Below are 109,914 nucleotides of genomic sequence, written 5' to 3' on the forward strand. Positions count from 1 at the left end.
CTGTCTGTGTAGCTCCATTCCAAGCGCCATCCGATTGCACAGAGGAAGTGTCCGCTGTTATGGTCAACAGGGGGGAGAGGGAGGCTCGTGATGATTGAGATGCCTTGCTCTGTGCATTGGTCCATTCCTTTGCAGTTGTTATCGCTTTAGTTAATGTTTCTTCTGGGGTGCTCTGTTTTTTGTTAAAAATCAGTGTGTTCCTCGCGTTCCAAAGAGTCCATAAGATCCAGGGGGCCAAACGGCCGAGGACTAGTCCCGTGGGGGGGGGAGAGTATCCAGCGTGCATAGCAGCGGCCAGCCATTTGCTAAATCTATTAATCCACTCGAATCAAAGCTGTGTTTGAAAGGGGCTAGTTCCCATGCCTTTTTAGCGAAGGTGCAGTGGAGTAGGAAATGATTGATAGATTCAGTCTTTCCGCATCTAATACACTTGGGGTCAACATCAATGTTGCGGTGGAGAAGTTGTTCTCCAACTGGTATAGCTCGGTTCATCACTTTCCAAAGGAAAAGTTTGACTTTCGGAGCTGTATGTAGGTTCCAAACCCCTCTTTGCCAATCAAAATCAGCAGGCAGCGCAGGGGGTGCCGGTATTATATGATTGTCTTCGAGTCCCGTTTGGTATCCTGATTTTGTAGTATACTCCCCAGTGAGAGTACGAAGCCATATAAGTTTATCCGGAGCCCCAGACTTGCTTGGTTTGATGAGGAGTATCTTCTCTTCCACGAAGGGAGCTATCAGTTGGATCTTTTCTCTATCCCATTCTCCTGTGTTGTGGTCAATGAGCTCTGCAACTTTGGTATCTTGGAGCGCTTCAGCCACAGGTCCTATCGGTCTCTCTTGAGAGGTTAAGCTCAGCCATGGGTCGCTCCATACCTTTACTGACTCTCCGTTTCCAATGGCCCATCCAGCATTCCTTACGATTAAATCTCTGCCTATCAACACACTTCTCCATCCATGCGATGCGGTAGCCCGACATGTGACAGTGAGAAAGCCCTCATCGCAGCAAGACTTGCCTTTCAGCACTCTGCTCATGAGTCCCTCGGGCTGATTTAAAATTCTCCATCCTAGTTTTGCCAAAAACGCATCATTAAAACATTCAAAATCTCGGAATCCAAATCCTCCTTTTCCTTTTGGTTTCACCATGGAATCCCATGAGACCCAAGCGATTTTACGAACTCCGTCACTACTGTCCCTCCAGAATCTTGTCAATGCCGACTGGATTTTCTTCGTCAGGGATTTGGGCAGCTTGAAACAAGTCATCGCGTGAGAGGGAATGGGCGTTAGGGCGCTTTGTAACATAGTCATCTTCCCAGCTGTTAATATATACAGTATATGTAGTTATTATGTATTAACAACAAACAAGATGTAATACTCAGCCATAACATGAGTTGTTTGAAACTTTTATACACCAAAATGTAATAATACACAATCATAACAATGAGTTGATTGATTTTTTTATTTTGTTTTTACACTTGTTTTGAACTCTGGAATCCAACCAAACCGGAAAAGTAACTTGTAACAAAAGCATCCACACCAGCGACAAACATACAACAACAACATAAGAAGATGTGAAAATGTGTAAAGGGGTTCATCCGTTATGCGATGAGGAAGGGGAGGACAGTGAGCATGAAGGATTCGTAAGTGAAAGTAGCAGAGCCTGAGTATCCTGTGTCCTTCTCCTTGAACTTCTCTGTTAATCCCTGCAAATTTTCATCATCAAAATAAATCAAAACAAGTCATAAAGAATCTGCAGTTGATGATCAGGAAGACAAATCAAAGAACAACTAATCTATGAGGAACAAAGTAAATGATAGGTATACCTTAACAGTGAGACAGCACCTGCATCATAAACACAAAGCAGAATGAATAGCTAGCAACAAATCAAATCAATCAAGGCTAAAAGAAGAGAGGGTATGCAACGAAGAACGTACTCAATGAAATTGTCATATTCAATGGCCCTGTTCTTGCCACCGCTTTTGTCGAATTTGGAAACAAGAAGATCCAAAATAACAGGAGAAACTGAAAACCCGAGGCTCAAAAGCGCATCTCTCAGCTCACTCACATCTATTCTCCCGCTCCTGTCCTTATCAGACCTCTCAAAGATGGACTGAACCAAATCACATGTGTGTCAACTTCACAAACCAATCTTCCTATCCTACTAAATCATAATAAAACGATAAAAAAAAAACTCAAAACTTACCCTCCAGTTCTGAAGACTGTAGAAAAGTGCAGTAAACTCCTTAGGTCCTATAACACACAGAGATTGCCATACGTCATTACAGAACACCAATTCAAAACCAGCCTAGCAAGAATGCAACTTGATTGATTATTTATATGATCTCAACTAGAACTATAATAATGAAAAACCAAAAAAAAACTCTCTTGCACGTAGTTTAACGAAATCATCCAATTAGTAAGAATAGAAATTCGATTATTGCCGAACCTAAAACACATAAGATGAATTATTTCAAAAAAAAAACACACACACACATAAGATGAAATGAACAGAACACTGAATAATAACATATCATAGAGATGGATAATTAGAGAAACGTTACCTATCTTCATGGCGTTGGTGTTGGTGAACAGATACATAAGAAGATGAACAGTTCTCATGCTGAACCTCTGCTGGTAAGACGATAAAGCCCCTTGAAGCTCCTTGTCATCGATGAACCCACTTCCGTCCTGATCCGCAGCCTGGAAGCAAGCCACTATGTTCGGATCCGTCCCCGGAGCAAAACCCGACGGAACCAGAGAAGCGAAGGGGCTTCCGTAAGAAGACCCCTGAGGAGAAGGATAGCCTCCGTATCCTCCTGGACGAGGCGGAGCACCACCGTAACCGCCGTATTCAGGAACCCCCGACGGCGGAGCAGCAGCTCCGTATCCGCCGTAAGGACGCGGCGCAGCGCCGTAACCGCCGTATTCGGAATGCGGCGGAGCAGCTCCGTATCCTCCCGGACGGGGAGGAGCAGCACCGTAAGGTCCAGACGGCGGCGAAGCTCCGTAGCCGCCGCCGAAAGGCTTCTCATTCGGCGGGTTGAAGTCCCCTGGAGGAGGAGGAGAAGGAGCGTACGGTGGAGCAGAAGGAGCAGACGAGGATTGGGGCTTCGACGCGCCGTAGGGGACAGCGTAAGGAGATGATGATCCGTACGGAGGATTGTTTCCGCCGCCGTAGCTGTAACCGTGACCTTGGCTCGTCGGAGGATTGTTTCCGGTGGAGGAGTAAGGTGGCTGAGGAGGGGGAGGTTGATTCCCACCGCCGTAGCCGTAACCGTAGCCTTGGCTCGTCGGAGGGTAACCTGACATCGCTGGAAAGGGTTTGAGAAAGAAACCGAACTTTTTTTTTTGATTGATTAAAAGAGATCGAAGAAGAAGAGGTTTGACCTTCTTTAGCTTTGTCAAACAGATGAGGACAACTCTTGTCATTTCGTCTCTTGTTCCCAAGTATTTACAAGTTATGCCATTGGGATCGGATCTGACCGACAATCAGATTAGAGGTTTATTAAAGAGTTCGGTTTAGAAACTAGAATCAATCTAATTTGGTAATGATATTACAAGTTCGTTTGTTTTTCTGTTAATCTATTTCGAATTATTTTTAGATAAACTGATTTGATCTTCTTCGACAAATCATACATTGAACTAAGATCTTAAGTACTACTATATGTCTATAGCCATCAATTTAAATTGATATAAAATCACCAAATCAAAATCAATTCGAGCAAAAAATTGTCTAACCAATTCAATCTAAACTAAACCAAAACTAAAATTTGTCTGGTCGATTTTTGACTTGGAATAGATAAATATTAATATTTCGTCGTTCAAAAAAATAAAATAAAATAAATATTAATATTTTAAAAATTAATTTTTGAAGTAAAAATGCATAGGCGGCAAATCCATTATAGTCTAAATACAATTTAATACAAATTAAATAATAATATTAATACAAATCTAGAAATTATATATTTTAATTATTTTTTATAAATAATTTATATAATTCATCAATATAATTTTATGATTAAATCAAAATTATAATATCTAATAGAAATATAAAATATTTATAAATAAGTTAATAATTTGTTAATTTCTAGACTTCGCTTAGATCCTAAATAATCTGTATAATATTTAGTTTTCTACGAAGAAGCATGTGATTACCGTCATTTTTTGAACATTGATAAATATTATTCTGTGCAGTATACGCAAGTCTAATAATATTAAAACGAAAAATATACAATATGATTGATTACTACGTTACATAAATGAAAAAAGCAATTTACATATTCAGCAGAAATAATTTAAAGTTGCGACAAAAAGATAAAAGAAAGACAAAAACTAAAGGCTTTTGTCCTTGCCGTTCCATGCTCCAAGTGAGGACCTGATTTATCTTGTTTCTCTCTCTCTCTCTCTTTCTTTCTCTCAACGGATCTCGATCTCGCCGAGGAAGAAGAAGAAGAAGAAGAAGAAGAACACAACATTAACAATGTCGTCTTCCTCCTCATCAAAGAAGCAGACCCTCTTCATATCGACCCTCATCATCTCATGGTACTCCTCCAACATCGGCGTCCTCCTCCTCAACAAGTTCCTCCTCTCCAACTACGGATTCAAGTTCCCCATCTTCCTCACGATGTGCCACATGTCCGCTTGCGCCATCCTCAGCTACATCTCCATCGTCTTCCTCAAGCTCGTCCCTCTCCAGCACCTCAAATCTCGCTCCCAGTTCCTCAAGGTCGCCACTCTCAGCGTCGTCTTCTGCGCCTCCGTCGTCGGCGGCAACATCTCGCTCCGTTACCTCCCTGTTTCTTTCAATCAAGCCGTCGGTGCTACGACGCCGTTTTTCACCGCGCTCTTCGCGTATCTCATGACCCTTAAGAGGGAGGCTTGGGTTACCTATGGTGCTCTTGTCCCTGTCGTTGCTGGCGTTGTCATTGCTAGTGGGGTAAAGCTTTTATCTTTCTTTTATTTTTCCTCTGTTTTCGATTCTGTTAATAATAGTAATAATGCCATTGTTTAGGATTTACAGTTCTGGATCCGTAGAAAGATGATAGCTTTAAAGAGATTGTATATGTTCTGTGAAAGGCTAAAACATTGAAATGGGATCTTGAAAAGCTGAGTCTTGTGTTATCTATAAAGCTTCAGCCTTTTATGGTTTAATCAGGTCTAGATTTTGGGATCTCCTTCTTTCACCTGCAAGGTGATATCTTTTTCTACTGTCTGTCATTTTAGTTTCTAGGAGCTTATCAAGTGGTTATATTATATCCTTGTTTTGTTTTTAGTTGTCTGATCTTTGATCTCGGTTCTTAGTGTTTTTATTGTTGTTGTCTGATCATTGATCTAATCAGCGTTTTTCTATTTGCAGGGTGAACCAGGGTTTCACTGGTTTGGTTTCATAATGTGCATTAGTGCTACTGCAGCAAGAGCCTTTAAATCTGTTCTTCAAGGCATCTTACTTTCTTCAGAAGGGTAAATCATTATCCTGTTGAGTTTTTACATTCGGCAAGTAGTTAAATGATCTAATCAGGAAACTTTTCTTACCTAAAACAAGAGATGTAATGATTAGTTAGGTAGGATGTTGTATATCAGGTTTTAAGATCTTTAATTTAAATCTGTTATCAACAATTGATAGCGCATTTATTTATAATTATCTCTGCTTTTTCTTTTTTCACACGCAGGGAAAAATTGAACTCGATGAATTTGATGCTGTACATGTCACCTATAGCTGTCGTTGCTCTTCTTCCAGTGACGCTAGTTATGGAACCAGACGTGATCAGCCTGACCTTGACCCTTGCAAAGCAGCATCAGTACATGTGGATACTTCTCCTGGTTAACTCCGTAATGGCTTATTCAGCCAATCTGTTGAATTTTCTAGTTACAAAACACACAAGCGCCCTCACTCTCCAGGTACCTTATCGCATCTTATCATCTTGTTCTCACCCGAGAGATATTAATGTTGATTTGTGTTTTCACAACTAATGCAGGTTCTTGGAAATGCTAAAGGAGCAGTTGCAGTGGTGATATCGATCTTGATCTTTCAAAACCCGGTTACTGTTATGGGAATTGGCGGGTACTCTATAACGGTTCTTGGGGTGGTTGCTTACGGAGAGACAAAACGCAGATTCAGATGAACTATTCAGTTCCAGCAACATAGCGCTTCACACTCCCTATGTTTGGTTCTTCATCTGTTTTTTTTTTTTTATCAAGACTCATTAATTAGTGATTTTTTTTTGTAACTATTCTTATTAATATACGCGCTATATAGAATTATATGTATCAGACTATGTTAGATTCTATGATTGGAAGCCATTGTTGTTCATCTCAACACAACCCCCCTCTGTCTATGATGGGCTGCCATATTCGCTGTTTAATCTATTAGCTCACCGTACATTATTTTGCAAAAGAACTCAAGTTACCCCCCCCCCTTAACCAATGGTCACCTTCTAGAAAAGATCAAACAATACTCAATACTTATATGTTGTGAATGGCAACAAAAGTCGTACTGGAATGAAAGCTAAGGAAACAGAGACACTGGTGAAGAAGTCAAGTTCTAGTTCACCTCTAGTTGAAGACACATGTCTTCCATGATATACCAGCTCTGTTTTTTTATTTTTTTTGGGGCTTTATGTATTTGCTCAGGTCCTATACTTCCTCGGTTCCTCTGTTACACTTTTGTAGTCGTTGGAGAGTAAAATTTTGGTTTTAAAATAAGTGTTGTTTAATAATTTCAATGCAAAATTTATTGATTTCATATTTCATTCTATATTTCTATTAGTTGAAATGTGGTTAAGTGTATTGGTAATGATGTTTTTGTTTAATAAATATACAAAATTAAATATTTTCTTAATTATTTGTGTCCAAGTCAAAAACGATAATTAAAATGAAACAAAAAGAGTATAGTTCTGTCTGAAACTCGATCCAGTGGTTGTTCTTTTAATGATACAAACCAGCTTTAAGAAGGAAAAAAACACCAATTAAAGCCAATATAACTGAGTTCAATAAGAGACCAACGATAATGAAAACAACTGATTCATTTAGGAGAAACAAGAACAGAAGCAGAGTATAAGACTTTAAAACCAGATGAGAGAATATCATCAAGTTTGAAGACAGTATCGGACCATTCGACCTTACCCCAAATCTCGCCTCCTTTCCTCCTTAAGGAAATCTCGGCAGAACAAAGCCAAGTCTGACGAACAAGAGAGCTGATCCAGAAGATGACAATGTTACCAGCAGAGTTGGTGCAGAGTCTGCATATATCAATATTATCACAATGCTCTTCCAAACCCTTGACTTGCTTCCAACGCAACTCATCAGGATCACACCACAGTATCGTCTCGAAAGGAGCACGACAGAATAAAAGCTTCCCTATAGCACAACAATCGTCCTTGTTTCGTGAAAAAAAGTCTCTTCTTAGGTCTGGTCTCCAAAAAAACATACGCTTACTTGGCAACAAGTGGAAGCTATCACCCTCCACGTCAACCCCGTAAACCTTCTTCTCCTCCTCGATCACCACACTATGCCAGATCCTGCTTTTTATCTTGGGGAGAAACCAGGTACCCCAAGTTTGAGTCTGTAGATCGAAAACCTCTGCCCAGTTTGTGGAATCAGCTTCCTCTCTACACCCACCACAAACGTATATCTTCCCGTCGACGAGGTTCGCGGATGCATAAACACGAGGCCTCTTCATCGACGGGACACGGTTCCACGTGTGATAGAAACAGTCGAGGAACCAGACATCACTAGTGAGACGGCAGTTTATGAGTCCGCCCAAGACATAGATGCCTCCGTCCACCGCCACGAAAGAGGATGACTCCGGAGCCTGGTTAGGGTTCAGGCGGCGATGGTGAGGGTTGAGGACGAACCAACGTGGGTTACCACCAGAGATGCGCATGCATACGTAGAGACACGTCTCGGTGCAACCCATCCGCCGTCTCAGTTCCGAGAGCTCAGGGGAAGATACGAGAGCGCGGTGGCTCTTTGAGGCGGTAGCTAAGGCCGCTAGGTCAAATCCCGAGATCTGAGCCAGGCAAGTAACTGCCACGTCATCTGGCAGCGAGCATAACCCAGACGACGGAGACACTTTCATCTTCTTGACAGGTGGTGGCTACAGGGCCTGCTCAACACTCATAGGGACCTTGGACAAAAACAAAATTTATACTCTCTAAAATTTATATGCAGAGTTTAAAATATTTTTAAGATTTAGTCAATAATATTTTGTATATTTTATAATGAAAATAAAACTATATACATATCAAATAATTTGAGGTCCTTTTCAATTTTATTTATTATAGGGAACACATGTTTGGGTACGGGACGGTCGCACCGCTTGTCCCTCCTAATAAACCGGCCCTAGGTCATAATAATTTTATAAATATATACATTATCAATTTAAATACCATTAAAATAAATTATTTTCCATACATTAAAAATATTTAGCAATAAAATTAAGTTATAAACGCTTTTACATACAAATTTTTTCTTCATAATATAAATATTAAAAAGAATACATAAATTATATATAATATATATAAGGAATGCGGAAAATCATTTCGGAAATGATAGTATATATTTATTTTTCCAATATTAATTAGGATCTTAATGTCCTTTCTTTTTGTTTTGTCAGTTTATATTGTGTAAAAAATCACAATCTCTATATTATTTCCTTTAATCCGTTTACTCTAATTTCTGAAATTTCTCAATTCATACATTTGGGAATGCTAAAGAACCAGTTGCAGTGGTGATTGTCTCGATCTTGATTTTTAAAATCCGGTCATGGGAATTGGCGGGTACTCTATAACCGTTCCTGGAGAAGGGGGGTTGGTTGCTTATGTTTGGTTCTTCATCAAGACTCATTAGTTATTGACTTTCTGAAACTATTCTTATTAATATACGCACTATATAGAATTATATTACATATGTAATATGTACCAGACTATGTTAGATTCTATGGTGAGATACATCAATGATATATTTTCCTCCAGAAACGCCCTCTCTGTGTCTATGGATGGTCTGAGCTGCCAGTTTGGTTGTGAATTAAAATACTACAAACTTTTATTTAATGAAGATAATATAATATGCAAATTTATGGAATTTTTCATGGCAGTTGAATTCATTTATTTAACTGAATAAACTGTACATCTATAGCAATCATGATGGTACTGTTAAAGATCACAGGACAATTAAGAATATTGTCTCCACACATTGATGATCTATGAATGACACCATTGATGTATCAATCCTTCTGTTTCCAACTGCAACATGTTTGAATGGTGTTTGATGATGACCTCTCCTCTATGCCGATTGGAATGTGACTTCACCGGTGGCTGTTCTTACATAAGCAGCAGAAGCTTCAGGAGTGTCTTCCTCGCTCGGTGGAACCAGCTGCCAGAAGAGAGGTAGATACTTTTCCCATTCCTTCAGGATCGTCTCTCCTTTGCTGCTTCCAGTTTTTTCCTTTTTTACCAAAAAAAAAAAAACAAAAGAGTGAGGTTTATTTATATATGAATGAAGCCATCAAAGACGAAGTCACTCTTCTTGAAGCTGGTCTAAGGACTTACCACATGGGCTTCGATTAAGCTCTTCAGCTGCAACTCCCCTGCAGGTGCAGTTACTCTCTGGATCTTCACTATCTCTCGGTTAATCTGTAACATTAGTTTGTTCAGACAAAATGTCCAAAGAAAGAATGTAAACAAGAAATGGATACAAAGAAAGAAACCTTTGGAAGAAGAGTGTCGTCTTCATCAAGAAGGTAAGCTAACCCTCCTGTCATACCTGCAGCTACATTTCTTCCCACCCTGTTTCAATGTGAAAACAATGTCAGTTTACAAAGTTTATCTGCAAACTCATCGACCAGTTTTGAGTTATTTACTCACTTTCCAAGCACGACGACACAGCCACCAGTCATGTACTCACAGCAATGGTCCCCAGTGCCTTCAACCACTGCCTCAGCGAGTGAGTTTCTAACCGCAAACCTCTCCCCAGCTTTGCCTCTAGCGAATATCTGACCCCCCGTTGCACCGTACAAGCAAGTGTTCCCAACTATGGTTGCTTCCTCAGGCACAAACCCAATTTTATCCACAGGAGTTACTACTATCTCCCCACCAGCCATTCCCTTCAAAAAAAAAAAGAACCAAACACTTAGCTGATTTGCTAACTTGTGATGCAAGAAACTGATGTTTTCGATCGATAGAATGATAGTTTTACCTTTCCTACGTAGTCATTGGCCTCTCCTACGAGTCTGATGTTCATACCGGGAATCAAGAAGCATCCAAAGGACTGTCCCGCACTCCCAAGGAAGCTGCAGACAAGACAAGAGTTTAGACATGTAGGGTTTATACAGAAAGTTTTAGTTATCTTGTTTCTCACGTTAGGTTCACTTGTCCAGCAAAACCAGTGTCTCCATATTTCTTTGCGATGACACCAGCAACGCGACCACAAGCAGCACGGTCTATGTTGCATATCTTTACGGTTTTATCAACCACTTTTTCGTTCTCTATAGCATCTTTCACCTGGAGAGAGATTAAAAAAACTGTTAGCAACTAGAACATAGTGATAAATTGAAAGAGTCCTATTACCAATGGATCGTCAAGAATATCATCATCGAGAACAGGTCCGTTTGTGTGAACCTCCTGCTTTCTGATCTCAGTACTGCTCATTGAAGGTACTCCAACAGACTGAAAAGAGTGAAGAAAATTAGAAAAGTTATAGCAAGCTTGTTGAGTTTCGCTAGAGGTAGAGTCTAGTTGATACCGAGAGAAGGTAGCTCAGGTCGAGATGCTGAGTTTTCACTAGCGAAATGTCTCGTGGTTTCAGTAACTCGGTTCGTCCAATGATGTCATCTAACTTGCTGTATCCTAACTGAGCCAAGATGCCTCTCACCTGCCGAGAAGAGATTCTCCTTTTAGATGAGATTAGTGACGGGAGAAGTTTTAGTGATTGAGATGACTAACCTCTTCTGCTACGTATAAGAAGTAGTTGACTAGATCACCAGGCACACCGGGGAATCTTGCACGCAGTTCTTCTCTCTGTGACCATTCAGAAAGCGTCAGTGAAACTCATGAGAAGATGAATAAGAAGCCAAGGAAAGTTTTAGGCGATCTTTACCTGACTTGCAACACCTACTGGGCAGTTGTTAGTGTGGCAAATACGAGCCATGACACAGCCAGTAGCAATCATTGCCAAAGAACCAAATCCGTATTCATCAGCACCCATTGCTGCAGCCATTAGTACATCAACACCACTCTTTAAGCCTCCATCTACTCTTAAAATGACTCTCTCCCTAAGCCCATTCTCAATAAGAGTCTGCAAAAGAGAAGTAGAAGAAATGAGTTTTTATCTAAGCCTCCAAAAGGAATTGGTGTGTATTCACATGGTCAACAAAAGGTTTACTTGGTTAGTTTCAGTTAGTCCAAGCTCCCATGGACCACCAGCGTGTTTAATGGAGCTTATTGGACTAGCACCAGTTCCACCATCATGCCCTGATATCTGAGGATCATATCAAAAGGAACAATGAAACTTCTTTGCAACATGAGATCAAGAAGAGGCAGTTCTACTTGATATTCAAGTTGATACCTGGATAATATCAGCGTTACCCTTTGCAACACCAGAAGCAACTGTTCCAATTCCAGCTTCTGCTACCAGCTTGACTGATACTTTTGCATTTGGATTGATCTGTTTGTTCAGGTGGAAATTACATTATATGGATTGTTTGTCTCAACTGTTTATTAAATTCTTTAAAAAAATATTGATCACCTGATGCAGATCAAAGATCAGCTGAGCGAGATCCTCTATGGAGTAAATGTCATGGTGAGGAGGTGGAGATATAAGAGGAACACCAGGCTTAGAGCTTCTTAGCCTTGCTATATAAGCACTGACTTTCTTTCCAGGAAGCTGACCACCTTCCCCAGGCTTAGCACCTTGTGCAACTTTGATCTCCAGCTGATCTGCATTCACCAAGAACGTTGGTGTGACTCCAAAACGCCCTGAAGCAACCTGAGACAATACAAAATGCATTAGATGAAGGTTTTATAAGTAGTTCTTTGAAGTAGAAGATGAGAATATGACCTGCTTGATAGCACTTGTTGCAATGTCCCCATTTTGAAGACCTTTGAGATGTGGTAGTGTTGGTGAGTATCCATCAACCACATCCGTAAGCGGCTTCCAACGGATAGGATCCTACAAAGAGATACAAATTAGATTTTGATTTTTTTTACTAGAAAAGATGTGCCATTTGAATATATACTTACCTCTCCACCTTCTCCAGAGTTTGATTTGCCACCAATCCTATTCATGGCAATAGCAATAGCTTCATGAGTTTCTCTTGAGATAGCACCAAGTGACATTCCACCAGTACAGAATCTCTGAACTATAGAGACAGCAGGCTCTACTTTCCCCACTGGGATGGGTGCACGGTCACTCTTGAACTCAAGTAGATCACGTAGGACCTATAGGAGAAAGTAAGGTAAGTGAACTTCATCAAGCTTTATAAAGACTTAACTATATAGTACTCACATTAACAGGTCGGTTAGCGAGATGCTGTTGATAGACAGCATATGCAGTTTCACTCTTTTCACGGACGGCCTTGTGGAGCAACTTTGACATCTCCGGGTTGTTTGAATGATACTCACCTAAAAAGAACAACAAGAGTTGTGCAAATGAAAATGCATAGAACATACTACAAGTTGTATCCATACAGCATATTACCTCCAGGTCTAAATTGAATGAACCCGAAGTTTTCTAGTCTCTTAGTTGTATCCTCAGAAAAGGCCTTCACCCAGAAAGACAGTGTCTCCCTTGCCAACTGCAAGCAGATTAGCATTTTCTTTGAAGCAATGTTGATTTGATCAGTAAAGTAATTAAAAAAGTCACTGTGATGTATTCCTCACCTCATCAAAGGTGAGTCCACTGATTTTAGACACACTACCAGTGAATGCAAGATCAACAACATCCTGCCCCAAACCATATATCTCAAAAATCTGAGCACCACAATAACTGTAAAAGAAAAATGTTTAGTCAGAAGTTGTAGAAAATGAACATAACATAAGTCACAGGTAATAAAATATTAAATGGAACCTTGAAAGCAATGAGATGCCCATCTTGGACAAGATTTTAAGAAGCCCTGCATTAACCGCCTGCAAATTAAACCATTGTGAAAAAATCAGAATCCATTATATAACGTTAAAACAACTACAAGATGTGTACTGAAATACTCACCTTGGTATAATTCTTCTGAGCTTGTTCAATGGTTACAGTGGGAATTTTACCGTTACGCATTAAGGCCACAGTTTTGTTACTTAAACGCCATTGTCTACATGTCTCCAGTGCCAAGTATGGGCATACAGCACTGTGGGAAAAATTTCACAAAGCATAGTCTTAGGCAAAGAAACAAAGACATATTTAGAAATATTCAGAATAAGACCAAAGAGACTAACCTTGCACCATATCCAATCAAACAAGCAAACTGATGTGTGCTGAAGCACTGAGCCGTATCAGCAACAATGGAAGCTGACATCCTCAAGCCATTCTGAATAAGATGTTGATGAACAGCTCCAACGGCTAACATTATAGGAATTGCAGGCCGGGTCGGTTCCTGAAAGAGCCAAGATTGATTATTAGCAGAAAGTGTAACATCATAAGTGAAGAAAGTGTATTACAATTTACCAGGCTATCGGTTCGGTCTGAAAGTATAAGCAGCTGAGAGCCACTCCGGACAGCATCATCAGCTGCTTCACAAAGATAATAAAGAGCCTTTTGCAAGGAGCCTTCAACACCTTTTCTTATATCGAAAAACGTGGACAGAACCTTGGGTTTCAAGTATGTATCCTTCATCAACTCTTCAATCCCTCCTTCGTTCAACACAGGGTTTGAAAGAATGACCTGGGAGGCGTTCTCAGGCCCAAGCTCCAGTATGTTCCCACGTTTGCCGATGTTTACTTCAAGAGACATAACCAAGCCTTCCCTAAGGGGATCAATGGCAGGGTTTGTAACCTGAGCAAATCTTTGCTTGAAGTAATCGTAAAGCATGTGTGGCCTTTGAGACAGTCCTGCCAGTGGAATATCATCACCCATGCAGAAGGTTGGTTCCTTTCCTTGGGAGGCCATAGACTCAATGACCATTTGCACATCCTCACTTGAGTAACCAAATGCCCTGGTAAGATGTGATTTGTATAAGGACTAGCTTCTGAATGGTAAAAGAAACAAAAAGATGAAAGTTTCATGAGTTTTTTCTTACTGTTGGGTTCTTAAGATTTCTTCATTTTCCATGACAGTTGAGGATTTGAAATTGACAGGCTTCAAGAACCGGAGGTTTTCTTTGATCCACTTTCCGTATGGATTCAGTGAAGATACTCGCTTCTTGACCTCTGTGTTCTCATATACCTGTAATTTGGTGGGGTTTATGTCAGCTAAAGAAACTGTAAGAATATGTTCAAAAAGAGTAAGGAGGATTTGTATTGGCCATGTACCAACCTGGCCATTCACTAGGTCAGCAGCAATCATCATTCCAGGTCCTAGACGCCCTTTCATGGTGACTTTCGCCTCATCAACTGGTACTACTCCGACCTAAACATGAGCGTCATAAGATAAGTTTCTCAGTAAGTAAATAAGTCAATAACTTAGGAAAAAACAAGGTTGTAGTCACCATAAAGTGCATTTTTACTTGTATAGGTTAATGGACATATGAAATACCTCAGATGCAACATAGACGAAATTGTCACTAGTCCTCCAATAACGAGCAGGACGAAGGCCATTGCGGTCAAGACAAGCCCCAACTGTTTTTCCATCACTAAGTGACGAGTTCAAGTAACAAGTGTCAGATAAACCTGAGGAGAAGCCGAAAATAATAATGGAGAAACTCCAAGGAGTAGAAGCCTGAGCTCTTACCCAACAGGCAAACAACAACAATGCAGTGACTCGACCCAAAGGTGATAAGAAGGTTAAGTATGGCCAGTCCTGAAATGATTTACCTGAACAATAGTAATGCAGGACCATCCCAAGCCTCCATTTGTCCTTTGTAGTAGTCATAAAAGTCTAGAACCTGCAGTGCCAAAAAAAAAAACTTCAATCTCATGAAGAGATAATAAAACAGCTTGCCATGCAGGGATGTTAAACCAAATGTGCTACTAACAAAACAACAGAGATATTATTACAGGATGCAAGCAAAGGAGACAAAGGTGTTGCATATATAATAAGTGTGCAAGATCAAGATATTTGATAAGTAGAAGAAAAAATAAGTAGAAGATGAACGTTACCTCAGGATATTTGATAGATAAAGTTGGATGGTTTTTGTATGCCTCAGGGACAAGAATCATTAGAGCCTCCTCTGGTGTTCTGCCACTTCTTATTAATATCTGCCAGATATTATTCAAATAAGTGGCGAGTTAATATACTACCTAATACATGATTCTCATAGCAATTTTAGAGGATTTTTAACATTGAAAAATACACTATACACAAGAAGACAACACCACTTACTTCCGCAGCACTATCAAGGTTGGCAGAGTCTGAACCTCTGGGATTACCAAATGGACGAATCTCATTTTCACGGCCATTCCAAACAGAAGACTTCAAAGAAGCTTCTCTAGACTGCATCCAGTTTAAGTTCCCCTGCAAAATTCAAACAAAGAATTTCCTTCAACTAAGACACTTCGTTGCAAAGTTAAAAAATGTCTAGAAGCTAGTCGAACCTGTATGGTGTTGATCTCCCCGTTATGTCCAAGAAACCTCATAGGCTGAGCAAGAGGCCACCTGGGACTAGTGTTTGTGCTGTACCTTCTATGATAAATAGCAAAGGGAGACGTGTACAACTCATTCTGAAGGTCTAGATAAAACAGTCCAAGAGCTTCAGATCTAAGCATGCCCTTGTACACTATAGTTTGATTGGACAGTGAACAAAAATAGAGTTCAGTTCCCCAAGTCTCAGCAGCCACTGCTCTTTCAATCAACTTCCGACAGATGTAAAGCTCCCTTTCAATGTCATCAGTACTATCATCCTTTGCTATCTTCACAAACACTTGCTGTATGTTAGGCATTGTCTCTCTAGCGTTCTTACCAACTATGGGAGCATTCACAGGAACATCTCTCCACCCAAGAACCTCTAAGCCTTCTTTCTCAAATATATTTTCAATAACTACAAAAAAATAAAATACTTCAGTAACATATTGTCTCCATCTACTATAAAATAATAATGTTATAAAAATCGTTAAATTGTGGTCTGAACAAAATGATTTTTTTAATCTCGTTCAAAAGATTGGTGTAGCATCCACCTAAACAATAATCTTCTATAAGGCAACTACCCACCGCCTAGCGATTTCTTGAAAATTGATTAGAGGTATAGGATTCACCTTGTTTGGCTTCTTGCATGAAGGTATCTTCTTGTGGAAGAAAGATCATTCCAACACCAGTATGCAACTTATCAAAGGGAGCAAGGCCCTGTTCCTTGGCCCACACGTTAAAGAAGTCCCAAGGGATGGAAGACATAAGACCAGAGCCATCACCAGAATCATTGTCAGCTCCACACCCTCCACGATGTTCCATACACCCGAGAGCAATAAGAGCATCCTTGACGACTCCATGTGAAGGAATGTTATCTAAGTTTGCTATAAACCCGACACCACAAGCTCCTCTCTCGGACAATATATCTTCCAAGTTAGCAACCTAAAACATAACAACAAGAAACTTAGATTCTCAAAGAAACGTATCATCATCATCTAGATCTCAGTGAAGGAACGTACCTGAGGTTTTAAGTAGGAAGGAGAAGCGAGATCTTTGTCATGGACGCGTTCTAAGTCGATGACGGCACGAACAGAGGAGAGACGAGAGAGAGGAGAGGCGCGTGAGGTAGAGGAGGAAGAGTCTCCACGAAGTCTGCGTCTGGTTCTCTTGGACTTGCAGTAAAGTCCGACGAAGTCGACGAAGAAGAAGTTCTTGTCGGAAGAGAGAACAGAGCTTGGTGTTGTGGAGAGAAGAAGCTTAGGGACAGGGGAAAGAGATTTCATCGCCATTGTAAGGAGGAATGAGAGGCGTGTGTGTGGAAAATAAGATAAATGGGTTTAAACATTAAAACCAATATAATAAATAAGATAAATGGAGGAAAAAAATAAAAGGATGAAGTAAGAGGAAGAGGAAGATAACAGATGAGTGATGAGAGCTTACTGGAGCCTCTTCTTTCTTTCTTTCATTTTCTCTCTGTTTTCGTATTTATTCGTTTTCACAAGAATCACTAAGGGTATTTTGGGAATAATATATCAGTGATCGTAGTAAGTGCACAATATCGAATTTTCTTTCCGAGGAAAAATACAAGTGTTTTTGAGTGGTAACGGTCGGGAATCTGGGACCGCCATTTTCTAGTGCTTTAACCGGTTTGATACGGCAAATTTGGTCGTTAAACCGGATTGTGAGACATGAACACGCGGGTAAAATAACTGTAATTTTTTTTGGTAGTTGAGAGATGGTGACAAAAAATAGGATTATATAATTCGTTGCCAAAAAAGGATTATATAATTCATTTATGTATGTTTTGAAATGTTGTTATTTATGGATAGAATAAAAAGAAATAACTTTGATATATACGTTTTTCAATGGATATTCGTGACGTTATAAACTAAAATGTACATATCGATATCATTTTGGAATAGATTCACACTGTTTATTTTTTTGGTCAACTTTGAGAGGTTTGGTGTTTGATACTAAATATATGTGAATTTACGAAAAGCCACGTAACAAGGTGTGGGTTGAGATGATGAGTGTGTGGCTGAAATGGACTTGAGCTCTTAAAGAAGCCTTTGGGATATGAAACGACCTTAAAGTTGTTCTAAAAGCCATCTTCTCTCTTATCTCTCTACTGTATCATTCCCGTTGTCTAGCTCTCTCCCTCTCTCGTTTTTGATAAGATAAGAGCAACAACTTATTGTCAGTTGGCAAAAATCACGAGACCAGCACCCAAAAAGGAGGGAACACAAGCACCAATCTGAACAGGTGTGAGACGACACTTGCCGGAAAGATCAAAGATCACAGGGAGTTTTGATTAAAAAAAATATATATATCTTCTTGTTTTTTTTTTTTTTTTTTTTTTTTTTTTGGAACATATATATCTTCTTGTTTAAATCTACCATTTTAAAGTACAAGTCATTAAATGTCATTTTTACAGATCGAGTTGTCGTTTTGCTTGTAAAAGAAGTCTATTATATAAAGTAGAGACATGGACAAGTGATAATAGTTAAAGTTAGTTTATGAAATAAGTAGAGTTCTCTACTATAGCAAAGTGTGTGTGTAATGACTATTTATCTAAAAGTTTGGGAATTTAAAGATCTTTATCAATCGATTATTGCAAATTACAAGAAGATATAAACTTGTAAACAGAAGGACATCGATCTCATAATCGGAAACACATCTTAGCAAAGGAAAAAAAAAAGACAATCAGAAAACATCAAAGAAGTACATTATAGAATGGATAGATGAAGACCATTCTCGATCGACAGAAACAATGGGGAAGATGATAGTTCTCTAGGGCTTGGAGTCTCCATCAAAACCACGTTGCAGAAATCCAACGGAGGAGAGATGCGAGACATCGCTCCAAGAATCAATGATCCATTTCTCCTCATGGAAGTGAACAACATTCACCGAAGCATTAAGTAGTTTTCCAGCTGATGAAGCTTTTGTGATCATCAAGTAAATTGCCCTTAACACTCCTCCATGAGTCACCACTATCACTCTCTCTCCTTTGTGCTTCTTGGCAATTTGCTCAAGAGCATTCATGGATCTCTCGCAAAGTTGGTCAAAGCTCTCTCCTCCTCCCTATTGATTTGTATGATAGACATGCGTTAGAAATAAGACCATGCATTTAATGTAAGATATAGTTAAGCAAATGAATATATATGAATATAAAAATGATGAGAGATCAAATATGAATTAGGCTTACAGGAATCTCGAGGTCATTTTGGGAAGAAAAGAAAGCAGAGTAAGCTTCAGGTTCTTTCTCTGCTCCTTCTTTCCAGTACAACCCTTGAAGACTACCCACATGCCTCTCCTTTAAGTCAGGTACTTCAGTCACCTGTATAAGCATATTTTAATTACACCATATAATCACAACTCCTAAAATTTTGGAATACTGAAAAATGTTTTTGGTGTTTTTAAAAACAAACATGTGAATACTATTGAATTTCTTTTAAAAAGGAATTTTCTAAATTTAAACTCATGTTATATGATTTTTCTTATATAGGATCGATAAAGATATTTTACAGACCTCGGGACAAAAACAAGCTTCTGCGATCATCAGAGCAGTGTCTTTGGCTCGCTTGAGGTCAGATGAATACACAGCTACGGGTCTCTCCTCTTTCCCCAATCTCTCAGCGATCTAATGATTATTTAAACAAAAGAGAATTGGTGTCAATAAAATATAATATAATATCGAAGGAGAAAGACGTGAAAGGAATTGATCTTAACTGCTACAGCCTGCTTTAGCCCAACTTCGTTAAGGTCTGACTCTATTTGTCCCTGGATTCTTCCAGCAGCATTCCAAGTGGTTTCTCCATGGCGAACAAGAACAATCTCAGTCACTCCACTTTTGACATCCTCACCAAATTTAAACTCCTTCGATGCATCGATACTACATATTTATAAATTCTCTATTAGCCACACATCAAAAATACAATGCGATATATTTTGCATGCATTCAAACTCTCACATCAATTAATCATGATCAGTGCGCTAAAAACATGCTGTGTAATTATGGACGTTTGCTCTTAATAATCGGAACACTGGAATAATACAACTAAACATTGTTTTCACAATAACGATATATTAACGCTGAAAATAGGTATAGTGGACTAACAAGCGAATCTGAATCAGCTATGTTTTTAAGACGTTCATGATATATACTGTATAATATAACAAAATAAAATGCACTAGCTATAAACGTTTTACTTAGTGTATGTACGAATAATAAGTGTTGAAACTATCCGAAATTAGAGAATGATAAACCCAGGGTTCTTATGATAGAGTTTTTTAGCGGAAGTTAAAAAACTGTTTCTTAACTTTTAACTAAAAAAGCTAAGAACCGGTTCTTAAATAAGTACTTTAAGAACCGGTTCTTAACTTTTTTAGTTAAAAGTTAAGAAACAGTTTGTTAATTTCCGCTAAGAATCCCACTCTAAAAACCTCTGGTTAATCATGGTTTTAACTAAGATAGAAAGTGTACCATTCATGACCCATGCTAGTGGTCTTTTGCCGGTCGAAAAGTGAAACAAAAAGTGAAAGTTCGAAGCCAAAGAAGAATATAGAAGAGAGAAAGATGTGTGTTTGTAGTTATGATAAGTCGATTTGGGCTCTGCTTTTATAACCTTTTTCCCCCTGAGGAAAGAAAAACAATTTTTTGGTTTGTCATTTTTTTATTATACTTAAAGGGATCAAAATAATGAAATAATTAAAATTCGGGCAGCTCATCGATTGATAATGCTGGTCATATTTGTTAATTACTAAAATACTTAATTATATGGATTTTTAGAGAAATCATTTGATCGATAGGTATTGTAACCACGTGTGATGTCGATATTTCAATGTTTTGTTCAGATCGGAATCTCTTACGAGATCAAGGGAAAATACTTGAGGGAATCTCCTAGAAGCTAGAATATGACTACTCCATGATTATAATTTATGTTAACGATTGTTTTTTATTAAGTTTGCAATTTGTTTGCCACCGGATGAGTAAACCATAAGCAGGTCTGACCATTAGGCAAGAGCAACACATTTTTTACTTGTGAAGTTATTTTGACAAATCGTTATATCAAAGCCTATTTAGATAAATATTATATCCAACATTTTTATATATCCAGCATTTAATATTGAGTAATTAAGATATATAGCTTTTAGTTTTGTAAATATTTACAAAATGTATTATGTTAAAAGATATCTTAAATCTTGGTAGGACTTAAGAAAATTATGAATGAAAGTGTGATGATAACAATAATATAAAGTGGGAAAACATTTTAAAAACCGATATGAAAATAGACGAATATGTGGAATCGTGATTTGATCACTTTCCTTAATTCAATAAATCGTCCGTAGGTGAGACGGTTTCTGTACGATTTTGAGTCCCAGGATAAAACCACGTGAGACTGTTTTGCTTCACTCAAAACAGAATCAACGAACTAATTACCACGCTATACTCTTGAGACTTACTTTGAAAGACTAGAAGTATTGCTGGAACTTTTGTATGTAGAAACTTATGTATGAATTTGTGAGTTCTCAAGTGTATGAGCGTGTGTGTCCTCAATAGAGAGGTAAGATATTTATTTATAGGATAGATTCACAAAACTTAGTCATAAAGCAACTTGACATGTGTTATTGAGTTTGTTTAAGCTTTTGACATTTGTCACTAAGTCATCAAGGTTAAACACCAAGTGAGTTTTAGCATTTGCCATTTGTCACTAAGTTGGATAGCTTAGTCATTAAGTTAGATTAGTTACCAACTTTATTTAGCTTAAGCCATTTGTCACCAAATAGACTTAGCTTAGTCATCAACTTAGTAAAAAGGCTTTTTCATCATTTTACTCAGCCCATGGACTTGCAAATGTGATGGGCTTTCTCCATATAAAGTACAACATTTACATCACATTAGGGGTCCGATTGGTAAAGTCTTTCGCTTTAGACTGTCGCTTTAGACCATTGACTTTAGAGATTTTGGTTGTTAAAGCGGTAAGTATTATTTTAAAAGATAAAAATAATAATAAAAGTTATAGAAATTGTTATTTTATTCTTAATATTCCATTACAAATATAAAATTATACAAATAATAAAGAAAAACCATATATGAAAAAAAAAGTAAATTAATATGGATCTCAAAATAACAAGAAAAACATAACAATAATTAATTTATCAAAATAGTTTTAAAATAAAATTAATATAACTTACATTAAGGTGTTTTAGTTATTATGGGGTAAAGAAAAAGTTATTTTTAGGTAAAAAAAGTTATTTTTATGATAAAAATGTTTTTTTCTATTCTCAAAGTCACGTAGAAGTGGCCGTAGAAAAACTAGTGTAAAGGAGAAGCAGGGCCGGCTCGAACCTTTTACGGACCCTGGGGCAAAAAAAAAAAAAAGACCCTTAACCAATGAAATTGAAATTTTGATATTGTAGCTACAAGGTAAAATAAAATCGTTTTCGTTTGAAAAGGTAAGCACAACCATAAAAATAAAACAGTCTTGCTTTTTTTATAGCTTTTTTTTTTGAGAATGAAATCATTTGCTTCTACAAAAACCTTCAAAATATAACATCTTTAGTCGGCTATACTTCAAAGTCAAGTTAATTTCTAAAAGTTAAGTAAAAAGAAAAGTACGTCTGGATTTAAGAATCATAAAAATGAATTGAAGAAGTTGAAAGTGAAATGGATACCTTAAACAAGAAAACAAAAAAAAAATCCTTAGACGTTTTAGAAACGAAAAAATATTTTACTCTACCAAAAAAATCAGTGATCTCTAAACAAAAAACAGGATAGTAAAAATATATTAAAGATCGCTTACATAAACTAATCAACAATGTAAGAATCCTCGAAGAATCAACGATTTTGAGATTTTTAAAATAGTATTGTCATTGAAAACGTCTTGATGAAATATACTCATGCCTAAAAAGCTCACATTAGGTAACTACTTTTAATGTTGATTATAATATTTTAATATTAATTATAATTTGGTAAAAAAATTTAAAAAATTAAAATAAATAAGATATTGTTTCCATAAAGTTATATTTATAATTTTTTTATTTATTAATTTTGTTTTTCAAAAAAAATATATGTATTGTTTACAAGAAATTAAATTGCACTACTACATAAAAAAAAAGAAAAAATTATGGGCCCCCTCCAACAATGGGCCCTGGGCGGATGCACTGCTGGCCCCTGGTCATCAGCCGGTCCTGAGGAGAAGAGCGAAATAAGAAAGGGTTTTGAAAACTTTAGAATGAATATTTTTCAAAAAAGCTTGATTGGTAAAAAATGGACTTTAGAAACTGTTTATTCCCACAAACTCTTGACAGCCACAACTCTAATCGGACCCTAGGTTAGTTTTTTTTACTCAGCTCAATAGGTTTGTAAAATTCTATTTACACATATTTAATTTTTACTCAGCCCTTAAGCTTGTAAAATAGTTTCAACAAATCTTAATATATAAAACCTTGGGATCGATCTCCCATCAACATGTAGTCTACTTGTGGAGATTCATTTATCTGATTTGCAGACGTCATATAAAAATGCACATGAAGAAATTAACATGTCTTTTATATATGCATGTGGCATGTGTGTAATCTACATTATAATATGGCAGTTGCATCACTCCTGATGCGACACGTCAGCAATATGTGGGTCCTATTTTTAAAAAGTGTGAAAAAATGTCAAATCTGTGACTCAAACCTGGGTTAATGAGATCTAAACACCAACTTTTATACCACTGAGCTAAATGATACTTTGTACATTGATGGCCGAAACTAATATATATTTATGAAGGTCGGTTTAATAATGTCCCATAAATAAATAAAATGATTTACAAATCACGTTCTCTATTATTTGCTGATTGATTTGTGAACTTATTTTTTAAACTCGCTAGCCCATCTATTACATCAGCTTATACATTTGATTAAAGCCTAAGCCTATCTTAATAAACCATAAAACTGGCCCTAAAAAACCTGCAAGTCGTTAGTTCTTCGTCTTCGACTGAGACCTATGGTTTTCCCAATCATGCGCCTCCGCTCCAATACACAGACGCTACTGTCTAAACTTCTCCAATCAAATCCATGGAACTCTTAGTCTCCCTCTATCTCTTCATCTCTCTCTCTTTACGCACACCATCAAAAACGCTAGCGTCTCATAACTGTTACGAACGGCTTCGATATATATAGGTCATGCTAGATCCAGGAGTCCAACTTCTCATATCTACGAGCACATTTTTTTCAATTGTTGAGCATGTCTGTCTCTGATGCTATTGTCGTCCTCCCCACCACCTTCAACGCTCTCCACCTTTGTCGGTTTTCTCAAGTTTGTTGTTGGCCGTCTCCTCAGCTACTGGGATCTTCGTAATAACTAAATAACGTGAAGCTTTGAAAGAAAAAAACTAATAACATAGGCACCTAGTTATAAGTCTATAACCAATAACGGTAGTTAAAAAACAGGTCATGCATGTGGAGTAGCGACACAGAAATAATGAGATTCAGTTCCTCACAATGAGGATCGGTGGTCCTATAGTATCTTGCCACATGGAGGAAATAATGAAGCTCGTTTTTGTTTTAAACCTATATCGCCATCTTTCTTTGTCGTATAATCTATGAACTGGCCATGTTTAATCGTTTGAGCTTTGAATCTGTGATCCTATATTGGATACTTTTGAACATCCCTTTAGTTCAGAACCGTTCAAAAATAAGTATTCACTTTCAATTGTAACCAATCTTTTGTTTTGTTAAAGTGAATTTAGATTAAACATTATGTTAATTGATTAAACATCTATTAGACTTATTTACCTTTTTCAATGATGATTTCATATTAGTCAAACTCTTCTAGCTTTTCAATAACGGCTCAGAAAACCATAAAAATGGACTAGAGAAACGGTTACTTACCAAACAACACATGTTGAAGTTTACCGACAAAAGAACGATCGATGCTATTAGATTACCGTGACCGGCGTTATAAAAGAAAAATTAATTTCCCGATCTAGCAACTATTGATTTGAGGTCAGGTGGGATCATAATAAAATAAATTCAAATTTCCCCAAAATGTGGCACTGTCTGTAACGAACCACGTGTGGAAAATGACAAATTGCCAGCGTTTGCGTATACTTGTTTGGTTCCAATCTTTAAGGATTCGTATCACTTTTCTCATTTTCTTTTCATATTTAATGTGTTAGTTTATCTTAATAATGTCTTGATTCCCTAATCAGCCACACACTTATAACAAGAAGACAGCATGATATATATAAACAATATGAAAAATTAGTTGAACTGTAACAGATCGCCATAATATTCAATTTGGAAATTAACCCATGTTTTTTAAACTTACAAACTTATTTTTTATACGAGGGTTGATTACAAATCAGGTTACTAATTCTGATGAATATTATTACCACCTAAAACAATGATTAGGAATTTCATTTTTGGCGACGGAAACCCGTTAACCAAAAATTAACGTGTGATCAATATTCAACTCCTTAATCACTAAATAACACATTTCTTATATTTTATTTAGCTCGTTGAAATGACAATTTTCTTTTAACACTAGTTTAAATTTATATTTTCTCAATCAATCATTGATTTGTTAAGCTTTTTAATTGAAACTAATCAATTATTGTATAAATTAATTTATATTTCTGTATATTATTTTGTACTAGCGTAAGATTTTAATGTTTTATCCTTTCAAAATTGCTTCAATCAAGAGCAGTGGTCTGCCTAGTTGACAATTATTTATAGACCAGAGCAAGCCCATACTTTTTTTAACACTTTATTTTATCAATATTGGTTCAAAACCATTACATCATAATAAAAAAAACTCCATATATGAAGTAAAAAGAGAAAGCTAATACCCACACTAGAAATACCAGAAATAATTTTTAATCACATTAACAATATGATGACGATCTTATAAGAGTCTAAGGCAAATAATTAGACGTTCTCATACCTACAATAGCAGGAGGACTTCTAATATCTTTAAGATGACATAACATTTCTTATGTTTTGAGAGATTTTCTTCTTCGATTGCTCTTGTTCATCATTAACTTTAGGAAGCCCTACAAACAAGTTGAAAGCAAAACACAAACCAGAACAACCTAAAACCCCAAACGGATTTTTAGAGATAGAAATTTAAACACCAAAAGAAAAACTTAGACTTAAAACATAAAAGATAACAATCCGATGATTAAAAGCGAAAATCTTATTCGGAAATCCGTTGTTCCAACACTACATCAGATCCACTGATACTACAAGATCAAGTTTTGACTCTTCACGTTTAAAACACCATGTCTTCCAATAAAAAAACCCATCGAACTATCATAGATGCAATCAGAAACCACCAATAAAATATCTTCACTTCCAGATTCTGCCAAAATCAGAGTCAAGTTTATAAAAAAAACTCTTTCATGACATACCATCTAATCTATTAAAAGGGAAGTACATTTTGTACTTAATTTTTAGTTTTGCTCAATAATTACTTTTCTATACCACTGATATTAAACACAGAATTTTGACTTTTAATTAAATACATGATTTGCCTTATTAATAAACTTGAAAACTACTAAACCAATTCACCTTCTGTTGCCCACATATAGTTCTATACAATTAATAAAACACAGTGTTTTGCCTTATTACTAAACCATACAATTAGAAACTGATACTAAACCAAACCATTAAAAATCATCAAATTAGATGAGTTGTTTCCTACATATGCTAAGAAAACCATTGATAAAAAATTGTATTAAATTATGATAGTACCTTCTTCCTGTATTACATCGCATCTTCATCTTAATAACACCACCTGTTTTCTCAGTCTCGAGAATCAAAACACTTATATTAGATAGAACAAATCCATGTAATTGATTAAGAAAGCTTGAAAATTGTATTCTTTCTATCATAATATATATCATGTTTTATACAAATTTAAAAAAATTCAACATCAAAACAATAAGATAATATCCGTAGAAATTATTTTGTTTTAAAATTAAAACTAATCATTTATTAATTTCCTAAAAGAATGACCTTCCTAAATCTATTCCTATATTTTAGCAAATCTTTGTAACAATCACGATACCAAATCATTCACATAACTAGCACAAGATTTTTTAGGTTTCTTATCTTGCAAATCACGTTTAAAATCATATCATTTAACCGGACTAACCTATTTAGTATTTTATGGGCTTGGTCCATTAAAATATAATTAAAGCTTAATCCACATATATTGTGATGAAAATAAAGTTTTAACATTGTAATTAAGTTTTGGTCCATTTTACCAAATTAATTACCAAATAGTTATTTTTTTATTTGTCATGGTGTTAATATAATACATATGGTTTATATATCAACCCATCTATTTATAATTTACATAAGATGTTTTATTTTGAAAATTTTGAATTATAAATTTATATAAATATATAATTACATTATAAATAGGATAATGTAGTTAAGTATTACTAATTGACAAACATCTTATATAATAAATTGTTTTGATTTGTCTAATATCCCATCACGATATAAACAATCAACAACAAATTTAGAAACAATTACTTTTTCATGTTGGGTTTAATCTTGGTAATAAAATGAACCGAGCTTTCTTTTGGGTTTACATCAATCAAAAAACTCAAAAAATATGAAACAGTAACATCAATGTTTAACATCTATTAAGTTTGAACATATATCCGCGCGGACGTGCGGGTTCAAAATCTAGTAGATTTTTAAGTTCTCATATAGATCAAATTCTCAAAAAGAAAAAAAAAATAAATAAAATAGGCACAATGCTGGATCCTAAAAGTGCTACCAGACGTTGACCTTTTTATGACTTTACGCTAAAAACACCGAACACTTAGTATTTTTGATTTAGAGTTTAAGATTTATTCAAGGGGTTAGGGTTTACCCAAAAGTTTAGGGTTTAGGATTTAGAGTTTAGGAATTATGAGTTAGGGTTTAGTGTTTTGCTGACGATGTTAAAAATATTTTTTTTTTGTAACTACTATTTAAAAAATAATAATTTTACCTTTTTATTTTAAAAACATAATATAACTTGATAATATTTTGTTTACTTTTCTAAAAGATATCGAATTTGAATAATGAAATCCTAGGGGTAAACCCATGAATGACTCAACTCTTTTTTTATAGATTGAATTTTCAAAAAACACAAACAAAGATTGGGCTGCCTAGTGTTTTATATCTGGGGAATTGAGTGAGATAACACCAAAAAAGCATAATTCACTATCTAACTAAAATCCAACCATCTCTCCTATTTTCTTTTTCTATCTCTCTCTACTTTTTCTCTACAAAACTAATTTCTCTTTTTTTCTTAGCTATTTCACAAATAAGCCCTTTATATCTTGAGTCATATACTAATAAAATTTTTTCTTAAGGAAACACGTGATGAGTTTTTACGAGTTTATTTTGTTTAAATTTATCGCCTCCTTATGTTACCCTTATAATTTACACTAGGTTAAGATCCGCGCCTTGCGCGAGATCAACATTATATATAAAAATTATTTTATGTATTAAATATTTTTACATATTATGAAATAATAAATATTTATTAAATAATTAAAAGTCAGTAACTATTAAATATATAATTAAATTGGTGCAAACATATAAATCAATTTTATTAATCCAAAAAATATTTTTTTTTATATTTGATAGGATATGTTATTAAATTTAAATGATACTAACATAGATAATATATTTTAGTATATTTTAAATATTAATGTCTATTAAATGATGATTTCTACTCATATAGTTTTTTCGATCATTTGTATCTTTTATAGAAAAAAATTTAAATTACGGATAACAAAATTTTCATTGTGGGATTAATAGTTTTAGTAATTTATAATTTAAAAAAAAAATAAGTTGTCAATGATCGTTCAAAACTTTTATCAAAACAATTGTTCAAAGTAAATTTTGAAACTAAAATATTGTATTTTACATGGTGTATAGTTTAGTTTAAAATGATATATATATTAATCTTAATAATTAATTAAATTAGACTTTTTACTTATATAATTTTGTAATCATTTGTATTTTGTCATAACAAAAATTTTAAACCATGAATCATAAAATTTGAATGTGAGACTTTTAACAGTTTTAGTAATTTATAGCCGTTTGTAAAAATTCAAAATATAAGATATACATAAAAATCTAAATTTTTATTATATGGTTATTGTGGTTGTTTAATTTATTTAATAGTTTAAAATTAAACAAATATGATAGAAGATACACTATTTTTTATCAAATCTTTATTATTTAAAATCATTAATTGCCTTATATACTTTAGCCACATTAGGCAATTCCGTAAATTTTATTTAAGAAAATAATAAAGTACTTTAATGATGAATTTATTGTTAGTTTAATAAAAAACTTATTATATAATTAGATGAACTAACATTAAGAATCATTTTAGTGATGATATGTGGCTTAAAAAAATGCTTCTCAAATAATATACAGGGGATTGGAGATGCCAAAGGCTCAGAGGAAATTTATCGCCTCCTTAGAGGATGTTGGGCCTATTACTTAGTTGGGTCGATCCATTACTGCTTCACCCTTCGTGTTTCCTGCTCAGTTTGGGTTGGATCTTCAACTTTTTGAATCCAAGATAGGCCTAACATGACAAGATGAATCACTTATAGGTTGGCACATTATGGAATATGTCTAATACTAATAATTTGTTCTTAAATCATGTATATCTCCTGGGCCTAATAATTAAGGTCCACTAACTTATGTAATTATTTTGAACTAGGGTTTCAGAATTTTGTACTATAAATATTAGACTTCATATGGATTGTTTACTAAGGAGACCATCACCACCTCCTCCCCTTCCTCTAAATTAGATCTTGCTGAGAAAAAAGATCACCCTAACTCCTTGAAAGAAGTTTATCTTCTAAGAACATAATTAGACTGTTCTCTCCAAATTCAAAAGGTATGTATATGTCTAAATTCTTTATTTCCTACAAGTATTCTAATACATATATGCAAAACTATTGTTTATGAATTTCTAACTTAAAACAAATCGATGATCGTATTAACACGTATATTTAATCATCTAAAAACTCAGATGAAATATTTGAATGATGAGTTATCTATATCTATCGAAACTGATTTATGATATATGATCATCTAAAATCTATGAGTGAGATTAAAGCGCTGAATAATATATGTGATGATGATTGTGAAGTCAATAAACATATATTTTGAGTTTCCTAGAAATTAACGCGCACCGGTTCCAAGTAGAGCGGTGGAACTTTTAAACCTAATAAATAATTAAAAATCAGAATGATAACATGACGAACAACTGTTAGTGAATGATTACACTGCGATATTAATAGTAACAAAAATAAACATATATATATATATATGTATATGTAGAGATTTTTGTTACTATTAATTATTTGGCCTTAATTGCCGTGCGCTGTTGTTATAAACAGCGTAACTCTAAATTTCTAGTTTTGATCTTTTGATATACTTAAAAAGTAAAAATATCATTATAATTGATGAAATTTAGAATGATTCGACTAAAATTAGATTGAATTTCCAAATTCCCCCAAAAATCAAAAGTTAAATCACTCATATTGAATTCACCTTTATAGTTTGAAGAAAAATAATAAGATATATTATAAAATATAAAATATTGTTAATAAAAGCACCTCCGATTGGGATTCTATCCATTGAAGTTCTAAAGATTCATACGTGTATATGTTGTATATGTATTGTAGTCTATTATTTTGTGGAAAATCTCATCGTCAAAGTAGAATCCCCCAGGGGAGGTGCTCCAGAGTTTTAACTTTTAACCATATCTAGCACTTAACGCTGCGTATAAAATTTACAAATATACAACTTTGACAATTTTATTTAGAAGAAACTCTTATTAATGTTTTGAATCTTTTTTTTTTGATCAAAATAATGTTTTGAATCTAATCGTTGAAAACAACGAGGCAAAAACGATGGGGGGTGGTTATGGATTTCATATCTGTCTCCGTATTTTCGATGTTTGTTTGTTGTCGTTATAAATAACTGACAGTTTTCTTTCATATTAATCTCCAACAGGCACATATCGCTGCGGATGATTCACAAAACTTAAGGTTGGTTTCCTCTCTCCCTCCCTATGATCTCTAGCGTATTCTTAGGATTCGATCCATTAGGATTGATGCAATTTCCCTTACTATCGAATATGTTATTCTGTTCGATTTGATCCGATTTGAATTGGCTCTTGTTTTGAGGAATACATGTTTGGTTGCTCTTTCAATATTAGTTTAGATTCTCTGCTGTTCTGTCTTTTTCTGTTGGTCTTGATTGATTATTTTTAGTTTTTTTTTTTTTTTTTTTTTTGTAATGGGGTATTGTTGTGGATGATTGAAACATTGATGCAATTTTCCAGAAAAAAATTGCGTATATAATCCGTGAAGTCAGTTGGTAATTTCAGTAATGTACGGTGGAAGAAGGGTATCACTGCATGAGATCAAAATGGTGAATTTTTCTGTTTACTTCAAATCTACTAAGGATTTATATATATATTGTTGCCGTAAGTGATTTATATATGTTAGTGTGTTTCTCAGGTTAAAGTGTCTATTGAAAGGGAGGATAACGACCTCAAAAACAACCATTATAAAGAATGTTATTATGCTGGAGGCTCAAGTGAATATATCAGTTGCCTCAATCCTGATAAGGTGAGAATTTTTGCATCCCTTGGTGGACGTTAATTTTGAAAAATTGATTCACTGGTTGCTTATTATTTTCAGAAACCACTTCATGATGTGATGGGTTTCAAAAGAGAGTTAAATGGTATCATCATGGACATTGCACTTCAATGGTATGTGTCCCCTTCCCCTCCTACTATTTTTATGGTACTCTTGAACAAGATCATCCTGTTTCAGGTACGTAGATGGATATTCAGACACAATGCTAGGATATGCTAATGGCATCCGCACCAACGATGGTGGAACGCATATAGACGGTGTGAAAGCTTCGATAACAAGAACTCTTAACAGCTTTGCGAAACAGTCCAAGGTTTTCAAGGTAATAACACCACTCACATCTACTAACCATTATTAGCTGATGTTAATATATTTTGCTGGCGATATCTTCAGGAAGAGGATGTTACTTTCAGTGGGGAGCATGTTAGGGAAGGACTGACCTGTGTTGTCTCAGTTATTGTTCCAAATCCCGAGTTTGAAGGTCGAACACAGGTACGTATGATCATAGTCCCCTTGTGATCTTCTTCTTTGGCAATGATGTTTTGTGGCTTTCTTCGTTTTTTTGGGCTAATGTTTATGTCTGTCTTACCATCTGGAAGACGAGATTAGGGAATCCATATATCAGAGAAATTGTTGATCAATCAGTCCAGATGTACTTAACGGAGTATTTTGAATTGCATCCAGATGTGCTTGAGAGCATTCTCTCCAAATCTTTTAACGCTTATAAGGTATGCCTATTGATACTAGTACTGTATCTTCATATGAAGACATCCACAGTTCTATATCATTATTGTTACTTTCTCTTTATAGACTGCATTGGCTCTCAAGAGGGTAAGAGAAGTGATTAGATCAAATAGTGTATCAACGCCATGCACCATTTCTGAGAAACTAACCAACTGCTCTTCTGAGAAACCTGGTATGTATTTGCCCTTCATGAGATTTTTTTTTATAGCAGCTCATAACATGAGCTCTGTTTGATGAACTTTGGTAAGTATAATATGATAAACTACCACATGGGTTGACCAAGTGGTAGGAGAAACCTGGGGCAAGGCCAGAAATGCGGATAGTCCGTTGTTATCCCCACGGTTGTAAACAACATTCACTTGTGGTGAGCTTGTAGGAAACCCCCTTGTTGGGATCCTACGCACCACCACAAGTATTGCTTTATAACAAACACAAACCAGACAGTCCCAATAAAAATTTCTGAGATAGAACTTTTATGTTCTTGAATATATATATAGTGGCTAGAGATTTAATCTCATAGATTCAGAGTGTGAGGTAGAATAAGGAAACAAGATAGTTTTAATTAAACTTTTTTTCCAATACCTCCAGAGATTTTAGTAGGCAGAGGAGTTATTTCTGGTGGCGCTGCAAAACATGGTTGTGACTCTCTTGATAAGCGTTTCCAAGTAAGACATTCTTTGATTATAGTTTTATATATGGGCAAAGTATGGCTTGAGAATAGCCATACTTGGGGAAAGATCTTTCCCCTTTTTTAAGTTTAGTCAGGACAGCTCGCGAGAGCTGTCAAGATAGACATATGGGAAAATGGGATGGAAACTAATCATTGGTAACTCCTTATGAGCATGCCAATGCCAAAGCTTCCTCTCTTCCACCAGCCAAAAAGGCATTTGTCTTGGTGGCTCTTACGGTTATCTCTATCTCTTGCCAGAGCAAAAGGATGCGTGAACAGCCTCGACGTAATAGTGCAGTCTCTACAGCTCATGGAAAGTCTTTAGAGAATACTAGTGATTCAAGCTCTGACAAGAAGCGCCAAAAAGTTAAATCTTGTGTTCCATCCTCACAAAAAACGGCCGCTGCTTCAAACCCACGAAACAGTAAAGATGTTAGCGTCAAGAGTGACAAAGGTGGATCCCCTGGTTCAGACAAAATCAAACATATCCCAGTAGGTCATGTTTTCCAGGCTGAGATACCAGTTTGGATTGCGCCAACCAAGAAGGGCAAATTCTACGGCAGCCCCGGAGATTCTGACACACTTAGGTGGCTAGGAACTGGTGTCTGGCCAACGTACAGCCTCAAGAAGAAAGCTCACTACAAAAAAGTCGGCGAAGGAAGAAAGGACACGTGTTCTTGCGCTTCTCCAGGATCAACCAGTTGCATAAAGCAACACATTAGAGAAGAAAGGGAGCTTCTAGAGAAAGATATAGGGCGTGCTTTCTATACTTGGGAGTTTGATGAAATGGGTGAAGAAGTGGGATCAAAAACATGGACGTCCAAAGAAGAGCAAAAGTTCAAATCTCTTGTGAAGAATAATCCTTTGTCAAGTTGTGATGGGTTTTGGAAGATTGCTTCCAAGTCTTTCCCAAGGAAAAGTGAGAAAGATCTCACTAGTTACTACTACAATGTTTTCCTCATCAGACGTATGAGATTGCTTGCTAAGTCTTCTTCTGCTGACCACATCGATAGTGATGATGACCAAAATGAGCACTTCTTAGGTGGATGAACATGTTCCTTTTCCTAGTAAGCTCTTTGGTCATAGGATCCTTATAGGGCAAAAGCACCAATCCAAATGTGTTTTCTTTTTCTTCTCAAAAACTATACATCTTTGTTTTCTTCTTCATGACCTTTGAGAGTTTGAAATATTTTAAATTTGGAATTTCTGAGTTAGGGCTTTAAAAGTCTAGGATTATCTTTTTAGTTCTTCTCCTTTCTAATTTGTATTACCTTTTTTCATTGCAAAAACTTAACATCCTTGTTGACCTACCTAGGCCCATGTTGCACTGAACGGATACGTGGACAGAAACGGATGAAAAACAAGAAAAACTAAAAATTTATAGATACAAATATAACACAAAATAGAAAAGATTGTTGTGAAAAATTGTACATAATTTACCAATCAAGCAATAATTATTAAGTGGAATCCCGTGTGAATCATCAAGGACCCGGAGCACAACTTACAACTTTCATTGTACTATGCTCTCCAAAGAGCAACTCTTCTCATTGGATAGATGTATGTTATACTTGAAAATGGCACATAGCTTTTCTGAGTATTTTAGGGCTTTAAAAGTCTAGGATTATCCTTTTAATTCTTCTCCTTTCTAATACGTATTACCTTTTTTCATTGCAAAAACTTGAGAATCCAGCCCAACATCCTTGTTGACCTACCTAGGCCCATGCTGCACTGAGACGGATACGGGGACAGACACGGATAAAAAGCTAAGAAAAACTAAAAATTTATAGATACGAATATAACACAAAATAGAAAATATTGTTGTGAAAATTTGTACATCATTTACCAATCAAGCAATAACTATTAAGTGGAATCTCGTGTGAATCAGCAAGGACCCGGAACACAACTTACAACTTTCATCGTACTATGCTCTCCAAAGAGCAACTATTCTCATTGGATAGATGTATGTTATACTTGAAAATGGCACCTAGCTTTTACCAAACTAAATTTATTTTGTCACCAACTCTTCTCATTGTATGTTCCCTAGACCACTATTTGCATTTTTTTTTTGGAACACAACATGTTTCATTTACATTCTTAATTGATTACAATGATAAGAGCAACTTTGTACATACAATATGCAGACCTAATTGGAAATTTCTAGAACAAAGCAATAGAACTATAGATATAAAAACTTAACCAAGTTTAATAAAGCGTTTGATTGGTTTTCAAAGATATCACACATGAGTACAATCATAAAGAAACTACACTGTTTACATGAAAATAGTCACTGTAAATTGTCACGTTGAAACCTTCAAAACCTCCATCCTCATCGAAATGTGTCTTGTTGTACCTTCCAGTCCTAAATGAACCATTACACAAAGTGACAAACAGTATGGAAAATCACAATGCTTTCCGGATTTGAAACTAAAAGAAGAGTACCTCTCATGAAGAGGGATTTTGATGGGGAGAATCTCTTGAGGGAGGTGGAAGAGACATACATCTCTAATTGCATACATCTTGAATCTATTGAACTTCCGGTGTAGGGGTAGGCGTCCGAATACATGTTTGGGTTTGAATTGGCTATTTTAGTATTTGGGTATAGAACATATTCGGATATTTTTATACTTCGGATTGGATTCATGTATTTGTACTTAAAAAAAACAATAAATCTGAATCAAATAATAATGTGTATGTTGTAAGGCAGAACAATATAGTATTAATCAAACAACAAGAAAATAGGTTGTTAACCAAAGAGCAGAGCATCAAGTACTCATATACTTCACAAAAGCAACCTTCGAAAAAGATTGTATCTTCCAATAGAATCGAAAGGTGTGGAGAAATTAAAGACGAAACAATTAAATCCACGGCAGAGGTGGGATTAGGTCTAGCGTGAACTATGAAAAATAAATGAATGAGTCTAAATTATTATGGATTTTCGATCGGGATCGAATATTCAATCTCCTCTAACTCAATATATGTTCAGATATTTTTATAGATCGAATAGGGTTTAAGTTCAGGTTTTTCTGATCGGGTTCGGTTCTAGGTATCAGATAAAATTCAGACATACACTATACTAAACAATCTATTTGATCTATAAAAATATCCGAACATGTATTGAGTTAGAAATGTATTGAGTTAGAAGAGATTGGATACCTAATTCCGATTAGTTAATACCCGAAATATCCGAACATGTATTAAGAAGCTAAGAGAAGATTATGGGGAGCTATGATAAATCAAAAAATCCTTTTGGCCGATGCTGACAATTTCCTGAACTCTAGGGAAAGGGTAGAACGTCAAGGTGAGCGCTCAAAGATTTGCTAATCGTTACAAATAAGAAGATTTATGTCGAACTTGTGGTCTCTCTTAATTGTTTTTCCTTATTTCAATATAATTTGTTTAGATTATTTGTGGCTTATCTCAGATATTATACGAAGAGCGGAAGTATTCTCATAAAATTTAAAGAATTAGAGACTACCAGAAAGCTTTGCAGGAAAAGAAAAGAGTGAATAGTAACAAAAGGTGATTTATTTCTGAAGATATTGGGGGCCATGTCTGAAGGCTCCAGTTACAAAACCTGGTCAAAGTACAGAGATAGCAGCTAATGTTTGAGTTTGGTGAATACTAACATTATTCATTATTTACTGTGGAGAATTTTGGTTTTAGTAGTAGTATTGTATAATTGATTTGCACTTATGTGGCCTAGTCTGTAAAGCTTGTATGATATTGAATTTCTTTGTATAGAGTAAGCATGAATCTAGTATCAATTCAGAATCCTATACTAAGTCAGAAATATATGATCATGACCTTTACATTATTAAGTATAATAATAATCTCTGTTTAATACATACAAACACCACACGGATAGTATAAGAAAGTTCAGATTGAGCTGCTATATTAAAAGCCACTAATAGTAATAGATAACATAAGGAAGCTTGACACACTGTATTCATCTTTTTTTGTCTTAGAAACACATCTCACAAATCCAGCAGCAGCATAGTGCAAAGAGACTGCATAGTAAGAAACAAACAAAGAAACACATACACAAGAGTTAGTCTTTAAAGAAAAAACAGAAACATAGTTATTGATCTGTTTAATGATTTTATTTGGTACGTATAGCTTTTACCATCCTTCAATGAAGCCTCTGTCTCCTTTCTGCTTTGTCTCGAAGGGCTTCTTTTTATTCTTGTCTTGTCCAGGTTGTTCAAAGACTTCTTCTGCAGCTGGATACCCTGTATATAGAGGTAAGTATTACAAATCTTCTACTTTGCTTCAGAAAAATGTTTTGATTGTTATGATCCCTATATGAACAATACTGACCTGGTGGAGGATGTTGATCTTCTGCGGTTCTCATGTCCTTCTGCATCTCTTCTTACCGAGGAAGCTCCACTCTTTTAGTTCGCTAAGTCTTTGATGGAGTGATTGGGGAAATATAATTCTTGGCTTGGTTATAATAAGATAAAACGTTATGTTGTGAGTATACTTCTCTTTATATAAGCTGTCATCTAATAAAGCTATTGTAGTGGCGGCAGGAGCAGGTGTAATATTCTTGTATTTTTTCAGACTTTCGGCTTATTCGTTTATTACCTCTATACCTTTCTTTCCTTCACACTTGTTTTTCTTGGCTTGCCCTTGTCACAGTCTCTTATTGGAGAGTAAAACAAGAAGAAGCACTTTTTCTAAGTTTGAAATGATTTTTGATTTTCTCAGTTTTAGAAAACTATAGAGTTACCCTTATGTTGTTTAAATTTTCTTTTACTTTGGAATCATAATTAACTTGTAGTCACCAAAATGGGATTCTAAGTTTGAAATGATTTTTGATTTTGTCAGTTTTGGGATTAAAAGTAGGTATTAGAAATATAGCTCCTGACGTTATCTTTGCTGGTAGGCCAACGTATAGGGCATCTTATAATCTTTTGATTTTCTTGCCCTGCCCTGCCCTGCCCTGCCCTGCCCTGCCCTTGTCCTTGTCTCCTGTCCCATCTTGTTGAATGTTAGGTCTAAATAATCATACTTTAATTTGGATGGCTCAAAAGTTGACAACTAATAAATCACCTCGCAAAAGTTTCTTAATAAGAAGAATCTACTTTTCACAGGAATATTTTAATGGAAGGAGTTAGCCCACCAGGAGGAGAAGGCCCAAAAAAGTCTGTAATAATCGAAAAGCCCGTCTAAGGCCCATGACAGGCTACCCTCCCAACGTTCATGGAGCAATGTAAAGATGATGTACTACCTATTAGAAGCAATCTTGTGATGATTCAGTCACTGAACTAAGAAACTTCAAAACTGACAACAAGTGGCAAGGCCACATTATATATTTCTAAAAGACTCTTGAACAAATCAGAAAGTTTCTATAGTTTGGACTCTATGACTATGTCATCTTTCAAGTGTGAGTTTGCTGCAGCTCATCAAATATGAGACATGAAGTGTCCCAGAGTTCCTTGGCAAGTTTTGGATCACGAGAAACCGCTGATGACTCGATGGTCCTCCCGTTTCCTCCAAAGAAATATTTGCCTGACACTTCCTGCACAATGTTCATCAACAGATCAAAAATAGAGCTCGTCATCAACCACATAAGAGTTGATGAAGAATTGCGAAACAGAATGTCATACAGGTGGGGCTAAAGCAGCGTCAATGACAGATTCAGCTGCTTCCTCTGAGGACTGCATGAGTCTAAAAACCTTGAGACTGCAAAACGCCAAGACTTGTATATATGAAGGAAGCTCATGCATTATGTTTGTTTTCACTGCTCCTGGATCTACCGCTCTGCAACAAAAGATAAATTAATCGAGGTTTGGGAAGAAGATTGTTCAGACAAAAGAAGAATGATAGAAGTGCGTACGCAACAGAGACGTGATGTGAATCATCTGTGAGGTGAAGCTGTCTATGAAGCTCGTATGAGAAGAGTAGAACGCATACTATTTCAACAAAAAGAAAGCAACACTAAATAAGCATCATCATCATCATGATCATCATGATACAAAGGAAAAAAAAGATTAGGCTTGGCTTTACATTTGGAATACTGATAGATACTAGCGCATGGATATTGCTTTGATTCCGAAGAGTACACTCCCGTAACAGAATCCTTGTCAAACCTCGCAGAAAAAACTACAGAACAAAGATATATACATCAGGTAAAAGACAGACATCAAGGTATCTCTTACTTACTCTCTCATAGTAGATGGAGAAGGTGATCACCAGAACGATGTGTGAAGGAAGTAACATTAACGACACGTGAAGGCACAGTGCTGTTTCTCAGAAGCGGTAAAAGAAGTTTCGTCAAGGAGAATGCACCGATGTAGTTTGTAGCCATCATCCTGAGAAATATAAAGAGTGTAAGTAAACCAATAGAGTTCAAAAAGGTTGTGAAAACAATAAAAGACAACAACCTTTACCTGTCAAAGCCTTCAACGGTTGGTCGGCTCGAAGTTGCTAGTATTCCAGCGTTGTTAACCAACAGTTGGATAGAGGAATGTAACTCTGACTCTGAAAGCCATTTCTCTAGAGAGTTTCTGAAGTTCGAAACTGATTGGAAAGAAGACAAGTCAGCTTCAAAAGCCTTGAGTTGAGCATCTTCGTTATGGTTCTTGATTTCAGCCAACGTCTGTCAACAGAAAGTGGTAACCACATCAAGGAAAATGCAAATGAGGAAGCTGGGAAATTAAAGGGATCATAGAAAACCTTTGATAGTAAGTGAGAGGACCGTCCAACTGCAATTAAGAAAAAAAAAATCAAGAAAGATTCAGCCAATGAAGAAGACATGTTCCAACAAGTTATCCTCTACTGATGCACTGACTGATATTAATAAATAATATTCCATAAGAGATGTATTGAACAATGCACTATGGATTAGATTCACAGAACAAAACAATCTTTGCTTCAAAGTGAAAGGAAGAGTTTTTTTTTTTTATTTACCAAGAACAACGTAGAAGCCTTTTCTTGAAAGAGCAAAAGCAGTTGCCTTTCCAAGACCCGAAGTAGCCTTGCAAATGAAGTAAGAATAATAAGTTTATTGTAGTCAATACATTACATCACACAGTATCAGTCAAAGCTACATAAGAGAAAAGAGAATGACTAACACCAGTGATAACACAGATAGGTCTGTGTGAAGAAGCATTTGATGAATGATTGGAGGAAGAAGAAGAAAAGGAAGTTGTTGATTTTGAGCCAAAGATCCTTCCTTTAAGCAATTGGAAGTAAGAATAAATGAGGGCAAAGTTCCAAAACAGAGCCATCCTCAAGAAATCAGAAGAGCATATAAAATGCAAAGCCTCCTTCAGCTTCTCCATTTCCATCCTGCGAACTCCAAGCTCAATCACGAACAGTTGAAAGCTTAGAGATGAAAAAACCCTGTTTCCTGATTCAAAGGTTCAGCCTTTAGGTGGAGAGAAGAGAGACGAAGAGGATCCGTGACTGAAGGATGAAGAGAGCAAATTCAGAAAACCACAGGGACTAATATAAAATATAGAAGCTTTGTAAAATTACATTACAAACCCTCAAACTTTTCTTTTTGTTCAAAATTCACCTAAAATTGGACTCTGGTTATCAATGTGGTAAAAGAAAACATGTGTGTACAGACTTGGTCAATGGATGAACATGTGTACAGACAGCATTAATGTGGTAATATTTAATTTCTGCTTCTCTTACAAACAAAAAAATAAAGAAGATTTTCTATGTTTTCTGCAAAAAACTCTGACAAGCTTTGTGTATCAATCAGACGATTGCCCAGAACTTCTTTCTGCAAAACAAAACAGTTTCTGCCTTCTTGTATTTGTCTTGAAGTTCACGTGTCTCAACTTCCCATAGGAACTTAGGAGCCAAGTCTTGGACTTTTGAGATGATCGATTCCTCGTCTCTAATAATGATGAATCCCTGCAAACACCAAAAAACAAGACATGGCTTATGTAACAGGATGAGATTTGGATTATGACACCAAGAAGACATGGCTTTATGTAAAATACCTGAGGGCGTATGATGCGGTCCATCTCAAGCATGATGTCCTCTAGTAAACAACCTTCACCGTGGTTCTGATAGTGAGACAAGAGTTTGTCCGCGTGTAGCAGATCGTACGTGCGTGGATACGTTGAGAACGGCTCACACCTAAACATCATACAAAAAATATTAACAACCGGTGCTAATGAAAAACGGTTTGATTATGAGAATGTGGATCATATTTACCAATCATGGTAAGCACCGGTTAAGCCCCTCTGGTAAATTCCTGATAAGGTATCGTTCAACGTAGCAGGCACAACGTTCATGACCCAAACGGGGTATGAGCTCATAGCAGCAGCAAATCCACCGACGAACGCGTTCGTGTCCATCACATTCCGCACTTCAGTTCTGTTAACTTTCATTAACTCCCAGTACCGGTTCACTTGCTCTCTCCAGAAGTTTGTGTCCAATGTAAACTCATCTTCGCTGATGCCTAGTGAAAAATCTTTCCAAATGAATCAGACAGAACATAATGTGTTTGAATAGAAGACAATGTACCTATTTTTCTTAGACTTGTTGGATATGAAGCTTTTGGTGTGTTCTCACTAATGTCTACACAGTCTCTAAGAGGAACTTTCCATGATGGTTTGGAAACATCTTTTGAATCACATATAGTTATAAGCTCAAGCTCTGCGTTCTTCATAAGGCAAGCCTGGTCGTCTTGTTTAACCCATATTGCAGTTTGTACCTTTCGGGAGATGAGCTTCCAGCACATTGCGGTAGTTAGGTTCACCAACTTATCCCAAATCAGAGGGAAGTCTTTATCCTTTCGGTAAGCAGGTGGTGCTGAGTAAACAAAGTATCCATTGGGTCGGAGAAGTCGATTAACCTCTTTAATCAAGACACCATCTGCAGAATCAAGCGCAAATCATGAATACAAAACCAAGCAAGGCATTGTCAAAAAAGGTAAACCCGTAGTTCGATTCCCTTTGGCCACCAGTGGATCCCACAGATTAGTCGGTTGACTTCAGTTGCCGGACAATGTGGTTAATTCAAAAAAAAAAAAAAAACAGAAAGAACATAACAAGAGACGTACCATTTTCATGCCAATCAACACGACATCTTGAGCAATGAACCATGTCAAAGGAGGATGAGGGATATGGCATTTGTTTGGTGGCAATGGCAGAGATCATTGCGCCTATTCCTCTCTCCAACGCAAACTGGATTTGGTTCTCATGCCCGTCTTTAGGGGCAAAGGACATCGTCTGTATACCCAAAGGAAGAAGGTAAGCTGCAAAGCTAGCAACTCCACATCCAACGTCAAGTACTTGCTCAACCCCAGCTGAACGCAGGTCACCTGTTTCGTTAGTCGTCATGTTTCCTAGCCTGAACTCACATACAAGCACATAGAGGAATGCATTAGATGTAATAGTTATTAAAGGCTTTAAAGTAATCAAGAAACTAAGTAAATGATAACTAAAGTAATCAAGAAACTAAGCAAATGATAATCATTACATTACCTCTGGATGTATTCAGGAGCTCCGTGTTTGAAATGAGTACCGCCACCAGGGAACCACCACAGCTCCCCTTGTTCATGCACCCAGTTTTGCCCGCCTTTAACCTCAGCAAGATGCGTATGATTCACATTGCTTCTCCACACATAGTCTCTGCTGGTGGGCCAGCGTATAGGTACCTTATAATCTTTAGGCGGAGGTACCAGGCAGAAGAGACGCTGCCCAAGTGGAGGGCAGTGTCTCTCGAGCTCTTCTCTTCTCGAAAGATTCAAGCTTGGGAGAAGCTGCTGCACGTAAGTGACGTTGTGACAAGGGATGTACTCGTTGAACTCCAACGGACAAACATTCACTCCTCTTTGTGGGATCACGAGAGGTGTTCTCCGGTAAGTTAGCTCTACTCTGTTGGCAAAATCTGATGGACCTGTAATAACAAAGCAATGAGTGTTATGTCTTAATTCTAAGTGTTCGATCTAAGAACAGAAACCATATGGGTTTGGATCTAACGAGATGCATAGAAAAGGAGAGACATTAACCAACCAGATGGCGATGGAGAAGATGAAGACGAAGAATTGGAAGAAGAAGCTTGGGGTATGTAAATAGGTGCGTTGTTTCCGAAGATGTAGCCGGCGAAGAATGATCCAACCACGAGGACGAGAGCCACCATTGCTGTCTGTCCCGATCTGGCCGAACCAAACACATAGCCACCTCCCATGGCTTCTTATTCTTGAGAAATCTCCCTCTTCGTCTTCGTCTTCTCCTACTCACGCTCGCTCTTCGATTACTACCTTTATACTTTGTTTACTGGAATCATGTGAATCTAATCAGTGACTGAAACCAAGCAAAGTTCTCAACTTTGAAGAAAAAAAAGACAGAGACAAGATTAAAATAAAAAAAATCTCATTTTTATTACCTCTTCATTTGCTTCCTGTCGGCAACCCATGTGACGGACACGTGAGAGATTGTAATACTTTGTCACTTCTCACAGATTGTCCCCAAAACTTCTATATTCACAGATTAACCCCGACGTTTTGATTATTGTTCTAGACGTCCACATGAGTTTCTTTACTCTTTAGCCATAATAGCATAGATAGTTTTACTAAGGGAAATTTAACGATAATATATACACAAATTTGTATATATATGGTGTTTTATCAATTGTTTCTATTTTTTATAATTTTTTTAATTCATAAAACTATCTATTTTATTAAGTTTTAGAAATGAAAAAGGTAAAAAGGACAAAAAAATAGACAAAAAAAAAAATTATACCAAAAGACGACCATACTATTTTTTTTTTCCTTTCGGCAAATTTCTCTAGTATTAACCTCTCACTTCTTACACGGTACAAATAACACCCTTCTCTTGTAAAACTAAAACCCAAATTGTCACCTGCCTTAGCTTCAAGGTATTTATAAACTATCTGTCTAACAACTACATTAACAAACATACTTAAATGTCAGATTGATACATTACATAACCGATAAACTCATATGTATCCAGTTCGACAAATGTTATTCATCTTCTCCCCACCACAAAACCTACACTGTTCAGCTTCTAGAAACAAGCAACTAAAACGTTTCTCACCCTAACCACCATTGCTGCGTAGTTAATGCCCAAACGCTTTTGACACATATGAAGCTTCCATTGCATTGCGCAGTCAAGCAGTAGTTTACGAAAGTATTCATCCATTTGCCATCAAAAAGTGTAAGCGTGTGTGTGTGTGTGTGTGTGATATCACTTGAGATCGATGAATGAGCTACCATCGACATCCTGTAGAGTCAATTTACCCAAGTATACATCACTGATGTGAGCAGAACACAAAGGCAGACATTTCCGATTCAAAGCTGAGTGGATTGTGCCCATGCCACGAACCCATTTCTCTTCGTCAAGTGGGTTGATTTGCAAACGGTTTTGCAGTAGATGTACGCGGTACATGGTTGTATCTGATCGTTCACAGAAACTAGCAGCACAAGAATGCAAGGGCTCATCAGATGCAAGCCTGATCAATAGCAAAGACAGTGTTCCATCCACAGGTCTCGGGTCTGAAAGGTTTTTATCTCCCATCATCTTAACCTCTCTTTCCAATGGAAAATGCATCTCTTCGTTCCCGTAAGGATCAGACACTTTGAGATCTTTCGTGTAGTGTCTAATAGCTTCACGTTTGGTGGATCTGTGCTTCTCCGCTAGTGTCAAAATACAGGAGAATCTCAGATGATAACTTACAATGATTTTCACCATCTTAAAGTTGTGGCAACAACAGAAGAAGTCAAGCCATGTACGCCCTACACCCGCATACCATTTGATGATATCAGAATCCTCAAGAGCCAGAAGGTGGCTGATAGGCCGTGGCCGACCCATGTTGTTTGTGAACCCAACTAATTTAACAGCCTTTCTGACAAGTTCTTCCGGAGCTGACACCTTCATGCATAACTTAGTCAAATCCTGAACCGTCCTTTCAGCATATCTCTGTTCCTCTTCTTCCTCTACTCTCCTCTCCTCATCTTCTAGCTCCTTTCTAGCTTGGGTCGGTGACAAGTGTTTGTCCACCTGCTCCTGAAATTCATCATAAGCATCGACAAGGTCTTGTGGTAACTTCTCTCGTATATGTCTCAAGGAGAGAAAATCTCCTCTAGTGAGCAGCCAATGCCATTTCCACCGCTCGTCAAGAGAACCCATAAACTCCTGCATTACTTCCTCTCCCCAACTCCGGAAAATATCTCTGACCTCATTCTCTATCTCATATTCACACTTGTAACCGTTGCTCTGCTTGAGCTTCTTCAAAACATGTCTAAATATTTTCAAACCCAGCGTCTTCCGATTCCTCTCCCTAGCGTTCCTAAGCTCCACTCTCCTAACTTCCTTCTGCCTCTCGTACTTCTTCATCGCTCTCACCGCCTTCTCAGAGATAGGCGGACGCAAAACCGAAGGTGGAACAGCTTGAAGATACATCCCTAAAAAGCTAATCTTCTCCGAAACCGCACTGTGAATCGATGTGTTCACTCTATCTACTCTCAGGTCTAGTCTCTCCTCCAAAACGTCTACAACCCTCTTCTTCAATTCCATAGTCAGCATCTTCGAGCCAGACGTTATCAGAAGTATCTCATCCAAGTACCTAACTGCATAAACATTCACTGGCTTATAGAAAACATTATCCTCCTCCTCCTCTGCACCAACACGAGGAGGATTCTTGAGCTTCATCTTCAACCTCAAATCTTGAATCTCCTTGTCAAGTCCATCAAAGTAAACATTAATCAAAATCGAATTCAATCCACACTCTTGAGGAAACCCTCTCCCTTTATCACATCCCCCAAGCTCGATCCTCAGAATCCCAAACTCAAAGAGCTTCTTGATCATCTCTACCAACAAACAATCGTTAATCTTCTCCTCAACAAACCTACAAAGCCTATCAACGTTCCGATCACCGAACACCTCTCTCGCAAACGAAACGCGAAACCACCACCGCGGATTCTCCACGGAGTTCTTCAAGTAACGAATCGCTGTATGCCTACCCATACCAACCCTCCCGCCGTAACTAAACGTCGCGAATCGATCGTCGTAGACGATCTCGAGAACCATCCTAACGGCTTCGATCAGCACTTTGAGCTTCAGATTAGGGAGAACGAGAGATTCGAATCCGACGCAGCAGGAGCGGATATCGAACCTTCCGTCGCGTATCTCGCGTCCCATTTCTTCGATCGAGAATCTCCTGGAGACGCGATCGGTTAGCTCGGTGGAGGAGGAGAGGTTCTGGCAGGCGGTTAGAAGGACGGAGGGTAAAGCGACCGCGTTTTGGATGAGATTGTAGAACTTCCCGTGGGAGTATTGTTTGAGAACTATGGATTCGAGCTCTGACTTCGCTAACGGCTCAGTAACGGTTTGGTTGGAGTTTAGCAGAAGCGACGCCGTACTGAGATTTCTCGAGGAAGGAGAGAAGAGGAAGGAGATTCGACGGTTGTAGAGAGAGGGATGAACTCTCAGATGAAGAACCATGGGAGTTTAGCAATGGAAACTGAGCTGAGAATTGTTTACCGGCGGGAACTGTGGAGCTGCGGAGGTGGAGGAGGAGAGAGGGAGAATGAGATTAATCTTTAGGCTTTGATGTCCGTTTTTAAATTTAATGGGCTGGTACCAACATTTGGGCTTTGATGTCTCTTTGGGCTATCTTTCCTTTTTTATCTATTTGAAAGTTTCTTACGTCAATGAATTTTTTTATTTTAACGACTAGACCTTGACTGAATATTAAATTAAATAAATTACTCTTTTTTTAATAAATTAAATTATAATTAAATTATAATATTTCGTTTTTTTAATTAAATTAAATTATAATATTCTTAATTTTTTTAATTAGTAACTAAATATTCTAATTAACCGACTGAACCAGAGAGAAAAGGAAAAACTATAGATCCTAATCATTTTGTTTTATTGCTTCCAGACATATAAACTTAGATATTACAAATTGTTATTAAAGGGGATAGAGTGAACACATCGACATATATACACTTTTAAAATATTAAAAGTGTTAAAATTAGTTTAAGTGTTAAATTTACAATACTAAAAATATATATTAGACATATATACACTTTTAACAAACCATACAAAATTCTATGGACATGATGCAAAAGTTTGGTTTATTTCAACATATTAAAATTTACTACCTACAAGTTTTTCTAAAATGAAAACTAGTGCAAAATTTTTAAATTTACAATACAAAAAAACATATTAAACATGTACACCTCTAACGGACCATAGAGGTTCTATAGACAGGATGCAATAGTTTGATTTGTTTTCAATGTATTGAAATTTATCACCTAAATTTTTTTTTTTTTTTGAATTATACAAAGGTATCATAGCTCTACAGAAGTGGTTCAGACTAGTCACATATTGCCACATGTCGGTCTCTTGTCCCTGGCGATGCTGAAATGTTAATTCTACGGTGGTCGGGACTCGAACCCTGGTGGATTCACCGTATTGAGCTTTTTGTCCTCAAATTAATCACCACCAGACCACAAGTCTTCGTTTACCAAGTTGAAGTGGTCCAGTGGTAACATAGCCACTTTTCTACCTATCCAATCCAGGTTTGAGTTGTGGTAAAGACACTTAAAAAAATTTAAAAATCCCACCTAGACTTTTCTCCAGTATTTTTTTTTTTGAAACTCATATTAATTAAAAGGGGAAAAGTTAGTTGAAAGCAATAAAAGCTTCATCAACCACCATATTGTCAGATACATTCAAAGTGAACTTTGCTAAACGATCAGCTTGGGTGTTTCTCTCCTGATAAATCCAAGAAAATACAACAGAATCGTAGACAGATGCAAAGGATAAGATATCTGCAGCCACTCCATAGAGCTCTGGTATGCAAGAGCCGGTCTTTAAGGACAAGATCAAATGGGCAGAGTCTGACTCAAACACCACCGTCTTCAGATGCTCACTTGTCCCTGATTTAACGGCCTCAAGTAGAGCTAAGCCCTCTGCCACGAGGGCCGAGTTCACCCCAGCCCCCCGTTTGTGGAAAGGCCGCTGAGAAGAGGGTGAGAGGAGCACCCATCCCAGCCCCGCCATCGTACCGCCATCGTACCAAGGGGGGACCAAGCTGCGTCTGATCTTACAATAGTCGCGTCCTGCGGATATTGGGGTGGGGACTGTGCTCTCGTCGCTTTATGAGAACCAGCCTGGGCCTGGTTTGAGTTCCATTCTCGGGCCAGAGTTATCGCCATAGATAAAGAGTCTTCGGGAGAACATAAGAATCCTTCAAATACAAATTTATTACGGGCCTTCCATATGCTCCGGAGGATCCAGAGAGCCAGGAATTTCGAAGTAATTCCAGCAGGAGGCAGACATTGTTTAGAGCAGAGCAATGGCCACAAGTCAACCAAATCTATCATTCCGCTAATTTCTAGTTAAGTAGTGAAAGGAGCGAGACGCCAAACCTTTCTAACATACTGACATTGGAAGAAAAGATGAATAATAGATTAAGATTCTCCACATCTTTTACATCTTGGATCGACTGGGACATGTCGGTCCAGAACAAAACCATTTCAACGTTGAGACCTCAGGTACCGGAACGGTGTGAAGCAGAGTGGAGAAAGTTGATGGAGAAATGCTGGTCGTTTTTTTCCTCTGGAGTAAAACCATTTTTTCAATGAAAGTAACAAAATATAAGATACTGGAACGTTCAATATCTATGTTTCCTTCTTATGTGAAGCATATATGCATGGCATTTTCTTTAGTTGTTTTGTTGTGTTGATCTGACTGTTTTGTTATATAAAATTTAACAAATTTCCCCAAAATGTGTTAGTATGACAAAAAAAAAGTCTAGTATTGTGGTTATATGATTTTTTTTAAAGTGGAAAAGATATATGATGAATTGTTTTTAGCATCTCCAGAGACTGGCAGAGCTTTTCAGCTTAGTGAACAGTCGAGATTCGCACAAAACACGGTAAATCTCACGACGTGTCTGAAAGAGATGCATGACTAGTACAAGAGCATGAGCAGCTCCAGCAATGATGAACAAACCGCCCAACTCACCAAATGTGAAGCGGTTAGATGCGTCGTTGTCGTCATCATTAATGTCGTTAGAATTTACATAGAATGAATCCATTTTTTGGAACCATCTTTTTTCCATGTCTTTCAACGTTCCCGATGTCCTTAGCTTCGCTATTTCTCGTGACACTTTAGGAGCCAACCCCGAACCTTTCTGGAACATCTACCAAAAAATTTAAACAATTAAGCATAGACATAAATAAGTAAAGAGATAATTAATATAAGAAAAGAAATGCACATACGAAGCCAAAGCCATTGGTAATAGCCTCTCTATCTGTCATGGCGAAAACGTCTGGATACTGTCCTAGAAGAATATTGAGATAGGGTATTTCACCGACCACATGAGTGAGAGTTCCATCTCTCAAAACCTTAGCGTATGCCTCAATCGCATTAATGGAGTTGCTAATCTTCATCAATATGGAAGGACCAAAACTCAGCTGGTTATCTAATTGTATGCGAGAAATGGTCTTGGTTGATGTCAAGTTTGCACTGTAACTTGCAGTCAATATCAACACAACAAACATCCAAACTATCACTAGGAATCTTGATGACATTTTTTGCAGCTTCTCTCCTATCAAGAATGTGAAGCCCGTTACAAAAGAAGAATTATACATACAGGATATGAAGGTTCATGCATCGGAAAACTAGTAATGAGTTTAACTCAAAAACTAGTTTAATAATAAAAGATTACCACATAAATATTACTAGTTACTCTCACTCACATTCAATTTAAGATGTGAAATATTTAACACGATTAGATAAGAGTCCAAAGAAAACATATACTTACTGTGAGCAAATACAATGGTAGAGAATCCAAACCATAGCACTGTACCAAGTTGTTGTTTCCAAGATCCCTGGAACTCCGGGTTAACGGACCGTTCAACCAACCAAACAACAACCCCAGTCAAGATGAAGAAAGCTCCACTTGCTAGCCACAAGGGTTTCTCAAAAGGGTCAAAGAACGTCCACATGCCATGTTTCTTCTTCTTCAATGTCAGGGCTCCTATACCAATGTCCGTGAAAGGCAATGTAAACTCAACATACAAAGATCTGTTGGAAGTGATGGTTAAATCACCAGCAGCTGCATCATATTTGTCTCTCTGTCAAACACAAACACAAACAAAAACACAAACACAAACACAAACACAAATTCATTACTTGAAACATACATTATATATATATATATATATACACTATGGTTTTGTATTGGTGTTTTTTTTTGCATTTTTTAACAAACCTGAGTAGAGAGTTGATAAGCAAGATGGTCATAGCTTCCATTATAAGGTATGAACTCCAGCTCGTACTTAAGAGGCTCCATGCAAGTCTTGAAAATCTCCATGCATAATCCAGTGACAGTAACAACACCAGTTTCAGGATCAGGACTCACCCTCACTAGATTTGGGACCGTGTTTCCTGAGGGAACTAACACCCTAAGCAACTTCTTCTTTTCACCATTCTCTGCCAAGAAACGGTGTCTTGGTGGCATTTTATTAGATCCACCAGGCCAAATGATGCGTCTTCTTTTACTGAAACTACCACTCCTCCACAATCCTAACCTTCTCTCTTTTCTCCCTACAATATTCACGGTTTCAAATGCCTCTTCATTGATTTGGATGTCACCATTGAATCTTCTACTATGTTTGATTAGCTTTACAAGATCTGACACATTCCAAGAGGCTTCAACAGCACTACTAGGTGTTGCTTTGGCTCTTAGACTTCTCTTCTCTAAAACATTTGCTAGAATGCAAGCGATATCGTGCACCAGACTCGCAATACCCTTTGCCTCTGATGCTGTATCATGCGTCCACTGGATCAAGCGACTGTACTTGTTCAAAGATAACGTATACGGCAAGAGAGGAGATATCACTACAAGTTTAGTTTTATCGCTAAGCGCTGCTAGAAGCTTTGCTTCTTGTAATGATTGTCCACCAACAATGACTTCCACTCTTGCTTTCTTGACAAGATTTCTAGCTGTTTCAGGGAATAAATAATGAATAAAATTGTAAACTAATGTCCAAATAATTTAACTACAGCAATAATCGTATAAGACCACATGGTCAGTTTTAGCTTTTGCATAACTATTTTTTTAACCAAAGTATTAAACAAACATTTTTAATTTCAAATTTTGACTGCTTCTGTTTTTTCTGTTTATAACAATTATATAACAAGTTACATTTTTCAACTTGGTTTACTTATTTCATCAGCTTTTTTTTGTCATAACTTATTTCATCAGTTAAATTTTCAGTACAAACTTATAAACTAAAGCATAACATATCAAAAAGCTTTACAAAAAACTAATAAAGAAAATGAAACACACCTGCAACAAGGGCAAGGAGAGGGTCCCCTCGGGAGTCTCTTACTAAAACAGAGACTCTGGTTCGATACTCAATGTTTATGCCATAGAAATCTGAGAGCGCTAAGGTAAATGAAGTCTTGAGAATCTTGCCTTCTACGGAACCCAAGTCAACCACCAAACCAACCTTAACCTCTTCAAAAACACCATCGTTTGAATCAGCTACTCTTGATTTAGTAGTCGAAAAGAGGAGAGTAAACATTAAAAGAGAAGTCAGAATCTTCATTTTGTTTTGTATAGCTGCAAAAACACCTTGGCCTTGATATTATAACAAGTGGTGTTTCTAGCTTATATCTTCATCTGTGCAATATGGGTCAATGGACTAATATATAGAGTGTATTGGAAAGAAATTTGAATGTGGTCGTAAACTCGTAATCATTTCACATCAGGATCACACGGTATCACCAAGTCAATTTGAAATTTGTCTCTCTGGTGATAAATAATATAGCTAAGTCGTTCATACTAAATATATAGCTAAGTCGTTTGAAGACTATAAAATTTGCAGAAAAAATGTTCGTGATGTTCCATAGAATAATTTTATTAATAAAGTATTCAAAGTTTCTTCTTCATATTCTACCAACATGTCAAAGTCAATGGCCGTTCTTCTAATTGTAAGGAGCAAAATTCTTACGAATTAAGAAACACGTCGTCAATGGTATTTTCTTTTGTTGTTTTGTTGTGTTGATCTGACTGTTTTATTATATAAAATTTAACAAATTTCCCAAAAATGTGTTAGTATGACAAAAATAATAATAATAGTCTAGTATAGTGGTTATATGATTTTTTAAAGTGGAAAAGATATATGATGAACTTTTTTAGCATCTCCAGAGACTGGCAGAGCTTTTCAGCTTAGTGAACAGTCGAGATTCGCACAAAACACGGTAAATCTCACGACGTGTCTGAAAGAGATGCATGATTAGCACAAGAGCATGAGCAGCTCCCGCAATGATGAACAAACCGCCCAACTCACCGAAGGTGAAGCGGTTAGATCCGTCGTCGTCATCATCATTGTCGTTGGAATTTACATAGAATGAATCCATTTTTTGGAACCATCTTTTCTCCATGTCTTTCAACGTTCCCGATGTCCTTAGCTTCGCTATTTCTCGTGACACTTTAGGAGCCAACCCCGAACCTTTTTGAAACATCTACCGAAAAAATATAAACAATTAAGCATAGACATAAATAAGTACAGAGATAACATATAATAAAAGTAATGCACATACGAAGCCAAAGCCATTGGTAATAGCCTCTCTATCTGTCATTGCGAAAACGTCTGGATACTGTCCTAGAAGAATATTGAGATACGGTATTTCATCGACTACATGACTGAGAGTTCCATCTCGCAAAACCTGAGCGTAGGCCTCAATCGCATTTACGGAGTTGCTAATCTTCATCATGGAAGGACCAAAACTCAGGGGATTATCTAATTGTATGCGAGAAATGGTCTTGGTTGATGTCAAGTTGGCGCTGTAACTTGCAGTTAATATCAACACAACAAACATCCAAACTATCACTAAGAATCTTGATGACATTTTTTGCAGCTTCTCTCCTATCAAGAATGCGAGGCCCGTTACAAAAGGAGAACCACTATATCAATGTTTAAAAAATTGATAGGCGGTAATTAAACACTTTATAGGAAATTAGTGATTAGATGGATGCCTAAACCGATTTTGTGAATGCCTAGACGAATTTTTAAAAATTCTTTAAATCATTAAAGAAAAATTGTTTTGTTTTGATGCATCTGCCTAGACATCGCCTATACCGATATTTAGAACACTGCATTCTATATATATGAGGCTAATGAAGTGTCTATAAGAAACATACTTACTGTGAGCAAATACAATGGTAGAGAATCCAAACCATAGCATTGTACCAAGTTGTTGTTTCCAAGATCCCTGGAACTCCGGGTTAACGGGCCGTTCAACCAACCAGACAACAATCCCAGTCAAGATGAAGAAAGCTCCACTTGCTAGCCACAAGGGTTTCTCAAAAGGGTCAAAGAAGGCCCATATGCCATGTTTCTTCTTCTTCAGTGTCAGGGCACCTATACCAATGTCTGTGAAAGGCAATGTAAATTCAACATATGAAGATCTGTTGGAAGTGATTGTTAAATCACCAGCAGCTGCATCATATTTGTCTCTCTGTCAAACACAAATTCATTACTTGAAACATACATTATATATATGTATACTATGGTTTTGTATTGGTGTTTTTTTGCATTTTTTTAACAAACCTGAGTATAGAGTTGATAAGCAAGATTGTCATAGCTTCCATTATAAGGTATGAACTCCAGCTCGTACTTAAGAGGATCCATGCAAGTCTTGAAAATCTCCATGCATAATCCAGTGACAGTAACAACATCAGTTTCAGGATCAGGACTCACCCTCACTAGATTTGGGACCCTATTTCCTGAGGGAACTAACACCCTGAGCAACTTCTTCTTTTCACCACTCTCTTCCAAGAAACGGTGGCTTGGTGGGACTTTGTTAGATCCACCAGGCCTCCATAATCCTATCCTTCTCTCTTTTCTCCCTACAATATTAGCGATTTCTAATGTCTCTTTGTTGATTTGGCTGTCACCATTGAATCTTCTACTATGTTTGATTAGCGTTACAAGATCTGACACATTCCAAGAGGCTTCATCAGCAGTACCACTACGTGTTGCTGTAGCTCTTAGACTTCTCTTCTCTACTACATTTGCTAGAATGCAAGCGATATCGTGCACGAGACTCGCAATTCCTTTTGCCTCTGATGCCGTATCATGCGTCCACTGGATCAAGTGACTGTACTTGTTCAAACATAACGTATACGGCAAGAAAGGAGATATCACGACAAGTTTAGTTTTATCGCTAAGCGCCGCTAAAAGCTTTGCTTCTTGTAATGATTTTCCACCAACAATGGCTTCCACTCTTGCTTTTTTGAGAAGCTTTCTAGCTGTTTCAGATAATAATTAACGAATAAAACTGTAAATTAAATTCCGAAAAATTTAATTACAGTAATAGTATAGTGCAAGACCACAATAACTTATTTAAATAGAATGCCATCTTTCAAAAAAGACCACAATAACTAGTCGACAACATGGTCAATTTTAGCTTTTGTATAACAAATTCTTTTAACCTAAGTATTAAACAAAAATTTTTGGTTTCAAATTTTGACTGCTTCTGTTTTTTTTTTTTCTGCTTATATCAGTCATACATTTTGATCAACCTGGTTTACTTACTTCATCAGCTAACTTTCAGTATAAATTTATAAACTAAGCATATAATTAACAGAACAAAAAGTTTTAACAGAAAAAAAAAAAGCAATAAAGAAAATGAAACTCACCCGCAACAAGGGCAAGGAGAGGGTCTCCTCGAGAGTCTCTTGCTAAAACAGAGACTCTTGTTCGATAGCCACTGTTTATGTGATAGAAATCTGAGAGCGCTAAGGTAAAATAAGTTTTGAGAATCTTGCCTTCTACGGAACCCAAGTCCACCACCAATCCAACCCTAACTTCTTCCAAAACGCCGTTGTTTGAATGAGTTACTCCTGATTTAGTCGTGGAAAAGAGGAGAGCAAACATGACAAGAGAAAACATAATCTCCATTTTATTTTGCAAACCCCTATGCGTTGATTTATAACAAATGGTGGTTCTAGCTTATATCTTCATTTGTGCCATATGGGTCAATGGACTTATAATACACATAACGTATTGGAAAAGAAAATTGAAAATGGTCGTAATCATTTCACATCAGTATTACACGGTATCACATAGTCAATTTCAAATTTGTCTCAAGTGATAAATAAATTAGCCAAGTCGTTTGAATTAAGACTTGTAAACCATAAAATTTGCAGAAAAAGTGTTCCATATAATGGAAGTGGTTCTATTGATAAAGTATTCAAACTTTCTTCCTATTCTACCAACATGTCAAAGTCAATATGTGCTGTTCTTCTAATTTTTAAGGAGCAAATTCTTACGAAGTAAGATACACGTTGTTAAATATACATTTACGTCCATTTCCTTCTCTCTATGTAAACTTCTTCAAGATAAACCTATGATTATATAGTTGCCTTGCCTATTTTTTTTTTTTTATCATTGAAATTTTATTATGTTACTTCTTCTTCAAAGCTAAAATATTTATTTTTCTTTTTTTAGAGGAATTTACATATTTCAATTCCACAAATGAATAAAAGTGAAATTTCAAACAATAATCATGCAAACATACACAACACAAACCATATGGCTTATACTATTTACAAAGCAGTAAAACACTTTGGAAACTCTCCAAGCTCTTTGAAGAACAAGAATCTCTTCACTCGGATCAAATCAGTCCTAAGCATCTATTACACTAGCAGACGTCGGTTCTTGTAAACCGGAATCGTTAACCGGAACCGAGCCCTTATGTTCTTCATCATCATTATCATCATCTTCATGTTCTGAGACAGAGCTATTATCCATCTCCCTCTCCGGTATATCTATCTGCACACTCTCCGGCATCTCAGCACTCTGGTTCCCCATAGCCATTCCCAAGTTCTCTCTTCTAACAACGTTCAACACGAAACCGTTACTCGTTCTCTCAGGCTGCAGAAGATCACCTTCACTAACTGTTATACTCGAACTACTGCTACTTTCCCTCTTGTCAGATTCGCTCTCGGATGGAGCCGCCATGGATCTCGATCTTGGACTAAAGCTCGGACTAACCGGACCAGGAACCGCCGGAGAGTTAGGGCTGCTAGTAAACCCTCTTGTCAACGCAATGTCCACGTCAAGACCATGGACAAAGTCAGTGAACCTATTAGCAGAAGCTGTTCTCATCAAAGGCCCACCAGTCCTCGTCCAAGAACTCATCTCCACGCTCTCAGTTTCGCTGTCGCTTAAGTTCCTCCCCGCGTGGAGATTGTTATTATTACTGTCAGCGACGAGGTCGTCCAGTGAGCCGGTTGAGTTCTCTCTAGCGATGACGTTCCAAGATGGGATTCTTCTAGAAGCATTGAATCTTGTCGTTGACGCTAATCCGTGATGAGACGAGGAAGCTGAGGAGGCTCTCTCGGCGCTTCTCTTGAGCCTCCGCATGTGGTTGAGGATGGCTACGCACTCGTCAAGCGCGAGTTCGATCCCGCAGTTTGCTTTGATGGCTGAGAGCTTCTCCCAAGTGCATCTCCTTCCTTGGTTAGCTGCTTTTTGTAGCTCTACATGAGTAGGGTTCTGTATGATCTTTGAGTACTGCACAAGACAGACAACGCAATAAGAATCTAGCAAGACTAAACTGAACATGTCAGAGGTTATGGATAAGAACCTGAGCAAGAGTAGCAGGCATCACAACTGTTACATCGCCTTCCCACTCCTGAGCAAACAGCTTTGCTAGTCCACCGAGTGGAAAGCCAAGCTCTAGTACCTGGTTGCATCTATGTTTCACCTCCATCTCCACTAGATGCGCTAGCTAAAAAGACAAGTAGAACCGTTATAACTAAAGCTTGGGCACATTTATTTGGAACACAGGAATCAAACTGTACCGAACCAAAATGACCAAAACCGAACTGAATTTCATATATAACCGAGTGGATCATATATCTCTAAAACCAAAGATCCAAAAAAAAAAAACGGAAATGAACTGAGAACCGAATAGATACCCAAAATTTTAAAATACAAATTATATACATAAAATTGTTAGTTATATTTAATTTCTAAATAACCAAGTATTAGGAACCGGTTAATATCCAAAAATGTCCTATCAGTTCCAGTTCGGTTCTGTTTTTTTTGGTACTGAATAACCGATTTGGACCCATATTTTTTTTGGGTAACTGGATAATATGGATAAACACCTCTGATAATTGAGATTTTTCAGGTTAAATATTAGGTTGTTTGGATTAAAAAAATGTTGGTATAATTCAGATAATTTAAAATATTTAGGGTAAAAGAATATTTGGATAGTTTTAAAAAGACTTGAGCTAACTATATACACATACCTTAGCTGCGAATCTACCACCATAAGCTCTAACTATATCCTTCAAACGCAGCAACGGAGCAATGTGAGGATTAGCCTGGCTCACAATAAAATGATTAACATTAAACAGCTCCTTAAGCTGCATCATCGGCAAATCAACCTCCAAACTCCCATCTCTCCACCTCCTCGTAGACGACTTATCACCACCTTCCTCCGGTTCCAAATTAAAAGGCGGATGATACGGCACTATCTCCCCACTCCTATCCTTAGCCATAAGCTCCTGAGCTTCGAACAAACCAGGGAATGCGCAAGAAGCAGTCACCGCGCTCCATATAACAACGTGAGGAGAAGTGAGATAGTTTAAACACCGAGGCGGCTCGTGCTTCCTCGGTGAGCAAACCGTTATCCCGAGTATCCTCCCCGTCAGATCATAAGCCTCTTGGAACGTGAGGTTGCACGTGAGGTTCCTGAGCATGCACTGAAGCTGTCTGATGTCGTGCAACGCTCCCTGCGTCATGACGCGTTTCACGATCGTGAAGACGCTTCCTAGCTGGTCAAAGAACTGGAGAGAATGTAACGAGTTCTCGAAGAAGCTCTGCAGCTCGGGCCAGGATCTTGACGCTACGACCGAGCAGATGATTGAGCCGACGCTAGAGCCGGCGATGATCCGAGGCAAAAGCTTATGCTCGACGAGAGTCCTGACAACGCCGACATGAAACGCGCCTAGAGAAGCCCCGCCGCTGAGTAGCAACGCCGTTCTACCAAAGGCGTGACGCGTCTCGTGCATAAAAGAAAGCTTCTCATCTAAAGAAAGGTCTTCTAACGAGTCAGAGTTGTTGCATACCATTCTCAGCTGAGTAGAGACTTCGTCTATATACTCTTTGATATGTCTCGGAACTTGGAGTCTACCTTTGTGTAGCTCAGAGTTACACATGTTCCCGAGGTTCCTTACCAGATCAGCTCTCATACAGAACATAATGTCTCTAAGGCTTCCTTCTTGGCGTCGATGACGAAGCTCCATTAGCTTGTTCTTAACCAACTCCTCGTCGTAAAGATCGGATTCGTTCATCTTCGGAGTCTCCTTGTCCAGCATCTTAGCGGCGTGAGCCCATTCCTCGTTTGTCAACGCCGCGCGCATCATGTTCCTCCAGAACTTCCTACGGTACGCCATCTCCGCCTTGGCCTTGACGTTCGTGTAGCGTTTTAGGACGAAGGCGATGATCGTGACGACGGCTAGGATCCCCTGGGGGTTCCGGGGGTGGAACCAGGAGACGAAGGGGGAGACGGCGAGCTTGAGTGTGAGGAACCAGTGGAGGAGGAAGCGGAAGAGGTCGCGGCGGAGCTGGAGCGTTGATTTGCAGAAGAGGACTCTGAAGGCGATGGTTCGGCCGAGGATGGAGGTTGGTCCGATTGAGAAGGGATCGACATTGGCTTCGTTGCTTATATCCATTGGAGATGATGTGTGTGTGTGTGTGTTTAACTGTAAAGACAATTAAAACAGAGACTTTGAGTATCAGAGAAACAGAGTTCTTAGAATCTGAAACCAAGTCAGCATTTTTTTTCTTTGTTTCCTCAAATTCAGAATCTATAAGGAGCTGCAATCAAGGAAAGGAAATTGATTTTATAACGAAAGTATGATCCTTTCTGCGTGTAGAACAGAGTATCAGCGAAACAGAGTTTGTGCAGAGAAACAGAGTTTGTGATCTATTCTTAGAATCTGAAACCAAGTCAGCATTTTTTTGTTGGTTTCCTCAAATTCACTATCACAGAAACTATGGAGAGCTTCCTAAGATTGAACAAGCAAAGGAAATTGATTTTTATAAGGAAAGTATGATCCTTTTTTGCAATTGGAACCTGAAACAAGAGGTTCAAATCGAGATTCCGAACGAGATCATGAGCTCGGGAGCGAATAATCAAAAGCCCAGGAATCAAAAGAGAAACTTGAATCGAGAAAACCCAGAAAGAATTAGGAAATTTACCTGAGCGAGGGACTTGGTTTAGGTCAGAGAACGAAACAGAGAAGCAAAGAAGAAACGTGAAGCAGAGAACTTTTTACTTGGGAGAGAGAGACGTGAATAAATCATAATAAATGGTGGAATTTTAAAATAATAAAAAGGGAAGAAGATTGCATTGGGAATCGCGACGAGATAAGAGAGGGCGATGATAATGGGTGACGCGGACGCTGGACTCGGCCGATCACGACGGCTTCTTTTTTTTTTCTTTCTTTTCTGCACTTTTTTGGATAAACGTGGGAGAAAGACAAACAAAAAAGTCGTTGGATAAGATTTTACGCAACTCGCCACGTGGTGTGTGAAACCTCAAGGCGTCTTCCAAACAACGTGTAGTTTCAAGGAAAATGACAGATTGTTTTCTCTGAACGCCGAGTACTTTTTTTCCCTCCTCCGTACGCTGCGTTTTAGACCAAAATATATTTTTTAAAATTACGATTTATATAATTAACCACGAAACGGAGATTACAAACTTGATTTAAACAAAATTATACAAATCGAACATTATGAAACTAGCTTTGTTCGTCCACCGTACCGACACGTTCCGCTAGAGCGCTTTGATATCATCAAACTATCATCAACTGTTTTCTGCCACCAATAATAACCACTAAAGGGTGAGGTTTACTTCGTTGCCTCGGATGCCGGTTCTTTTTTTGGTGTCATCGACGGAGTAGCTAGCCTCTGATGATCGCTTCAAGCTCGCTTTCTTCACTGACTTAAAGCGCTGAAATGAGAGAAGAAATAGCATACCTAAGGAGCCATTCAGCCTCGACATATATATGCATGGGGATGCCAAACGCTCAGCTTTACCATAACAATCTGCAAATTATTTTATCGGAATCGAATACTGTTCTCTCCGCGCAATCTCATAGTGTAAATCAATATGTAAACCTCTTTCCATATAGAGTGCTAGTTGTAGAACAAAGAGTAACAAAAAAAAAAGAATTAAGAAGAATATGCTTATGAAAAACTGTGCCGGAATTTTTACTTTTTCAAAACTTGGAAATATAAAATTTTGTAAATGTAAAAGCAGCGAGAAGTCATAAACCTGCATGCATCCAATCATATTCTCTTGTTTAAAACTTTTCTTCGAATTTTGTGTTACATTAGTATACAAGAAGAAAACTTTAAAACAAAAAAAAGAAGAAAAAAACTTATAAATACATTGTACAGAAGCTGGAGAGCCCTAGATATCTAGTTGAATCAAACACGAATCATGGCGCTTCGTATCAACAACGTGAGGTTCCTTCTTGTTGTTGCTACAATACTCGTGATTGTGATCGCTTCCGTAGCTGGAGAAGCTTTCCCGGATGATTCTCAGGTGAAGCAAGATTCAGCAAAAAGAGATATGAATTGGGAAGAAGTGTTTCACGCTGACTATGGTGTTTGGAGCCCGACTCCAATAGTTCGAAGAGGTAATCCAAAACCTATTCTTCGAGATATTACACGGCCACCACCTTAATCGATTGTCTAAGGGATAACCAACTTCGAGGTTATTGATTACTTTGTCAACGAGCAACTCTCTATTTTAGTTCGGAATAGTTAATAGGATTTCTTGATACGTTGTGGTGTTTTACGTTTTCATGTTGTCTTTCTAAGCATCTACATATGATAAACTATTTAAGAACTTCGATCTAACCAGATTGTCTGGGTGCATGCTTTCTTGTTTATCTGTTTGAAATGATGATTTTTTTTTTTTTTTGTCACTGAAAACTTCATTAATAATAATAGGTAGGGGATGGGCCAAATAAGGTCCAAGCCCAAGGGTTCAATACAGAAGATATGAAAAACGCAGAGATTCTTTTGCGAGATTATTCGCTTCCACATTCAGAGAACGAGAGATATGCGCAAAAGAGATTGATGCAAACTCAGTAGATATCGATCGGATGTCTTTCACAATACCGATGATTTCCTTAGTCTGAGTGATGCCGGAGATTGCTCGGATGAGCGTTAAGTTGTCGGAGAGCACCTCAAGAGAGCTGAACTCCAAATTGATCGCCATACACATAGCTGATCTGACTGCAGAAGCCTCTGCAACTAGAGGGGAGCCTATCGAAGCTTCACACATCGATCCTTTGATGGGAGATTCGAGTTTCGGACCCGAGAACACCCACCCTAGTCCTGCTACGAGCTTTTCCTTGTGCCACGCCGCGTCTGTTTGAAATGATGATAAAAGAAAATATTACTACATATCCAGCTTTAGCATTCATGCCTTTCTTAACTTAGTGTTCTTACTTTCAATTGGCTTATGGACTTGTATCAAGGAATAGAGACATAACTTTCGTATGTATTAATTATGAACATGTTATAATCTAAGGAACTGGAATATATAACAAGTAAAAACTAACTTGAAGAATATATGCTGATCTATTCTATATGTCTATGCAACATGCATGTTATTAATCCAAAAGTATTAGAGAATGTTAAATTATATTAAACCATGGAGGTTATTAAATCTATGAGATATTATGCTTTATTTAATAAACGTGATTATTAAACATCACTTGAATACTTGTAAGTAAAAAAAATGAGAATACTGATCTTCATCGGGGGATTCATTAACATGGCAAAATAATCCTGACTGTGCGGTTTATATATTACCAGTGTTTTTAAAACCGGACCGACCCGATGGTTGGACAGGGTTCGACTATGAACCGGTTATATAGCCGGATTGGTCTAGTTAGGGGTGTTCAATCCGGATATCGGTTCGGTTTCGGTTCGGTTTTTTTGGTTTTTTGGTGTTTCGGTTTATAAAAAATATCTACCATATTAAAACCATATTTAATATGGTTTGGTTCGGTTTATATACCGTCGGTTTTCGGTTTATTCGGTTTTATACCAAAAAACCGTAAATATATTTATCTTTTAAAATATTTTGTGAATTTTACTTTATAAGATTAGATATCGGCTTTAAATTTAATTATAACATGGCGATATTTTGGTTTTTAAATAATCTATTTTTTATTTTACTATTTAAATAATCAGTAAACATATTTATTTAATAACAATAATAGTTTTATGGAATAAAAGTAAGAAATATCAGTAATCCATAATACTATTAAACAAAAAAGTAAAAAATATGTTTTTTTTTAATTTGATAAAAAAAAATTTGAACTTAAAATAAAATACTAAATAACTAAAATAAACGTTTAAGTAGGAAGATCATACCAATAAAATAAATTAGGTATATATTATTAATTATATTATATAATTTACATATACTTATATTTTATATTTTAATTAATTGGTTTATTCGGTTTGATCGGTTTATATACCAAACCATATTGATATACCACAGTTTTTTAAAAATGACATCCATTCGGTATATTCGATACTACCAAATCCAAACCATTTTTTTCTATTTCGGTTCGGTTTTAATTGGTTCGGCTTTACCGGATTGAACACCCCTAGGTCTAGTAATTGGTTCAACCATGAACCGGCCACATAGCCGGATTATATTTCAAAGTTATTAAACCAATAAAAACCAATAAAACTATCAAAAATCTATAAACCATCTATACAAACAAGAAACTAATTTATATTTATAATATTTTATGTTCAGAATTGATTTATATTTTAACTTTGCATCATCTTTACTAATATTACTTTTATATTTACATACTAAAAAAAATATTAAACTATATTATTGAATCATGTTTGTTCCGGTCGAACCATATTGAACTGTGATCTAAAATATTTCCGGTTCAGGTTCCGGTCTGGTTTTAAAAACACTGTATATTACTAAAAGATTATCTTATTTTTTACTTATCCACCGTTGATAGTGACGTGATTTTACAACTGAAAGATAGAAACAATCGGCCGATCAAAGCGGTGATCTCGGCCGAGGGATTTTGAAGTCACATGGTATAGGTGTCATGAAACACATGTTTCAAAGGGTCCCACATTTACGCGTTCTTGTTTTATTTATTTGTATATTCGTTAGATCTCACTACCTTTCTGGACCTGGTTGGTAAACCATATAAAATGATGGCAAGTAAAAGGTTGATTTTACTTGGAATCTAGAGCATTTGAAACTTTAGAAGATTATTTTTAAAGTGAAACACGGCAGAGTAGAGTAGCATCACAGCACAACTCAGTGATTTACTATTTACAGTATCCTCTCAAGTCTCGATAACATATAAATTCCATGCTTTATTTTTAGTCAACTACGTGTGTCTCTGTCTCACACAATATCGCTTTAATTGAAATATATGAATAAATATGGAACTAACAACCACATTCATTGCCCAATTAATTCTCAACGTCAATTATTTTTGTCTATCAGCAACAAGTTAATGAAGACAGACAGATATTTTATGCATCGTGTTGTTTTTTTTTTCTCTATTTCATTCATGTTTTTTTTTTTCAGTTTATTAGTCAATGAACGCTCTTTCTTCTATGATTTATTATCAACAAAAAAAAACTGACGTGCAACCCCTTAATTAAGTCCCAGATGTTTAACTAAGTAATTGACAAATAAACTCTTAAAATGTTACGAAATAAATTTATTTCTATAATTAATAATTAATAAATTGTTTTATACTGAATAATTTATACGTTTTCATATAAACTAGTTATGCAATTTAGTAAAAATAATTTAAGTTTCAAAAAAGAAAAATAAACATTTTGTACTATAAAAGAGTTTGACTTCGTCGCTTACCGAAGAAGATGAAGACGGTGGAATAATAAAATTCACTCTCATCAATCATCTCCCAAGAGTGTTCAAACACGAATGAAACCAAATATTGTTTTTAAAAGAAAAGTTATGATCTTTGACGAACAGAGAGAATCATACCAATGTGAATTCTGATCATCATCTCTTTTTGACGACTCCACCCAAAAAAAAAAAAAAAAAAACAGAGAGATTTGCGCTGAAGAATCAATAAAGGTCGAGACTTTATACGACGACAAGAGAGAATGTCGAACCCGATGCTGTCGGAGAAATGGGAGAGCTCAAGTAAAACCACCAGAAGAGAGCTCAAAAGGAGAGAGAGGAAGACGTGGAAGAAACCCATCAGGATTTCTAAACTGCCCAGTTTCACATCCGATCAGATTCCGGTCATCTTCTCCGGCTACACCGCCGAGTCTGAAGACTCCTCTTCCTCCGACATGTCTGACGATTCCATCGCTTGCTCCACTAAATCATCTGAGGTTGACCAGGCAAGTTCTGTCTTAATCTCTGTTCTTGTCGGAATCAAAGATCTGTAAAGTTGAATACTTTTATTTATTTTAGGTTGAGGAAAGTTCAAAATCTGTGAGGAGGATGAAGAGTTTGAAGGTTCTTAGGAGACAGTCAACGAGGAAAGGAGGAGGACTGATGAAGATGAGATCTATGAAGCGTGTAACTTCACACACCCTGAGGAATAAGAACAAGAAGAATCTTGATTTGATTTCAAGGGAGGACTTGGGAGGGTTGCTAGAGCCTCATTACTTGAGACCAACGAGCTCTTCAGCTTCCAAGAACGTTCAGAAGAATCTCCAAGCGGCTAGGTTGAAGAGGATGACGAGTTTGAGATACAAAGGGCTGCTCAAGGCTACTTGCTCTTCAGCTATGAAAGGTTCTCCTTCTTCTAAGAAGAGTGATGATGTGTGCAACTATAGGTATTGTTCTCTCCACGGTCGGCCTCACAGCCACGCTGCGGATGATGAGAGCGGTGTTGTTCATGTTCCGTCTCTGAAGCGGTTTGTGTCGATGAGGAGGAAGTTTTTGAAGAGGCAGAAGAGTGTTAACCGGCGTTTGGTGCTGTTGAAGCGGAGTTTGAGTAGGAAGAGAGGGCCTGCTGATCAAGAATCAGAGCAGGTGGCTGATGCTGGTGGAGAAACCAATCAAGAGGTTGTTGAAGAAGAGGTTTCTAGCTGGGAGATCTGTGGAAGTGAATCAGAATCGAATGGAAGATCTAGTGAGACGGTGATGGTAGATGTTGATGATAATGTGGACACTGTTGCATCAGCTGGAAGAGAATGTGTTGTTCAGGAAACTAAACCGGAAGTAATGGATGATTCAGATGGCAGAATTGACAAAGATATGGAGGAAACTGTGACTGGTCTGGATCATGATGATGTGAAGGTGAAGAGTGAAGAAAATGTGGGAGATAATGAGGAAGTTTGCAGTGAACTGCGAGAAGAGGATGGAAAGAAAACTGAAAATATATGGAATGGTGAAGAATCTAAACTGGAGATAATGGATGATTCAGATGGAAGAAGTGACAAAGATTCTAAGGAATCTAACATGACAGGTCTTGATTATTATAATGGGGAGATTGAGGGAACTAAAAGTGAAGATGAAAAGAACACTGAAGATGTATGGAATGATACTGTTACGCTTGTTAAGCAAGCCTTTGATGAGATACTTGCTGAAATAACCGATGATGACTCGTCTGATGATGCTTCAGAGGGTGAATTGGTGAATGAATATGATGATGTTGCAGATGATTCAAGTGCTATTGAAGGAAGGGACACACATTTGACTGTAATTGTTTCTACTTCTCGTATGGAAGAAGGATCTGATCACAGAAGAGGTGCTAAGAAGTGGAGTTTCTTGAAAAGAGTAATCCTTCTCAAGAGGTTTCTCAAGTCGCTGGATCGAAAAGAGAGGCGCAAGCGTTCTGACCCTGAAGAGAATGAGACAATAATGCGGTTGAGAAGAGAGTTGGTTGGAGAGAGGAAGAATGCAGAGGAATGGATGCTTGATCATGCTCTTAGGCAAGTCATTAAGACTCTTGCTCCACCTCAGAGAAGAAAAGTGAAACATCTTGTCAAAGCTTTTGAATCTTTGATTCCTATGAATGGTAGCTCTAGAGGTCATGGTGGTATTGGAAGTCCTGGAAGAGAAGAGAAGGAGACAATGAACTCGCAAACGATCTTGAGAGACATTGATGACACTACTGATCTACCAAAAGTTTTGTCAGGAAAGGATCTTGAAGAAACAAACTTAACTAGAGAAGTTTCATCATCTCTTTCTCTTGGTATGAAATCTGATGAAGATGTGGAAACAATAGAAGATTCAAGTTCAAGTCATCAACCTGCTGTGGAGGAAGTATTAGATGAGTTGGCTTCAGGTTCATCTATAGAAGAAAAAGAAGAGAAGACAGGAGATTCAACTATAGAAGAGAAGACAGGAGATTCTGAAAAGAAAAATCTTTCTACATGGAGGAACCTTATACAGAAGCACATGGTTTCAGGAGACAATGAAGAGAGAAAGGTTGATGAAGCTGAGCAAGAAGATTACAGGTGGTCCTATGGTACTGAAGATCATGGTGATGCTGCTGCAGCAACTATTAAATCGTTTCAGCAAGCATTTGAAATGATTCTCTCGGAGATCCCTGACGATGAAGAGATTGTTCCGGAATCATCGAACTCTCTTAAAGAGGAGAAAGAAGAAGAACATGGAGAGACTAAAAGAAGCTGGAACAGCCTGAGAAAGGTGATACTCTTGAAAAGATTTGTGAAAAGCTTGGAGAAAGTAAATGTTTTTAATCCGAGGAAGCTGCGGAATCTACCTGTTGTTGATTCTAAACTGGAGGAGGCGGAGAATGTAATACTAAGAAGACATCGATCAACAATGGAGGAGGGAATAAGAACAGATGAAGAGGAATGGATGCTGGATTATGCTATGAGACAAGCTTTATCAAGATTGGCTCCTGTAGAGAGAAAGAAAGTAGAACTCCTTGTGCAGGCTTTTGATACAGTTCTTGATGGCCATGAGACACTTAAACAAACCAAGAGCACTGACACAACTGTCAAAGAAGGAACACAGACAGTTGAGGAAGATAGTGAAGTCAGCAAAGACGAGCAGAGGATCAAAAATGTATTTTCAAAATTTCAAGTACATCCAAAGAACTTGAAACAAGAAGAAGAGGAGGTTGATGATACTCCCAAGAACAACGTTGAAGCTGCCACAGAGGGAACACTGAGAGCAGAGAAAGATGAGCAGAAGATTGCAAATGTCTTCTCAAAGTTTCAGGTGCATCAAAAGGAGGTTGATTCTACGCCGCGAAAATCCAGCAGTTTACTTCCTCCTATAGGAAACGTTAAACAGCGAATCATCGTTGAGAAAGAGAAAGATTCAAGAATGTGGAAGCTCATCTACAAACACATGGTAACAGAGAAAGAAGAAGAAACTAGTTCAGTTGATGGTGAATGTGATGACGACGAAACTGCTAATCTTCGGATTGATGCTAGAAGAAGCGGAACAGTTACACTCGTTAGAGAAGCTCTTGAGAAGATTCTCTCTGAGATCCCAGACAACTCCTCTGATGATCAGTCCATAGACAGTGCTACTGATCAAGAACTAATGGAAAGAAACTCTCAAGTAAGTGAAGAGTTTTCTACCAACTCAAAACCAAAGAAAGGATGGAACAACGTGAAGAAAGTCATTCTACTAAAGAGATTCGTCAGCGATTTAGGAAGACTCAGCCCCAAGACGCCTCGGTTCTTGCCTTGGGAGCCTGATCCTGAAACCGAGAAGATCCGTCTGAGGCATCAGGAAGTTGGAGGGAAGAGGAATTCAGAGGAGTGGATGCTTGATTATGCTCTGAGACAAGCCATATCGACTTTACCACCGTCTCAGAGGAGAAAAGTCTCTCTTCTCGCACAAGCTTTCGATACTATAAGCTTTTCTTCGACTCCAGCAACGTCGAGGAACATCTCTCGTCAGTCCAGCCTTTCTTCTATTGTGTCGGTTCAAAGTGAAAACGAAGGTAACGCTGAGATCTTAAGAGGTAAACTGAGAAAACTACAAGAGGATAATCTCAAAGAGACTGCCAAAGTTGATGGTGATTTGGAGGAGAAACAAGAGTGTTCGAGCTTGTGGAGGTTGTTATGCAAACAGATGGAAGACAACGAGAGAAACCAAACATTGCCAAAAGAAGAACAAGAGTCAGAGGAAGACACAAGTGTGGATGGTGAGAAAGTGGAAGTTTACAAAACCGAAGCAGTGGAGTTGTTAGGAGAGGTCATAGACGGAATCTCTCTTGAAGAGAGTCAAAAGAGTGAGGCCTCACAAGTGAAGATTAACAGATGGAGCAGTCTCAAAAAGGCGATGCAGCTCAGGAAATTCGTCAAAGCGTTGGAGAACGTGAGGAAGTTCAACCCAAGGGAGCCTCGGTTCTTGCCGTTGGACCCAGGGGTTGAAGCGGAAAGAGTGAACCTTAGGCATCAAGAAACTCGAAACAAGAGAAACGGGGACGAGTGGATGGTCGATAACTCGCTTCAAGAAGTTGTTTCCAAGCTTACACCAGCTCGGAGAGATAAAGTTAAGTTGTTGGTTCAGGCATTTGAGTCACTTTCGGCTACAGGGAACTGAGGCAAACGATATAACTTGTTGCACGGGTAAAACAAAGTTTCATAACACTATAATCTTTACTTGGTTTTTTCTACATTTTTTTGATAATTTATATATAAATTTACAGCTACGGACCATGAAGAACAAGATGGACAAGACTAAAGACTTATTAATTGTCCTTGCAATGATCTCTACTCTTTTTTGTTCTTGCAATGACAATTCATTATGTTGACATTTCATGTAATGTGTGTACAAAAGGTATTATACTGTTATTATTCAAAGGAGTTGAATTACAAAAGTTCTCCAAAAAAATTTATGATTACGGGTAATGTTTGATGTTATGCATAATTGTTTCTATATATATGAAGTAAGCACTAACCTTGGTGATGATTGAGTTTGGAAGATAGGTTTAGCTGGCTTTGTACTTGTAACATTGAAATAGTTAGGGACATGTTTGGTGGTGATGCTAATTTTGGTGAAGATCGAATTTGGAAGATAGGTTTAGTTGGTTTGTACTTTTATTATTGAGATACCTAGGGAGTTTGCTTTTGTAAAAATAATATAATTCAAAACGACTTTTCACTATAATTTTTAATAAACTTAAAAACTTTTTTTAAAAGAGATTTTATATTACTTTGTTGATGATGAAAACTTATCTACTCTATTAAAATAGAGTCATTATTTTATCTACCATAAAAAAGTCTATATGTTAGACCATTAACTAAAAAAATAACAAAATATCCTAAATTTATGCATATATGATATTTTCCTAACTAAAAGAAATATACATCTAAACAATATTATTTCCGGTAAAGTCTAATCCATTTCTATTATGCAATTATTTTTTAATTCTTTACCATATTTTAGTCTAGGCCAGATTTTATGTATTTTCGGGTAATTCATTTGGAAATTAAATTGTATAACCCAGTTCTTTTAAAAATTATCATATTAAGTTTTTATAGATAACAAAATAAATGATAATTTATTGGTTGTATCATTTCCACGCTTGATTTTTATAGTAAAAATAAAAACACAAAATTAAAATATAATACACTAAATTAAAAATATTTTCAAAATATTATAATAGATAATTTAAAATTTAGTTACACAAAAATATTTCAAGAATACAAACTTAAAAAAAATACCAATATATACAATTTTCAAAATAATGATTACATAAATAAAAATTGTTATAATATATATATATATATATATTATAATTTATTTTATATTTTAATTATTATATTAAAAACAAAAATCTATCCGTACGGACGTGCGGGTTCTCTAGTGTTCTTTCAAACTCAATTCATTATGTTGACAATACATGTAATGTGTGTAGAAAAAGGTAATTATACTGTTATTATTCAAGGGGTTGAAGTACAAAGTTCTCCAACTTTTTATATATATATAAATATATTTATTTATTTATTTATTTATATCCAAATAAATATACAGTGTTAAAAACAAATTTATAAATTCACATTCAGACAACCAGCAACCACGTATTATTTTGCGGCAATTTTGTCTCCAGAATCGTCTCTGCTTATCTTGGACCAAGTACGTTTTGCCATATATCTTTCAAGATTAACATTAGTTCAATCTTAAAAAAAATGATCTTTCCAAAGGCTAATTTGACAGATGTATCCCCCCCACAACATCCGTATTATTTTTGCAGCTTCAGTATACAAAACAGCTACATAAGCAATTAGTCATAATTAATCAGGCTTCATTTATTGGTTTATGATTATGAATATTTTTTGATGTGATTAAATGATGCATTCATAACTAAAATTATTGTTTTTAATGGGGTACTAGACCCTGATCCGCGCGCCAGCGCATATATGAATTTTCAGTTTTTTATTTTTTATTTTATTAAATGATGTATTTGTAATATTCATTCATATTATATTCATTAAGTAAATATTTTTTTTTTGCATCTTAAACTATCTATTTCTTTTACGAATGTGTGATATCATATAAAAAATATAAAAAAATGAGTATAGAGTTAATTAGATAATTTTAAAAACAGAAATTTTTCTTTCGTATGCGATATCATATAAATAATGATCCGCCCAGTTAACAAAAATCATGATTATTTTATGTGTAATTTTTTTTATTTTCACCATTTCCTTAAAACTATATTAAATTTTACATATTTTAATTAGAATATTTTTAATATCTTTACCTTTTTATTTGAAATGCAACTCAATATTTTTTTAACAATTATAACAAAATATTTAAAAAATATTTTTAGAATTTGTTTGAAAAATATGAAAATTACATTTTAAATTAAAATTATCCTAAAATATGATAAATTTTGATGTAAACGAAAACTCAAATTATGTCAAAAATAATGATATTCAATGATAATAACAATTTTAATTGATTATTTTTTAAAAAATACATTTACAAAAATTTTGTTTGAAAGAAAATTCATTTATCTTTCAAATATAAAATGAAATATTATAATTAAATAATAAAAAATATAAATAAAAACCATAAATTTAGCAAATGACAACTGAGTTATATTATGCTAAAATTTTCTTTCTAACAATTTATCAAATGACAAATGAGTTATGAGCAAATAATACCATATAATTTTTAAAAACATAGCCATTCTTAAATATTTTTTGAATAAATAATTATTTTTAAATTTAATCAACTGAAAATAATATCCGTACAATTGTGTGAGTCAAATTCTAGTTTTATTGATGCATGTTATATATTAGTGATGCATGTTTTAAGTAACATTTTAATGATGCACGTTTTTAAAAATCTCCATTATTAAAATTATGCACGTACGGATAACTCATGAGTTTTTTTGGTCGATTAAATGACATTATGTCCAAATTTATTTAAGGATATTTCATTAAGGTAACTGAAAAAGACAAACAATAAAATAGAAAGTTTAAATTTATTTAAGCATATTTCATTAATGTAACTGAAAAGACAAGTAATAAATTAAGCAGTTTTATTCGTTATGATATTTCATAAATGCAACTGAAAAAGACAATAAAAAAAATGGAGTTTAATTAATGAAGTAAAAACATTTTTAAATGGGTACTTCTTTTTTAATAATATAGATTATACATGGAAATTTGGGAAATCAATCTATTAAAATCTAATTTTTTTTTTAAATTGCCGATTTATATGCGTTTCCTGATTCGTTTTATCCTTTTTTCTTTAATATGGAAAAGAATACACCGTCTGCTTTTTACGCGTTATAAGAAGGTAAAATCTAAACAGCTATAAATAGTGATCTTCAGTAACACTTGAGCTGAATCTACACTAAACAAGTGCATTAGAAAAATCACACATGTCTCTCTCTACCTCCGTTGTTGTTGCACGTGTATTGTCCTCTTCCACCGCCGTGAAACGCAAACGTGAAGACGAGATCCCTCGAGATAAACCCATGCCTATGGCTATGCATAAAGAAAACGACGAGCAACCGCCTCCTCCATCTTGGGAGGTTCTAAACGCTATTAGCTATTACATGGACCCTGAGACTCTCGCTGTCGCCTCTTGCGTCTCGACCACGTGGCTAAAGTGTTTTTCCTCGGAGAATCTATGGAAGACCATCATGACCGCGCGGTCCTCGCAACGCTCTTGTCCATACGAGACTGCCTTGGAACACACGGAAGGGGGCATCATCTCGTACAAACGCCTCGTCTCCGCCGTTGAAAGAGACGCTAAACGTAGACGCAAAGGTCAGCCCGAGGAAGCCGTCAAGATATCACTATCTGATCTCAGCTTCATCATCCACGTGTCAACTAGAACAAAGAAAGCGTCGATTTACAAAAAGGGTAAAGATCTCGTGTTTGGTCCTAACGACAAGTTCCAGATTGAAGTCGAAGTAAGCAAGGCCGGTATCACTGCCGGGGAATATGACGTGAGAGTGACGTGGCAGATTATGTACAAGGAGAAGTTCTTCACGGTGGCAGATACTGCAAGATCGTTGGACACGAAGTATGGGTGGTTCGTTGATAAGCTCGAGTATAAAGATAACCGTAAGCTGGTAGGCGACGTTAAGACGACTTTTAAGGAGGATGTTCTTGAGAAGATTGGGTTTGCGATAGTAGACTCGGATGGTTGGGGGTCTCTGTTAGTTGACGGGTTTTTGAGGTATCTTCAGCAGTTTTTGTTGGAATAAATAATAGTCTCGATCAGTACAAGAAGTGACTTCTTAGAAGTCTCAAATAGACGGTTTAGGAAGTTATTTTAATGTTGTTGTAGTTCTCTCTTTTGCTATGTACTCTATAACTAGTAAAGTTCAATAAGCTATACACTTCCCTCTTGAAAGAAAACTATATAATATGAAACAGAAAAGAGTATTCATTAAGCTCGATTTGTTTTGGTGTGTGAGACTGCATGACGACGATTGTAGAAAGCTCCGACTCCATAATTAAGAGTTACTGTTTCTAGTAAGAATGGTGGCAGGCATTGCCGAAAGTGATCTAATCCATTTGTTTATCCAAAGCAAAAACTTCAAGAAGATTACAGTTCCAAGAAATATATGTCCCGACACAAACACACATATAAAATAGAATATAATACTATTCGAATTTGTTCTGTAAGAATACGTCATCAAAACTAGACGCTCTGCGGAGGACACGTGTACTATAACCAGCTACTGAGACGCCACATCACACGGCGTGTCTTCTCTCATCCAACTAAAAGAGATTTTTTTTTTCAACTTTCCCAAAAATAAAAGCAAGAGAAACAGAAGCAAGAGAGAATATTATTTGCTCTTCTTCTGTGTATTGTTTTACAGGGTAAGTGATCTTGACACTCTCATGCCCAGCTTGTTTTTGTTTTATGATTTATGTTTTTCTTCAGAATTATAAATCTCCTGTTGCAATCTTGATTTCTTAGATTATGGTTTATTAGTAGATCGGTACACGATTTGTGTTTATCTTCTTCTGCTCTTAATATTCTTTTCTGTGTGTTGTCATACGTAAACTTTCTACACCCTTACTTGAATCTTCGTGACAGTTCCCAGATTTTCAGACAGTCGAACCACATGAATCAAATTGACTCGGATGTCGACTCTAATGGTACGACCCCATCTACTTCTTTTACTCATTTCTTTGTGAAGTGTTTGATGTAATTACCTAGCGGAAGGAATAAAGACTTGTTATGATTTATGATAAAAAAAAATTCTTACATGTTAGTATCTGATCGCTCTTAACTGTCTGGTTTAAGATTACTTGACGTTGCATTCTTGTTAGATTACTCTGTATACTTGCCTTGTAACAAGTCCCTAGTTAGCTTGTGTCCCCTCTGATTATACATTAAACACATCATATCTTTGTTTGTAAATTACTAACAAATAACTAGTTCGTGTATGTTCCTGACTAATCACACAATACCGGTTATGGTGGGATATTTAGAGGTAGAAACCAGAAAATAAAAAGACAGACTAATCATTCCGAGATAGGTGCTGGTAAAGGAAAAGAGCCGAGGGTAATATCTCCGGGAGGATCCAAGACCGAAGAGAAGCAAAGTCAGGGTGTTACTAATCAGATTGACAAGGGTCAAGATGGTAGACAGCAGCCTCATGGAGAAGTGAACATGGAAGCTTCCATATCAGAAGAAGATGTGATAAGAGCTGGAGGTTTTGGTGCTAAAGACGACATTGGAAGCTTCCTTCCCGTGGCAAGTGATTCGACTGACTTTGAAGAATCACTCCGCTCTGCACGTGACTACGAAGAAGCTCAAGAGGAGGTTCAAAGACCTGGTCTTGGCTGGCCTAAAGAGTAAAATCTTGTCCTCGTTGGCTTGGCTTCAATGCTCATGCTTGTTTAGTTCTTGTTTTTTTTTTTTTTTTTTGTAAAAGGGCATTCAAATTTAAAAACATAGGAACATACAAATGTATGGTTAAAAAACCATAAGTTTGAGAAAGTATAATGAGACAAGCCTCATATTTAGCTAAGAAATATTTTAGAAAATAGAAACTTATGAAAATAAGCTTAGTGATACAAGAGTGAGACGAAAGACCTAGGAAGTTGGAAGATGGTTCCCACGGCCTCGACGACCACGTTTACCCCTTCCTCATACCGTTTTTCATTCTATATCTTGAAACTTTTGTACTGGTTTGATTGGCCTTCCACCTCTTGACATGTTGAGGTATGCCGTAGCTTCACCCATAGACCCATCTTCATCATCTTGTTTAGTTCTTGTTCGGTCGATAGTTATGTATGATGATGGCATAAACAAGAACTAAACAAGATGATGGCAAAGCTGGATTGATTCAAAGTAGAGAACTCACTGGTTCTTGCTCTGCGCCTCTGCTTTTGCCAGAACGTTAACTTTTTGTCATAACTAAAATTATATGCCACAAGTTATATGCTATAAGTTGGAAGAATTATGGAAACTACGTACTTTCTTTAATGTAGTAGTCAAATATTGTTCATAGTTGTGTATTTGTTTTCAAGGTGAGACATATGTAAGTGTTTGGAACGTAAAGAGAGAGAGAGTATAACTATATGTTTGTGTTCATACCAAAAAAAAAAAGAAACTATATGTTTGTGTTTTAAAACGAGAAGTGAAAAGCGAGGTACTGAAAGCTGACTACTCCCTTTATTGCACACTCCATTATTGAGGGAAAGAGCCGGTCACTGTAGAAAAGGATTAAAGATTATGTAGAGTGGTAATAGCTATCTCTTAGTGAATGGATAATCTTCGTAATTTTTCCCTGATAGACATAATCTTTTTTATAAGTCATATAAATGGCGTATTCTAATACTATAGATGTATTTTCGAAATGTCATAGTAGAAAACGGTTTTGTAAATAAATCAGCTTAATTATTACAAGAATTGGAGTCATTTTTTGATATTTTTTTTTTGAATTCTTGTATGTATGAACATAATCTATACTATAAAGAATATGATGAGCATGAACATACTATTCCATCTTAGGAAGTTCTAGACGCTCTTAGCTATTACTTGGAGCCTGAGACTCCCCGTAGCCTCTTGCGTCTCTTGCGTCTCAACAACGTGGCTAAAGCGTTTTTCCTAGGAAAATCCATGGAAGTATATCATGATCACACGGTCCTCACAACGTTTTACTCCATATAAGATCGTCTTGAAACACACAGAAATGATTAACCAGACATCTAGTTAGACGGCTCTAATATTGATTCAGCTACAATGCCAAATCAGTATTCGATCTGGTTTTCAAAATATTGAATCTATGTGAATATTATTATCCAAAACAAAGCTTTACAAAAGTGTGCAGTTGCAAAAGAGCTCTATATGTTTAAGTCATCAGAACTAGACGCTCTGTGAAGGACGTGTTCAATAACAGCTACAGAGACGCCACATCATCACACATCGTGTCTTCTCATCCCAGAAAGAGTTTTATTTCATCTTTCCCAAAATTAAAGAAGGAGAAACAGAACAAAAAAAAAAAGATATTTGATCTCCTTCTGTATTGTCTTAAAAGGGTAAGTGATCTTCACTCTCTCATCACGAGTTTGTTTTTCTTCGGAAGACTTGTTGATGCACTTGTGGTTTAACTTAGAAAATAATCTCTAGTAAAAAAACACAGAGTTCCAACTAACTCAGATATCTTCAGAAGCATGTAATCGGCCACAATTAGCTTTCTGATTTAAGATTACATGACGTTCCATTTATTTGTAGATTGCTCTGTAGTTCGCTTATGTATTAGGCTATTCAATAAGTAACGGTTCGCGTAGCCTCTGATTATGAAAGTGTTGGCAATACTAAAGGAGAGGTGGCTCTTCCGGAACATGGAGTCAGAGGTGGACGCGGACCACATAGTAATGAGTTTCCTATGAAAGTCGATTCACAGGCACCTGATGCAGAGTTTGAGGAATATTTTGGGTTTTACACGATTTCATTTATTTAGTTATATTATATTTTGTTTCAAAAAGAAAAAAAAAAGTTATATTATATTAATATTTAAAATTTTGTACTTGCACAAAACAATTACATCAATGGTATTTAATAGTTCAAATCACAAATAATTAATTTAAACAGAGAATTTAGGCCGTGTATACACACAATAATCCAAAATTAAGAAAATAATCCATCACTATCTTTTACACTGTAGTTCTTTCAATATCCCACTAATGTCCCTGCCCAAACTTCTGCCCAAATTATATTTTTTTCTCTCTCGTGTTTCTTCTTCAAAATCTATTGCCCTGAACAATAATTTCTTCTCTCTTTTTTTTATCTTTCTTGTATAATTTCATCTCTCTTTCTTTATCTTTCTTGTATTTTCTTATAATTCTAAAATACATTTTTTGATTTCTACAATCTTCCTCTTCATTTGTTTTCGATTTCCACCGATGTAAATACAATATCATCTAAGTGTAATTCTTTCAACACAATGTCTGGATCCAGCGAGTACTATTCTCGTGATGAGTTCGTCTACTGTAGAATCTCCATCGTTCTTTTTCGAAGTCAACCATGATATGAAGGTTTTAAGCAAATCCATGGTACATAAAGGAGAGATCTATTTGATTCACATCTTGGTAAATGCACAGGGCCGTAAGGATGGACCTTATCATTAAGAAAGAGTGGGTTCTTCCCAAGATTGATAACAATAACCTTAATCTCACATTTCAATTACAAGTATTTGTAATCACTATACAACAACTAGATTTCTATTAACTGATAAATATTTGATTAGATGCTACATATTAAGTCTTGTAAGCATATATATGGTTTGTAAATTTTTATACAATATGTTGTCATTAGCTAATACCTGTTTGATTAGATGTTACAAAACATGTTGTTGTTTTTAAAATAGTCGATAAAATGCTAAAAAATAGCTATTGATAGCTGATACGTGATTTGGTAGATGCTAGAAAAAATTTACCTTGCTAACTTCTATCATTATTGTTAACAAATTTTGCTTAAAAATAGATGTGTTATATGATGCATGGTTTTTAAATTTCTACAAAATATTTTCATTAGCCGATATATGTTTATTTAGCTGTTATAAAACATGTTATCGCTTTTTAAAATGGTTGGTATGATGTTAAAAGTATATATTGTTAGATGATACATGGTTTGTTAAATGTTACAAAATAAGTTATCGGCTAACTAAATCATTATATATTTAACTTATATATTATTTACGGTTAACAATTATTGTATCATATATAAACCAAAAAAATATGATAAGATTGATTTTCATTATATGATAAGTGTATGTTTATATTAAACAAGTTATCCACTAACAATTCCTATAATATTTTATGTTAAAGCTTAGCATTAAATGTTCTCTGTTAACATACAATAATAAACACTCAAGTTTGCTACTTTTTTTTTCTCTCTTTTGTAAATTATATATTCACTAAAATTCTGCAACGAATCGCAATTCCTATTCATCAATGGAAAATTCATAATTTGGAAACACTTTCTTGATGCCATGGTGATGAGTACGAGTTGAAGAGGAGGAGATTAGTGTAGAATTTATGTTGGAAACGGAGTAGACGACGATTAAGGAGTTGATGAGAAAATCGGCTCTGGATTTGGGGAGAAAATTTTACTTTAAATAAGGTTGAGTAGTAATCTGTGTATTGAAAAGAAAAAATATTAGAAAGAGAAAGAAGAAATATATGACAGACATAGAAAATCACGATAGAAGGAGAGAAAGATGATGAATGTTGGGGCAGGGGCAAAGCTGTCAGTTTATGCTCATTGTGCTACATAGATTATTGTTTTAGATGTCATTAAGGTAGTTACCTAATATTGATCTAAATTATGTATATTCATCAAATTGTCTCTAGCTATTATTTGGACGCGGATGAGAGGATTTTATAGTTCATTATTTCATAATTACAATAATTGTAATTTAGAAAAGACGAGGTTTTAAACAAAAAAAAGACTCGGAGGTAATATAAATTAGGAAAATTGCCAAAATATCACGTTCGTAGTATCACTTTTTATATTTACATTTATTATTTTTACCCTCATTTTTAATGAAGGGTAAAATACATTTATAACATAGGATTAACTAATATAGACTTAGGGTTCGACGGATGACCATTCTAGAAACAAGAAGAACAGATAGGAAATGAACGTAAATGAATAAAATTGCAGAAATAAAAAAGAATGGTTGTTCTATCTCAAATTGAACAATGAATAGTTTTATTCTTTATCTCTCTACAAAAATTGGTAGGGAATTAGAAGAAAAATTTATTCCTTGTGAATGGTGATATTTTTTAGGAACGTTATAGAATGTATTATTCAATGGAAAATGAAATTTAGTATTATAATAAAATATATAAATAAATACTTAAAAAAATATAAAAAAATATAAAAATAGTTTCAAAAATAATTTTTGATTTTCAAAAAGAAATTATGAAAAAAATCGAAAATAAATAAAAATAAAAATTTATTAAAAAGTTCAAATTTGAAAAATTACAATTCGAAAACATTAAAAAAATATTTTTATTATGTCTTTATTTTTTATTTATTTAAATAATTATTTATTATATATATAGAGAACAAGGGTATAAGAGTCTTTTGCCACTTAATGAATAAAGTATTTTTGAAAATGTTTATTTGGAGGTGGTAAACATGAATAATGGTACCAAAAAATGGTAAACATGAAAATTCCCCTATTAACTAATCAAATAATTTTTTAATTAAAGTAGTTTTTTTTTTATATTTTTCTCCTTTTTTGTCATCATTTATTTTTAAATATCGTTGAATTTTGTTTTTTTGAAAACCCCCATTGATTAAATACTCTAAAGAATTTTTATCATAAATTTTACATAAAATTTATTGACAATAAAATAAATAGAAAAATATAAGAAAAGAAGAGAAAAAGATGCATGTCTCTATTTTGAACTTTTTAAAAGAATTGAAAGCCCTTTTGTCACTTGTCTTTTTTTTGTGGGGGGGGGGGGGGGGGGGGGGGGGCAACTTTGCACTTGTCTTCAGATTTAATATTTTTATATTAAAATTAAAATTTTAATATTAAATATGTTAACCTTATATGTCTGAGATATTAAATGGAAATATTGTATTACTGCGCCATGCGGTTATATAATAACTTTTAAAAAATAATAATTTATTACATTAATTTTTCTAAAATCCACCTCTAAACCAAGTTTTTCTTATCTAATATTAGTAATTTAAGGTAATTTATATACATATATATTAGATGTTTTTTTGCGCCATGCGTTTATATAATATTTTTTTTTAAAAATAATTTATTACATTAATCTTTACTTAATTAATTTTATTCAATTTTAAAAATATAAAGTTATAATTTGTAATTTAGATTCTATTTAGTTTATGAAACCTTTAATCTATACTGGCATTTTGCTTAAATAAAAAATAATTTAATTTTTCTGAAATATTATTTTTATATTTTTTATTGTTGTATTTTAATGATCAATAGATATATCACATTTTAAAAATAATTATGTCACCATTTTCTTCTTATTGTGATTATAAACTTAAACAATCAATTGGTAAATAATTTATATGATATTATTTAAAATGAACGATACAATTATTTAAAGGGAGAATTTATGGTAAAACCATATTGAGAAAAGAATTAAGAATATACGCATTGTTTGGGAAGTGTGTCTATTTATGTAATAAATAGACATTAGAGTCTTCCGTGGCGCGTGACGTTTATATGTCACATAACAGTTAGATACTATTCTATTTATAATGTCAATATAGAATAGATCATTTGAAAGAAAAATATAACTATAGAAAAAAAATTAGTTTTCTCGGTATTATTTATTTGTAATGTAACATAATGTCTAATATAAAAGAACATAATTGTTGTAAAATAGATGTGTAAGTGTATGTTATAGCTATGAAAAGCATATTTGATAGATATAATACAAATTAGAAAAATTTGTTATTCTATATTTGATGACCATATAGTATAGTATGTGGAAATCTATCAGAGAGAGGGAGAGAGAGGGAGGGAGGGAGGGAGGGAGAATAGGGGGGTGGAGAGAGAGAGCAAAAGAGAAAATATAATAATTATAATTCTATTCCATGTTTCGTAAATAAAATAGAATACAATAATATATTATTTGAACATTTATATTATTAAAACAGAAGTACAAATATCTATATTATTAAAACAGAAGTACAAATATAGATTTACCCTAAAACTTATAAATCATTTACATATCAATGCCACTAAAGTAATAAATTCTCTAACTTAATGATTTCCATATCTTTTCTTTTTATTATATCATTTTCTAAATTAGTTATAAACAATAAAGAATTTGACAACAATAATTTCATGTAATACAGGAAACAAACATTATCATAAGCATGTGGAAAGCACCAATTAATAAATCCAATCCATACCAGACTATACTAAACCAAGAAGCATCTTCTGTGAAATTAATATATGGTTCTATGTATATAATTATAATATGTACGTACAACACAGTCCAAATTTTAATCAAATTTTAAGTTCTCGTTTGATTTTTCGGGTTCTTTTTTTTGTTCAATTCCGGTTCAATTTTCGGTTCTCGATTTTTATACCCATACCTACAATATACAATATCCAATTATACATAACTTTTAAAATTAGTTTGTTATATAAACAAAATGAAAATTATATAAATAAAAAATATATCCGCACGGGTGTGCGGATCAAGTTCTAGTTACATATTATAGAGAAAGAAAAAAAAAGATACAGAGAGAGAGGGAAAGAGGCAAGGAGAGAGGGAATGACATAGGGAGAGAGATTGAAAAGAGAAAGATGGAGAAATGGAAGAAAATGAGATTATATAATTATAATTCTATTCTATGTTACAAAATAGAATTGAATATAACTTTAGTATGACTGTAAATATTCAATTTTATAAATTTATGTTAGTTTTACAAAATTCAAAACATTTCATATACAAAAAGAAATCTATGTTTTTTATAGATATATAAAAATTCTGAATTAGTTATTCTTAAACTTATAAAATTACTTGAAAAAGAAAGGTGAAGGTGAAGAAGGACAAAATAGTATATATTGTATAAATATCGTAGCCTCTTAGATGTTATGGTTACATACTTAATTTTTCCTCTTATACACATGTTTATGAATATTTTATTATTTTATATTTTAATCATAAATTATAATACCATTTATATATTGTATGTAATAAAATCATAATCGGTATACAAAATATATTTTTGATAAAACTTAAATATAATAAAGAAATACACTCATATCATTTACAATTCTCATTTGAAATATATAAAGTTCCAATAAAGAAATTTTTATTTTTTTGTTGTTAATTTGTTTATTTTGAATTTTTATAATAAATCAAATCTAATATTTAAATTATTTCTTATGTGTTATAACTAGGTCTGGGACGGATCGGGTATCCGGACAATTTTAAGGTATCCGGATCCGGATCCTTATCCGGCGGATCCATAATTTTACTATTTTTATCCAGATCCGGGGTTCTCAGATATCCGGGTGTCGGATATCCTCCTAAAAATTGTAATATCCGGCGGATATCCGGATCCGGATTTGGATCCTTAAAAAAATAATATTAATATATATATATATATATAAAATATTAACAATAATTTAAAATATATATATAATGTCTTTAATTATTTCTATGTATAATATTACAAAATTTACATAAAATTTATATATATTATTATAAAAATGAAAATATATTAAATAAAATTAATTTTTATATATAGATATTAGTATTTTTGAAATATTTATTAATAAAACTTACGGATCCAGATATCCGGACTTAAAAATTAAGATATCCGGATCCGGATCCGGCTTTGACGGATCCAACATTTTACTATCCGGATCCGGATTCGGCCCCTCCGGATATCCGGATTTTCGGATCGGATCCAGATCGAATCTCGGATCGAATCTGGATCTCAGATAAAAGTCTCAGGCCTAGTTATAACTACGGTAATGACTATATACTTATTACCTTATATTTATCATTTCTATAATGATAATTAATTTCATGTCATATCATAATTAAAAAAGATTTATGTCACATTTTTTTGTTAATCATGTCATTATTTTTTTCTAAAAGTCATTGTAATGAAGGATCCATTTAGGAAGTCGGTGTGTCACGCGCCACTTGCCAATGCCAATTTCTATATATTCCCTATATATTAATTGAGAAGTATTTGAAAAATTAGAACTTTGATTTTGTATTAATTAAAAAAAAACTCAAATCCTAGGTGGCACTCTAAATGCCTTCTAAATTCTATTTCAAAGAATTCTAAAGCATCTAATATAAAGTATAGTTTAATCTAATAGTGTCACATTATTCCATAATTATATAACACTAGAGAACATTATATTAACCTAAAATATAGGAAGTGTGTATTCTTACCTTAAATAAAAGCTACAGAATTACCTAATATGATTTACATATATATGACAATTAATGATTATGAATAATAAAGATTTGATAACAATTTTTGCATCCTTCTTCATTTTTGTTTAAATTTATATTATTAAAAAAAATTAAACAATCACATTAACCATATAATAAAAAAATTAGATTTTTTCTTATATGTTATATTTTGAATTTTTTAAAATGACTTTAAATTATAAAAATGATGAAACTTTATATGTTATATTGTTTTTAAAATGACTTTAAAATACAAAAATGAGGACACCTTATATGTTATATTTTTCTTATATGTTAGATTTTTTCTTATATGTTATATTTTAAATTTTTTATAACAAATTTAAATTACAAAAATGTAAGTTTTTCTTAAGTATACGACTAAAAACATTAAAATGACATGTATCAGTTCGATGGTTGATTTGAAAGCTTTCAAAACCATATGTAAGATAAAAGTCAAAATAATTCAACTGTGAAAACAATACTGTTCACTTTTTCAAGAATGTGTTCGAGGGAAAAAATAAGGTTTTTATGTCATAATTTGTTTAATGTCCACTAGAGAACATTATATTAACCTAAAATATAAGAAGTGTGTATTATGTCCCTAAATAAAAGCTACGAAATTACCTAATATGATTTACATATATATGACAATTAATGCTTTTGAATAATAAAGATTTGATAACAAGTTTTGCATCCTTTTTCATTTTGTTTAATTTTATATTATTAAAAAAAAAAAACAATCACATTAACCATATGATAAAAAAAAATAGATTTTTTCTTATATGTTATATTTTGAATTTTTTAAAATGACTTTAAATTATAAAAATGAGGAAACCTTATATGTTATATATTTTTTTAAAAACAACTTTAAAATACAAAAATGAGGACACCTTATATGTTATATTTTTCTTATATGTTATATTTTTTCTTATATGTTATATTTTGAATTTTTTAAAACGACTTTAAATTACAAAAATGTAAGTTTTTCTCAAGTATACGACTAAAAACATTAAAATGATATGTATCAATTCGATTGTTGATTTGAAAGCTTTCAAAACCATATGGAAGATAAAAGTCAAAATAATTCAACTGTGAAAACAACATTGTTCACTTTTTTCAAGAATGTGTTCGATGGAAAAAATAAGGTTTTTATGTCATAATTTTTTTAATGTCCAATCCGATTAACCCATAATGTATTAATTATAGTTTTGTTCCATTATTTTTAGTAAAAATTGATCCGATCCATCGGAAAAAAATTATATAATAACAACAAAAAATATTTTATATATATAAATAAAATGATCAAATATATAAAAGAAACTATCGATAATATATACAAATAAACTCACCCTGTTATCCTAGTTTCTTATCCTAGTTTCTTATGAAAACGAAATGTACAGAGAGAATTGTGTAGCTTATTGGTAATAAAGGCTAAAGTGTGTCCCACCCAAACCCAAGGCCGAGCCTATTTTATGTGTTTCTCATCTGTCAATTTCTCTACACATTTTTAATTATTATTCTATAAAATATTTTCTTCTGATTTTATTACCTAAAACTATTCTTTTTTAACTGTTTTATTTTGTTTTTTTAATATGAGAAATTTTAATTTTACCACAAATTTGATGTTCGTAACCTTTTAAATTTACCTTTAAAAGATGACTATTTCATAAACACTTTTTAAATTAATTTTCTTCAATCATTTATAAACACTATTGGTTCAACCGGAATTGGGTTCCGGGTTTTAGTTGGTTTTTGCGGGTTTCTAAATATTTGGTTTTTCACAAAATCCAAACCGAATTTTTTTTGGGTCATCGGATTTACCGGTTCTAACCGCAGATCCGGGTCGGGTTCAAAACACTTTTTGAAAAGAATAAATACTATATATACAAAAGAAGATCTCCTTACTAGCTACCTCTTAGCATTTATCAAAGATATATTTTACTGCTAAGAGGAAAAGGCCGTGACTGTTAATGAAAAAGATATGCAGAGCAGAAGGAAAATGCAATCAGAAACACTAGAGTGAAAAAAAGAACTAACCTCACCGTCATTCCTAGCAACCCGAACTGTTCCTAAAACTATTCCCATTTAGCCGTATCTTCTTATCAACTCCGAGGGCCACAACTAAATATGCATCCCAGAAAACAGAACCTCAACACACAAAAGAAGAAAGAAAGAAACAAGTAAAAGGCTTCTCCTTCTACTAAAACCAAACCACAGACCAGTTCCTGATAGGACCGAGTGTGTAAAGCGGCTGCTGACGTGGATGAATAGTAGTTAGCAGCAAAGACTCTTGGGCGATCATAGGATTTGGTGAGAGATCTTACGTTCGTGAGAGAGGTGATATGTGGTTACGTTCGTGAGAGAGGTGATATGCTCGTGAGAGGTCACTGATGATCTTGTTGTACGTGTGTGAATAGAGTTGCTATATTATCAGTTCCATCCATTTGAATCAAACAGGGACACTTGAAACACAAAAATTTACCAAGAAAACTGTTGATTTCTTACAGTATTTTAGATCACCACAAAATAATTTATAAACGTCAAAACACAGTTTTATCTGAACAAAGTCAAAGCAAAAACACAAAGGCAAACTTTAGGATCATCTAGGCCTGGGCATTTCGGGTATCGGTTCGGTTCGGTTCGGGTATTTCGGGTTTCGGGTAGTTCGGATAGGGGCTAGAGGATCCATTTAGTACTTGACCTATTTTCGGTTCGGTTCGGTTCGGATAGTTTCGGGTTCGGTTCGGTTCGGATAGTAAATGTAGGAACCGGAAAATATCCGGAAAAAGTTCGGGTCTCATTTGGATCCGGTTCGGGTTCGGATAGTTCGAGTAGTTCGGATAATTTGGATAAAATATCGGTTACTTAGGGTAAAATATAAAATAATTAGGATGATTTAGATAAAAAATTTGGATATTTCAGATTACTTTAGATATTTCGGATAAAACTATCCGGATAGTTTTGGATACTTTCGGGTAGTTTGGATACTTTATAATAATTTAGTTATCCTCAACTATTTTCAGATATTTTTAATAGAATTTTAAATTAAAAATATATATTTAGTGATGTTATATGTATATATAATTAATATTTTTATATATTCGGGTACCCGTTCGGTTCTCGGTTCGGTTATTTCGGATATAAAAATATAGGAACCGTTCGAGTATTTGAGGGTATTAGTCCGGTTCCGGTTTCGGGTATTTCGGTTCGGTTCCGGTTCGGTTCTTCGGTTCCGGCTATTTTGCCCAGGCCTAGGATCATCTATTATCCAACTACTTACGCCTAGCTTTTTCTCTTTCAGAAACTTCCTTGCGATGAATAGCTATCTCATAACCAGCTTCAAAGATGCTATCTTCAAGTCTATGTCGTCCAATAACTTGTTCCTCTTTTGCAAGACTTGTTCCTCTTGGTCAAGGGCTTCTTCCTCTTTTGCACAAATGCTGCAAGTATCGCCGCCAAAGTCAGGAACATCGTTTCCACAAATGCTGCAAATATCATTGAATTGAGAGCTTCCGCTTTGGTGGCCAACATGACTTCCTCCTACTTCCAAGATGCTTCTCCAAAGCCAATCGAAACCTTCAGTTGGTATATCATCAGGTTTCTCTTCTTTCTCATCAGATTGTACCAAGAGAATGTTGAAGCCGTCCAGTTCCAAAGCTTTAAGAACATTGACCAATTCCGGTTGATCTGAGATGTTGTTTGAGACTATCAACAAATTTGCTGGTTCATCATTGCGACAATTGCGCTTGTCCAGTGCCCAGAAAAGAAGGTCCGCAATCATCCTTTTAGCTCTAAAAGATTTAGAGAGAGCATCATCATCTCCGCCCACTATAAATCCAGAGATTAGATTATAGTACACATTAATCCAAAAAAAAGAAAGGGAAACTTAGGGTTTGAGACTTGGGAGAAAAGAAAGGGAAACTTAGGGTTTATTGTAGCTGGGGATGGGAGGCGGTTATAGTGAAAAGATGTGTTTAAGAGTGGGTCCAATGTGTAAAAGCCCTATGTATCAGTATATAAAACATTTACCGAAAACTCAATATTTTCGTAGGTTAACACATAGATTTTGAACAAAATTACAAAAATATAATAATATTGTTTTAATGCATAGTTGAATCATGTACTAATATATGATGATGGTCAAAGAGGTTTGAAACCTTTGTTGTCTCTATTTCTCTAGAGAATAACGATTTTATAATTTTTAGTCCACTAATTTAAGGATTTGGTGAGAGATCTTACGTTCGTGAGAGAGGTGATATGTGGTTACGTTCGTGAGAGAGGTGATATGCTCGTGAGAGGTCACTGATGATCTTGTTGTACGTGTGTGAATAGAGTTGCTATATTATCAGTTCCATCCATTTGAATCAAACAGGGACACTTGAAACACAAAAATTTACCAAGAAAACTGTTGATTTCTTACAGTATTTTAGATCACCACAAAATAATTTATAAACGTCAAAACACAGTTTTATCTGAACAAAGTCAAAGCAAAAACACAAAGGCAAACTTTAGGATCATCTAGGCCTGGGCATTTCGGGTATCGGTTCGGTTCGGTTCGGGTATTTCGGGTTTCGGGTAGTTCGGATAGGGGCTAGAGGATCCATTTAGTACTTGACCTATTTTCGGTTCGGTTCGGTTCGGATAGTTTCGGGTTCGGTTCGGTTCGGATAGTAAATGTAGGAACCGGAAAATATCCGGAAAAAGTTCGGGTCTCATTTGGATCCGGTTCGGGTTCGGATAGTTCGAGTAGTTCGGATAATTTGGATAAAATATCGGTTACTTAGGGTAAAATATAAAATAATTAGGATGATTTAGATAAAAAATTTGGATATTTCAGATTACTTTAGATATTTCGGATAAAACTATCCGGATAGTTTTGGATACTTTCGGGTAGTTTGGATACTTTATAATAATTTAGTTATCCTCAACTATTTTCAGATATTTTTAATAGAATTTTAAATTAAAAATATATATTTAGTGATGTTATATGTATATATAATTAATATTTTTATATATTCGGGTACCCGTTCGGTTCTCGGTTCGGTTATTTCGGATATAAAAATATAGGAACCGTTCGAGTATTTGAGGGTATTAGTCCGGTTCCGGTTTCGGGTATTTCGGTTCGGTTCCGGTTCGGTTCTTCGGTTCCGGCTATTTTGCCCAGGCCTAGGATCATCTATTATCCAACTACTTACGCCTAGCTTTTTCTCTTTCAGAAACTTCCTTGCGATGAATAGCTATCTCATAACCAGCTTCAAAGATGCTATCTTCAAGTCTATGTCGTCCAATAACTTGTTCCTCTTTTGCAAGACTTGTTCCTCTTGGTCAAGGGCTTCTTCCTCTTTTGCACAAATGCTGCAAGTATCGCCGCCAAAGTCAGGAACATCGTTTCCACAAATGCTGCAAATATCATTGAATTGAGAGCTTCCGCTTTGGTGGCCAACATGACTTCCTCCTACTTCCAAGATGCTTCTCCAAAGCCAATCGAAACCTTCAGTTGGTATATCATCAGGTTTCTCTTCTTTCTCATCAGATTGTACCAAGAGAATGTTGAAGCCGTCCAGTTCCAAAGCTTTAAGAACATTGACCAATTCCGGTTGATCTGAGATGTTGTTTGAGACTATCAACAAATTTGCTGGTTCATCATTGCGACAATTGCGCTTGTCCAGTGCCCAGAAAAGAAGGTCCGCAATCATCCTTTTAGCTCTAAAAGATTTAGAGAGAGCATCATCATCTCCGCCCACTATAAATCCAGAGATTAGATTATAGTACACATTAATCCAAAAAAAAGAAAGGGAAACTTAGGGTTTGAGACTTGGGAGAAAAGAAAGGGAAACTTAGGGTTTATTGTAGCTGGGGATGGGAGGCGGTTATAGTGAAAAGATGTGTTTAAGAGTGGGTCCAATGTGTAAAAGCCCTATGTATCAGTATATAAAACATTTACCGAAAACTCAATATTTTCGTAGGTTAACACATAGATTTTGAACAAAATTACAAAAATATAATAATATTGTTTTAATGCATAGTTGAATCATGTACTAATATATGATGATGGTCAAAGAGGTTTGAAACCTTTGTTGTCTCTATTTCTCTAGAGAATAACGATTTTATAATTTTTAGTCCACTAATTTAAGGATTTGGTGAGAGATCTTACGTTCGTGAGAGAGGTGATATGTGGTTACGTTCGTGAGAGAGGTGATATGCTCGTGAGAGGTCACTGATGATCTTGTTGTACGTGTGTGAATAGAGTTGCTATATTATCAGTTCCATCCATTTGAATCAAACAGGGACACTTGAAACACAAAAATTTACCAAGAAAACTGTTGATTTCTTACAGTATTTTAGATCACCACAAAATAATTTATAAACGTCAAAACACAGTTTTATCTGAACAAAGTCAAAGCAAAAACACAAAGGCAAACTTTAGGATCATCTAGGCCTGGGCATTTCGGGTATCGGTTCGGTTCGGTTCGGGTATTTCGGGTTTCGGGTAGTTCGGATAGGGGCTAGAGGATCCATTTAGTACTTGACCTATTTTCGGTTCGGTTCGGTTCGGATAGTTTCGGGTTCGGTTCGGTTCGGTTCGGATAGTAAATGTAGGAACCGGAAAATATCCGGAAAAAGTTCGGGTCTCATTTGGATCCGGTTCGGGTTCGGATAGTTCGAGTAGTTCGGATAATTTGGATAAAATATCGGTTACTTAGGGTAAAATATAAAATAATTAGGATGATTTAGATAAAAAATTTGGATATTTCAGATTACTTTAGATATTTCGGATAAAACTATCCGGATAGTTTTGGATACTTTCGGGTAGTTTGGATACTTTATAATAATTTAGTTATCCTCAACTATTTTCAGATATTTTTAATAGAATTTTAAATTAAAAATATATATTTAGTGATGTTATATGTATATATAATTAATATTTTTATATATTCGGGTACCCGTTCGGTTCTCGGTTCGGTTATTTCGGATATAAAAATATAGGAACCGTTCGAGTATTTGAGGGTATTAGTCCGGTTCCGGTTTCGGGTATTTCGGTTCGGTTCCGGTTCGGTTCTTCGGTTCCGGCTATTTTGCCCAGGCCTAGGATCATCTATTATCCAACTACTTACGCCTAGCTTTTTCTCTTTCAGAAACTTCCTTGCGATGAATAGCTATCTCATAACCAGCTTCAAAGATGCTATCTTCAAGTCTATGTCGTCCAATAACTTGTTCCTCTTTTGCAAGACTTGTTCCTCTTGGTCAAGGGCTTCTTCCTCTTTTGCACAAATGCTGCAAGTATCGCCGCCAAAGTCAGGAACATCGTTTCCACAAATGCTGCAAATATCATTGAATTGAGAGCTTCCGCTTTGGTGGCCAACATGACTTCCTCCTACTTCCAAGATGCTTCTCCAAAGCCAATCGAAACCTTCAGTTGGTATATCATCAGGTTTCTCTTCTTTCTCATCAGATTGTACCAAGAGAATGTTGAAGCCGTCCAGTTCCAAAGCTTTAAGAACATTGACCAATTCCGGTTGATCTGAGATGTTGTTTGAGACTATCAACAAATTTGCTGGTTCATCATTGCGACAATTGCGCTTGTCCAGTGCCCAGAAAAGAAGGTCCGCAATCATCCTTTTAGCTCTAAAAGATTTAGAGAGAGCATCATCATCTCCGCCCACTATAAATCCAGAGATTAGATTATAGTACACATTAATCCAAAAAAAAGAAAGGGAAACTTAGGGTTTGAGACTTGGGAGAAAAGAAAGGGAAACTTAGGGTTTATTGTAGCTGGGGATGGGAGGCGGTTATAGTGAAAAGATGTGTTTAAGAGTGGGTCCAATGTGTAAAAGCCCTATGTATCAGTATATAAAACATTTACCGAAAACTCAATATTTTCGTAGGTTAACACATAGATTTTGAACAAAATTACAAAAATATAATAATATTGTTTTAATGCATAGTTGAATCATGTACTAATATATGATGATGGTCAAAGAGGTTTGAAACCTTTGTTGTCTCTATTTCTCTAGAGAATAACGATTTTATAATTTTTAGTCCACTAATTTAAGGATTTGGTGAGAGATCTTACGTTCGTGAGAGAGGTGATATGTGGTTACGTTCGTGAGAGAGGTGATATGCTCGTGAGAGGTCACTGATGATCTTGTTGTACGTGTGTGAATAGAGTTGCTATATTATCAGTTCCATCCATTTGAATCAAACAGGGACACTTGAAACACAAAAATTTACCAAGAAAACTGTTGATTTCTTACAGTATTTTAGATCACCACAAAATAATTTATAAACGTCAAAACACAGTTTTATCTGAACAAAGTCAAAGCAAAAACACAAAGGCAAACTTTAGGATCATCTAGGCCTGGGCATTTCGGGTATCGGTTCGGTTCGGTTCGGGTATTTCGGGTTTCGGGTAGTTCGGATAGGGGCTAGAGGATCCATTTAGTACTTGACCTATTTTCGGTTCGGTTCGGTTCGGATAGTTTCGGGTTCGGTTCGGTTCGGTTCGGATAGTAAATGTAGGAACCGGAAAATATCCGGAAAAAGTTCGGGTCTCATTTGGATCCGGTTCGGGTTCGGATAGTTCGAGTAGTTCGGATAATTTGGATAAAATATCGGTTACTTAGGGTAAAATATAAAATAATTAGGATGATTTAGATAAAAAATTTGGATATTTCAGATTACTTTAGATATTTCGGATAAAACTATCCGGATAGTTTTGGATACTTTCGGGTAGTTTGGATACTTTATAATAATTTAGTTATCCTCAACTATTTTCAGATATTTTTAATAGAATTTTAAATTAAAAATATATATTTAGTGATGTTATATGTATATATAATTAATATTTTTATATATTCGGGTACCCGTTCGGTTCTCGGTTCGGTTATTTCGGATATAAAAATATAGGAACCGTTCGAGTATTTGAGGGTATTAGTCCGGTTCCGGTTTCGGGTATTTCGGTTCGGTTCCGGTTCGGTTCTTCGGTTCCGGCTATTTTGCCCAGGCCTAGGATCATCTATTATCCAACTACTTACGCCTAGCTTTTTCTCTTTCAGAAACTTCCTTGCGATGAATAGCTATCTCATAACCAGCTTCAAAGATGCTATCTTCAAGTCTATGTCGTCCAATAACTTGTTCCTCTTTTGCAAGACTTGTTCCTCTTGGTCAAGGGCTTCTTCCTCTTTTGCACAAATGCTGCAAGTATCGCCGCCAAAGTCAGGAACATCGTTTCCACAAATGCTGCAAATATCATTGAATTGAGAGCTTCCGCTTTGGTGGCCAACATGACTTCCTCCTACTTCCAAGATGCTTCTCCAAAGCCAATCGAAACCTTCAGTTGGTATATCATCAGGTTTCTCTTCTTTCTCATCAGATTGTACCAAGAGAATGTTGAAGCCGTCCAGTTCCAAAGCTTTAAGAACATTGACCAATTCCGGTTGATCTGAGATGTTGTTTGAGACTATCAACAAATTTGCTGGTTCATCATTGCGACAATTGCGCTTGTCCAGTGCCCAGAAAAGAAGGTCCGCAATCATCCTTTTAGCTCTAAAAGATTTAGAGAGAGCATCATCATCTCCGCCCACTATAAATCCAGAGATTAGATTATAGTACACATTAATCCAAAAAAAAAGAAAGGGAAACTTAGGGTTTGAGACTTGGGAGAAAAGAAAGGGAAACTTAGGGTTTATTGTAGCTGGGGATGGGAGGCGGTTATAGTGAAAAGATGTGTTTAAGAGTGGGTCCAATGTGTAAAAGCCCTATGTATCAGTATATAAAACATTTACCGAAAACTCAATATTTTCGTAGGTTAACACATAGATTTTGAACAAAATTACAAAAATATAATAATATTGTTTTAATGCATAGTTGAATCATGTACTAATATATGATGATGGTCAAAGAGGTTTGAAACCTTTGTTGTCTCTATTTCTCTAGAGAATAACGATTTTATAATTTTTAGTCCACTAATTTAAGGATTTGGTGAGAGATCTTACGTTCGTGAGAGAGGTGATATGTGGTTACGTTCGTGAGAGAGGTGATATGCTCGTGAGAGGTCACTGATGATCTTGTTGTACGTGTGTGAATAGAGTTGCTATATTATCAGTTCCATCCATTTGAATCAAACAGGGACACTTGAAACACAAAAATTTACCAAGAAAACTGTTGATTTCTTACAGTATTTTAGATCACCACAAAATAATTTATAAACGTCAAAACACAGTTTTATCTGAACAAAGTCAAAGCAAAAACACAAAGGCAAACTTTAGGATCATCTAGGCCTGGGCATTTCGGGTATCGGTTCGGTTCGGTTCGGGTATTTCGGGTTTCGGGTAGTTCGGATAGGGGCTAGAGGATCCATTTAGTACTTGACCTATTTTCGGTTCGGTTCGGTTCGGATAGTTTCGGGTTCGGTTCGGTTCGGATAGTAAATGTAGGAACCGGAAAATATCCGGAAAAAGTTCGGGTCTCATTTGGATCCGGTTCGGGTTCGGATAGTTCGAGTAGTTCGGATAATTTGGATAAAATATCGGTTACTTAGGGTAAAATATAAAATAATTAGGATGATTTAGATAAAAAATTTGGATATTTCAGATTACTTTAGATATTTCGGATAAAACTATCCGGATAGTTTTGGATACTTTCGGGTAGTTTGGATACTTTATAATAATTTAGTTATCCTCAACTATTTTCAGATATTTTTAATAGAATTTTAAATTAAAAATATATATTTAGTGATGTTATATGTATATATAATTAATATTTTTATATATTCGGGTACCCGTTCGGTTCTCGGTTCGGTTATTTCGGATATAAAAATATAGGAACCGTTCGAGTATTTGAGGGTATTAGTCCGGTTCCGGTTTCGGGTATTTCGGTTCGGTTCCGGTTCGGTTCTTCGGTTCCGGCTATTTTGCCCAGGCCTAGGATCATCTATTATCCAACTACTTACGCCTAGCTTTTTCTCTTTCAGAAACTTCCTTGCGATGAATAGCTATCTCATAACCAGCTTCAAAGATGCTATCTTCAAGTCTATGTCGTCCAATAACTTGTTCCTCTTTTGCAAGACTTGTTCCTCTTGGTCAAGGGCTTCTTCCTCTTTTGCACAAATGCTGCAAGTATCGCCGCCAAAGTCAGGAACATCGTTTCCACAAATGCTGCAAATATCATTGAATTGAGAGCTTCCGCTTTGGTGGCCAACATGACTTCCTCCTACTTCCAAGATGCTTCTCCAAAGCCAATCGAAACCTTCAGTTGGTATATCATCAGGTTTCTCTTCTTTCTCATCAGATTGTACCAAGAGAATGTTGAAGCCGTCCAGTTCCAAAGCTTTAAGAACATTGACCAATTCCGGTTGATCTGAGATGTTGTTTGAGACTATCAACAAATTTGCTGGTTCATCATTGCGACAATTGCGCTTGTCCAGTGCCCAGAAAAGAAGGTCCGCAATCATCCTTTTAGCTCTAAAAGATTTAGAGAGAGCATCATCATCTCCGCCCACTATAAATCCAGAGATTAGATTATAGTACACATTAATCCAAAAAAAAAGAAAGGGAAACTTAGGGTTTGAGACTTGGGAGAAAAGAAAGGGAAACTTAGGGTTTATTGTAGCTGGGGATGGGAGGCGGTTATAGTGAAAAGATGTGTTTAAGAGTGGGTCCAATGTGTAAAAGCCCTATGTATCAGTATATAAAACATTTACCGAAAACTCAATATTTTCGTAGGTTAACACATAGATTTTGAACAAAATTACAAAAATATAATAATATTGTTTTAATGCATAGTTGAATCATGTACTAATATATGATGATGGTCAAAGAGGTTTGAAACCTTTGTTGTCTCTATTTCTCTAGAGAATAACGATTTTATAATTTTTAGTCCACTAATTTAAGGATTTGGTGAGAGATCTTACGTTCGTGAGAGAGGTGATATGTGGTTACGTTCGTGAGAGAGGTGATATGCTCGTGAGAGGTCACTGATGATCTTGTTGTACGTGTGTGAATAGAGTTGCTATATTATCAGTTCCATCCATTTGAATCAAACAGGGACACTTGAAACACAAAAATTTACCAAGAAAACTGTTGATTTCTTACAGTATTTTAGATCACCACAAAATAATTTATAAACGTCAAAACACAGTTTTATCTGAACAAAGTCAAAGCAAAAACACAAAGGCAAACTTTAGGATCATCTAGGCCTGGGCATTTCGGGTATCGGTTCGGTTCGGTTCGGGTATTTCGGGTTTCGGGTAGTTCGGATAGGGGCTAGAGGATCCATTTAGTACTTGACCTATTTTCGGTTCGGTTCGGTTCGGATAGTTTCGGGTTCGGTTCGGTTCGGTTCGGATAGTAAATGTAGGAACCGGAAAATATCCGGAAAAAGTTCGGGTCTCATTTGGATCCGGTTCGGGTTCGGATAGTTCGAGTAGTTCGGATAATTTGGATAAAATATCGGTTACTTAGGGTAAAATATAAAATAATTAGGATGATTTAGATAAAAAATTTGGATATTTCAGATTACTTTAGATATTTCGGATAAAACTATCCGGATAGTTTTGGATACTTTCGGGTAGTTTGGATACTTTATAATAATTTAGTTATCCTCAACTATTTTCAGATATTTTTAATAGAATTTTAAATTAAAAATATATATTTAGTGATGTTATATGTATATATAATTAATATTTTTATATATTCGGGTACCCGTTCGGTTCTCGGTTCGGTTATTTCGGATATAAAAATATAGGAACCGTTCGAGTATTTGAGGGTATTAGTCCGGTTCCGGTTTCGGGTATTTCGGTTCGGTTCCGGTTCGGTTCTTCGGTTCCGGCTATTTTGCCCAGGCCTAGGATCATCTATTATCCAACTACTTACGCCTAGCTTTTTCTCTTTCAGAAACTTCCTTGCGATGAATAGCTATCTCATAACCAGCTTCAAAGATGCTATCTTCAAGTCTATGTCGTCCAATAACTTGTTCCTCTTTTGCAAGACTTGTTCCTCTTGGTCAAGGGCTTCTTCCTCTTTTGCACAAATGCTGCAAGTATCGCCGCCAAAGTCAGGAACATCGTTTCCACAAATGCTGCAAATATCATTGAATTGAGAGCTTCCGCTTTGGTGGCCAACATGACTTCCTCCTACTTCCAAGATGCTTCTCCAAAGCCAATCGAAACCTTCAGTTGGTATATCATCAGGTTTCTCTTCTTTCTCATCAGATTGTACCAAGAGAATGTTGAAGCCGTCCAGTTCCAAAGCTTTAAGAACATTGACCAATTCCGGTTGATCTGAGATGTTGTTTGAGACTATCAACAAATTTGCTGGTTCATCATTGCGACAATTGCGCTTGTCCAGTGCCCAGAAAAGAAGGTCCGCAATCATCCTTTTAGCTCTAAAAGATTTAGAGAGAGCATCATCATCTCCGCCCACTATAAATCCAGAGATTAGATTATAGTACACATTAATCCAAAAAAAAAGAAAGGGAAACTTAGGGTTTGAGACTTGGGAGAAAAGAAAGGGAAACTTAGGGTTTATTGTAGCTGGGGATGGGAGGCGGTTATAGTGAAAAGATGTGTTTAAGAGTGGGTCCAATGTGTAAAAGCCCTATGTATCAGTATATAAAACATTTACCGAAAACTCAATATTTTCGTAGGTTAACACATAGATTTTGAACAAAATTACAAAAATATAATAATATTGTTTTAATGCATAGTTGAATCATGTACTAATATATGATGATGGTCAAAGAGGTTTGAAACCTTTGTTGTCTCTATTTCTCTAGAGAATAACGATTTTATAATTTTTAGTCCACTAATTTAAGGATTTGGTGAGAGATCTTACGTTCGTGAGAGAGGTGATATGTGGTTACGTTCGTGAGAGAGGTGATATGCTCGTGAGAGGTCACTGATGATCTTGTTGTACGTGTGTGAATAGAGTTGCTATATTATCAGTTCCATCCATTTGAATCAAACAGGGACACTTGAAACACAAAAATTTACCAAGAAAACTGTTGATTTCTTACAGTATTTTAGATCACCACAAAATAATTTATAAACGTCAAAACACAGTTTTATCTGAACAAAGTCAAAGCAAAAACACAAAGGCAAACTTTAGGATCATCTAGGCCTGGGCATTTCGGGTATCGGTTCGGTTCGGTTCGGGTATTTCGGGTTTCGGGTAGTTCGGATAGGGGCTAGAGGATCCATTTAGTACTTGACCTATTTTCGGTTCGGTTCGGTTCGGATAGTTTCGGGTTCGGTTCGGTTCGGATAGTAAATGTAGGAACCGGAAAATATCCGGAAAAAGTTCGGGTCTCATTTGGATCCGGTTCGGGTTCGGATAGTTCGAGTAGTTCGGATAATTTGGATAAAATATCGGTTACTTAGGGTAAAATATAAAATAATTAGGATGATTTAGATAAAAAATTTGGATATTTCAGATTACTTTAGATATTTCGGATAAAACTATCCGGATAGTTTTGGATACTTTCGGGTAGTTTGGATACTTTATAATAATTTAGTTATCCTCAACTATTTTCAGATATTTTTAATAGAATTTTAAATTAAAAATATATATTTAGTGATGTTATATGTATATATAATTAATATTTTTATATATTCGGGTACCCGTTCGGTTCTCGGTTCGGTTATTTCGGATATAAAAATATAGGAACCGTTCGAGTATTTGAGGGTATTAGTCCGGTTCCGGTTTCGGGTATTTCGGTTCGGTTCCGGTTCGGTTCTTCGGTTCCGGCTATTTTGCCCAGGCCTAGGATCATCTATTATCCAACTACTTACGCCTAGCTTTTTCTCTTTCAGAAACTTCCTTGCGATGAATAGCTATCTCATAACCAGCTTCAAAGATGCTATCTTCAAGTCTATGTCGTCCAATAACTTGTTCCTCTTTTGCAAGACTTGTTCCTCTTGGTCAAGGGCTTCTTCCTCTTTTGCACAAATGCTGCAAGTATCGCCGCCAAAGTCAGGAACATCGTTTCCACAAATGCTGCAAATATCATTGAATTGAGAGCTTCCGCTTTGGTGGCCAACATGACTTCCTCCTACTTCCAAGATGCTTCTCCAAAGCCAATCGAAACCTTCAGTTGGTATATCATCAGGTTTCTCTTCTTTCTCATCAGATTGTACCAAGAGAATGTTGAAGCCGTCCAGTTCCAAAGCTTTAAGAACATTGACCAATTCCGGTTGATCTGAGATGTTGTTTGAGACTATCAACAAATTTGCTGGTTCATCATTGCGACAATTGCGCTTGTCCAGTGCCCAGAAAAGAAGGTCCGCAATCATCCTTTTAGCTCTAAAAGATTTAGAGAGAGCATCATCATCTCCGCCCACTATAAATCCAGAGATTAGATTATAGTACACATTAATCCAAAAAAAAAGAAAGGGAAACTTAGGGTTTGAGACTTGGGAGAAAAGAAAGGGAAACTTAGGGTTTATTGTAGCTGGGGATGGGAGGCGGTTATAGTGAAAAGATGTGTTTAAGAGTGGGTCCAATGTGTAAAAGCCCTATGTATCAGTATATAAAACATTTACCGAAAACTCAATATTTTCGTAGGTTAACACATAGATTTTGAACAAAATTACAAAAATATAATAATATTGTTTTAATGCATAGTTGAATCATGTACTAATATATGATGATGGTCAAAGAGGTTTGAAACCTTTGTTGTCTCTATTTCTCTAGAGAATAACGATTTTATAATTTTTAGTCCACTAATTTAAGGATTTGGTGAGAGATCTTACGTTCGTGAGAGAGGTGATATGTGGTTACGTTCGTGAGAGAGGTGATATGCTCGTGAGAGGTCACTGATGATCTTGTTGTACGTGTGTGAATAGAGTTGCTATATTATCAGTTCCATCCATTTGAATCAAACAGGGACACTTGAAACACAAAAATTTACCAAGAAAACTGTTGATTTCTTACAGTATTTTAGATCACCACAAAATAATTTATAAACGTCAAAACACAGTTTTATCTGAACAAAGTCAAAGCAAAAACACAAAGGCAAACTTTAGGATCATCTAGGCCTGGGCATTTCGGGTATCGGTTCGGTTCGGTTCGGGTATTTCGGGTTTCGGGTAGTTCGGATAGGGGCTAGAGGATCCATTTAGTACTTGACCTATTTTCGGTTCGGTTCGGTTCGGATAGTTTCGGGTTCGGTTCGGTTCGGATAGTAAATGTAGGAACCGGAAAATATCCGGAAAAAGTTCGGGTCTCATTTGGATCCGGTTCGGGTTCGGATAGTTCGAGTAGTTCGGATAATTTGGATAAAATATCGGTTACTTAGGGTAAAATATAAAATAATTAGGATGATTTAGATAAAAAATTTGGATATTTCAGATTACTTTAGATATTTCGGATAAAACTATCCGGATAGTTTTGGATACTTTCGGGTAGTTTGGATACTTTATAATAATTTAGTTATCCTCAACTATTTTCAGATATTTTTAATAGAATTTTAAATTAAAAATATATATTTAGTGATGTTATATGTATATATAATTAATATTTTTATATATTCGGGTACCCGTTCGGTTCTCGGTTCGGTTATTTCGGATATAAAAATATAGGAACCGTTCGAGTATTTGAGGGTATTAGTCCGGTTCCGGTTTCGGGTATTTCGGTTCGGTTCCGGTTCGGTTCTTCGGTTCCGGCTATTTTGCCCAGGCCTAGGATCATCTATTATCCAACTACTTACGCCTAGCTTTTTCTCTTTCAGAAACTTCCTTGCGATGAATAGCTATCTCATAACCAGCTTCAAAGATGCTATCTTCAAGTCTATGTCGTCCAATAACTTGTTCCTCTTTTGCAAGACTTGTTCCTCTTGGTCAAGGGCTTCTTCCTCTTTTGCACAAATGCTGCAAGTATCGCCGCCAAAGTCAGGAACATCGTTTCCACAAATGCTGCAAATATCATTGAATTGAGAGCTTCCGCTTTGGTGGCCAACATGACTTCCTCCTACTTCCAAGATGCTTCTCCAAAGCCAATCGAAACCTTCAGTTGGTATATCATCAGGTTTCTCTTCTTTCTCATCAGATTGTACCAAGAGAATGTTGAAGCCGTCCAGTTCCAAAGCTTTAAGAACATTGACCAATTCCGGTTGATCTGAGATGTTGTTTGAGACTATCAACAAATTTGCTGGTTCATCATTGCGACAATTGCGCTTGTCCAGTGCCCAGAAAAGAAGGTCCGCAATCATCCTTTTAGCTCTAAAAGATTTAGAGAGAGCATCATCATCTCCGCCCACTATAAATCCAGAGATTAGATTATAGTACACATTAATCCAAAAAAAAAGAAAGGGAAACTTAGGGTTTGAGACTTGGGAGAAAAGAAAGGGAAACTTAGGGTTTATTGTAGCTGGGGATGGGAGGCGGTTATAGTGAAAAGATGTGTTTAAGAGTGGGTCCAATGTGTAAAAGCCCTATGTATCAGTATATAAAACATTTACCGAAAACTCAATATTTTCGTAGGTTAACACATAGATTTTGAACAAAATTACAAAAATATAATAATATTGTTTTAATGCATAGTTGAATCATGTACTAATATATGATGATGGTCAAAGAGGTTTGAAACCTTTGTTGTCTCTATTTCTCTAGAGAATAACGATTTTATAATTTTTAGTCCACTAATTTAAGGATTTGGTGAGAGATCTTACGTTCGTGAGAGAGGTGATATGTGGTTACGTTCGTGAGAGAGGTGATATGCTCGTGAGAGGTCACTGATGATCTTGTTGTACGTGTGTGAATAGAGTTGCTATATTATCAGTTCCATCCATTTGAATCAAACAGGGACACTTGAAACACAAAAATTTACCAAGAAAACTGTTGATTTCTTACAGTATTTTAGATCACCACAAAATAATTTATAAACGTCAAAACACAGTTTTATCTGAACAAAGTCAAAGCAAAAACACAAAGGCAAACTTTAGGATCATCTAGGCCTGGGCATTTCGGGTATCGGTTCGGTTCGGTTCGGGTATTTCGGGTTTCGGGTAGTTCGGATAGGGGCTAGAGGATCCATTTAGTACTTGACCTATTTTCGGTTCGGTTCGGTTCGGATAGTTTCGGGTTCGGTTCGGTTCGGATAGTAAATGTAGGAACCGGAAAATATCCGGAAAAAGTTCGGGTCTCATTTGGATCCGGTTCGGGTTCGGATAGTTCGAGTAGTTCGGATAATTTGGATAAAATATCGGTTACTTAGGGTAAAATATAAAATAATTAGGATGATTTAGATAAAAAATTTGGATATTTCAGATTACTTTAGATATTTCGGATAAAACTATCCGGATAGTTTTGGATACTTTCGGGTAGTTTGGATACTTTATAATAATTTAGTTATCCTCAACTATTTTCAGATATTTTTAATAGAATTTTAAATTAAAAATATATATTTAGTGATGTTATATGTATATATAATTAATATTTTTATATATTCGGGTACCCGTTCGGTTCTCGGTTCGGTTATTTCGGATATAAAAATATAGGAACCGTTCGAGTATTTGAGGGTATTAGTCCGGTTCCGGTTTCGGGTATTTCGGTTCGGTTCCGGTTCGGTTCTTCGGTTCCGGCTATTTTGCCCAGGCCTAGGATCATCTATTATCCAACTACTTACGCCTAGCTTTTTCTCTTTCAGAAACTTCCTTGCGATGAATAGCTATCTCATAACCAGCTTCAAAGATGCTATCTTCAAGTCTATGTCGTCCAATAACTTGTTCCTCTTTTGCAAGACTTGTTCCTCTTGGTCAAGGGCTTCTTCCTCTTTTGCACAAATGCTGCAAGTATCGCCGCCAAAGTCAGGAACATCGTTTCCACAAATGCTGCAAATATCATTGAATTGAGAGCTTCCGCTTTGGTGGCCAACATGACTTCCTCCTACTTCCAAGATGCTTCTCCAAAGCCATCGAAACCTTCAGTTGGTATATCATCAGGTTTCTCTTCTTTCTCATCAGATTGTACCAAGAGAATGTTGAAGCCGTCCAGTTCCAAAGCTTTAAGAACATTGACCAATTCCGGTTGATCTGAGATGTTGTTTGAGACTATCAACAAATTTGCTGGTTCATCATTGCGACAATTGCGCTTGTCCAGTGCCCAGAAAAGAAGGTCCGCAATCATCCTTTTAGCTCTAAAAGATTTAGAGAGAGCATCATCATCTCCGCCCACTATAAATCCAGAGATTAGATTATAGTACACATTAATCCAAAAAAAAAGAAAGGGAAACTTAGGGTTTGAGACTTGGGAGAAAAGAAAGGGAAACTTAGGGTTTATTGTAGCTGGGGATGGGAGGCGGTTATAGTGAAAAGATGTGTTTAAGAGTGGGTCCAATGTGTAAAAGCCCTATGTATCAGTATATAAAACATTTACCGAAAACTCAATATTTTCGTAGGTTAACACATAGATTTTGAACAAAATTACAAAAATATAATAATATTGTTTTAATGCATAGTTGAATCATGTACTAATATATGATGATGGTCAAAGAGGTTTGAAACCTTTGTTGTCTCTATTTCTCTAGAGAATAACGATTTTATAATTTTTAGTCCACTAATTTAAGGATTTGGTGAGAGATCTTACGTTCGTGAGAGAGGTGATATGTGGTTACGTTCGTGAGAGAGGTGATATGCTCGTGAGAGGTCACTGATGATCTTGTTGTACGTGTGTGAATAGAGTTGCTATATTATCAGTTCCATCCATTTGAATCAAACAGGGACACTTGAAACACAAAAATTTACCAAGAAAACTGTTGATTTCTTACAGTATTTTAGATCACCACAAAATAATTTATAAACGTCAAAACACAGTTTTATCTGAACAAAGTCAAAGCAAAAACACAAAGGCAAACTTTAGGATCATCTAGGCCTCGGCATTTCGGGTATCGGTTCGGTTCGGTTCGGGTATTTCGGGTTTCGGGTAGTTCGGATAGGGGCTAGAGGATCCATTTAGTACTTGACCTATTTTCGGTTCGGTTCGGTTCGGATAGTTTCGGGTTCGGTTCGGTTCGGATAGTAAATGTAGGAACCGGAAAATATCCGGAAAAAGTTCGGGTCTCATTTGGATCCGGTTCGGGTTCGGATAGTTCGAGTAGTTCGGATAATTTGGATAAAATATCGGTTACTTAGGGTAAAATATAAAATAATTAGGATGATTTAGATAAAAAATTTGGATATTTCAGATTACTTTAGATATTTCGGATAAAACTATCCGGATAGTTTTGGATACTTTCGGGTAGTTTGGATACTTTATAATAATTTAGTTATCCTCAACTATTTTCAGATATTTTTAATAGAATTTTAAATTAAAAATATATATTTAGTGATGTTATATGTATATATAATTAATATTTTTATATATTCGGGTACCCGTTCGGTTCTCGGTTCGGTTATTTCGGATATAAAAATATAGGAACCGTTCGAGTATTTGAGGGTATTAGTCCGGTTCCGGTTTCGGGTATTTCGGTTCGGTTCCGGTTCGGTTCTTCGGTTCCGGCTATTTTGCCCAGGCCTAGGATCATCTATTATCCAACTACTTACGCCTAGCTTTTTCTCTTTCAGAAACTTCCTTGCGATGAATAGCTATCTCATAACCAGCTTCAAAGATGCTATCTTCAAGTCTATGTCGTCCAATAACTTGTTCCTCTTTTGCAAGACTTGTTCCTCTTGGTCAAGGGCTTCTTCCTCTTTTGCACAAATGCTGCAAGTATCGCCGCCAAAGTCAGGAACATCGTTTCCACAAATGCTGCAAATATCATTGAATTGAGAGCTTCCGCTTTGGTGGCCAACATGACTTCCTCCTACTTCCAAGATGCTTCTCCAAAGCCATTGGAAACCTTCAGTTGGTATATCATCAGGTTTCTCTTCTTTCTCATCAGATTGTACCAAGAGAATGTTGAAGCCGTCCAGTTCCAAAGCTTTAAGAACATTGACCAATTCCGGTTGATCTGAGATGTTGTTTGAGACTATCAACAAATTTGCTGGTTCATCATTGCGACAATTGCGCTTGTCCAGTGCCCAGAAAAGAAGGTCCGCAATCATCCTTTTAGCTCTAAAAGATTTAGAGAGAGCATCATCATCTCCGCCCACTATAAATCCAGAGATTAGATTATAGTACACATTAATCCAAAAAAAAAGAAAGGGAAACTTAGGGTTTGAGACTTGGGAGAAAAGAAAGGGAAACTTAGGGTTTATTGTAGCTGGGGATGGGAGGCGGTTATAGTGAAAAGATGTGTTTAAGAGTGGGTCCAATGTGTAAAAGCCCTATGTATCAGTATATAAAACATTTACCGAAAACTCAATATTTTCGTAGGTTAACACATAGATTTTGAACAAAATTACAAAAATATAATAATATTGTTTTAATGCATAGTTGAATCATGTACTAATATATGATGATGGTCAAAGAGGTTTGAAACCTTTGTTGTCTCTATTTCTCTAGAGAATAACGATTTTATAATTTTTAGTCCACTAATTTAAGGATTTGGTGAGAGATCTTACGTTCGTGAGAGAGGTGATATGTGGTTACGTTCGTGAGAGAGGTGATATGCTCGTGAGAGGTCACTGATGATCTTGTTGTACGTGTGTGAATAGAGTTGCTATATTATCAGTTCCATCCATTTGAATCAAACAGGGACACTTGAAACACAAAAATTTACCAAGAAAACTGTTGATTTCTTACAGTATTTTAGATCACCACAAAATAATTTATAAACGTCAAAACACAGTTTTATCTGAACAAAGTCAAAGCAAAAACACAAAGGCAAACTTTAGGATCATCTAGGCCTCGGCATTTCGGGTATCGGTTCGGTTCGGTTCGGGTATTTCGGGTTTCGGGTAGTTCGGATAGGGGCTAGAGGATCCATTTAGTACTTGACCTATTTTCGGTTCGGTTCGGTTCGGATAGTTTCGGGTTCGGTTCGGTTCGGATAGTAAATGTAGGAACCGGAAAATATCCGGAAAAAGTTCGGGTCTCATTTGGATCCGGTTCGGGTTCGGATAGTTCGAGTAGTTCGGATAATTTGGATAAAATATCGGTTACTTAGGGTAAAATATAAAATAATTAGGATGATTTAGATAAAAAATTTGGATATTTCAGATTACTTTAGATATTTCGGATAAAACTATCCGGATAGTTTTGGATACTTTCGGGTAGTTTGGATACTTTATAATAATTTAGTTATCCTCAACTATTTTCAGATATTTTTAATAGAATTTTAAATTAAAAATATATATTTAGTGATGTTATATGTATATATAATTAATATTTTTATATATTCGGGTACCCGTTCGGTTCTCGGTTCGGTTATTTCGGATATAAAAATATAGGAACCGTTCGAGTATTTGAGGGTATTAGTCCGGTTCCGGTTTCGGGTATTTCGGTTCGGTTCCGGTTCGGTTCTTCGGTTCCGGCTATTTTGCCCAGGCCTAGGATCATCTATTATCCAACTACTTACGCCTAGCTTTTTCTCTTTCAGAAACTTCCTTGCGATGAATAGCTATCTCATAACCAGCTTCAAAGATGCTATCTTCAAGTCTATGTCGTCCAATAACTTGTTCCTCTTTTGCAAGACTTGTTCCTCTTGGTCAAGGGCTTCTTCCTCTTTTGCACAAATGCTGCAAGTATCGCCGCCAAAGTCAGGAACATCGTTTCCACAAATGCTGCAAATATCATTGAATTGAGAGCTTCCGCTTTGGTGGCCAACATGACTTCCTCCTACTTCCAAGATGCTTCTCCAAAGCCATTGGAAACCTTCAGTTGGTATATCATCAGGTTTCTCTTCTTTCTCATCAGATTGTACCAAGAGAATGTTGAAGCCGTCCAGTTCCAAAGCTTTAAGAACATTGACCAATTCCGGTTGATCTGAGATGTTGTTTGAGACTATCAACAAATTTGCTGGTTCATCATTGCGACAATTGCGCTTGTCCAGTGCCCAGAAAAGAAGGTCCGCAATCATCCTTTTAGCTCTAAAAGATTTAGAGAGAGCATCATCATCTCCGCCCACTATAAATCCAGAGATTAGATTATAGTACACATTAATCCAAAAAAAAAGAAAGGGAAACTTAGGGTTTGAGACTTGGGAGAAAAGAAAGGGAAACTTAGGGTTTATTGTAGCTGGGGATGGGAGGCGGTTATAGTGAAAAGATGTGTTTAAGAGTGGGTCCAATGTGTAAAAGCCCTATGTATCAGTATATAAAACATTTACCGAAAACTCAATATTTTCGTAGGTTAACACATAGATTTTGAACAAAATTACAAAAATATAATAATATTGTTTTAATGCATAGTTGAATCATGTACTAATATATGATGATGGTCAAAGAGGTTTGAAACCTTTGTTGTCTCTATTTCTCTAGAGAATAACGATTTTATAATTTTTAGTCCACTAATTTAAGGATTTGGTGAGAGATCTTACGTTCGTGAGAGAGGTGATATGTGGTTACGTTCGTGAGAGAGGTGATATGCTCGTGAGAGGTCACTGATGATCTTGTTGTACGTGTGTGAATAGAGTTGCTATATTATCAGTTCCATCCATTTGAATCAAACAGGGACACTTGAAACACAAAAATTTACCAAGAAAACTGTTGATTTCTTACAGTATTTTAGATCACCACAAAATAATTTATAAACGTCAAAACACAGTTTTATCTGAACAAAGTCAAAGCAAAAACACAAAGGCAAACTTTAGGATCATCTAGGCCTCGGCATTTCGGGTATCGGTTCGGTTCGGTTCGGGTATTTCGGGTTTCGGGTAGTTCGGATAGGGGCTAGAGGATCCATTTAGTACTTGACCTATTTTCGGTTCGGTTCGGTTCGGATAGTTTCGGGTTCGGTTCGGTTCGGATAGTAAATGTAGGAACCGGAAAATATCCGGAAAAAGTTCGGGTCTCATTTGGATCCGGTTCGGGTTCGGATAGTTCGAGTAGTTCGGATAATTTGGATAAAATATCGGTTACTTAGGGTAAAATATAAAATAATTAGGATGATTTAGATAAAAAATTTGGATATTTCAGATTACTTTAGATATTTCGGATAAAACTATCCGGATAGTTTTGGATACTTTCGGGTAGTTTGGATACTTTATAATAATTTAGTTATCCTCAACTATTTTCAGATATTTTTAATAGAATTTTAAATTAAAAATATATATTTAGTGATGTTATATGTATATATAATTAATATTTTTATATATTCGGGTACCCGTTCGGTTCTCGGTTCGGTTATTTCGGATATAAAAATATAGGAACCGTTCGAGTATTTGAGGGTATTAGTCCGGTTCCGGTTTCGGGTATTTCGGTTCGGTTCCGGTTCGGTTCTTCGGTTCCGGCTATTTTGCCCAGGCCTAGGATCATCTATTATCCAACTACTTACGCCTAGCTTTTTCTCTTTCAGAAACTTCCTTGCGATGAATAGCTATCTCATAACCAGCTTCAAAGATGCTATCTTCAAGTCTATGTCGTCCAATAACTTGTTCCTCTTTTGCAAGACTTGTTCCTCTTGGTCAAGGGCTTCTTCCTCTTTTGCACAAATGCTGCAAGTATCGCCGCCAAAGTCAGGAACATCGTTTCCACAAATGCTGCAAATATCATTGAATTGAGAGCTTCCGCTTTGGTGGCCAACATGACTTCCTCCTACTTCCAAGATGCTTCTCCAAAGCCATGGAAACCTTCAGTTGGTATATCATCAGGTTTCTCTTCTTTCTCATCAGATTGTACCAAGAGAATGTTGAAGCCGTCCAGTTCCAAAGCTTTAAGAACATTGACCAATTCCGGTTGATCTGAGATGTTGTTTGAGACTATCAACAAATTTGCTGGTTCATCATTGCGACAATTGCGCTTGTCCAGTGCCCAGAAAAGAAGGTCCGCAATCATCCTTTTAGCTCTAAAAGATTTAGAGAGAGCATCATCATCTCCGCCCACTATAAATCCAGAGATTAGATTATAGTACACATTAATCCAAAAAAAAAGAAAGGGAAACTTAGGGTTTGAGACTTGGGAGAAAAGAAAGGGAAACTTAGGGTTTATTGTAGCTGGGGATGGGAGGCGGTTATAGTGAAAAGATGTGTTTAAGAGTGGGTCCAATGTGTAAAAGCCCTATGTATCAGTATATAAAACATTTACCGAAAACTCAATATTTTCGTAGGTTAACACATAGATTTTGAACAAAATTACAAAAATATAATAATATTGTTTTAATGCATAGTTGAATCATGTACTAATATATGATGATGGTCAAAGAGGTTTGAAACCTTTGTTGTCTCTATTTCTCTAGAGAATAACGATTTTATAATTTTTAGTCCACTAATTTAAGGATTTGGTGAGAGATCTTACGTTCGTGAGAGAGGTGATATGTGGTTACGTTCGTGAGAGAGGTGATATGCTCGTGAGAGGTCACTGATGATCTTGTTGTACGTGTGTGAATAGAGTTGCTATATTATCAGTTCCATCCATTTGAATCAAACAGGGACACTTGAAACACAAAAATTTACCAAGAAAACTGTTGATTTCTTACAGTATTTTAGATCACCACAAAATAATTTATAAACGTCAAAACACAGTTTTATCTGAACAAAGTCAAAGCAAAAACACAAAGGCAAACTTTAGGATCATCTAGGCCTCGGCATTTCGGGTATCGGTTCGGTTCGGTTCGGGTATTTCGGGTTTCGGGTAGTTCGGATAGGGGCTAGAGGATCCATTTAGTACTTGACCTATTTTCGGTTCGGTTCGGTTCGGATAGTTTCGGGTTCGGTTCGGTTCGGATAGTAAATGTAGGAACCGGAAAATATCCGGAAAAAGTTCGGGTCTCATTTGGATCCGGTTCGGGTTCGGATAGTTCGAGTAGTTCGGATAATTTGGATAAAATATCGGTTACTTAGGGTAAAATATAAAATAATTAGGATGATTTAGATAAAAATTTGGATATTTCAGATTACTTTAGATATTTCGGATAAAACTATCCGGATAGTTTTGGATACTTTCGGGTAGTTTGGATACTTTATAATAATTTAGTTATCCTCAACTATTTTCAGATATTTTTAATAGAATTTTAAATTAAAAATATATATTAGTGATGTTATATGTATATATAATTAATATTTTTATATATTCGGGTACCCGTTCGGTTCTCGGTTCGGTTATTTCGGATATAAAAATATAGGAACCGTTCGAGTATTTGAGGGTATTAGTCCGGTTCCGGTTTCGGGTATTTCGGTTCGGTTCCGGTTCGGTTCTTCGGTTCCGGCTATTTTGCCCAGGCCTAGGATCATCTATTATCCAACTACTTACGCCTAGCTTTTTCTCTTTCAGAAACTTCCTTGCGATGAATAGCTATCTCATAACCAGCTTCAAAGATGCTATCTTCAAGTCTATGTCGTCCAATAACTTGTTCCTCTTTTGCAAGACTTGTTCCTCTTGGTCAAGGGCTTCTTCCTCTTTTGCACAAATGCTGCAAGTATCGCCGCCAAAGTCAGGAACATCGTTTCCACAAATGCTGCAAATATCATTGAATTGAGAGCTTCCGCTTTGGTGGCCAACATGACTTCCTCCTACTTCCAAGATGCTTCTCCAAAGCCATTGGAAACCTTCAGTTGGTATATCATCAGGTTTCTCTTCTTTCTCATCAGATTGTACCAAGAGAATGTTGAAGCCGTCCAGTTCCAAAGCTTTAAGAACATTGACCAATTCCGGTTGATCTGAGATGTTGTTTGAGACTATCAACAAATTTGCTGGTTCATCATTGCGACAATTGCGCTTGTCCAGTGCCCAGAAAAGAAGGTCCGCAATCATCCTTTTAGCTCTAAAAGATTTAGAGAGAGCATCATCATCTCCGCCCACTATAAATCCAGAGATTAGATTATAGTACACATTAATCCAAAAAAAAAGAAAGGGAAACTTAGGGTTTGAGACTTGGGAGAAAAGAAAGGGAAACTTAGGGTTTATTGTAGCTGGGGATGGGAGGCGGTTATAGTGAAAAGATGTGTTTAAGAGTGGGTCCAATGTGTAAAAGCCCTATGTATCAGTATATAAAACATTTACCGAAAACTCAATATTTTCGTAGGTTAACACATAGATTTTGAACAAAATTACAAAAATATAATAATATTGTTTTAATGCATAGTTGAATCATGTACTAATATATGATGATGGTCAAAGAGGTTTGAAACCTTTGTTGTCTCTATTTCTCTAGAGAATAACGATTTTATAATTTTTAGTCCACT

General features: G+C 35.9%; 17 protein-coding genes across 22 annotated transcripts; 6 read left to right on the forward strand and 11 right to left on the reverse strand.

The window, feature by feature from the left end:
• Positions 1–1,384: 1,384 nt before the first annotated feature.
• On the reverse strand, positions 1,385–3,412 carry LOC125592879 (probable calcium-binding protein CML50). Its single transcript, XM_048768455.1, has 5 exons — positions 2,559–3,412; positions 2,201–2,247; positions 1,932–2,107; positions 1,821–1,839; positions 1,385–1,700 (listed from the first exon to the last, which is right to left on the reverse strand). Exons 1-5 carry the CDS (start codon positions 3,304–3,306, stop codon positions 1,596–1,598), a joined length of 1,095 nt encoding a protein of 364 aa, XP_048624412.1. The 5' UTR covers positions 3,307–3,412; the 3' UTR covers positions 1,385–1,595.
• Positions 3,413–4,329: 917 nt separating this feature from the next.
• LOC106372674 (UDP-URONIC ACID TRANSPORTER 1) lies at positions 4,330–6,313 on the forward strand. Its single transcript, XM_013812941.3, has 4 exons — positions 4,330–4,933; positions 5,354–5,457; positions 5,667–5,895; positions 5,973–6,313. Exons 1-4 carry the CDS (start codon positions 4,478–4,480, stop codon positions 6,117–6,119), a joined length of 936 nt encoding a protein of 311 aa, XP_013668395.2. The 5' UTR covers positions 4,330–4,477; the 3' UTR covers positions 6,120–6,313.
• Positions 6,314–6,400: 87 nt separating this feature from the next.
• LOC106370017 (F-box/kelch-repeat protein At4g39560-like) lies at positions 6,401–8,100 on the reverse strand. Its single transcript, XM_048768780.1, has one exon. It carries the CDS (start codon positions 8,072–8,074, stop codon positions 7,019–7,021), a length of 1,056 nt encoding a protein of 351 aa, XP_048624737.1. The 5' UTR covers positions 8,075–8,100; the 3' UTR covers positions 6,401–7,018.
• Positions 8,101–9,085: 985 nt separating this feature from the next.
• LOC125593008 (ferredoxin-dependent glutamate synthase 1, chloroplastic/mitochondrial-like) lies at positions 9,086–17,158 on the reverse strand. Its single transcript, XM_048768853.1, has 31 exons — positions 16,719–17,158; positions 16,329–16,641; positions 15,672–16,114; positions 15,460–15,591; positions 15,237–15,335; positions 14,952–15,022; positions 14,674–14,770; positions 14,455–14,547; positions 14,219–14,364; positions 13,648–14,134; positions 13,419–13,576; positions 13,201–13,330; positions 13,060–13,118; positions 12,873–12,978; positions 12,691–12,787; positions 12,499–12,614; positions 12,234–12,431; positions 12,052–12,162; positions 11,740–11,979; positions 11,560–11,658; positions 11,377–11,472; positions 11,092–11,289; positions 10,938–11,012; positions 10,738–10,866; positions 10,563–10,661; positions 10,354–10,496; positions 10,192–10,285; positions 9,861–10,099; positions 9,704–9,782; positions 9,546–9,629; positions 9,086–9,441 (listed from the first exon to the last, which is right to left on the reverse strand). The coding sequence occupies exons 1-31, from the start codon at positions 16,986–16,988 to the stop codon at positions 9,280–9,282; spliced, it is 4,863 nt and encodes a 1,620-aa protein (XP_048624810.1). The 5' UTR covers positions 16,989–17,158; the 3' UTR covers positions 9,086–9,279.
• A 1,098-nt stretch (positions 17,159–18,256) lies between these two features.
• LOC106369988 (metal-independent phosphoserine phosphatase-like) lies at positions 18,257–21,233 on the reverse strand. 2 transcript variants are annotated; one of them, XM_048768855.1, is made up of 6 exons: positions 21,163–21,233; positions 20,183–20,334; positions 19,429–19,591; positions 19,229–19,339; positions 18,905–19,036; positions 18,257–18,780 (listed from the first exon to the last, which is right to left on the reverse strand). In XM_048768855.1, the coding sequence occupies exons 2-6, from the start codon at positions 20,194–20,196 to the stop codon at positions 18,490–18,492; spliced, it is 711 nt and encodes a 236-aa protein (XP_048624812.1). In that variant the 5' UTR covers positions 20,197–20,334; positions 21,163–21,233; the 3' UTR covers positions 18,257–18,489. The 2 variants fall into 2 exon arrangements, with proteins under 2 accessions (XP_048624812.1, XP_048624811.1); XM_048768854.1 differs by lacking the exon at positions 21,163–21,233 and having other exon boundaries at positions 20,183–20,728.
• Positions 21,234–29,469: 8,236 nt separating this feature from the next.
• Positions 29,470–34,111, forward strand: LOC106372518 (DNA gyrase subunit B). Of its 3 annotated transcripts, none has more exons than XM_048768857.1 (11): positions 29,470–29,614; positions 30,739–30,773; positions 31,070–31,158; positions 31,248–31,358; positions 31,431–31,501; positions 31,566–31,707; positions 31,779–31,877; positions 31,985–32,113; positions 32,196–32,301; positions 32,718–32,794; positions 33,058–34,111. In XM_048768857.1, the coding sequence occupies exons 3-11, from the start codon at positions 31,117–31,119 to the stop codon at positions 33,847–33,849; spliced, it is 1,569 nt and encodes a 522-aa protein (XP_048624814.1). In that variant the 5' UTR covers positions 29,470–29,614; positions 30,739–30,773; positions 31,070–31,116; the 3' UTR covers positions 33,850–34,111. The 3 variants fall into 3 exon arrangements, with proteins under 3 accessions (XP_048624814.1, XP_048624815.1, XP_048624813.1); XM_048768858.1 differs by lacking the exon at positions 29,470–29,614 and having other exon boundaries at positions 30,403–30,773; positions 33,058–33,165; positions 33,196–34,111; XM_048768856.1 differs by lacking the exon at positions 29,470–29,614 and adding an exon at positions 30,409–30,642.
• Positions 34,112–36,591: 2,480 nt separating this feature from the next.
• On the reverse strand, positions 36,592–37,401 carry LOC106372521 (cysteine-rich and transmembrane domain-containing protein WIH2). The gene is made up of 3 exons (XM_013812748.3): positions 37,117–37,401; positions 36,923–37,028; positions 36,592–36,806 (listed from the first exon to the last, which is right to left on the reverse strand). Exons 1-3 carry the CDS (start codon positions 37,160–37,162, stop codon positions 36,761–36,763), a joined length of 198 nt encoding a protein of 65 aa, XP_013668202.1. The 5' UTR covers positions 37,163–37,401; the 3' UTR covers positions 36,592–36,760.
• Positions 37,402–38,083: 682 nt separating this feature from the next.
• LOC106372519 (short-chain dehydrogenase TIC 32, chloroplastic) lies at positions 38,084–40,228 on the reverse strand. Its single transcript, XM_013812747.3, has 9 exons — positions 39,876–40,228; positions 39,712–39,778; positions 39,478–39,506; positions 39,192–39,400; positions 38,995–39,113; positions 38,809–38,904; positions 38,639–38,714; positions 38,409–38,562; positions 38,084–38,320 (listed from the first exon to the last, which is right to left on the reverse strand). Exons 1-9 carry the CDS (start codon positions 40,089–40,091, stop codon positions 38,180–38,182), a joined length of 1,107 nt encoding a protein of 368 aa, XP_013668201.1. The 5' UTR covers positions 40,092–40,228; the 3' UTR covers positions 38,084–38,179.
• A 122-nt stretch (positions 40,229–40,350) lies between these two features.
• On the reverse strand, positions 40,351–43,122 carry LOC106372517 (probable methyltransferase PMT7). 2 transcript variants are annotated; one of them, XM_022710303.2, is made up of 7 exons: positions 42,780–43,122; positions 42,249–42,663; positions 41,825–42,114; positions 41,287–41,637; positions 40,975–41,233; positions 40,758–40,896; positions 40,351–40,668 (listed from the first exon to the last, which is right to left on the reverse strand). In XM_022710303.2, the coding sequence occupies exons 1-7, from the start codon at positions 42,952–42,954 to the stop codon at positions 40,510–40,512; spliced, it is 1,788 nt and encodes a 595-aa protein (XP_022566024.1). In that variant the 5' UTR covers positions 42,955–43,122; the 3' UTR covers positions 40,351–40,509. The 2 variants fall into 2 exon arrangements, with proteins under 2 accessions (XP_022566024.1, XP_013668196.1); XM_013812742.3 differs by having other exon boundaries at positions 40,975–41,221; positions 42,780–43,121.
• Positions 43,123–43,482: 360 nt separating this feature from the next.
• Positions 43,483–46,329, reverse strand: LOC106372516 (nuclear intron maturase 3, mitochondrial). The gene has a single exon (XM_013812741.3). It carries the CDS (start codon positions 46,227–46,229, stop codon positions 43,974–43,976), a length of 2,256 nt encoding a protein of 751 aa, XP_013668195.1. The 5' UTR covers positions 46,230–46,329; the 3' UTR covers positions 43,483–43,973.
• Positions 46,330–48,582: 2,253 nt separating this feature from the next.
• Positions 48,583–51,358, reverse strand: LOC106370692 (glutamate receptor 1.1-like). Its single transcript, XM_013810688.3, has 5 exons — positions 51,097–51,358; positions 50,017–50,750; positions 49,567–49,879; positions 49,022–49,350; positions 48,583–48,942 (listed from the first exon to the last, which is right to left on the reverse strand). Exons 1-5 carry the CDS (start codon positions 51,356–51,358, stop codon positions 48,610–48,612), a joined length of 1,971 nt encoding a protein of 656 aa, XP_013666142.1. The 3' UTR covers positions 48,583–48,609.
• A 427-nt stretch (positions 51,359–51,785) lies between these two features.
• LOC106370691 (glutamate receptor 1.1-like) lies at positions 51,786–55,070 on the reverse strand. Its single transcript, XM_013810687.3, has 5 exons — positions 54,457–55,070; positions 53,366–54,066; positions 52,961–53,273; positions 52,356–52,681; positions 51,786–52,277 (listed from the first exon to the last, which is right to left on the reverse strand). Exons 1-5 carry the CDS (start codon positions 54,716–54,718, stop codon positions 51,948–51,950), a joined length of 1,932 nt encoding a protein of 643 aa, XP_013666141.2. The 5' UTR covers positions 54,719–55,070; the 3' UTR covers positions 51,786–51,947.
• A 216-nt stretch (positions 55,071–55,286) lies between these two features.
• Positions 55,287–59,279, reverse strand: LOC106372515 (triacylglycerol lipase SDP1). Its single transcript, XM_013812740.3, has 4 exons — positions 59,036–59,279; positions 57,079–58,536; positions 56,409–56,552; positions 55,287–56,335 (listed from the first exon to the last, which is right to left on the reverse strand). The coding sequence occupies exons 2-4, from the start codon at positions 58,504–58,506 to the stop codon at positions 55,445–55,447; spliced, it is 2,463 nt and encodes an 820-aa protein (XP_013668194.2). The 5' UTR covers positions 58,507–58,536; positions 59,036–59,279; the 3' UTR covers positions 55,287–55,444.
• Positions 59,280–59,444: 165 nt separating this feature from the next.
• Positions 59,445–61,311, forward strand: LOC111209599. The gene has a single exon (XM_048768860.1). The coding sequence runs from the start codon at positions 60,282–60,284 to the stop codon at positions 60,525–60,527; it is 246 nt and encodes an 81-aa protein (XP_048624817.1). The 5' UTR covers positions 59,445–60,281; the 3' UTR covers positions 60,528–61,311.
• Positions 61,312–63,722: 2,411 nt separating this feature from the next.
• On the forward strand, positions 63,723–68,738 carry LOC106372514 (calmodulin binding protein PICBP). Its single transcript, XM_022710072.2, has 3 exons — positions 63,723–64,225; positions 64,299–68,395; positions 68,476–68,738. The coding sequence occupies exons 1-2, from the start codon at positions 63,983–63,985 to the stop codon at positions 68,367–68,369; spliced, it is 4,314 nt and encodes a 1,437-aa protein (XP_022565793.2). The 5' UTR covers positions 63,723–63,982; the 3' UTR covers positions 68,370–68,395; positions 68,476–68,738.
• Positions 68,739–71,499: 2,761 nt separating this feature from the next.
• Positions 71,500–72,693, forward strand: LOC106370690 (probable F-box protein At5g04010). The gene has a single exon (XM_013810686.3). It carries the CDS (start codon positions 71,665–71,667, stop codon positions 72,496–72,498), a length of 834 nt encoding a protein of 277 aa, XP_013666140.1. The 5' UTR covers positions 71,500–71,664; the 3' UTR covers positions 72,499–72,693.
• Positions 72,694–73,007: 314 nt separating this feature from the next.
• Positions 73,008–74,284, forward strand: LOC106370689. 2 transcript variants are annotated; one of them, XM_013810685.3, is made up of 3 exons: positions 73,008–73,120; positions 73,341–73,402; positions 73,786–74,284. In XM_013810685.3, exons 2-3 carry the CDS (start codon positions 73,369–73,371, stop codon positions 74,106–74,108), a joined length of 357 nt encoding a protein of 118 aa, XP_013666139.1. In that variant the 5' UTR covers positions 73,008–73,120; positions 73,341–73,368; the 3' UTR covers positions 74,109–74,284. The 2 variants fall into 2 exon arrangements, with proteins under 2 accessions (XP_013666139.1, XP_022565491.1); XM_022709770.2 differs by having other exon boundaries at positions 73,019–73,120; positions 73,798–74,284.
• Positions 74,285–109,914: the final 35,630 nt, after the last annotated feature.

This window comes from Brassica napus, chromosome C9, assembly GCF_020379485.1.
Source record: "Brassica napus cultivar Da-Ae chromosome C9, Da-Ae, whole genome shotgun sequence".
Taxonomy (NCBI): Eukaryota; Viridiplantae; Streptophyta; class Magnoliopsida; order Brassicales; family Brassicaceae; genus Brassica; species Brassica napus.

Excerpts from the sequence above, each read along its gene's own strand:
- LOC125592879 (XM_048768455.1), bottom strand. The coding sequence starts at position 3,306 with ATGTCAGGTTACCCTCCGACGAGCCAAGGCTACGGTTACGGCTACGGC. Across the intron at positions 2,248-2,558 it reads CACCAACGCCATGAAGATAG|GACCTAAGGAGTTTACTGCA; the intron begins GTAACGTTTCTC and ends TGTGTGTTATAG. Across the intron at positions 2,108-2,200 it reads ACAGTCTTCAGAACTGGAGG|TCCATCTTTGAGAGGTCTGA; the intron begins GTAAGTTTTGAG and ends GATTTGGTTCAG.
- LOC106372674 (XM_013812941.3), top strand. The coding sequence starts at position 4,478 with ATGTCGTCTTCCTCCTCATCAAAGAAGCAGACCCTCTTCATATCGACC. Across the intron at positions 4,934-5,353 it reads GCGTTGTCATTGCTAGTGGG|GGTGAACCAGGGTTTCACTG; the intron begins GTAAAGCTTTTA and ends TTCTATTTGCAG. Across the intron at positions 5,458-5,666 it reads ATCTTACTTTCTTCAGAAGG|GGAAAAATTGAACTCGATGA; the intron begins GTAAATCATTAT and ends TTTCACACGCAG.
- LOC106370017 (XM_048768780.1), bottom strand. The coding sequence starts at position 8,074 with ATGAAAGTGTCTCCGTCGTCTGGGTTATGCTCGCTGCCAGATGACGTG.
- LOC125593008 (XM_048768853.1), bottom strand. The coding sequence starts at position 16,988 with ATGGCGATGAAATCTCTTTCCCCTGTCCCTAAGCTTCTTCTCTCCACA. Across the intron at positions 14,135-14,218 it reads GAAATCTTAAGAACCCAACA|GGCATTTGGTTACTCAAGTG; the intron begins GTAAGAAAAAAC and ends ACATCTTACCAG. Across the intron at positions 12,788-12,872 it reads GTGGACTCACCTTTGATGAG|TTGGCAAGGGAGACACTGTC; the intron begins GTGAGGAATACA and ends ATCTGCTTGCAG.
- LOC106369988 (XM_048768855.1), bottom strand. Across the intron at positions 19,340-19,428 it reads GGCTAAAGCAGGCTGTAGCA|ATCGCTGAGAGATTGGGGAA; the intron begins GTTAAGATCAAT and ends AATAATCATTAG. Across the intron at positions 19,037-19,228 it reads AAGCTTGTTTTTGTCCCGAG|GTGACTGAAGTACCTGACTT; the intron begins GTCTGTAAAATA and ends ATGCTTATACAG.
- LOC106372518 (XM_048768857.1), top strand. The coding sequence starts at position 31,117 with ATGTACGGTGGAAGAAGGGTATCACTGCATGAGATCAAAATG. Across the intron at positions 31,359-31,430 it reads GTTGCCTCAATCCTGATAAG|AAACCACTTCATGATGTGAT; the intron begins GTGAGAATTTTT and ends TATTATTTTCAG. Across the intron at positions 31,708-31,778 it reads AACAGTCCAAGGTTTTCAAG|GAAGAGGATGTTACTTTCAG; the intron begins GTAATAACACCA and ends CGATATCTTCAG.
- LOC106372521 (XM_013812748.3), bottom strand. The coding sequence starts at position 37,162 with ATGCAGAAGGACATGAGAACCGCAGAAGATCAACATCCTCCACCAG. Across the intron at positions 37,029-37,116 it reads AGATCAACATCCTCCACCAG|GGTATCCAGCTGCAGAAGAA; the intron begins GTCAGTATTGTT and ends CTCTATATACAG. Across the intron at positions 36,807-36,922 it reads AGAGGCTTCATTGAAGGATG|TCTCTTTGCACTATGCTGCT; the intron begins GTAAAAGCTATA and ends CTTACTATGCAG.
- LOC106372519 (XM_013812747.3), bottom strand. The coding sequence starts at position 40,091 with ATGGAAATGGAGAAGCTGAAGGAGGCTTTGCATTTTATATGCTCTTCT. Across the intron at positions 38,905-38,994 it reads TTCCTTCACACATCGTTCTG|TTTTTTCTGCGAGGTTTGAC; the intron begins GTGATCACCTTC and ends TTTGTTCTGTAG. Across the intron at positions 38,715-38,808 it reads TATCTATCAGTATTCCAAAT|TATGCGTTCTACTCTTCTCA; the intron begins GTAAAGCCAAGC and ends TTGTTGAAATAG.
- LOC106372517 (XM_022710303.2), bottom strand. The coding sequence starts at position 42,954 with ATGGGAGGTGGCTATGTGTTTGGTTCGGCCAGATCGGGACAGACAGCA. Across the intron at positions 42,664-42,779 it reads ATCTTCTCCATCGCCATCTG|GTCCATCAGATTTTGCCAAC; the intron begins GTTGGTTAATGT and ends TTGTTATTACAG. Across the intron at positions 40,669-40,757 it reads ACCGCATCATACGCCCTCAG|GGATTCATCATTATTAGAGA; the intron begins GTATTTTACATA and ends TGGTGTTTGCAG.
- LOC106372516 (XM_013812741.3), bottom strand. The coding sequence starts at position 46,229 with ATGGTTCTTCATCTGAGAGTTCATCCCTCTCTCTACAACCGTCGAATC.
- LOC106370692 (XM_013810688.3), bottom strand. The coding sequence starts at position 51,358 with ATGAAGATTCTGACTTCTCTTTTAATGTTTACTCTCCTCTTTTCGACT. Across the intron at positions 49,880-50,016 it reads CTTATCAACTCTCTACTCAG|AGAGACAAATATGATGCAGC; the intron begins GTTTGTTAAAAA and ends TGTGTTTGACAG. Across the intron at positions 49,351-49,566 it reads TACCATTGTATTTGCTCACA|GAGAGAAGCTGCAAAAAATG; the intron begins GTAAGTATATGT and ends CATTCTTGATAG.
- LOC106370691 (XM_013810687.3), bottom strand. The coding sequence starts at position 54,718 with ATGGAGATTATGTTTTCTCTTGTCATGTTTGCTCTCCTCTTTTCCACG. Across the intron at positions 53,274-53,365 it reads CTTATCAACTCTATACTCAG|AGAGACAAATATGATGCAGC; the intron begins GTTTGTTAAAAA and ends TGTGTTTGACAG. Across the intron at positions 52,278-52,355 it reads TTACCAATGGCTTTGGCTTC|ATGTTTCAAAAAGGTTCGGG; the intron begins GTATGTGCATTA and ends TTTTTTCGGTAG.
- LOC106372515 (XM_013812740.3), bottom strand. The coding sequence starts at position 58,506 with ATGGATATAAGCAACGAAGCCAATGTCGATCCCTTCTCAATCGGACCA. Across the intron at positions 56,553-57,078 it reads GTGGTAGATTCGCAGCTAAG|CTAGCGCATCTAGTGGAGAT; the intron begins GTATGTGTATAT and ends TTGTCTTTTTAG. Across the intron at positions 56,336-56,408 it reads TGCCTGCTACTCTTGCTCAG|TACTCAAAGATCATACAGAA; the intron begins GTTCTTATCCAT and ends TGTCTTGTGCAG.
- LOC111209599 (XM_048768860.1), top strand. The coding sequence starts at position 60,282 with ATGGCGCTTCGTATCAACAACGTGAGGTTCCTTCTTGTTGTTGCTACA.
- LOC106372514 (XM_022710072.2), top strand. The coding sequence starts at position 63,983 with ATGTCGAACCCGATGCTGTCGGAGAAATGGGAGAGCTCAAGTAAAACC. Across the intron at positions 64,226-64,298 it reads AATCATCTGAGGTTGACCAG|GTTGAGGAAAGTTCAAAATC; the intron begins GCAAGTTCTGTC and ends TATTTATTTTAG.
- LOC106370690 (XM_013810686.3), top strand. The coding sequence starts at position 71,665 with ATGTCTCTCTCTACCTCCGTTGTTGTTGCACGTGTATTGTCCTCTTCC.
- LOC106370689 (XM_013810685.3), top strand. The coding sequence starts at position 73,369 with ATGAATCAAATTGACTCGGATGTCGACTCTAATG. Across the intron at positions 73,403-73,785 it reads CTCGGATGTCGACTCTAATG|GTGCTGGTAAAGGAAAAGAG; the intron begins GTACGACCCCAT and ends ATTCCGAGATAG.